Consider the following 122,389-nt stretch of genomic DNA (forward strand, 5'->3'; position numbering starts at 1 on the left):
CTGACACAAACACACACGCATACTGAATTCACATCTTGCCATACAATGTGATACAGTAACCACTTCTTTCTTTCAGAAAAAAAGAAAATTGGGAGATTCAAAATTTTCCTCACAGTAATGTTTGCATCAGTCTATCAGATGAATCCCTCCAAGTCCAATATTTACATCAGTTACAGTGATAATGCTTGGTGTCTACTTTCAGCACCGCAGTAGAATGCCAGGAATGAATCTCATTGAAATTGTAGTTGCATTTGCTATTTAATTTAATTGTCATGGATGATACACAGACAACCCAACAGCAAACAGAGGAAAACAATGGCTTAAATACACAGAGGGATAAATGAGGGAATAAGACACAGGATGAGAGCACAGCTGCGAGAAATCACAAACAACAAGACCATGGGGAAGGAAAACTGAAAACACTAACATAGTCTAAGGAGCTTAGAAAGAAAACGTCTGGACTTCTTTAGTTGCTTGAAGACGTTCAAGCAAAGTTTAAGTTCTTTTCATCCGAGAAGGTGAAACATCTTCAAGCAACTTCAAGTCCAGACGCTTTCTTTCCAAACTCCTTAGACTACGATGACCTAGATGACTGAGAACCTTCACAGACATGAAAACACTAACATAGCACACAAGACTATCAAGTAAACAGCAACAAGAGACTTTTACAAGACACAGAGTTGACACAGAGACATGACTGACTGGGGAAAATTGGGGAAGATGGAAGAAGAATGACTAGACAGACACGTGGACACAGGGGCAAGGCAAAGTAACAGAAACCTAAAGCTAAGAATATAACACAAGAAGAAACAATAAAGAGAACCAAAACATACATAAGAATAATCAATGAATATAAATGAACAAACACAAAACACTGGGTCACAGACTCAGTACCATGACAGTTAAATGTACAATAATAATACTTCAAATCAGATGACAATGTAGCTGACACTGTGTTTATTAGTGTGTGGTCACCACAAATCTTCATACTGTCATCCATACATGAGTCTTTATGCAAACGATGAAGATAATGAAAGAAACTGTTGAATTGATATGAAATGATTGAATTATATGAAATATTATGGCTTTGTCTGCCAGAGTGTTTTTCTGTAAACTACTTTGAATACTGGCAGTCAGTGAAGTCACTGAAAGGCAAGATTCTATGTTGTTGCCGTAGTTTCCAGAGTTTACTTATAAAGCTCACTTACAGAATTCAGTTAGAAAAGTCAAGCATTTGAAGGGCGCACATTCGAAGGAATATTAACTCAATATTAACTCATTACGGTTTACATTTTCGAGTTTAAAAGTTCTCCGAAATTACAATGAAAAAGGAAACAAGAAAAATTACCACTCCAGCCGATAAGAAAGATTCAGGAGATCAAGGTAAGTAAAATAACAAAATCAAATCCTGGTAAAATCCAAATCCTAGAAATGTTGACACTGTGAATCATTTTTAGAGCAATTGAATCATATGTTTGATTGAAATAGCTTTAATACAAGATGTCTAATCAAAGAAAGGTTACCGGTCTTTTGGTAAAATAATGTAATAAGTTTATTCTTGGACTCAACAGTAAAAACAGACCAACAAGTGTCATCAAGATCTAAGACTTAGTAAACCTAGTATCAATTCGCACTGGTCAGTTTTTTTATCCCAAGAATAAACTTGTGATAATTTAAGCAAAAGCAATTTCAAATTCTTTGCCAAACTGCTTCCAGTCCTGATGTCGGGACTCTTTTTCACCACTGTGTTGTTGTCGTTTATAGATTGTAAGAGCAGGACTGCTAAAAGAAAGGCCAGTCCTGAAAAGAAGACCCAATAAAAAGGAGGAGGGTCGCTGAGCAGGCTGGTCCTTCCACCAGCTCAGATGTGGTCAAAGGAGTGAAGCGCAAGGTTGTGCAAGATGAAGAGGGCACAACAAAGAAAGCAAAGAAGGCTAAACTTCTCCACCATATGAGCGGTGACAAGGAGCAAGCATCCTCCTTGTTGGACTCTGGTAAAGGTAGGCTAATTAGTTGAATAAGGGGGTAGATTAAGTGTGGTTGCTAGGTTTAAGATATTAGTGTTTAGTGTTTGTGTCTATCATCCAGTGAGCTGATGTGCTTTTGGTGTTTTCCACATCTCCAGACTTGAATAACAAACAGGTGTGCGCAAAAAATGGCAAAAGAAGGCCGCGGGAGACAACAGAGAGTCACCCAAGAAAAAAAAAGGAATGTGGACCAGGACAAAAAATCAGTGGCAGACCAAAAACGTAAGTAGCAAGCAGCTTGGGTTTTATATTCAGGGGAAGGGCAAAAGGAACATTTAGGCTACAGAGGAGAGTAATTTGTGTCACAGCTGTAATAAAACAAGATTTGTTGTTTTTTCTGTTCAGGTGAATTCCAAGCCAGATATGCGGAGGAGCACCAGCTCGGAGAAGGAGGCTGCGGAGCAGTGTTTGCTGGCTACCGGATAGAAGATCGTTTTCCAGTAAGTGTTCAGATGATGGTAGTAAGACAGGCAGTAACGCAGATAATGGATAATATCGTAAACTGAGACGTCTGCTGTGTTTCCACCTTTCATTATGTCATACTGAGGAAATGCTCACCAATGCTCTGTGTCTTCTAGGTTGCCATCAAACACATTCCCAAAATAAAGTCTACTGCAAAGTGGCGGTAAGCGTCCAACACTTGAATCAGTTTTACATTACTGGATTGAATGCGGCGTTCCTCATCATCCACTTTGTTGTAATATTTCAGGATGAAAGCGGGAAGAAGCTCTCAGTGGAAGTGGCCATTATGGTTAAACTTGCAGGTGAAGCAGAAGGGTCAGTGGGAATATCTGCACCTGTGTCCTTGCTGGAGTGGTTCGACCTTGGCAAAGAGCTGATCCTGGTGCTGGAGAGACCTGTCCCGCTGTGGACCTGCAAAAATACAAAGCAGAAAATGGAAGAACTTTAACAGAGGACAAGGCCAAGGTAGGTTGACTGGAAGAACCTTAGACTGTACAGCATTCAATCAAGGCAGAAAAGCATGAACTCATTATTGTGTTTGTCATCTTTTCCAGGTCATTCTGAAGCAACTAGTTGATGCTGTAAAGGAACTTGAGGATAAACACATCTTTCATCGGGACATCAAGGGACAAAACATTCTGATTGAGACCGGCTCAGATGTGCCTCGTGTTCGCATCATTGACTTTGGACTGAGCTGCTTTGTTAAACAGCGATCTCTGTATCGCATCTTCTATGGTAACATATTCTGCTCCTGCTTTTCACAGATGGAACAATTTGTGTCTTTTGTTTTAGAAGAAATTGCAATTGTGTCTGTTTGTTAGGCACTCCTCTTCACATCCCTCCCGAGTGGTACATTAGGAGCTGCTACAGGTGTGGACCCACCACGGTGTGGCAAATGGGAGTGGTGTTGTATGAAGCGCTTCATGCACAATACTTTAGTACCGCGAGGTTCCTCACAAAGAAACTGAGCATCAAAAAGCGTCTGTCCACAGGTAAGAAAACTTCACACTTCCAGATTCACTGATGCCTTGGATCACTAGAACTATCATCTTCATCTTTTTGATCTTTTCTTTCTTTCAAGAATGCCGCAATTTCTTGGACGCATGTTTAGCTATAGTCCCGGAGAAGCGCCCAACACTGGAGGAGCTCCAGCTTCACCCCTGGCTAAGATAACACACACAAACACACAATTCACACCTTATCATATAAGTATGATACATTGTAGTAACTTTCTTTCTTTTTTCTGTTGGACAGGAATAGATAGAATGGGTCAATCTTAAAAAATAAATAAATAAAAATTTAGCTTTTTTGGAGTTCCTGTAACCCCCCCAGCCATCCCAGGAAAGGGGATCTCTCTTTGAATGGGCTTTCCCGAGGTTTCTTCCCATCGATCTGGCCCCTGGGGAGTTTTTCCTCGTCTTCATAGAGAGCTTGGGCTGGGTCAGGAGCTCCATCAAAACTGTCTTTATTTGATGACTTTAAAATAAAGATGTGTTTTACTTAAATAAAACTTGTTTAATTCATCTTTGCTGAGGATTCTCCTTCATTACTATTTTGTTTTGTTTTGTTTTTACCCATGGTGCATTTTGACAAATAAGAAAACTGAATCAGGTTAAAGTGTGCACAAAGACAGTCACACTGCAAATGATCTGAAGACTTGCATCTGTTGCTCTAACCCCCAACTAGTTTAGACAGATTTCCTGGTTCTACCAGAGGTTTTTTCCTTCAAGAAGGGAGTTTTTCCTTCCCACTGTTGCTGAGTGTTTGCTCATAGTGGGTTGTAAAAGCATAAAGTTGATAAGAGACATTCATAGCAGAGTTATCACAGCGGGAACTATATAGCTTAAATGTACAATTTCTACAGGACGAATTATAACTTCATTATGTATAAAGCTCCTGTGGATAATTACTCCTATTTGTAACTTTACACAAGAGAAAGTTTGCTGTCACACTATTTATAACAGGTTGGATTTTGTCCTCTGAGTTGAGCCTTTGGTTGCAGTTTATTGAAGAATTTCCTCTAAAGTAGCTGTTGATAAAGATTTCAAGTCCTGTTTATATACAGAAATATGCTTTAGTTCATGTTTTTTTACATGTCTGCCTCAGTGGATCAGTAGAAGATCTGGCACAGGAAACTAGATGATGAAAAAAGGGTACGAATACACATATATATCTATATAGATACAGATATATCTACACACACACACAGGTTGCAATGTAGTATTTTCATTTTTTCTTAGCATTTCTTTAACGTCTTGGTGCAAAAGAATACCTGCATTTGTGTGTAAAGAAATGTTACATATATACTAAAAACAGCTGGAAAAAAGAACTACAAATTTGGAAAGGAATTTATTCATGTTCTTACTCATAGATGGAGTACATGGTTTAAAAAACACTGAGGAAACAGATATGAGGCGGCTGTATCAACATAAAAACATTAATACAGTTAAAAATGAATAAAAAGTTGCACGCTTAAACTTATTTCTCTACAGTTTGTACAATTAATCCATGTAACAATAGGTTCGCTCTTAATATAGTAGTTAATTAAAATATCTTTACATAAAAATACATTTTTAAGTACTCTCCGGTGGAAGTCTGTTGTGGCTTATGTTTCTAAATGACACAACCATAAAGCAGCCCACAGAATATACAAATATGTCCTTGATAAGTGAATGTTGGCTCCCACAATGGCCTGTTAAGTTATTGCAAAATAATTTACTGCATAATATGTCAGATTAGAACATGTTATAAGCACAAAACTGAAGGGGAAACAATAAAAACAAAAATTAAAAAACAAATACTAAATTAAGTTAAAGGATATTTCTTACTATACTATATAATTGTATAATGTTGCGTTTGATTGCAAATGAAAACCCACCAAGAAAAAAGAAAGAAAGAAAAAAGAGAGAATAGAGTTTAATTTATTCAAAACACATTCTTTTCTTTTATTTAAGCTGTAGCGAGATTCAAATGGACAAAAGAGAAAGAAAAATATTACAGATTTGTTTTATTAATCATGAATAAACTTTATTATACACAACTCTAAATTTCAGTTGGTCTTAGTCAGATGTGTTTTTAATTAAATCCTGCAACACTGTGCTCGCTGCCATCACTTTATATCTTAGTGTGCAATTCAAATATATACTTATTACAATATTTTTCCCCCTTAACTCTCAACTCGCGTTTTTAAAATGTCTGTGATCATATTTGTCCGTTGACTTCTGTCTGGGCCTCGAACGATTCATCAGACAGGTTGGCAGCCTCCAACTGATGCTCCAGACTTTCATCATCGCCTCTATTCTGATCAACTCTTATCTTAAACTTAGTGATGAACTCATTACTGGCCAGCGCGCCCTCCTTTTTAGGGCATGTGGGCTTTGATAACAGCCGGCTTTCCAGTCGCTCTGCAAAGAAAATTCACAAAACATTTCTTATTTGGTAAGCTTGTTAACAAATTTTAGTTCAGTTTTGCTGAAAGTTATAGCATGCATCAGGTAAGAAGCAATTGGTTTTTAAAAAGCATATACATCCCCCAAAACATTTTTATTATGTGCATTTTGGAGAATAAAAGATTGTACACAATTTCCCTTTTTAAAGTAAAAAGATTATTAAGTGTAATTCTTACTTATTCAGTAGATTAAAGTATTGAAACATCATTATTCATAAAATATGCACATTACAAAATTAAAGTTATTCAAAATTACTCAAGTACTTACTCCAATACTCACATTATTCAAGTAAATTTAATTTTTGCCAATGTAATGTCACATAAAATCTTAATCTGAATAAGGGTTCTGAACCCCACTGTCACGGCCAGGGGATCAGCAGGCAGTGTTTTTGTTTTTGTTTTTGCTCTCTCTCTCTCTCGCTCTCGCTCTCTCGCTCTCTCTCTCTCGCTCTCGCTCTCTCTCTCTCTCTCGCGCTCTCTCTCGCTCTCTCTCGCGCTCTCTCGCTCTCTCACCCGCCAGGGCGGAACTCATGGTGGGTTCACGCCCTCGGCCCACGCCCCTCTGGAGAGGAAACACCTGGGCCTCATCAGTGCAGCCAGCATTTAAGCCAGGGAGTGGCTTCTTCTCATCGCTGGATTGTTGTGTGTGACTCGCGTCAGTGCTCTGAGCAAGTTCTCTTTTGCTTCCCTGTGCAAAACCTCTAACGTGTGTTTCCTTCTGTACATAGATCCCCTGGACCCGACTCTGCATTCCCCGAGCGGATTCCCTTTTTGTGTGAGTGTTTGGAGAGAGAGTCAGAAGAGGAGCAAGTGTCTTTCCCCTACCTGGATTTCCCCGGAGCCTTTTCCCTGTCACCGCTTTGTATATAGCACTATCCCCTGCACTGTTTGTATATACACCTGGTGGAACTGTAATAAATACTGACTGTGCCTCTGAGTCCTGTGTGTGAGTCCTCAAGCGAACCGTGACACCCACACAGATGAGAGCTTAGCAGTGAAGCTCTCTCTTAAAATTTGAGTTATAAAGTCAGATTTTATCACTGACAGAGATCCATGTTCTTTTAACATAAGAAAGAATATTTGCTGAAATTGACATTAATCCAAGCCCTTAAAACGCCATTTTGGATTAAGCATTTCCTTTTAGAAAAGTCTTCAATGAGCAGGAAGCTCCAGTACTGAAAAGAAGCCAACATCAACTGCTAAACGTGCTAAAAGTAAGTAAGTCCCCGTAGACTCCTATGATCAAAACACATACAGTATAAAAGTTATAGGTTACAGATCTGAAAAGTAAAACAAATGTCAAAGTGCAAAAAGACTTATGGTCCCATAGAAGTCTATTCCATTTGCCTGGAATTAGGTGAACACCTTTGTGACAAATTTAATGGCTCAGTCATTTGTTTCATGTCATATTTAATAAAAGACTGACATGGTGGCATGTTGAATTGTCCATTTTGCATATATTTGGTCATTCTAAGCGTCAGAAGGGGAAAGATCATTCTGGGAATGCCTACTGGCGAAGGATGTGTGACTGACAAGTCCAGTGTGTGAAGTTTAACTACAGTCTAAGGAGCTTGGAAAGAAAAGCATCTGGACTTCTTTAAGTTTCTTGAAGATGTTTCACCTCTCATCTGAGAAGCTTCTTCAGTTCAGAATTTCTTCAGAGAACTGAAGAAGCTTCTTGAATGAGAGGTGAAACGCTCTTCAAGAAACTTAAAGAAGTCCAGATACTTTTCTTTCCAAGCTCCTTAGACTACGATGACCTGAACGACAGAACCTTAACAGACAGTTCTTCCCTTCTGTTCTGTTCCCTTCTGTTTCTGGAAGACACCTTCTTCAAGCAGTGGTACAGGAAGAAGTCTGCATCCTTCAAGAAAAACATGATTTTCATGCAGGACAATGCTCCATCACACGCGTCCAAGTACTCCACAGCGTGGCTGGCAAGAAAGGGTATAAAAGAAGAAAAACTAATGACATGGCCTCCTTGTTCACCTGATCTGAACCCCATTGAGAACCTGTGCTCCATCATCAAATGTGAGATTTACAAGGAGGGAAAACAGTACACCTCTCTGAACAGTGTCTGGGAGGCTGTGGTTGCTGCTGCACGCAATGTTGATGGTGAACAGATCAAAACACTGACAGAATCCATGGATGGCAGGCTTTTGAGTGTCCTTGCAAAGAAAGGTGGCTATATTGGTCGCTGATTTGTTTTTGTTTTTGAATGTCAGAAATGTATATTTGTGAATGTGGAGATGTTATATTGGTTTCACTGGTAAAAATAAATAATTGAAATGGGTATATATTTGTTTTTGTTGAGTTGCCTAATAATTATGCACAGTAATAGTCACCTGCACACACAGATATCCCCCTAAAATAGCTAAAACTAAAAACAAACTAAAAACTACTTCCAAAAACATTCAGCTTTGATATTAATGAGTTTTTGGGTTCATTGAGAACATGGTTGTTGTTCAATAATAAAATTATTCCTCAAAAATACAACTTGCCTAATAATTCTGCACTCCCTATATACTGACTAACCAGCAGCAACACTCTGACTCAGTGTTTCCATCTGTGTTTATTTCCATCTTTACAGTCAGGCATAAACATCTCACAGCAGCTGGAAAAACCAGTGAGCACACTTTAGAGGAAAAAAGTGAAAGTTTCTGTTCAACTGTAAAATATTCTCTGTAATGTAAATTGTTCTGCTCTCTGACAAACCATCAGAGGTGCAGCACGTGTATCATTTGGTGTTTGAAGCAGAAACAAAAGCAAAGAGTTAAAGGAAGACACATTTGAAGAAGAAGGAAAATGAAAACAAGACGTCACTGAGCAACAACCTGACAGAACGAGAGCCAACAGTTTACTATCAGAACTGAGGCTGATCATTAACAGGGAGCAGCAGGTAACAAGGTCAGCAGTGGAGGAAAGTGTGGAAGTAATACTCAGCTTCATATTTGAAGATACTCGAGTATCTTAGCTGCAGGTCTGGAAAAATGGTTTTATTTCCTTTCCCATTGAACATCTCACACAGCCCCTCATCTGTGACCCTTAGCAAACCCACTGGATATCTACCTGTACATAAAGGAGATCAGATCAGTTCCATCTAGACCAGCTGTAACAGGAAAATGCTGCTTACACTTTGATGCATCAGTTTCAGTTTGTCATATAAGACAATATATCAGATTGAGGCATTATTTTCCTGCAGTGAGTAAATCTACTTTGTACTTTACTCTTTTCTTTTAGGTAAAGGGTCTAAACAGTACTTGTACACTGTGGAAATCCCATAAGAACGTCTCCTGAACTCTGAAAAATAACAAAACAAAGACTAAAAGGAGGTCATGGGTGCTGATGATGATGATGATGAAGAGGAGGAGTAGCATGCATTTAAAAAGTGACTGATGTCCTAGAATACAACAGAACAGTTTCTCTACAAACTTATGAAAACATGACAGTCTTGCATTAGTTTGTATTCTTATGATTTCAAAAAACGAGGGAAAAATCTCCTTGAAATCCACAATTCCTTTTTGTTATTTCTTAGTGTGTGACGTATTTTATTGCCTTTATGATTGGTGCAAACAGTTTCCTGATTCATAATGGAAATAGATTTTAGACACAGGAGGAACACGCAGTGATCAGCAGGAGCAGCTTGGAGTCCAGTCTTCTTCACACTGAGGAGGGACATATATGCAGGAACAGTTGTCATAACTGTTACAACCACCAGATGGCGAAAGAGTCCCACTGCAACTTTAAGCCATGAAGGATGTGTCTTGATGTTTGCTTGTGATAAATCTGCTTTATGTGAGTCTTTTTCAGAGAGTAACAGTAATACAAATGTAAAAGGAGCCAGTTTTTATTTCTTTATTTTTAGATGTACTCACTCAGGATCAGTTTGAAACCATTGGTTGAGACAGTATGTAGTTTAAATTTAAATATTCACCTGAAAGCTCTGAATCATTCACCTGAATGAAAAATATATGAACTCTTTAGAATACTGGCTTCTGTTTGTTTGTAAAAAGAGCTTTTAAACTTCAGATAAGATCAAAGATAAGATAAGGCAACTGCTGCATCACAAACAAAGACCTTAAAATAAATAATCATTAATAAATATTTAAAACAAAAGTGAAGAAAAGCTAAACCTGCAAAATTCAAGCACCCAGAAATTACCCTCTGTACTGTGATGTATTATATATATGAAGATGTTTGGGAAGAGGTGCGGTTATTGTTCATAAGATTTGAAGTGATGTTTATTATATGTCTTTAATCAGTAAAGTCTCGCTTTGCTAGAAATAAATAAATAATAAAATTGTAAACATGCAGCTGTATGTTAGAAGTCAAAGGGACCTTAAGTCTTCTGTAAATTGACGGGGATCAAATGAAGGACACGAGTATCTGTTCTTACTCTAATAAATGCTGCTTTAATATCCAACAGACTATTTTCCTTCCTCATCAGCAGTAAACAGCTCGACTCCGTCTGTGCATTTGTGTCCTCCATACTTGTTCACACAGACATCTCAGGCTTGATGCCACGATGCAGTGTAGAAACCTGACAACCCTCTGACTCATGTTCAAATATTCAAGGACATTTCTCAGGATCATGTATGACCCCTTTTTGAAATTTGGACTTTCATTAATAATATTTGTGTTTCTGAATCATTTTTGTGGAGACTTCTGTCCAACGTAGTGTCCAAATGAAGCCTGAAGCTTTTCTTCACCCTCTTGTCAGATGGTCAGCAACAAAACTCTGTTCCAACCAATGTCTGATAAGAGATGAGACACAGCAGCTGAGCAAATGATCATTTCATGCTGAAGACATCCTCAGACAGAATTAAATACATACATAAACACAGCCTGGTGCCAATAACACAGCTAATGACACTGCTGTATCACTGGCTTTACTGATTAAAGACCATATCTGAAGGAAAAATCTTTGAACACAACAGAAAGTGACCTTTTAAACCTGCGACACTGATGCTGCATTCAAGGACCATTAAAAACATCTGAAAGGACTTAAGAACATCAAGAAAATGTGACTTGTTTCTCTGTAATGAAGCTGTTTTAGTGAAGAATATTGAAAGGTCACAGAGCGACTGCTGAATCTTCTGCTCTAAACATGAACTCTGAACTTTGTGATGCTTCAGGAGGAAAACTGCTTCAGTTATTCTCTCAGATTAGTTTCATATTTTCTGCATCAGATTTGAGTGAGATCCTGGAATGAAGACAGAAGAAAAGACTTTGTTCAAAGTTTGATTTATAGTCAAACCTTCCAGTTTATTCACACAATAAAACATCAACACAATATATGAATTCATTCATTAAAATCACAGTTTTTCCTCATTTGTTTGATGATTTTGACAAAAACAAACACAAACACACACACATGGTCTGCCATACTCATAAAGAGAAATGTCGACATTTTTCAATACAAATATTCCAGAAACATTTAGAGGATAGAGAAGTTTACATTTTCATGTGGAGAAATATTTTAGTAAATCAAAATGATGATGAGCAGTGTTAGCCTCCATAAACAGTCACAGGAAAGATCTCCTTTAAAAACTCAGAAACATCAAGAGAACAACTAGAAGATGTGGAGGTACCACCCATAATGTTTGACTGACAGCTGATCTCTGTGCAGAAATGATGGAGAGAAAATAAAATGAAAGTAAAATACAGATTTAAACCCACAATATGAAAGACTTCAGTCTATTTCACTTTAATCAACTCAGCTGTGGCTCCATATTTATAGTAAAGCCAAAGTCCAGCATAGAGCGGCTGAGTGAATGTGGTCTGGACTCTGTGGAGGAGAGTCATGGTTTCAGAGACGCTGTAGAAGGACAAAATACCTGCTCTGTGATCCAGGTACACTCCTACTCTGGAGGAACGAGGACCTGAGACACGAGTTTGGATGTTGTTGTACAAAAATGTATAACTGTTGTTGTTACAATCTAACGCCCAAGATTTGTCATTAAGTCCAAATCTTCATTCATTCACACTCCCTGCTCTGCTGATATTCTTGTATGTGACTGCTACATCAACTCCTCCCCCTCTCCACTCCACCTCCCAGTAACAACGTCCAGTCAGACTCTCTCTACTCAGGACCTGAAACCATCCAGTGAATCTGTCTGGATGATCAGAATAAGACTGTTGTTCCGTTAATGTTACTTTTCTGTTCCCCTCTGATAATAACAGCAGTTTGTTTGCTGTGTTTGGATCCAGTGTGATTTCACATGAATATTTTAAGAATCCAGCTCTGGTCTTTGGCTCTGGTTGTGACAGTAAAACATCCACTTCAGTGACTGTCAGTGAGATGTTTGTCCGTTCCTCTCTCAGAATGTCCTGTAGTTTATCTCTGACCTCTGACACAGCTGCTGTCACATCCTCAAAGTAGCTCAGAGGACGGATATTGATGCTGGATGAGTCTGTAGACTCACTGAGTGCTGACAGTGAGGGGTAGTTGTGTAGAAACTGGATGTGATCCTCTGTGTGTGAGAGCTGCTTCAGCTCAGCATCTTTCCTCTTTACGATCTTTTTATGAAGACACAGAGGCAGAGTTATTATTCATCACTTTAAAGATGATATTCGTTATATGTTCTTCACTCGTTGTCTAGTAAAGTCCAGAGATCGATCTCTCTCTCTCTCTCTCTCTCTCTCTCTCTAGCACAAGATTTAATTAGGCGCCACTAATGTTATCAGGGCTCTGGCTCTTGCTCACATTAACTGTATGAAAGGCCTTTTGGACATCGCTGAGTTCGGTGATGAAGTGTTGAGTATCTTTCAGTTTCTGTTTCAGTTCAGAAGAACTAAAACGAGCATAAAGCATATTCAAATCTCTGTCTGGCTTAAAACCGTCTACAATGATCTGACTGCTGCTCTGGGGATTTTGAAACCCTGATATGGTTTTCATACAAGTCCAGGCAGACCCAAAACGTTTTGCAGCAAATTTGCTTTCAAGAAGCTTTTTGTAGATCTGTTTTGCTTTCAAGAGCTCGATTTTCAAGTCTTTGGTGACTGCCTGAAAGTCAGTAACAGCCCCCTCTTTAAAAGCCTGTCTCTTTTTCCTTAAACAGGATTTGATGCATTTGGTGACCCATGGCTTATTGTTAGGGTACACTTTAGCACGCTTAAGGGGTATAATCATGTCTTTACAAAAACTGCATATGAGCTAACATCCACCAAAGCATCAAGACTGAATAAAAACTTCCCAATCTGTAAATTTAAAACATTCCTGCAAGGTAAGCACAGATTCTTCTGACCACATGATTGATTGATGATAACATAATTTAAGGAGTTGGCCGTCCGACTGCGGTCTGGAGTGTGGGGCCTCCCTGCTGCTGCGGAGTCGGGGCGGTCTGCTTCTCCCCACCGCAGGGAAAAGGGTAACACCACCTGGGTCTGGGTGCAGTTCCCCCCTCCAGGGGCAAGGGTACTGTCAATGGAGAGTTGTATTGGTAGTCAGTATAAGCTTTTAATGATATAAGTTTGCATATGATAGAATACTGTATGTTGACCTTTTGATGACTTAGACTGTTGTCCACTACAAGACTGTTTTATAAATTCTTTCTCACAGCTGAAAAAGCTGTTATTATTTCACTCCTGCCAGGAAGAGGAAGAGCTGGACACTCTTATCTGACGCTCCCTAACAAGAAGAGAGGCTGCGTCCTTCTGAATCTCACAACACACACGCATACACCTAAACCACTCTTATCTTCACTCCCTACACACTAACTTTCCTCTGCCTATGAATAGACGTATTCACTGTTGTATTATTTTTGCATATAAATAAAGACAAGTGCAAGAACAGAGCGCTGATCACAGGGCCCCCACTCTGGTGTGAGCGTTCTGTGACCGCCCTTGCAAGTAAAGATCTACAGTGTGTGTCTCTTCACTCTTAGACTCTCAGCTGAAGAAGTGTCATTTAGAATAAATCTCTTGACATTTATTTTGGTCCTTCGAGCCGGATCAGAAATATCAGAACTGTTATCTGTGACTCTGTTCCAAGGATCCAGAACTGATTCCTGACGCCGTGGGAAGCCAGCACCGAAGTCTGTGCACAGCCCTCTTAGACGAGGCCGAAAGCCCTGGGACGTTTAAATTCGGGTCCAGGCCGGTGTTTTTAGTCTGGTCCACGGCGGTGGGATTCAGTCTGACGATCCGAAACACCAGTGAGACGTCTGAGGGTGAGAGAAACACTATTTTGTAAAACGGCCACGAAGGTTTTAAGAAACGCGTAAAATGAAATGATAAAATAGGTTAAGTTCGCCAAAAGGCCAAAAGAACTAAGTTTAGACCAGTTTCAGAGGTAGCCGAAATTATCTCGTGACAAATTATTAAAGAAACGCGTAAAATAGGTTAAGTTCGCCAAAAAGAACTAAGTTTAGACCAGTTTTAGAGGTAGCCGAAATTATCTCGTGACAAATTATTTAAGAAACGCGTAAAATAGGTTAAGTTCGCCAAAAGGCCAAAAGAACTAAGTTTAGACCAGTTTCAGAGGTAGCTGTTAAATACTTCGTGACAAATTAGCGCGCAAATGTCTATCTGTGTGTATGTGTGTATGTGTCTAGAAGTAAGTTGATTTTACAGCACAATACGCTGCTGAACTACTTCTATTTTATTTGTTTTCTTTGCTTGAGGCTCAAGTACTGGTGACAAATGAGAACGGTTGAGTTTTATCTCGTAAAACTGATACCGCTTCATTTTTTAGAAGTGAAGTAGAAGGGCGTATCAGCAACCACTCTGAAGTCAAGTGTGCCAGTGACAGCCCAGCAAAATCTTTGAAAATGGAGAATAAACGAGCGAAATTAACACCTGATGAGGAATGGTTAGAAAAACAACAAGCCGGAGCAGGAATAATCCAAAAGAAAGGGAGAGGAATGTTTAGTGGAAGAGCAAGAGGTAGAGGCAGGCCTAGATACACACCAAACAGTAATTTTAGTGCTGCATGCTGGGAGTGTGGAAAAAAGGGACACCTTGCACGTGACTGTAAGACACAGAGACACACACCAAACAGTGACTTTAGTACTGCATGCTGGAGGTGTGGAAAAGAGGGACATTTTGTACGTGACTGTAAGAAACAAAGAAGCAGTTCAGACTAGGAAGAACATAATAATCCCTCGTCAAGTAAAAGATTAGAGATCAAAGTTTAAAAAGGGCTGGATACAGACCCAACTGAATACATATAAACATAAGAGGAATAAAGTGGAATAAACAAAATGTTAAATTAAATTAGAGCTTATCTCTACTGTATTCAAACTAATAAAAGCAAGGATAACAACCTGTAAACTGGTATTAACAATGAAACATAGTTAGGATGAAGACCGTGCCCAGAATGAATAGAATGAAAGAAAATACATAACTCACACAAACACATATTAAATGAAATAGAGAGATGCATAAGGTATATTAAGGTTTTGTCATTGTTCAGCCAAGGAAAGTGTGTGAAAAGGAAAATGTCTCCAGCTTGGGAAAGGGTGAAACTGCAGATCACCCCCATCCCTCGATGGATGCAAAATAAAATATAAATAAAATATTGTAATATACTATTGCTGTTATATAAAAAGATAATAACATTAATAATGAAATAATATTAATATGAAGAGGCACCTCAGTCAGCTATGATGTGAGGTGGATAATTGTTAAAAGTAGTCTGCATCAAGCTTAAGGTTGCTCAAATTCAGTATAATGACATATGAGATGAAGAAAATAAAGAAAATATCTAAACTAATCAAGTGCATAGAGGCACTTGACCTGCACGAAAACCTGTCATCCTAGATGAGACATTGCTGAAATATAGAGCACACATACATGCAATGAAGAACAGCTTACACTACAGCACACACTATACATGTGCCTATATCCCTCATTAGTGTTAAAACAGGAAAAACTTAATAGTTTTGTTATCAAATGCTGAAGTTTACCCACTACTAACAAATAAACTCTCTGGGTTGCAGGACAACAACTTCAAAAAGAAAGAGACTGGTATGACCAACCAGTGATGAAACAACAAATTTAGTGGTTAAGAGTCAAATGGTGAGATGTTTTCTGCTGATTGAATCATACAAGTGATTACTGAAGGAAGGAAAATTCCTTTTTTGTGCTTTTAAACGTGATCTTACGAATTTTAATATCTACCTGTGTTGTCCTGTCAACTTGGTGGGTTATGAGTTAATTATATTGTGAGGAAAAACAAAAAAGGGGGAGAGAAGGCTGACACAGGGCCTGGCCCGGTGTTTCTCCCCTCTCTGAATAACACAGCCAATACAACATCATTTTCCTGTTCGTCTGTTTTTGTTTTGTTTTTGTTTTTTCTCTTTATGTTTAATTACAGGCTGCTTTGCCGGTCCTGAAAGCCGAAGCTGACCTGGACTCCTGCTCTCCCCTCTACCATCTCTGACCCTGACCCTGACCAAATGCTGCAGCAGCTGGACCCATAACAACAATCTAAAAATGTCAACAGTGCTACAGGAAAGCAATCTCATGCAGCAGAGACGGAGAGCGTTAAATCCAAGGCCCGTTTCACTACACGGGGGAGATTTACAGACAGCTTCAGCTGACAGAGCTGTGACGAGACGCCCATTAAGCCCGAATGAAAAGTAAGGCCGAGCAAAAGAATGCTGACCTTGATAACTCTGCATTAACACTGTGCAGGACAGTGACGGACCAACACGGATGATCGGGCAGCAGAAGAAAGGGCGTGCCAGAGACAGGAGGAGCAACTGAGGTCAAAAGGCACCTCAGAATAGACAAAACACAGAAGAAGATGCAGGTTTCACCTGCGGTGAGCATGGACACTGGAGAAAGGACTGCCCCAATTGGGGCCAGGACCAGGACAGACTGAACTTTGAGCAGCAGCAGCAATGGTCGCAACCGGACTGAAAAGGAGGAGGGCAGGACCCCAGGGCACGCTTCACGCCGTGGTTTACCCAAAACACCAGAACAGGAAAGTGATAAACACGCCAACATACACAAACATACACATCTACACACACTGACTCAGAATGAAGAGAAACACACACCTGAACAGACGTACACTTGTTGATTGAGTGAGAAATGACACACACACACATCAGACAATGTACACTCATCAAACATGACTGATGCCCTGAACGCCTTGAGACAGATCCAGCAGGCCCAAAATCAGGATTATGTAAATAATACAAGTGACTGCTAAAAAGACTACTACTGCCTTTTCACTGTGCAATACTTTTTGTTAAAAACCAACGGTGCAATAGACTTCAATACTTGAAATACTTGAAATACTTGCAATTCCTTTGTATTCTTATTCTTATTTATTCTATTTATCCCTTTTTGTATTTTTATTTTTATTTTGTGTTTTTGTAACATGTATCCTGCCATGTCTAAAACTCATGATTAACCGTATAATTGTTTCCACTGTTGCTGCATACATAGCCGTGACAAATGATGATGATGATGACTCCGACCTGTTGGAACATGAAGACTTTGTGTGATTAATGATGATGTGACAGAAAATGTACAACAAGATGTTACATACTGATATCTCACTTCAAAGTTATACTGACAACAGGAGGGAATGTCAATGGAGAGTTGTATTGGTAGTCAGTATAAGCTTTTAATGATATAAGTTTGCATATGATAGAATACTGTATGTTGACCTTTTGATGACTTAGACTGTTGTCCACTACAAGACTGTTTTATAAATTCTTTCTCACAGCTGAAAAAGCTGTTATTATTTCACTCCTGCCAGGAAGAGGAAGAGCTGGACACTCTTATCTGACGCTCCCTAACAAGAAGAGAGGCTGCGTCCTTCTGAATCTCACAACACACACGCATACACCTAAACCACTCTTATCTTCACTCCCTACACACTAACTTTCCTCTGCCTATGAATAGACGTATTCACTGTTGTATTATTTTTGCATATAAATAAAGACAAGTGCAAGAACAGAGCGCTGATCACAGGGCCCCCACTCTGGTGTGAGCGTTCTGTGACCGCCCTTGCAAGTAAAGATCTACAGTGTGTGTCTCTTCACTCTTAGACTCTCAGCTGAAGAAGTGTCATTTAGAATAAATCTCTTGACAGGTACCCAGACCCGGTTCGTAGAGTACGCTTGGGGAGTGTGATCGTGTGTACAGCGTCTCTTTATGTTTGTCTCCACGTTGGTTGAGTGTGGAGTAAGTGCATATGAGAGCATGAGGGTGGGAATGGATGTTTGTATCTGTGTCTGTGCCTGTATGTCTGTGTCTATATGTCAGGTTGGGTATCAGACGCCACCTCTCTGGGGACATCTCAGGCCCTCCAAGGTTTGGAGGCCTATCTCCCCCCACCACCACTTCCCCTGCCAGTGGCGGACTCCCTCAGACATCGGTGCGTTGGTGGTTCTTTGTGTCTGGGGATGGGCGTCCAGGTACACACCGGCTCACTCCTTGGCGGCCGCTTATCGGGCCTGGAGCCTGGGGCTCGCTCGGGCCACTTCGGAGGTGGGGTGCCCCCGGCCTCTCGGCCTGGGGCTCGGTCACTCAGGCACAGCTGGCTGCCGGCGGAGCTCACGGGCGCGTCACTGCAACCCCCCCCCTGGCTTCTGCTCCGCGGCTGCTGAGTGACCCCTCATCTGGGACTCTCCTCAGCTCTTTCTGGGACAGTGGCGCGGCTGCCCCTCTGTTGGTCTTCCTTGGTCTCTTGTGTTCTGAGGGCTTCTGGATGTCTGGAGTTTTGATCTCCTCCATACCTGCTTCATGCCCTGGAGGACGGGGCTGTGGCTCCCCACACCCTCTAGCAGATCATTACATGAAGGAACCTTTTAAAAAAACAAGCGCGTCCATGCTCACAGGTGTACACACGGGGACTCACATACACAAACTACACCCTTTTTGGCTCCTACCTCAAAGCACACTGTGTGCTGTCGATCTTACGTGCTGCTCAATAATGTTTAATATTTAGTATTTACTGTCATATTCCCATATATCATTGTGATGTTGTTTATTCTATTACTCTTGTTTTCTTCTGCTTGTTTTCTTTTTTCTTTCTCAACAGGTGATCCAGGTGATCGATACATGCATTTTTTTTTCTTTTCTTTTTTTCTGCCCATTCTGTTGGTTTTTGTTTTTTGCCCTTCTCCCCCGTCCCTCTTCTCAGCTGTTTCTCTTTCCCTCTTTCTTTCTCCCCTTCTTTCCCCCAGTCAAGTCTGTCCCGTATTCAGCAAGTGAAAATAAAATAAACAATAAAAGGTGAATCAAATGGACCATTACGGCAAGGCTGGGATGGTCAATTTGGTAAAGTAAATCCGTTGGGCATCTTTCTTTGCCTTTAGACAATAATTCTGATGGCAAAAGAGCCAAACGGGACAGGCAAAAAGAAGAAAAAATAAAATAAAAAATAAAAAAAGATGATAACATAATTTTTTCACCCCCCAAAAATTCATGTTCAAAGCAACATATCAGCCCGATATCACACAGAACTGTCACATGACATCAAACACAAGCTGTCAGCTCTGCAGAGTGGGCAATCATAATGAAGCAGTTCATTATAAGCTGCAGACTCAAGCTGCTCTTCATATATTTGTCCACCAGATGTCACCAAAGAGGACTGTGATGAAAGCTTCGAGTAATGAACCGTTTTTCATTACAAGCTTGGCCAACTGACTACAATCTACAATAAACTAATATGGCTTTTCAATCCTCTCTTCAATCACTTGGTACCACCAGGAACCTTTAAATGGGCACTCAAGCTGCCTGGAGACTGATTTGTCGTGCACATCAGAGAAACCACAGGTAAGACAATCTTATCCAAAAGGTCAGTGTAACAGTATTGTTTTCCACCAGCTTAACCAAACTTCCCACACTAACTGAAATTTCTTTTCTCAGGCAAACATTAAACAGCAGCAGCTGGAAAACTGGAAAACCTAAAGCCAAATAATCAATAAAACATAACAAACTTTTGTATGAGTGAGTATTGATAAACTGAGCATAATTAAACCTCAGTGAAACCACATATAAGTTCTGGTAACTGGCACATATTTATGTTTAATATGTTGTTTTATATTTTGATCAGTTTCAGGTGTTTGTGCGACTGTGTTAACCATCAGTAAAACCACATATAAATCACACTTCTGTGTTTAACAATTACAACACTTGATGCTGTTTTTCTGATTCAGGATTATGTGTGTGATGAGTTGGCCACACAGTTCTTATCTTTCTGCTTCAGACACACACAAAACTGCCGAGGTTGAAGCTGGCTTCAGTCTCTTTCTACCCCAGGTCTCACCACATTTCCAAAATGTAAACTCTGAGTCTCATAAGAAATGTGGTTCAAAAAGATGTGCTGATCTATGAATGCATCCTTACTGAAAGCTAAAGATGTCCAGCAGACAAAAACAGCAGCTGAATGAACAGTTATCATGAGCGAGTGTACAAACACTATCACAGGAAATAACAGAAATAAACTGTAGTTTCCATTTATACCTGTAGTATTTTTTCAGCATCTTCCAATATGTCCAAATATGATTTCATTGTATCTTAAACAAATACAAACTTCTTTCTTTTCCCAGAATTTAGACAAATGAACAAAAAATAAATGATTATTTATTTAGGTATTAAAATAGGAAAAATCAGTTTAAATTAGAGTACCATTAAAACAAGAAATTAGCACAGAAATGCCAAAAGACAAAAACAGAACAATAAAGTGTCATTAAAAATGATTCAAAAACAGTTGTAGGAGCAGTTTTATGAACCATGTTCTGTTAATACAGGGAGTGCAGAATTATTAGGCAAATGAGTATTTTGTCCACATCATCCTCTTCATGCATGTTGTCTTACTCCAAGCTGTATAGGCTCGAAAGCCTACTACCAATTAAGCATATTAGGTGATGTGCATCTCTGTAATGAGAAGGGGTGTGGTCTAATGACATCAACACCCTATATCAGGTGTGCATAATTATTAGGCAACGTCCTTTCCTTTGGCAAAATGGGTCAAAAGAAGGACTTGACAGGCTCAGAAAAGTCAAAAATAGTGAGATATCTTGCAGAGGGATGCAGCAGTCTCAAAATTGCAAAGCTTCTGAAGCGTGATCATCGAACAATCAAGCGTTTCTTTCAAAATAGTCAACAGGGTCACAAGAAGCGTGTGGAAAAACCAAGGCGCAAAATAACTGCCCATGAACTGAGAAAAGTCAAGCGTGCAGCTGCCAAGATGCCACTTGCCACCAGTTTGGCCATATTTCAGAGCTGCAACATCACTGGAGTGCCCAAAAGCACAAGGTGTGCAATACTCAGAGACATGGCCGAGGTAAGAAAGGCTGAAAGACGACCACCACTGAACAAGACACACAAGCTGAAACGTCAAGACTGGGCCAAGAAATATCTCAAGACTGATTTTTCTAAGGTTTTATGGACTGATGAAATGAGAGTGAGTCTTGATGGGCCAGATGGATGGGCCCGTGGCTGGATTGGTAAAGGGCAGAGAGCTCCAGTCCGACTCAGATGCCAGCAAGGTGGAGGTGGAGTACTGGTTTGGGCTGGTATCATCAAAGATGAGCTTGTGGGGCCTTTTCGGGTTGAGGATGCACAACAGGTGTATCTAACAAAATGTGGCCAGTGAGTGTACATGGTACTTTTTAAATGGACAAAATGAACTGCACTGGCAGCTGCCCAGTGCCACTATGAATTAGTTAAATAATCACTACCATGGATAGTTTGGTGCATGATGTAATTAAATAAATATTACAAAAAAGATTCTTATAGCCCTCACTTACCTTGATAATGTTTTCAATCTCTAAGTCCTGTTTGTCTTTTTCTGTCTTCTCCGTCTCATGGATAGTCAAGTCATCAGATTGGCTGCCCCTGCTGCTGCAGCTGCTGCGGGCGCTCCCGCTGCGTTCCCGCTGACTGTTTTCCCGCTGGATCCGTCTCTTCAGTTTGAGTTCATGGTGAAGGGAAGACTTTCCCTCACTCTGAAGACGGAGGGCAGTTTGAATGGCTGAATACCAGATGTAAAATCTTGGGTGTACTTTCCGAGTCAGACTGAATAGGATGGGTTATCTTAAAAAAATGAGGACTGGTGTAGCTTTACAGAGTAATTGAATGCATGTTTCAGAAAATATGTTAATCCCTTTTGGATAAAGTGGCTGACTGACCTCCACCTGCCGGAGCACCTCTCTGAGGGTTCAGTAGCCGATGCCATCAGCTCAGTATGGAACGCACCACTGACTGGGAGAGTTTTGGTCCGCATGAACTTTAGGCGCCGAGAGTTTTCCTGGAGGAAATCCAGAGCCTGAGAAGTCAAAGAAGACAGCAGAAATGACAAGAGCAGCTCTAACAACTTTTTGATGGTTGAGAGAAGACAGAAAAGAGAACACAATAGATTCACGGTATATTAAAGCAGCAAGAATATATGAATGCATTACCTGCTGGTGCCCTGCAATAACCCTGCCATCTGGAAACAGGTAGTTGGCCACAGAGCACACAGGATTCTCCATCCCCAGACTCTTGCAGTGCTCTTTTGCCTGCAGACAGGCATAATTATACTGATCCTGAGGTCTACCAATGACTGACAGCATCCCACTGGGAACCAGTTCTGAGGCCTTCTGCATAGTCTCCGCTCGCACCAGGCTGAGATGCAGGTGAAGAAAAAGGAGGCTGAACAACAGAAGAAGAGGATCAGGGAGCTGGAGCTGACACAGCAGCAGCTGGAAGTTGCCCTTAATATGGAGATCCAGGCTCGGCTGGAGGAGGAGAGGGCCAGACTGGAGCTTGAGCGGTAAAAATGGATTTCTAACTCTTATTATGGCCCTTTATTATTTTATTTGTGATGGAGATCTGATATATCCATGAGAAGTATTAACATTTTCAATTGCTTCTTCCCTTTTTCCCCTCCTTCAGGTTGCTGCAGGCTGAAGATGAAAAGAGGAAACATTTCCAGCTCCTCCAGGAGCAGCAACGTACAATGCAAAACCTCAGCCCCATACAGGAGCTGTCAGATGGCAGTCCCGATGAGGACACCCCCTCAGCCCTCAACTCTGCCTCTCAGGAGCTCCAGGATCTGCAGGCATCTCGCCAAAGAAGCCACCAGCGTCTGGAGGTGAACAAGTTTGTTTTGACTGGCTTTGTGAGCAGCATCTTATTTAGTGCTCTTCTAAAACAACACTGAGGATGCCTGCATGATTTTTGTTTCCAGGAGGTTCAGGAGAGGCTGAGGAATGCCAGTCAACATGTACGGCACTGGAACATCCAGCTGAACCGACTGATGACCCCCATTACTCCTGCAGGTGCCGTATTCACTTTGACTCTTTGCAGCACAGACTTCTGGAACAGAGTGTTAGTATAGTTAATAACAGTGTAGACCATATAATCTGTCAGATAATTGCATTAAAATGCTACAAAAGGCACCTACCCCAAACATGTCAAGAGATTCATTCAGTGACTTGAATGAAAGAATCTGACTCACCTCAAGTTAATTAAAATTAAAACTAAATCTTATTATGATTTAAACACGGAAATCTTAAAACGAAAAATAACCGCATGCACAGTTGTTACAGGCTGCAAACATGTTTTATACTGCTTTGAAGTCTGGGACAGCATCATAAGAGACATAACTGATCTCACCGTAGTCCCACGAAGACTCAAGATGAGTGTTTTCACGACTGCCATGTTGGTGTTTTGAAATCAGGCATGATGAATGAAGGGAAGAACTGTCTGTTAAGGTTCTCAGTCGTTCAGGTCATCGTAGTCTAAGGAGCTTGGAAAGAAAAGCATCTGGACTTCTTTAAGTTTCTTGAAGAGCGTTTCACCTCTCATTCAAGAAGCTTCTTCAGTTCTCTGAAGAAATTCTGAACTGAAGAAGCTTCTCAGATGAGAGGTGAAACATCTTCAAGAAACTTAAAGAAGTCCAGATGCTTTTCTTTCCAAGCTCCTTAGACTGTAGTTAAACTTCACACACTGGACTTGTCAGTCACACATCCTTCGCCAGTAGGCATTCCCAGAATGATCTTTCCCCTTCTGACGCTTAGAATGACCAAATATGTGCAAAATGGACAATTCAACATGCCACCATGTCAGTCTTTTATTAAATATGACATGAAACAAATGACTGAGCCATTAAATTTGTCACAAAGGTGTTCACCTAATTCCAGGCAAATGGAATAGACTTCTATGGGACCATAAGTCTTTTTGCACTTTGACATTTGTTTTACTTTTCAGATCTGTAACCTATAACTTTTATACTGTATGTGTTTTGATCATAGGAGTCTACGGGGACTTACTTACTTTTAGCACGTTTAGCAGTTGATGTTGGCTTCTTTTTCAGTACTGGAGCTTCCTGCTCATTGAAGACTTTTCTAAAAGGAAATGCTTAATCCAAAATGGCGTTTTAAGGGCTTGGATTAATGTCAATTTCAGCAAATATTCTTTCTTATGTTAAAAGAACATGGATCTCTGTCAGTGATAAAATCTGACTTTATAACTCCAATTTTAAGAGAGAGCTTCACTGCTAAGCTCTCATCTGTGTGGGTGTCACGGTTCGCTTGAGGACTCACACGCAGGACTCAGAGGCACAGTCAGTATTTATTACAGTTCCACCAGGTGTTTATACAAACAGTGCAGGGGATAGTGCTATATACAAAGCGGTGACAGGGAAAAGGCTCCGGGGAAATCCAGGTAGGGGAAAGACACTTGCTCCTCTTCTGACTCTCTCTCCACTCACACAAAAAGGGAATCCGCTCGGGGAATGCAGAGTCGGGTCCAGGGGATCTATGTACAGAAGGAAACACACGTTAGAGGTTTTGCACAGGGAAGCAAAAGAGAACTTGCTCAGAGCACTGACGCGAGTCACACACAACGATCCAGCGATGAGAAGAAGCCACTCCCTGGCTTAAATGCTGGCTGCACTGATGAGGCCCAGGTGTTTCCTCTTCAGAGGGGCGTGGGCCGAGGGCGTGAACCCACCATGAGTTCCGCCCTGGCGGGTGAGAGAGAGAGCAAGAGAGCGAGAGCGAGAGAGAGAGCAAAAACAAAAACAAAAGCACTGCCTGCTGATCCCCTGGCCGTGACAGTGGGGTTCAGAACCCTCATTCAGATTAAGATTTTATGTGACATTACATTGGCAAAAATTAAATTTACTTGAATAATGTGAGTATTGGAGTAAGTACTTGAGTAATTTTTGAATAACTTTAATTTTGTAATGTGCATATTTTATGAATGATGTTTCAATACTTTAATCTACTGAATAAGTAAGAATTAGACTTAATAATCTTTGTACACAATTTCCCTTTTTAAAGTAAAATCTTTTATTCTCCAAAATGCACATAATAAAAATGTTTTGGGGAATGTATATGCTTTTTAAAAACCAATTGCTTCTTACCTGATGCATGCTATAACTTTCAGCAAAACTGAACTAAAATTTGTTAACAAGCTTACCAAATAAGAAATGTTTTGTGAATTTTCTTTGCAGAGCGACTGGAAAGCCGGCTGTTATCAAAGCCCACATGCCCTAAAAAGGAGGGCGCGCTGGCCAGTAATGAGTTTATCACTAAGTTTAAGATAAGAGTTGATCAGAATAGAGGCGATGATGAAAGTCTGGAGCATCAGTTGGAGGCTGCCAACCTGTCTGATGAATCGTTCGAGGCCCAGACAGAAGTCAACGGACAAATATGATCACAGACATTTTAAAAACGCGAGTTGAGAGTTAAGGGGGAAAAATATTGTAATAAGTATATATTTGAATTGCACACTAAGATATAAAGTGATGGCAGCGAGCACAGTGTTGCAGGATTTAATTAAAAACACATCTGACTAAGACCAACTGAAATTTAGAGTTGTGTATAATAAAGTTTATTCATGATTAATAAAACAAATCTGTAATATTTTCTTCTCTTTGTCCATTTGAATCTCGCTACAGCTTAAATAAAAGAAAAGAATGTGTTTTGAATAAATTAAACTCTATTCTCTCTTTTTTCTTTCTTTCTTTTTTCTTGGTGGGTTTTCATTTGCAATCAAACGCAACATTATACAATTATATAGTATAGTAAGAATTATCCTTTAACTTAATTTAGTATTTGTTTTTTAATTTTTGTTTTTTGTTTCCCCTTCAGATTTGTGCTTATAACATGTTCTAATCTGACATATTATGCAGTAAATTATTTTTGCAATAACTTAACAGGCCATTGTGGGAGCCAACATTCACTTATCAAGGACATATTTGTATATTCTGTGGGCTGCTTTATGGTTGTGTCATTTAGAAACATAAGCCACAACAGACTTCCACCGGAGAGTACTTAAAAATGTATTTTTATGTAAAGATATTTTAATTAACTACTATATTAAGAGCGAACCTATTGTTACATGGATTAATTGTACAAACTGTAGAGAAATAAGTTTAAGCGTGCAACTTTATTCATTTTTAACTGTATTAATGTTTTTATGTTGATACAGCCGCCTCATATCTGTTTCCTCAGTGTTTTTTAAACCATGTACTCCATCTATGAGTAAGAACATGAATAAATTCCTTTCCAAATTTGTAGTTCTTTTTTCCAGCTGTTTTTAGTATATATGTAACATTTCTTTACACACAAATGCAGGTATTCTTTTGCACCAAGACGTTAAAGAAATACTAAGAAAAATGAAAATACTACATTGCAACCTGTGTGTGTGTGTAGATATATCTGTATCTATATAGATATATATGTGTATTCGTACCCTTTTTCATCATCTAGTTTCCTGTGCCAGATCTTCTACTGATCCACTGAGGCAGACATGTAAAAAAACATGAACTAAAGCATATTTCTGTATATAAACAGGACTTGAAATCTTTATCAACAGCTACTTTAGAGGAAATTCTTCAATAAACTGCAACCAAAGGCTCAACTCAGAGGACAAAATCCAACCTGTTATAAATAGTGTGACAGCAAACTTTCTCTTGTGTAAAGTTACAAATAGGAGTAATTATCCACAGGAGCTTTTATACATAATGAAGTTATAATTCGTCCTGTAGAAATTGTACATTTAAGCTATATAGTTCCCGCTGTGATAACTCTGCTATGAATGTCTCTTATTAACTTTTATGCTTTTACAACCCACTATGAGCAAACACTCAGCAACAGTGGGAAGGAAAAACTCCCTTCTTGAAGGAAAAAACCTCTGGTAGAACCAGGAAATCTGTCTAAACTAGTTGGGGGTTAGAGCAACAGATGCAAGTCTTCAGATCATTTGCAGTGTGACTGTCTTTGTGCACACTTTAACCTGATTCAGTTTTCTTATTTGTCAAAATGCACCATGGGTAAAAACAAAACAAAACAAAATAGTAATGAAGGAGAATCCTCAGCAAAGATGAATTAAACAAGTTTTATTTAAGTAAAACACATCTTTATTTTAAAGTCATCAAATAAAGACAGTTTTGATGGAGCTCCTGACCCAGCCCAAGCTCTCTATGAAGACGAGGAAAAACTCCCCAGGGGGCCAGATCGATGGGAAGAAACCTCGGGAAAGCCCATTCAAAGAGAGATCCCCTTTCCTGGGATGGCTGGGGGGGTTACAGGAACTCCAAAAAAGCTAAATTTTTATTTATTTATTTTTAAGATTGACCCATTCTATCTATTCCTGTCCAACAGAAAAAAGAAAGAAAGTTACTACAATGTATCATACTTATATGATAAGGTGTGAATTGTGTGTTTGTGTGTGTTATCTTAGCCAGGGGTGAAGCTGGAGCTCCTCCAGTGTTGGGCGCTTCTCCGGGACTATAGCTAAACATGCGTCCAAGAAATTGCGGCATTCTTGAAAGAAAGAAAAGATGAAAAAGATGAAGATGATAGTTCTAGTGATCCAAGGCATCAGTGAATCTGGAAGTGTGAAGTTTTCTTACCTGTGGACAGACGCTTTTTGATGCTCAGTTTCTTTGTGAGGAACCTCGCGGTACTAAAGTATGTGCATGAAGCGCTTCATACAACACCACTCCCATTTGCCACACCGTGGTGGGTCCACACCTGTAGCAGCTCCTAATGTACCACTCGGGAGGGATGTGAAGAGGAGTGCCTAACAAACAGACACAATTGCAATTTCTTCTAAAACAAAAGACACAAATTGTTCCATCTGTGAAAAGCAGGAGCAGAATATGTTACCATAGAAGATGCGATACAGAGATCGCTGTTTAACAAAGCAGCTCAGTCCAAAGTCAATGATGCGAACACGAGGCACATCTGAGCCGGTCTCAATCAGAATGTTTTGTCCCTTGATGTCCCGATGAAAGATGTGTTTATCCTCAAGTTCCTTTACAGCATCAACTAGTTGCTTCAGAATGACCTGGAAAAGATGAAAAACACAATAATGAGTTCATGCTTTTCTGCCTTGATTGAATGCTGTACAGTCTAAGGTTCTTCCAGTCAACCTACCTTGGCCTTGTCCTCTGTTAAAGTTCTTCCATTTTCTGCTTTGTATTTTTGCAGGTCCACAGCAGGGACAGGTCTCTCCAGCACCAGGATCAGCTCTTTGCCAAGGTCGAACCACTCCAGCAAGGACACAGGTGCAGATATTCCCACTGACCCTTCTGCTTCACTTGCAAGTTTAACCATAATGGCCACTTCCACCGAGAGCTTCTTCCCGCTTTCATCCTGAAATATTACAACAAAGTGGATGATGAGGAACGCCGCATTCAATCCAGTAATGTAAAACTGATTCAAGTGTTGGACGCTTACCGCCACTTTGCAGTAGACTTTATTTTTGGGAATGTGTTTGATGGCAACCTAGAAGACACAGAGCATTGGTGAGCATTTCCTCAGTATGACATAATGAAAGGTGGAAACACAGCAGACGTCTCAGTTTACGATATTATCCATTATCTGCGTTACTGCCTGTCTTACTACCATCATCTGAACACTTACTGGAAAACGATCTTCTATCCGGTAGCCAGCAAACACTGCTCCGCAGCCTCCTTCTCCGAGCTGGTGCTCCTCCGCATATCTGGCTTGGAATTCACCTGAACAGACAAAACAACAAATCTTGTTTTATTACAGCTGTGACACAAATTACTCTCCTCTGTAGCCTAAATGTTCCTTTTGCCCTTCCCCTGAATATAAAACCCAAGCTGCTTGCTACTTACGTTTTTGGTCTGCCACTGATTTTTTGTCCTGGTCCACATTCCTTTTTTTTTCTTGGGTGACTCTCTGTTGTCTCCCGCGGCCTTTCTTTTGCCATTTTTTGCGCACACCTGTTTGTTATTCAAGTCTGGAGATGTGGAAAACACCAAAAGCACATCAGCTCACTGGATGATAGACACAAACACTAAACACTAATATCTTAAACCTAGCAACCACACTTAATCTACCCCCTTATTCAACTAATTAGCCTACCTTTACCAGAGTCCGACAAGGAGGATGCTTGCTCCTTGTCACCGCTCATATGGTGGAGAAGTTTAGCCTTCTTTGCTTTCTTTGTTGTGCCCTCTTCATCTTGCACAACCTTGCGCTTCACTCCTTTGACCACATCTGAGCTGGTGGAAGGACCAGCCTGCTCAGCGACCCTCCTCCTTTTTATTGGGGTCTTCTTTTCAGGACTGGCCTTTCTTTTAGCAGTCCTGCTCTTACAATCTATAAACGACAACAACACAGTGGTGAAAAAGAGTCCCCGACATCAGGACTGGAAGCAGTTTGGCAAAGAATTTGAAATTGCTTTTGCTTAAATTATCACAAGTTTATTCTTGGGATAAAAAAACTGACCAGTGCGAATTGATACTAGGTTTACTAAGTCTTAGATCTTGATGACACTTGTTGGTCTGTTTTTACTGTTGAGTCCAAGAATAAACTTATTACATTATTTTACCAAAAGACCGGTAACCTTTCTTTGATTAGACATCTTGTATTAAAGCTATTTTCAATCAAACATATGATTCAATTGCTCTAAAAATGATTCACACAGTGTCAACATTTCTAGGATTTGGATTTTACCAGGATTTGATTTTGTTATTTTACTTACCTTGATCTCCTGAATCTTTCTTATCGGCTGGAGTGGTAATTTTTCTTGTTTCCTTTTCATTGTAATTTCGGAGAACTTTTAAACTCGAAAATGTAAACCGTAATGAGTTAATATTGAGTTAATATTCCTTCAAATGTGCGCCCTTCAAATGCTTGACTTTTCTAACTGAATTCTGTAAGTGAGCTTTATAAGTAAACTCTGGAAACTACGGCAACACAACATAGAATCTTGCCTTTCAGTGACTTCACTGACTGCCAGTAGTTCAAAGTAGTTTACAGAAAAACACTCTGGCAGACAAAGCCATAATATTTCATATAATTCAATCATTTCATATCAATTCAACAGTTTCTTTCATTATCTTTCATCGTTTGTATAAAGACCTCATGTATGGATGACAGTATGAAGATTTGTGGTTGACCACACACTAATAAACACAGTGTCAGCTACATTGTCATCTGATTTGAAGTATTTATTATTGTACATTTAACTGTCATGGTACTGAGTCTGTGACCCAGTGTTTTGTGTTTGTTCATTTATATTCATTGATTATTCTTATGTATGTTTTTGGTTCTCTTTATTGTTTTCTTCTTGTGTTATATTCTTAGGCTTTAGGTTTCTGTTACTTTGCCTTGCCCCTGTGTCCCACGTGTCATGTCTAGTCATTCTTCTTTCCATGTTCCCCAATTTCTCCCCAGTCAGTCATGTCTCTGTGTCAACTCTGTGTCTTTGTAAAAGTCTCTTGTTTGCTGTTTTACTTTGATAGTCTTGTGTGCTATGTTAGTGTTTTCATGTCTGTGAAGGTTCTCAGTCATCTAGGTCATCGTAGTCTAAGGAGTTTGGAAAGAAAGCGTCTGGACTTGAAGTTGCTTGAAGATGTTTCACCTTCTCGGATGAAAAGAACTTAAACTTTGCTTGAACGTCTTCAAGCAACTTAAAGAAGTCCAGACGTTTTCTTTCTAAGCTCCTTAGACTATGTTAGTGTTTTCAGTTTTCCTTCCCCATGGTCTTGTTGTTTGTGATTTCTCGCAGCTGTGCTCTCATCCTGTGTCTTATTCCCTCATTTATCCCTCTGTGTATTTAAGCCCATTGTTTTCCTCTGTTTGCTGTTGGGTTGTCTGTGTATCATCCATGACAATTAAATTAAATAGCAAATGCAACTACAATTTCAATGAGATTCATTCCTGGCATTCTACTGCGGTGGCTGAAAGTAGACACCAAGCATTATCACTGTAACTGATGTAAATATTGGACTTGGAGGGGATTCATCTGATAGACTGATGCAAACATTACTGTGAGGAAAATTTTGAATCTCCCAATTTTCTTTTTTTCTGAAAGAAAGAAAGTTGGTTACTGTATCACATTTGTATGTGAATTCAGTATGCGTGTGTGTTTGTGTCAGAGAGGAGTTTATCTGAGCCAGGGGTAAAGCAGGAGGTCCTCCAGCATTGGGCACTTCTCCAGGACTTTGTTAAAACTTGTTTTCAAGACGTCTGAAATGAAAGAAGGACAAGAGATATCGAGATGATAATTCCAGTGATCCAAGCGATCACATTGATTTTCTGCAAAATTTTCTTTTTGAGAGTCATTCGGCTGGGCAGGGGTATAACACATCTGCAATGCAGCAACATCTGCTCTCTGGGCCTGTGTGAGAGTGTTATCTCAATGGCGGGAATGAGGATGTTGGAATTTGGCATCTCAGGCACCAACTCATCTCTTTCCTTAACCGGGCTCACTAGAGATTGGTTTCAGCCTCTCTCCATGCTTTAAGGAGGTTGAGTTGATAAATCTGACTGGCCCCTCCCCTGTCTGACCATATCTCTTCATAGTCAACACCAATGTTCTCACCGTGTGACCATGAACGGTCCTTACCACTTGGCAAGTAATTTCGAGCTAGAAGAAGGGAGTAAGACAAGCACTTTATGTCCCTGTTAAAATACAATTACATTTTGTCAAATATCACTAAGCAGTCCTTACCTTTAAATACAGCCTGGTTTCTTTCTCTTTCTTTCTATATCTCTGAGTGAAGTTAGCTCTCATTCTTTTCTCTTCCTGTGAAATACTGCAAGTGGAGCTTTAGCTAGCAACACACTGTGACACAGTTAGTATTTGTTGAGGTGATAGAAATGCTGCATTTGAAATTACCTGCCACAACATTACTCCCTTTTATGTTCACTCCTTTTTTTCTGAAGTACTGCAAATTATGGGCACGCCGATGTTGTTCACAGGACACCAAGAGTAAACGATCGGGAGACTCTTGTCGTCGTTATCGTTCCCCTCGCACGGTTTATTTCTCCGAATTCAGCGTTTTTGCCTCACAACTAAAGCGAGCAGTTTACTTTGTGCACTAACATGGAGTCGAGTCAACCAGCGCCACCTCTGGCCAAGTGCCACAGCCTACAGCCAGATCAACTTGTGACACACATCTGCAGCACGTTTGAATTCGTTTCATGCACAACACATTTGTACCTTTCAATTGTGTCTGTTTGTGCGTCATGCAAATAAACCTTTGAAAAGAATGAAATGATATCATATATTTATTACTGGCCTACATTTGTTCAAAATTCCAAATTATATACACAAAGTCATAGAAATCACCACTCCAATTGGTCATCATGATTTTGATATTCTCTTTTTCCATAACAATGAAATATGCCTTGGACAAATATGACACATCAATATTTCATTAGTGTTGTCACATCACATCCTATAAGCAGGGTCTGCCTGTGTCTTTTCTCTGGAAATTAATATTTCCAGCCAATATAGGCAATCCATCAACATGGCTGGGGAGTTGGTAGTTATATACAGTCTGTATAAGTGTGGTTAATCCAATGAAGATTCGTAAGATGGCAGTTACTGTGAATTCACAGCAGTTACACAGTGATTAGTAATAAACAGAGCCAGTGAGAGTGATTGGATTTAAGAAAGTCAGTGACTCAGGTGTGTCACTTGGTTTGTCATCTGTTTGTGAGACTGGAGGAGACGTAGAAATCTTTTGTTTTAAATCGTAGTTAGGAAGATTCCTGTTTGAAAACAAGCACTTTTTGTGAGAAATGCAAGAAGTACATCTGCAGAAAGCACACAGTTACATTCTGTCCATCATGTGGACAAAATTGAAAATGTTGAGCATTGAAAAACTGAGAACGTTGGGCAAGTTCAACAGAAATGTGTTTGTAATAGGGCTGGGCTATATCATACCGTTCACGGTAATACCGGTGTAATTTTGGGCAACGATAGGAAAATGAAATATCGCGATAGAATATGGGTAAAACGCGCATGCGCAGTGCCTTTGTTTACATATGCACATGGCAGCGATGCAGAATGAGAAGAGCGAAAGTGGATCGTTAAATGAAACGGATGAACCAGAACTGGTTTGTAAAAATGCTGCAACTTCAGTGGTGTGGAACTGGTTTAGCTTTCGTCCGTCAGATACACAACAAAGCACTGTTTTTGGTAGCACATGCTAGCGGGCGTCGTTATTACCGTGTTGTTTGGAAAATACGGCACACTTAAAATCAATCCTTTGATTTTTCTGAAAATCGACAGTGCCCCTTATAATCCCGTGTGCCTTATGTATGAATTCTGGTTGTGTTTACTGACCTCGAAATGATTTTATGTGGAACACGACGCTCGAAAATCTGTCAGATGTTTCAGTAAGACTTTGCTAAGCTACGAAGCTGCACCGCTTGATGGATTGTCAGAGCATTACGGCTATCGTAGGCAGGAGCCTCGCGGAGTGATACGTACTGTGCTTCAACATAATATTACCGTATTGTGTGTGTATAACCTCTTTTTAAGTTTTGTGGATATTATACATGGTTATGCTGAGGATGTGTCGGCCAATTTCCACTGGAAATGCCTTTTGGTTAAACTGTCAGCAAGGAATTTGCATTTGCACTGTTAAATTTTTATATAACTTTAATGCACATAAAAAATAGCTGCTTGTTTAAGTGAAAATACATTGATGAGGTTTTTTGCACTAATAAAGTTGTGGAGTTGTAAAGTATTTTGTCTAGTATCAATTATATCGTCAGTTATATCGTTATTACAAATTTTCAAATGTATATCATGATAAATATTTTTGGTCATATCGCCCTGCTCTAATCTGGACATCACGTTTTCAGTGGGAGAAACCTTTCATCACTTATCCAAGTGACATCTTCAGTCTCAGCTGACTGCAGGTTTCCCCGACCTTTTACATTTGCACATTGACTGAAACTAGCACCACTAGCGAACAATGGCTGTGCGGTCAGTTTCTTTATCATTAATATGGAAATTGTCTTGACAAATGATCTTCAACCACTGAACAAACACCATTAATCAATGGCATTGATGCTTTTTATTATGCCTTTTGATATTTTCATGTTGTGGTGATAGTTATTCTTATATATCTGTATTTTGAGTTTTATTCTCTTATATTAAATCGTGTTGTCAGATGGATGTCGAATTCTTCTCTTTAAGCCAAAAACAACACTGTTTAAGCTGTTGTAACATGTTTGATCAAGATGAGGTAGAGGAAGGGCTGGCCCCTACATTTGGCTCAGTCACAGAGCTGCAGCCAGGAACGAGAAGTCCAGCTTATGAAATGAGTCTCATGTTGTGCATTTTACACATGTTGTTTTTCAGTTTGTGTTCATTGATTTTCAGTTCATTATCAGAGTGAATTTACTTCTTTTGGTTTGTTTTATATTTTCAATTTTTTAATAGTTTCCATATTAGTTTTGTATATATCTTTCTGTTTATTTCATTAGTATAAATTATAATACGTTTGGGGGTTTTTTTTTTTAGATGTAAAAATCTATCAGTTGTTATTGACCTACAGACTTTCTCATCTAGAGCTTTATATTTATAAACATCTAGATAAGCCAATGGTGCCTCATGTTATGTGGACAAAATCAGAGGCTGAATATAATCAAATAAAACATTACTCTGTGAAAAATACCTCCAAAGGACATTTTTCTCATTCTTTTTTTAGTTTACATGTTTTTTCTAGTTGCTTGTTTTCCATCCCTCTCATTTTCGGAGTATTTTGGAACTATTCCACTCACAAAGGAGCCAAAGCACCTGATATCAGACAGATCTTATGGATTCATTAAATACCATCAAATCTGCAGCAACTGTGCTGCTGATGCTATCATGCTGGTATGAACCAATATCTGTGAGTCATGTTTCCAGCACCTTGATGGATCTACGCCATGAAGAACCTGGTACTAGCAAAGTGTACCTAATAAAGTGTAAAAAAGTGAAAGACATGGACAGCTTACTTTGTCAGCCAAAAGCAGAAGTTGCTAAAAGAGATGTGTGTGACAGAGTTAAGAAACAACTTGCTCTGTGACTGTAACACGGTAGTATTTCTCTGTCTACAATCGCTTAAAGCTCAACAAGACTGTAAGGATGGCAGACGAAGAAGTCAACTATGCCTCAGTCACATTCAACACTAAGAAACTATCCCGATCACAAGGTAACTTAAGCTTTTCAAATACACTGCAAGAAGAGAAGAACAGTGCAAATTTACACAATACCAATGTTTTATACTGGTGTTTTCTGTAGTAATAGAGGCTAGGAAAACAAAACAACTTATGGAAATCAGGTCCAAGTTAGATGTTAAGCTAACTATCCCAAATGTTTTGCACCAGAATATTGAGATGATTCATTCAGATGCCCAAGCTATCAGAATACTGATAGCTTGGGCATCTGACTTTGAGGCATCCTGGTTGTGATGGTGGCTGATGAGGGGGAGGTCTATCTGCTTGGATCGCTTCCAAAACCACAACCCCGCCCCACTCCCTAAACATAGACTAAATGGGAGAAAATTTATAGCTAGATGTATTTAATTAAATAAATAAATAAAAAGTGTGATAAATCGTTAAGAATGAGTGTGCCTTCTGTGAACTTTACCAGTTGTAATCCACTGGAATTTTCAATATTATTTCATCCGTCCATCCATCTCTTCAACTACTTATGTAACGCAGACTAGTTGCATTTCCATGATGTTTAACTTCAGATACTTTTACTACAGCTACACTGAGCAGAAAGCTGTTAAATACAAATAATAAAAAGAGCATTAGAAGGAATTTGACTGCAAAATAAAGGTTCAATATTTCAATACACCACCTACCACTTCAAGATACAATAACTGATGTGAGCTATGCTGGAGGGGCTGTGGACTGGTTGGGAACTTTACAAATATATTTTGTGAATGTCCAGGGCTGGTTGAAAAAATAAAAGATTAAACAGAAATAAATGTTGGAGCCAGAACTGAAGAATGATTTATTAATTATTATCAGTCAAAGGTTTGGACGCAGCTTCTCATTTAATGGTTTTTCATTATTTTTACTACTTTATACATTGTGATACATGCTGAAGACATCAAATGTATGAAGCATGTAGCATATGGAATTATGAAGCAAAGAAAAAATTGGTAAATAAGTCTAAACATGTCATATATTTTTGATTCTCAAAGGAGCCACCCTTTGCTTTGTTGGCAGCACTGCAAACCTTTGGCCTTCTCTCAATGAGCTTCATGATCCCCTGCAATAGTTTTCTCTTCACAGGTGTGCCTTGTAAGGGTTCATTTGTACTTAAGAAATAAAAGTCAATCAGTCCTGAAAAGTCCTTGTTCAAACTTTGAATGTGTCCCGAAGTGCACTTGCAAAAACCATCAAGCGGTATGATGAACTGCCTCACATGAGGTCCTCCCCAGGAAAGGAAGACCAAGAATCACCTCTCTTGACAAAAAACATCCAAAGTCACCAGCCTCGGAAATCACAAGTTAACAGCACCTCAGATTAGAGCCCAGATAAATGCCACACAAAGTTCCAGTAGCACACACATCTCTACATCCACTGTTCAGAGGACACAATGTGAATCAGGCCTTTATGGTCAAATAGAAACACAAAGAATGGACATTAGACCAGTGGAAACCTGTGATTTGGTCTGGTGAGTCCAAATTGAGGTTGTGATGGTGTAGGGTTGCTTTGTTGGCTACACTGTTGGAGATTTATTCAAAATTGAAGCCACACTGGACCAGCATGGCTATCACAGCATCCTGTAGCTACATGACATCACATCCGGTTTGCGTTTAGTTGGAGCATCATTTATTTTTCAACAGAGCATTGACCCCAAACACACCTCCAGGCTGTGTAAGGACTATTTGACCAAGAAGGAGAGCGATGGAGTGCTGCACCAGATGCATGGTCTCCAGAGTCACCTGACCTAAACCCAACCGAGATGGTTCCGGATGAGATGGACTGCAGAGTGAAGCAAAAGGGCCAACAATTGCTCAGCATCTCTGGGAATTGCTTCAAGACTGCTGGAAGTCCATTTCAGGTGACGACCTCATGAAGTTCATTGAGAGAATGGCAAGACTGTGCAAAGCAGTAATCAAAGCACAGGGTGGCTATTTAAAGGATCAACGATATTAAACATTTTTGAGTTATTTCACACTTTTTTGTTTACTAGATAATTCCATATGTGTTCATTCATAGTTTGGATTCCTTCAGTTAGAATCTACAATGTAAATAATCATGAAAATAAAGAAAGATCATAAAATGGTTGGTAATGTATATTTATACACATATCTATATGAACATCTTCTGCTGCATTTATCTTTTTTGTTGTATGAATGAATAAAAGAAAGTTAAAAGAACTACTAAATAGGCACTATAAATTCCTATATTCTGATCATTTGTGAATATTAATAAATCTTTAAACCTTTCAGTTAAAAAAGAGGAGGAAACCATTTATGATGACGTGAAAGTGAAACATAAAACAACGGAACAAACTCCTGACACAAACAGTGAGTAATAAAAAGAAAACACAAATCCACCTGTAATCATGTCTAAAACTTTTACTACAAGATGTGGTGATGAGTACTAATCAGCCTCTGTGCCTTACAAAGGGGAGATGAGCAGAAAGCCTTTCCTAAACAGATTGTATGATTAGAAACAAAGCATCCCGAGTTAACTCCTAAATTCATTTACAAGTGTATTCATGCTATTATCATTCCTGTTCATAAGGGTTGATAGGAGAGTACACCCTATAAAGGTTTTCATTGTAAAAGACAGGGGAGAGCAGGCCCTATATTGTGCCAAAAAAAAAAAAAAAACCAAACTTAAAAATATGGTTCAGTGTGCCGTTTTAAAATACGCGGTTCACTTCGCTGTTTCGCGGATTTTTTGTGTGTGTGTGCAATTTTGCATGCTTTTTTTCGTACAGTGCATTGTGTTCTGCGTCCTGATTGGCTGTAGACCACTGTAAATCAATCTCCGCCGTGCCGTGTCTCCTGTACAGTACAGAATGCGTTCAGCTTGTCAAATTTACATAAATCTTCGATCGCTAGCAGTGTGACTCTGAAGTGCTGTACTGTATAAGTTTTCTCTCCAACAAACACAACAATGTTAACGAAACGGTTTGCACCGTCAAAGGCACCTGCGGCTTGGTTTCATTCTATAATAGGCTACTGGACTTATTTTTCTACCAGTTTGAACTTTGAGAATGTTTAAACAAGAGAGAAAAGTGTAAAAATGTTCATGCGTGTCTGAGAAAAGTGGATAAAGTGTGTAGTGAGGGGTTTTACAGCCGTAAAACACCTATAATAATTGTAAAAAATAAAGTTGGCTACTTGGTTTCAGCTGCCATGATTTCACTTATCGCGGGTTATTTTTAGAACGTAAATCCCGCGATAACCGAGGGACCGACCACTGTAAAGGAGTTTTCTGTATTAATTTTCCAAGTTTTTCTCTCTTATTTTTTAACCACACATTGAATTTTACCATTTACCATTTATAGAAATGTCTGTTTAAAACTGGATTATTTATTGGCAGAAAATTATTTATTTACTTTAAAAAAAACTGTGTGTAAATGTGCATTTTAGAGACTATATGAGGCTTGAGCAGTGCAAGATTAAACAAAATACTTATTTTTTCAGATTTTTTTCTCTGGAAATGTATGCAACTTTTAATAACCAATAAACAATAATGACACTCATTAAGCAATGAATGTAAAGTAAGTAAAGCAATATATTTTTGTCTTGTAGACTTCTCGATTGATGAGAGATCAGGCAGTAGACGTCATCACTATCAGCAGTTGGCCTGTTGTTTGGGCACATTTTGTGTCATTTTGGTGTTGGGCATCATAGCAGTCACAGTATACCGTAAGTATGAAAAAGATCAGTCTACACATGCACTCACTTTAGAGCTGAGGCAGATTTTAAATAAAAGCACTTTTTATGAATTAACAGTCATACTTATACTAATTTCTGTTTGTATTTGTAAAAGGAAAAAAGGTCATTTCTGGAAAAAGCTAATTACTGAAAAGAAAAATGCAAAAGATACATTTTGATGAATACACTTTTGACTACATGTAATATTTTTGTGATTAGTTTTTTATCTTTAGAGTCAACCTTCCACAAAAAAAGATGCAACACTGAAATGATTTCACACAAAATCTGTGTATATGTGATTTGAGATACAATAATAAGCAATATTCTATAATAACAGTGAATGCAGCCAAAGTGTTTTTTAAGACAATCCATAAGAAAAAAACATGTATGATGCGACCTAACATGAGACTCTACTATGTTAGAAAAATAGGTGATGAACCTGACTGCAGAAAACCACAGCCTTAGAGAGAAAAGTGAGCAGTTGGAGGCTCAGAATAAGGAGCTGGAGACAGAGAAGGAAAATCTAACAGAACAAATACGTGATATAATGATATCATGGAACGAGCTCAATATTAGTCGAGCTCAGTGGAGCATTGATGCCTACTGTCCCAAAGAAAATAGCAGTATGTTCCAAATATGGACAAAAATACCAAATTTAACATAGATATGCAGTGATGTTTATTAACTGAGCTCTATCCTTGCAGACAGAAAATGTAACCCTTGTCAGGAGGGATGGGATCATGTTGAGTCCAGCTGCTATGCAACAAATGATGCTGACAGTAATCAATGGAAAACCTGGGAAGCAGCTCGAAAAGACTGCAGAGGAAAGAGTTCAGATTTGGTTGTTGTGATTAATGAAGAAGAAATGGTAAAGAAAACTGAGAAAACTGTGGGAGTTTTTATTATAGACTTCATTAAATAAAAATATATTTTCTTAAGATCGAACGCTTTCTCAGAGCAAAGTGTTTAAATATCTCTGACAACTTTCTCTCTGTCCTCAGAAAACTGTCAGTGAAAAGAGCTGGAAATATAATGAAAACAAAGGATACTGGATTGGTCTGAGAGTTGAAGATGGGAAATGGAAATGGCTGGATGGAAGAAATATGACTAATAGGTAAGAGACACTTTGAATCAATATAAATTAAAAATATTTCCCAAATCTGTGATAAATCAATTACAGTGTACCAGTGTCCATTAGCCTTGAGCAGATTTGTTACTTTCCTCAGCTCCTGGATCGACCAGCGTCCTTCTGATGGTCACTGTGCAATCTCTGTTCAAAACCAAGGATTTAAATCAGTGAGCTGTAATGAGAAGAACCGATGGATCTGCAAAAAGAAAGCTTTGTCTGTTTGAATACTGCAGTAAAAATATCATGACTCCCTGCTGGTAACTGATGCCCTCAGGGGTTGGTGCATTGGTGGTTCTTGGTGTCCAGGGCTGGGCGCTCATGTATGCACCGGCTCACTCCCGGTGGCTACTTGGCGGGGCCCGATGCCTGTCGCTCGGTCAGGCCTCTTCCGGGGCAAAGGGGGCCCTCGGGCCTCCGGCCTCGGGGCCTGCAACTCGGTTCACTCTGGCACAGCTGGCTGCCGGCAGAGCCGGCGGGCACGCCGGTGCAGCCCCCTCTGGCTTCTGCTCCGTGGCTACTGGGTGACCCCCTCGTCTGGGGATCTCCTCAGCCCTTCCCAGGAAGGTGGCACGGATGCCCCTCCGGTGGTACTCCTTGGGCTCTCGCACTCTGGGTCCTCTGGATGTCTGGAGCCTGGATCTCCTCCATGCCTGCTTCATGCCCTGGGGGACGGGGCTATGGGCCTCCACACCCTCTAGCAGACCGTTACATGGGAAAACCTTTTGTATACAAGCGCGTTGATCCACACAGGTGTGCACACGGGTGTTCACTGTTCGTAGACATAAACTACACCTTTCTTAGCTGCTACTTCAAAGCACATTGTGCGCTGTCTGTCCTGCGTGCTGCACAACAACTTTCAATATTTAGTATTTACTGCTGTTCACACTCAGCTAGATTAACGTGATGGTGTTGTGTTTAGTATGTTGCTTTGTTTTTGTTTGGGTTTTTTTGCTTGTCTTCTCTTCTTTTTCTCTCAACAGGTGATCCAGGAGATTTTTTTTTTTTTCTTTCTCTTTGTCTTTGTAAGTGCCCTTTCTCACTGTCCCTTTTCCCTTCTGTTTTTTTTCTTTTCCTTCCTCTCTTTCTTTCTCCCTTTCCTATCCCCCAGTCATGTCTGTCCCATCTGTAACAACTGAAAATAAAATAAATAATAACAACAAAGTTCGATCAAATGGACCAATACGGCAATGCCATGATGATCCATTTGGCAAAATAAATCCATTTGGTATCCTTGTTGGTCTTCAGACAACAATTCTGACGGCTTAAGAACCAAATGGGACAGATAAAAAAAAATATCATGACTGGTGGAGATTCTAAATACAAAAAAACAATGATATTACTATTAATTAAATCTTTAAATAGAATTTAAAAAAAGGAGTTTAATTAAAACATGTAGACACAAAAAAAGTTTAACAAAACTGTACTGATTTTGTTTGACCAGCAGAGGGCGCTGCATTACTTCCTATCAAAGACAGTGGTTGTCTAAAGTATCTGTAGTCTGCCATTTCTATATTTAAGTGACAATTATTGTTGTAAAAAAAATAATCAACCAACCAACCAAAGAAACAAACAAACAAAATTATAATAGTACTGTTGCTGTTGCTCAATGGCAGATCTTGACAGTGTGACTGATGATGGAAGTCTAAATGTAGTGCCGGCTCTCGTCCTTCCTCATCTGAATGTTGTTCTTAACTTGATTAAAACCATCCGTTCATCCATTCTCTGCCGCTTATCCTTTTCACGGTCGCAGGGAGGCTGGAGCCTATCCCAGCTGTCTTGAGGCGAGAGGCAGGGTACACCCTGGACAGGTCGCCAGTCTGTGCAGGACTAACACATGGACAACCATTTGCACTCACATTCACACCTATGGGCAATTTAGAGTTTCCATTAACCTATCCCCACTAACTGCATGTCTTTGGACTACTGGAGGAAGCTGGAGTACCCGGAGCGAACCCACACCATCATGGGGAGAACTTGCAAACTCCACACAGAAAGACCCCGGCCTGATGTGGAACTGAACTCAGGACCTTCTTGCTGTGAGGCAACAGTGCTAACATGTTGGATGATGAACACAGGTCAAAAGGGTCAACACACTACCAGTCCAGTCTCCTTGAGGCTTCCACAAAATTCAGACAGAATCCACACATTCCCAAATCCAAACTAGAATCACCTCACTACTCCGTGTCAGGCAATCTCCACACAAACCTGGTCACAGGGACAGACAGGTAAGAATTTCTTAGCAAACAGTTTTCACAGCAACAAGAACAGGAGCCAGACTTCGCTAAGTGTTTCACTTGGTGATATCTGATCTTCTGTTACTTTCTGTCCCGTCTGTAACAACTGAAAATAGAATAAATAAATAATAACAACAAGGTCAATCAAATGGACCAATGAGGCAAGGCAGAGATGGTCCACTTGGTAAAATAATTCCGTTGGGCTTCTCTCTTTGCCTTCAGACAATAATTCTGATGGCAAAAGAACCAAACGGGACAGGCAGCAAAAAACAAAACAAACAAACAAAAAAAAACTTATCAAACCCAAAGCAAAGGCTCAGTTGTTAAAGAAGTTAAAGAACTATTTGTGACAGATAAGAAACATGTACAACATTATTTTAGTTTCTTAACCACACAGAGGCAGTTCATCATCAGACACTAGAAAATCACCTGTCCATGGACCTGCACACAGAGCAAACTGGTAATAATGTATTAGCATTATATTGTATCTTTATTTCAGACATATACAGAAAAAACAATATCTAGAAGTACACATATTTGCATTTCTATTGAATCCCACTTTTCATTGTTAGGTTAGGTTCCCATCATTACTTACCCCACACAATAAACAAGGAATGAAGGAAATATATATAATTTGGATGCAATTTAGCATAGTTATACATACAATGGGTCATCAACTTGATCAGTTTCATATTCTTCCAAAAGCAGTTTTCCAAACATCTTTATGAACTGACTAATGCTTGAACATTGCTGTAGGTCCACAGGAAAACTGTTCCACAGTTTTACCCCACAAATGGTAATACAAAAGGTTTTAACCTTTGTCCGTGCTTTAAGAGTCTTCAGATTAAATTTTCCCCTCAATTCATAGTCCCCTTCTCTGTCAAAAAACATCCTCTGTACATTTCCTGGTAACATAGTGTATCTGGCTTTGTACATAATTTTTGCAGTTTTATATTTTATAAGATTCATAAACTTCAAAATGTTTAATTTCAAGAACATAATGTTAGTGTGGCCTCTAAATCCTGCTTTAGTAATCATCCTGATTGCTTTTTTCTGAATTTTACATAATGGTGGAAGTGAAGTTTTGTATGTATTTCCCCAGATTTCAGTATTCAGTATTTCACAGTATTCCAAATATGGCAGTATAAGTGAACAGTAAAGTACCCACAGTGATTTGGAAGGCAAAAAATGTTTAGCTTTACTCAGTACAGAGATGCTTCTTGACAGTTTAGCTTGTATATGCTTTATGTGAGGTTTCCAGCAGATTTTGTTGTCTATTATCACACCCAGAAATTTTGTATGAGAAACTTGCTCTACTTCAACATTATTTATCAACAATTTTGCTCCAGCATCTTTTTTACAATTTCCAAATAACATAAATGTAGTTTTATTCAAATTTAGTGATAACTTGTTTCTGTCAAACCACGTTTTCAGTTTAATCATTTCTTGTGTGACAATTTCCAAAAGCTGCTGTGAATTATTTCCAGCACAAAAAATATTTGTATCATCTGCAAATAAAATAACCTGTAATATATCAGATGTTTTACATATATCATTGATGTACAGGATAAACAGTTTTGGTCCCAATACTGATCCCTGTGGAACTCCACAAACAATGTCCAGGCAATCTGATTGATATTCACCAAGCTTCACAAATTGTTGCCTGTCTCTCAAATAACTCCTGATCCACTCTAGCACCACTCCTCTAATGCCATAGTGCTCCAGTTTATCAAGTAATATTTAATGATTAATTGTGTCAAAAGCTTTTTTTAGGTCAATGAAAACACCAACTGTGCATTGTCTTTGATCTATATTATTGGTGATATTTTCAATAAGTTCAATTAATGCCATGGATGTTGATCGGTTTGGTCTGAAACCATAGTGACTGTCCATTATTATTTTATGTTTATCTATAAATTTGTCAAGTCTATTAATGAAAACTTTTTCCAGTATTTTTGAAAATTGTGAAAGTAGAGAAACAGGCCTGTAATTTGTGAATTGGTGTCTATCCCCATTTTTAAACAGTGGTATTACTTTAGCTGTTTTATGGTTTATGTTTATGTTATGTTATTTTATATTTCTCCCTTCATTATTCCCTTGTGGAGTTACCCTCTATTCACTAGAGATCCAGTGTCTATGGCTCGGGGATGTTTTAAAATCATGATGATAGCACACTAAAAAGACCTTGTGACTGATCAGCAGATATCATAAGTGTATAAACTGATTAAACAAGCATGAGGCCTTCACTTCTACCTTTTCATGTTTCTAAGGTCTCTTCATGCTGGTTTTCATCTTTGCTTTTTGTTGTTGATTTTGTGTTTGTACCTTAATACCTAAATATTAAAGATCATATGTATGTCCTCATTACAACAGGCAATTGTGTTGGTGTGTGGGACGTAGGTTTATATGTTTATATTGTTAAATGGACAATGTGTTTCAGATAATTTTATGGAGAAACACAAAAGTAATGTGCTCAGTGTAATACATTACTTTTTTGAGTAATGACCCCAACACCCTTCACCACAAAGAAGGGAAATTCCTCCAACACAAACCCAAACATAAACATAACAGAAGGAATCAAATCACTGAATGATATCAAAGATGGAATAGGAATCGATAAATTCTTGTCCAGTCTGATCCCTACTCATGATGTCATGATTGATTCATATGATAAACTTTAAATTTCACCTCTAAACTCTTTCAAATCTGTCTTTTCCTCAAGATAATATTGGACAATTACCTTAAATGCAATAGTTTTGTAAATTTTAATAATCTAAAAAAAAAACAGTGTTCAAATATGTAAAAGTGGAGTTTTGGCCAAAAAACAGAATTAAACCAGCAAGACGTATGCTGGCAGACCGTGTGAAGGTTGAAGTGGGACCCAAAAGAAACAGAACTTGATATCAACTAAGAGTGGGGTGCTTATTAGAAAGTGGGGAGCAACATACAAATGAAAGAACAACCAAACTAAACACTGGGAACAGGAAACCTGAAACCTGGTACTGGGACATGGGCATGGAGTACATTAGCTTGATGCATGACAAACAGATAACCTGACAACAAACAAAGGGAAACTAATACAATATATACACGGAAGGTAACTAGGGAATGTGCAACGGGAAGGAAACACCTGGACCTAATCTTACATAAGGAGACAGCGAGGAAGCAAAACTGAATAAACTAAACGCAGGACATGGGACTATCAAAATAAAACAGCAAGTACGAAAAATACGGAGACGAGTCCCCTTTCCATTAGTACCTACTTGGATCGACTCGGCTGGTTTTCCATTACAATCTGGTACTACCTTTTTTTTCTTTTTTCTTTTTATAACAATATTGTTATTATTGTTTTCGTTTTCACAAATAATCCATAATTACATACATAATATAGTGTACAGTTCACAGCAATAAAAAAACAAACAAAAAACAAACAAACAAACCAAAAACTAAACACAAAGATCAGCTCTATGTAAAAAAAAAGAAAAAAGAAAAAAATACAATACAGTACAATACCTGTGGTCCCAATAGTAATATGCAGCTTGAACACTCAAGAGAATCCTTGTAGCATAATATTAGAGACATCAGGTTCCACACCTTTAAGAATTGGTCTGTTTTTGAGTGTAGTGCACATGTAAGATATTCCAATGGCACTAGATCCAACACTACTCATTGCCAGCCTTTAATAGTTTGTGCTTTTTCATTAATCCACTGCAGTCGAATATTCTTCCCCGTCACATAGGTGAGAATACAATACAACCTCCTATTATTCTTGGATATTAAACGGCTGGCTGGGGAGGCCCAGTATGAGCGATGCAGAGTCCATCTCCAATTCACAGCCCAAAATCTTCTCCATTTCAGAAAACATATTAGACCAATATCCTTGCAATTTCAATCATGACCAAAAGCAGTGAGTTAGGGTACCAATTTCTGTTTTGCATTTAAGGCACATGGGTGAAAGGGTAGGATTGTATTGATGTCTGCAGTATGTCGATATGTACATTCTGTGTATAATTTTTAACTGTATTGCTTTGGTACGATTACAGACTAAGATTGATTTGGCATAACTCCTGACATTTTTCCACTCTTCATCATCAATTATTATACCTAATTCCTTTTCCGATGTGTCTTTAAGCCTATGTGAAATCACTGAGGTGCGAGATATAAAGCCTTATAAAATATCTTCACAGGAACCTCTTTATCTTTTAAAAATAATAATAAAAGAAATCCTCCATTAATTCCAGTGCATCAACTGGTTGTTCAGATGCATATAATCGGCAGTAAAATTCTTTGAAGGTGTTATTCATGGTTTTACTATCATATACGCGATCACTCTGAGCATCACAAATAGCTGTAATAACTTATGTTTCTGATCTGTTTTTGGTAAGATATGCCAAGTATTTTCCAAGTTTGTTTCCATGTTCATAAAATCTTTGTCTAGTAAACTTAAGGTTAATCTCCTCATCTTGCGTAAAAAGGCTATCTAAGGTTGATCTGACTGCAGCTATCACTTGCAGTAAGGCAGGAGTGGGGGAGTCAGCATAAGTCCTTCCTTTTGTTTTAAGTGCAGTCATTAAAAGATTCTTCTTCCTCAATTTCTGCCGCCACTTACTTGTTGAGTAAGAAATAAGAATCCTTCTAGTGTACGCTTTAATAGTTTCCCACCATAGAGCGGAGTCATTTATCGACTGCAGGTTGATGGACAAATAAATATCTAAACTCAGTGTTAAAATTGGATACAAATGTATAATCCCTTAAAATAGTTGTATTAGCTGTATTTAACCTCCAATATTCTGCTCTATTTACCATACCTTTAAGAGAAAGATCCAGCACCACATTGGCATGGTCTGAAATTACAATACTACCAGTTTGGTAAATGGACTGATTCTTATATAGCGCTTTTTACTCTCCTGGAATACAAAGCGCTCTCTACAACACACCACATACACACCCATTCACACAAGCACTATTATCTATGCTTTCTAGCTTTCATTCATCTGATGGATGAGCAAGTCAGGGTTAGTATCTTGCCCAAGGATATTCGGCATGCAAACTGGGGGAGCCAGGGATCGAACCACCAACCTTCTGATCAGCAGCTGACCTGCTCTACCTCCTGAGCTACAGCACTCAGTTTTCACACGATAAGTGCAATGATAGCCCTGATTTTACTAAAAAATTAATCAATCCTAGTATGCCATTTGTGTGGTGCAGAGAAAAACGTGTATACTTTATCTAAAGGGTGTTTTATTCTCCATACATCCACAAATCCTAAATCTTCACAGATAGATTTAAGTGCCTTAGCTTGTGGTGAAAGAGGCAGAGGCTAGTGGGGGAACCTGTCAATAAGAGGATTCAGTATTCAATTGAAATCTCCCCCCACTATAGAAATGTCAGAGTGGATCTCAGCAAAGTCTGTAAATACTGTGGTCATAAAATCAGACAGATGGGCGGGGGGGTAGTAAACATTCAATATAGAAATAACCGCACCTAATAATATTCCCTTGACTATAATGTACCTTCCATGCTTGTCCTTAACACACTCTATATATTTAAAAAGAGAGTTTTTTTCCTCACAAGGATTGCCACCCCTCTACTTCTTGAGGCAAATGAGGAGAAAAATACCTGTCCAACTCCACCTTGCTGTAATTTAAGGTGTTCTACGTCATCTAAATGTGTTTCTTGTAAAAGTGCAATAACAACATGTTCTTTTTTCAAAAAAGGTGAGTATTTTTCTCCTTTTAATAGGATTATGGACCCCTCTTAGATTCCATGTACACAAATCCGGTAGTACCTAACGTGTTGACATCGTAGCAGTGTCCAAGCATCCTGCTACATAATTATTATGCGACATGAACTCTACAAAAAAGGTAGCTGTCGAGACAAGTAATAAGTTGCTGCTCGTTCTGTGGCTTTTCATCAGACTTTTCCCCATTGCTGGGTTTCAAAAATGGCAGTTTCAATTTTTGTGAATAAGATGCTCTCATGACTCATCAAGTGACACTACTGAACAGCCAATTGGTGGCATGTAGTATGATGACATCACATTTAGCACCTGCTCAGATCACTTGGAACCCAGGTCAAGCAGGTACTAAAAAAGTACCTGGTGCCAGGTACTATGACCTAATGGAAAACCCTGAAAACCGTGGCGAACTGTGCCGAGTCGATCCGAATAGTTACTAGTGGAAAACGCAAGCTTAACACTGAGACCAGAGGGAAACAGACAGGGAACATGGAACAGGGAGACAATAGTACTAAACAAGAAATGTGAAACACAGGGAAGGCACAGTGAGAGAAAACTAAAATATAACATAGTGAGAAAACAATTAAGAGAACCAAAACCACAAAGGACACTAAATCGAGGAATATTGATAAAACCCAAAATGACAGCACTTAAACATCAAAATTACACTTCAGAGATGCCTACTTTACAAGTCTTTTTTGATAAATCTTACTTTTACAAGAAGGAAGAAATTCTAAGAGGTTATCAGAAGTTAATTAAACTTAATTATGGTTAATTGAACTATTTTGCCTTGTCTGTATAAAAAATACAGATATTTTTTATGTTTATGAAGGTTCACAATTAATAGTTATAAGAGAAGTTCTACTGTGCACAGAATATGACTGCTGACACCAGCATTTAGGACAACACAGAGTACGATCTAAAGTAGCACTTGGCTGTTTTTCATTTGTGTCGCTGAAACAGGTTTCTTAAGTCCAGAGCTGTTTGTATACTGAGTTTCTGTTCCCTGTTATGATGCTGGGTAGTGTGTTACTTCACATCAAAGAAGGCTGCTGTCTAAAGTATCAGTATTTTGGTATTTTTGTGGTGTTATATATCTGTATTTGACCGTATTCTTAGCTTTACTGGGTTATATTAAATCATTTATTGGCACACCATGTCAATATGGATTGAAACCTGTGAGGAATGTTTCCTGAATACTAAGAAGATTTATTCTGAGGGCAAAAATGGGTCCAACCTGGTACTAGCATCATAAAGTGCTAGGTGTATAAAAGAACACACAGTGTAAAGTTCAAACATGCTGCAGGACAACTTATTTTTTTCAGCTAAAAGCAGAAGTTGTCAAAAGTAAAACATATGACAGAGTCAAAAACAACAGTCAAGAACTTCATATTATATTCATATCTGTGACTTTAACACTTTGTATTTCTCAGAATACCAAAACGTCCAAAAAGCTTTTTCAGGGATCCTGGCTCATTGAGTCAGTATTTTCAGTTTTGCCCATTTTCCTGTTTCATGTTTTGTCATGTTAGCCTCGATCTGTTCCGTTCCACTTCCTGTGTGTGATTAGTCAGATTCAGTTCAGCTGTGTTCTCACCTGTCTCTCATCATCTGGCTGAGGACCATGGCCTCAGATTTGGAGGTGCTGATTCTCATTCCCACCACTTCAAATGAAGCCAACAGAACCACCTCATCTGCAAAAAGCAGAGATGAGATTCTGACACCACCCAAGTGAAAGCCTTCCACCACTTGGCTACACCTAAAAATTCTGTCCATAAAAATTATCAACAGTCCAAATAAAGTCCAACAACAAAACACAGCTTAGGTTCAGATCCAGGAGGCCGTTCCTCCAAATCATGCCCCGCCAAGTCTCACTGTCATTGCTCACATGACTGTTGAAGTCTCCCAGTAGGATAACAGAGTCCCCAGGTGGAGCACCCTCAAATACTCCCCCAGGGACTCCAAGAAGGCTGGGTACTCTGAACCGTCATTTGGCGCATAAGCGCAGATGACAGTCAGGATCAAATCCCCGACCCAAAGATGCAGGGAACATCAGGAGAAACTGCAAGGTACAGGCAGCAAGCCAAGGGGATACTAAGATACCCACTCAAACTCCAGACTGAGTCCAGCCCCTCTCCAGAAAACTGGTTTCAGAGTCCAAGCTGTGCGTTAAGGTGAGACGGACTACATCTAGCCGGTACCTCTCAACTTCATGTACTAACTCAGGTTCCTTCCCCACCAGAGAGGTGACATTCCATGTCCCAATAGTTAGTCTAGGTATCCGGGGATCGGTTTGCCCGGGCCTCCTCTCCTGGCCACGGCTAGGCACACATTGCACCCAACCCCCCCACGGCTCCACCTGGGGTGGTGGGTCTGCAGGAGGAAGGGCCCATGTCCCTTTTTCGGGCTGTGCCTGGCTAGACCCCATGGACTAATGCCCAGCCACCAGAAACTCGCCCTCAGGCACACTCCCCAGGCCTGGCTCCAGGACAGGGCCTCGGTAACCCTATCGTGGGCCAGGGCAAACTGTTCCCTTGATCGTGTACTCATAGGGGTCTTCTGAATCGCTCTTTGTCTGGTTCCTCACCCAGGACGAATTTGCCATGGGAGATCCTACCAGAAGGCAAAAGCCCACGGACAACATAGTCCCTGGGATCCCTGAGACACACAAACCCCTCCACCACGATAAGGTAGCGATTCGCCCAAACAATTGATAGGTGGAATAAGTGCTTTATAACTGTTGGCATGAAACTGTGCTGTGGTGAACCATGAACCAGTGGATCTGCAAACTTCAGAAATCTATTGGATAGCCTGTGAAGATATTATTAAGTAAGTAAATTAAAACATGGACATTGTAAGTTGTTGCTGCTGTTTGGCCAATAGTGGGCATTGCATTGCTAATCTCTGGCTCTCTTCCATAGTTTGGTTTTTGTCCTGTCTTTCTGCCCATCACCCCCAGCCATTCATTGAAGGATGATGGCTGCCCCTCTCTGTACTTGATACTGTTGGAGGTTTCCTCCTCTTAAAAGGGAGTTTTTCTTCCCCACTTCACCAAGTCCTTCCTCAAAGGGGATTATTCAGTTGTTGGGATTTTCTCTGTATTATTGTCGGGTTTCTACCTTACAATAGAAATACTAGACCTCCCGAAAGCCTCAGGAATTTAATAAGTCACAAATTATAAAGCAAGTTTAGTCTTTTATAGCTCCTAAAACTATATCTTTAGGTTTCTTTTTTTGCTGGACATCACACTAGTTTCTCTTGTATATCTGATAAATGTTTTTCCCTCTCTGTTGATCATCTGTCCAGATTTTCTTTCTGCTTTTCATGCAGTGCATGCTGGACCACCACCATATGTGGAAATCATTTGAAAAAACACACTGACAAATTGTTGCATTAACAAGGAAAAGTGCATGTTTGTTTTGAGGTATTATCAAGAAAGGAACAGATGACAGCAGAAGTAATTGAGAACAAGCTGCAGACACTCCCAATGTGTTAAAACTGCTGAATAAATATTCTGTCACACCAATGCTGTGAAAGCAAAAAAAACCTCTGAACTTCCCATCTATATCAGCAAAAAGCAGAAGTTGGCAGAAATGAAATGAAAGAAATGAAAGGCGTGGAAACAACTTTTTTTAATGATTCGCTTTAGTTTTAACACAGTGCTACTTTTTGGTGCACAAGTTACGAGAAGCTCAACAGAAAGACTTCAGCAATGGCAGAGCAGAGGTTTAACAACACACCCGTCAATCTAAAACCTAAAAAGCGATGCCAGTCAAAAGGTAAGCTAAGCTAATGCTATTCCTTTTTCTCCCCTGTGCATCATTCGTATTCGAGGATTCCAAGGGTCACCATGTGTAAATATCATACAATTGTAATTTCTGATCATGCACCAGTGCAGGTTGATATCTCATCAAGCTTTTCAAATACGGTGCATCAGCAAAAGATATTTTCAAACTCACGCTGTAGATAATGTAGATGAACATCACAATTAATAATTATAGGAGATGTTTTACTGCACAAAGAATATGACTGCTGATACCAACATCTTTGTATTTTTATCATTTCAAGCAATGTTTTTTCTTTTAATGGTTTTTTTCTGCATTATTAATAAATGTAAAAAAAAAAACTACCTAAACCAAAACAAGTAAGATGATGAGCTTACTAAAACTGCTTCCACAAAAGACAAAATTTCCCTTGATAATGCAAGGTGTGGGTCTAAACCTCAAAAAATGAAATAAAATATAAAATAAAAGCTGTCAGTGACATGAATCTCTTGCCAGACGGCAGCAGCTTTAGCACCGGTGTCCGGGGTGTGTGCAATCCTGTAAGATGCTGCATGCCCTCTTGAGAAAGCAAGTTCTATACAGGTCCTTCAGGGAGGGAAGAGGATGACCAAAGATTTTTGGGGGCCATAATAACCCTTTGTAGTGCCTTTTTATGTGCCATGGTGCAACTGGAGAACCAAACAGAGATGCAGTATGTCAGCACACTCTCAATGGAGCAACGGTAGACTACAGTCAGCAGCTCCCTCTTCAGGTCGGTTTTTCTGAGGATTTTTAGAAAATGGAGATGCGGTTGGGCCGTTGGTGTTAAGGTCCACGTTGTTGTCTGCACACCAATCCGACAGCCTCTGAACCTCAGCTCTGTATGCTGTCTATTTGCCCCCAGAGATGAGCCCCACCACAATAGTATCATCTGCGAACTGCATTGTCTGGGTGGGTACTGACACAGTTATATGTATGCAGAGTGTAGGGGACTTAGTACACAGCCTTGTGGAGAACCGGTGTTAAGGCTGAGTGCTCAGGAAGGATGGGGACCTACTCTAACTCTATGTCCATGGTCCAAGAGAAAGCCTCTGATACAGCAGCAGGTGGAAAAAGGTAGTCTAATATCCAGCAGTTTTGCTGTCAGTCTGTCCGAGAGTATCATATTAAAAGCAGAGCTAAAGCCAACAAAGAGCAGTCTGGCATAACGCCCTTGTTGTTCCAGGTGGGAGAGGGTGGTGTGGAGGGTTGTAACAATGGTGTCTTCATTTGATCTGTTACCTCTGTTTGCGAACTGAAGTGGGTCGCGTGTGGTTGGCAGGCAGGACATACTGTGGCACCGAACCATGTTCTAAAAACACGTTATTATAACAGGTCATAGAGCAAGTTGATCAGTAGTCTTTGAGGCTGCTAAGGTTGGTTTGTTTCGGCAGTGGGACGATTGTGGCTGACTTCAGGCATGGTGGGATGCAGGACTGGGACAGTGAAGCGTTAAAGATCTTAGTGAAGAACCCAGCCAGCTGATCTGTGCATTCTTTTAAAAAGAGCTTAAATATATTTAAGATGCTTGATTCTGTCAACAAATTTGCTGAAATCTTTTCGGCAAAAACTTTTGTGCATTGAAAATATTTAAAAGATGCTTGGATGGAAAATTGTTGTTACTTAGTAACTAATTAACTCCAAATACCAACAAACCAAATCAGATTACTCACTTTTCTTAACCAGGCATTTCTTTTTTACCTGCAATTTAAACATTCTTTATCTTCTGTAACAACATTGTCATTCAATTCCTTCAGTTAAAACAAAGGAAAACACCATGTTTGAAGAAATGAACATGAAAAATAAAGGAACTAAACGAACTTCTGACACAAACGGTGAGTTATACAAAGCAAATGCAAAACCACTACTTTTACTACAAGGCGTCATGCTAAGTACTGATCAGCCTGTCTTACAAACTGGAAGGGTAGAAAATTTGGTGCCTCATAATCTGCAAATGACAGTGCCCTCAACAGAAAAACAATAGCAGCAGTCACTTTAACTAATAAACTAGACTTGACATCCACCAAATTACTCAGATTGACTACCTTTTTTTTTCCTTGCCATGAAATCATTCTTTGTCTTCTGCTACAAGGTTACCCTTTAAGTCTTTCAGTACGAAGGCAGGAAGAAAATTTATATGAAGAAATGAACGTGAAAAACAAAGAAACTAAACAAACTTCTGACACAAATGGTGAGTTATACAAAGACAATACAAAACTACTACTTTTATGACAGGAACTGATATGAAACTTGCTTAGAAACTGAAAGTGTGCTGTTGGCATTTTCCTTACAGGAGCTTATTGACAACATCCTCTCAAGTCATGTTTTGATATGCACAGGATTCACTGTTATTGAAGTTTGATCCATAATATGGGCTTCACCTTGGTTTTGCCTCTCAACTTTTTCAAACAGATTTTTCTGTTTTTCCCTAAACAATAACAAAAAAATACATTAATTAGAATGGTTTTATGATTATAAAAAGACAATTAATGATTTTAAGTTGACACAAGCGACTTAAAATCTTAAATGTAAGAATGAATTTGATTGCTATAATAAGTATTTATTTCTCCTAGATAAGCAGTGTGCATGTATAAAATCTTGTACATCAGTAACCGCTTGCTGGGGTGTTCTGTTACTGATCATGGCCCTTCGCATCTATTGTGAGTATAACTTTTAAAATTACTTCATCTGCAATGTGCGTGTAAAGCCAAAGAAGTGTTACATTTTGTTTTTCAGTTACCACATTGTTAATTCATAAGAACGAAGACTTAACGAGGAGTCAACTCAACTGGACAAACACCTCAACTGCCTTTGAAACACAGATCAGAGACCTCACTGCAGAAAACCAGAACCTAACAGAACAAATAAAACTCATGAAGATGGAGCTCAGTCTTGGTCCAGGTCAGTGCAGTGTTGATGCCTACTGTCCCAAAGAAAATAACAGTATGCTCCAAATCTATCAGCTAAAAAAATAGGTAATGTAAAATAAATGTGCACTGATGATCTTTATTAATTGATTTCTATACTTGCAGAAAAGTCATGCAAACATTGTGAGGAGGGCTGGCTCCACTTTGAGTGCAACTGCTATGCAATTAATGATGCTGAACCTCATGAGCAGAAAACCTGGGAAGAAGCTCGAGAAAACTGCAAGGGAAAGATTTCCGATTTGGCTGTTGTAATTAATGCAGCAGAAAAGGTAATAAGAACTGTGGCTCATTAGCACAGATTTATTTCATAAAAATGCATTTTCTTTTAATCTAAACACTCTGTGTCGCAGTGCCTTAAGCAAAGTATCTGAGTATTTCTAATAACTTTCTCTTTCATCAGAAATATATCAGTGAGAAAAGCTGGAAGAGTTCAGGAGAAAAAGGATACTGGATTGGTCTGAGAGTTGAAAATGGGAAATGGAAATGGGTGGATGGAAGTTATCTGACTAATAAGTAAGAGAAACTTTGAATCAATAACGATTTAAAAATATTTTTCCAAATCTGGAATAAATCAGTTTTGTTTTTTACCAATATTTATAAGCTTTAATCAAACTTGTTTTTTTCCTCAGCTCCTGGATTCAGCAGCCTCCTTCTGATGGTCTCTGTGTAATTTCTGTCCAAAACGAAGGATTTAAATCAGTGAGCTGTGACAAGAAGAAACAATGGATTTGTAAAAAGAGACTCTAACTATTTGAATTAGCGCAGTTAGACTTCAGAAGACCTTTGTAATCTACCATGATATCATGTCTACCATGAGATGGGAGTACGTTCACTCCTTTTCCAGAGTTTTCTGGCATACCACACACATCCTAAGGTCATGAGAGAGGCCCTATCTTCTCTTTCTTTTATATGGTATGGCAAACACATCTACACATGGCCAGAGGGGCCGATGGCGCGATATGGCAGCCTCGCCTCTGTCAGTCTGCCCCAGGGCAGCTGTGGCTACAACCGTAGCTTGCCTCCACCAGTGTGTGAATGTGAGCGTGAATGAATAATGGCATTGTAAAGCGCTTTGGGTGCCTTGAAAAGCGCTATATAAATCCAGTCCATTATTACATACACACGCATACCTACACGTACACACAGACTGGTACTATTTGTTCACACACATGCCTGTTTAAGATGTCATATGTTAATGAAACTATGCATATTCATGTAACCACAATAAAGAGCAGTGCTACGGAGGGGCTGACCGAGAGTGACGGAGTTCAAGCGGGAACAGCGTTCGGTCCCGGTCACCTCCCTCATGCACAAGATAACACAAAGAGCTCTGGTGTCTTGTGTGTTGTTTTTGCCACTGCACTAGATTGTCTCGGTTGTTCCAGCAATAGGTTTGTGACTAGATAAACCTAACAGGCTCCATAAATGCTAAAGAGATAAGTATTATTTCTCAGTTGCAGTGAATAGATAGAAGAAAATAAACTGTAGAAAACTAAACAGAAGAACGAAGAAGAGAATAACAATTTAACATAAACCATTGACACACTCCGGGGCCTGATCAACTCTGGCAGGGCCTCCTTGGATGAGGGTGTCTAGTGATAATGGCCGAAACACATGATGAATCCAAGGTCCACTACTGACGATGTGTCCCAAATTTTGACATGATAATGTAGATCAGATTTCTAATCCCTAAACCTAACCAAGGAAAAATGGCAGATTATCTTGGGTAAAAGACCAAAAGTTGAGGCACACAACAATGTTTGCCGCTGGTAAAGTTTCTGGCCTGCTTTCCTCATAACAGCCATCCCTCAAGATTTTCTCCATTTACAGCAATGTTTTATCAGGGATTGTAACATCTAGTCCTTTTACTGAATCATTACCTTCTCTAAAGCCAGCGTTGCACAAATTATAAGGTCACACCTCTGCTAGTTTCTGGTTCTGATAGGAATAAAGATTATTGTTAAAGGTTCAGTGTGTGGCAGGTAGCAATTGGACTCAAACATACAGGAAAAGGGAAAAGAGAACCAACTGAAAAGCAGCTTTACTGATGAACACAAACCAAATACAAAATAATGAAGATCAAACACAGATACCAAAAACTGTCACTCTATCAAGGACCCCATCAAAGTTGGAGGAATACACAAGGCACACGGGAAAAGGGAAACATGACAGGTGACGACTGAGATAATATTTACACCGAGATGATAATGAGGCAACAGGCAAAGGGTAGGAGAACAGCTGACACTAATCAGAGATAATGGGACGGAAAGTAGAACCAAAACCAAAGACATAAGAACTTGACACAGTGACAGATGATAGCAAACACAGAGATAAAAGTGGATTGACAGGTAATTCACTTATCAACTAAGCAATCAGGGAACTAAAGGCACAGATCACAAAATCAATCATAAGGCACAGGAACCAAAACATGACACCCAAACCAGAAGTCTAAATAATAAAGAATATAGAACCAAGCATACAAGATCCGGGTGGTTAGCACTGTTGCCTCACAGCAAGAAGGTCCTGAGATCGAGACCAATTTCTTTAATATGAAAGAATGTTGTCAATGTGATTTTAAAGGAATTCAGTGTGTGCTGTCATTGTGCTGTTTATTATTGCTGGCACCAGAAAACCGCCGCTGAATAAAACCTGGATTTTTGACTGTCCTCACCAGAAAAACTATAGCATCAGTTACTAGTCTCTTTAAACCACCATAATAGATTTGATTTATTAACTTTTCATTAACCAGTCAGTTTTTTTCTCGGCCTGAAAACACTCTGTGTCTTCTGTTAGAAGGATGTAAACACATGTTTTTTATATGGTTGCACTCAAAAGAAATATGTAATAGTGATTTAAATACAATAATTTAATCATTGCATTTCATACAAACTCACATAGCTCATAAGAGTATGAATAATTTTAATTGTTGAAATAAAAAATTTAATTTCTGCTAGATAAGAAGCCTGGATGTGTTAAATTGTGTCAGTCAGTAGTGATGTTGCTGGGGAATTCTTTCACTAATCATGGTCCTTCTACTCTTCTTTGAGTATAGATTTAAAAAATTACTCTTTCATCTGTGTGTAAAGTGTAAAATGTGACTTTTTGTTTGTTTTAATGTTTTGTTTGGGTTTTGTGTGTGTGTGTGTGTGTGTGTTTGCAGTTGTTTGTATTAGTTCATAATAATGAACTTTTACTGAAAACTAATCTCAATTTGGCACAAGCCTATTAGAAAAGCTGATGAGACCTGACTGAAGAAAACCAGAACCTTAAGAAGAAAAATGAGCAGCTGGAGACAGAGAAGAAACATAATAGAAATACAAAACATGATGACATGATGAGTTCAGTGTTAGTCGAGCTCAGTGGAGCATTGATGCCTGCTGTCCCAAAGAAACAGCATTTTCCAAATCAATTAGCTACAAAAAGACTTAATACAACAGAGTATGTGTGAAAAAGGAGATATTATTTATGTTTAGAAAAGTTCACAATTAATCATTATAGAAGAAGTTTTACTGTACAAAGAATAGGACTGCTGACAGCATTTAGGACAACACAGAGTAAGATGTAAATTAGCACTCGGTTGTTTTTCATTTGTGTCACTAAAGGGGGCTTCTTCAGTGCAGTGCAGTTTGTATACTGAGTTTCTTTTCCCTGTATTAATGCTGGGTGGTGCATTACTTCGCATCAAAGAATACTGTTGTCTAAAGTATCAGTATTTTGGTATTTTTGTGTTGTTATATATCTGTATCTGACCATATTCTTAGCTTTAGTGGGTTATATTAAATTAAATTATTGCCAGAACATTGTGGAATTTTAATTTTTGATTAAAAAAAGGTTTTAATCAAGCCAAGAACAACACTGTTGCCCTAACATGTTTGATTAAGGAAGAAGGAGGGCTGTCCTCTATATCTATATCATACTGTTCACATCACCCACAGAGAAAAACAGGAAGTTCAGCTTATTAGTATAGTCTCATGTTGTGTATTTTACACATAGTGTTCGTCAAATCAAGTTCACTGTTTATTGGTTGTTTTTTGTTTTGGTTGTTGTTGTTTTTTTTTATTTTTAGTGTGCATGCTTAATAAATATACATAAATCCATGCTAAGAAGATTTAAGGCAGTTCTGAGGCCAAAAAGGGGCCAAACATGGTGCTAGCATCACTAAGTCTCTGGTGTGTGTGTAAAAGAATACACAATGTAAAGTTCGAACATGCTGTAGGACAACTTATTTTTTTCAGCTAAAAGCAGAAGCTGGCCTGCCCAACAGTGCAACATCTCTTATTGGTTGCAGTGACATTTTCTACAAGACAATGACCAAATTATACTTCAAAAACAGAACGACTGTGAGAACTGCTGTGATGTATGGTTGGGTGTGAGGGAGTTATAGATATGAGCCCAAACAATTGATGGAAGAAGTGCTTCTGTAACTGTTAGAATGAAGCATTGCTGTGCAATTTCTGTCCAAAGTAATTGATGGAAATCAGTAAGCTGTGGTGAACCATGAACCAGTGGATTATGCAAACTTCAGACATCTATTGGATAGCCTGTGAAGATATTATTAATTAAATTAAAACATGGACATTGTAAAATGTTGCTGCTATTTGGCCAATAGTGGGCGCTGCATTGCTAATCTCTGGCTCTCTTCCAGTTTGGTTTTTGTCCCGTCTTTCTGTCCATCACCCCCAGCCATTAATTGAAGGATGATGGCTGCCCCTCTCTGAACTTGATACTGTTGGAGGTATCCTCCTCTTAAAAGGAAGTTTTTCTTCCCCACTATCGCCAAGTCCTTCCTCAAAGGGGATTTTTCAATTTTGGGGATTTTCTCTGTGTTATTGTAGGGTTTCTACCTTACAATAGAAATACTAGAGCTCCCGAAAGCCTCAGGAAGTTTATTAAAGTCTCAAATTATAAAGCAGGTATAGTCTTATATATCTTTTATATCTTGAGGTAAAGATAGGAACCGGTCCCCTGAGCTGACAAAATATGAGTTTACATGTTCACACTAGTTTCTCTTGTATATCTGAATGTTTTTTCCTCTCTGTCTATCATCTGTCTACATTATATTTCTGCTTTTCATGAGTTAAAACATTTGAATAAATATCCTGTCACACCAAAGCTGTGAAAACAAAATAAAACTCTCTGAACTTGCCTATCATCTATATCAGTAAAAAGCAGAAGTTGGCAGAAGCGAGAGAAATGAAAGGCGTAGAAACAACTTCTTTAAAATTCTATTTAGTTTTAACACAGTGCTATTTTTTGGTGCACAAGTTATGAGAAGCTCAACAGAAAGACTTCAGCAATGGCAGAGCAGAGGTTTAACAACACACCCGTCAATCTAAAACTTAAAAAGCGATGCCAGTCAGAAGGTAAGCTAAGCTAATGCTATTCCTTCTTCTCCCCTGTGCATCATTTCTATTCGAGGATTGATTATTTTCTTTTGGATAATTTCCTTCTTCCAAGGGTCACCATGTGTAAATACCATACAATTGTAATTTCTGATCATGCACCAGTGCAGGTTGTGTTACGACCCCCTCTGCTAGGCGTCAGGGGAGGAGTAACATACACAAGCCCCCCACACAAAACTGAGTAAAGAAAAAGGTTTTAATTTCAAACTTTAAACAGAAAACCGACAGGGCTGTTCAACAGACCACTGGGCAAACAATTATTACATAAAGACAAAAAAGATGAGTAAAAGCTAAAGGTTAACTAAGGCAAGCCAGCATCACAAAATTCTACTCACAGCCAGCTAGCAGCTCAAAACTCTAATCAGGCTAAGTTCAAGCATGCACCAAGGTTTGACAAAGTTCAGCATTATGAACAAGTTCAACAAAGATCGAAGAGGGAGGCATGAAAGGCAAACTGCATGTTCTGTCCTAAGCAGCAGCCACTGAGTGAAGGACCTCCAGCCTTTTGTAGCCACAGGTGGGCACGATCAGCCACTGATTGCCTCTTGGAGCATCACGGGATCCCCAGGCAGCCAATCGTCCGTGTGGTCTGGCACACTTCATTCTGCATAAAAGAGGGTTGGCACGGGTCTCCCAGTAACCAATCACCCACAAGTCATGGCACACATGGATTTGCATGAACACAAAAAGGCAGTCTCACTCCCTTCAAGGCCCAGGGCCGTAACAGGTTGATATCTCATTTCCAATGTGTGCGCAAGGCAATGGTTCTGGAAATTTGATTCAGCATTAATGTCAGATGAGAAGTTTTGCAAGTTCATTTGCAAGTTGAATACCACATCGAGCTTTTTCTATAAATGAATAATACTCCAGATGTTTCAAAATCTATAATTTGGGAGTCGCTAAAGGCATATTTGCGGGGCCAAATTATTTCTTTTTCTGCTTATAAGAATAAAAAGCGAAATCAACAGCTTCGAGAACTGACAGAGCTTATAGCAAACATTGACACACAATATGCCACCGGCCAAATGCAGAGGGTACTGCTTCAGTCTGAATTTGACACCCTCTCAATTAAAGAAACCAAGAAGCTTTTTTACTTAGATCAAGAAATCATGTATACAAGCATGGTGAAAAAGCAGGTAGATATCTTTCACATCAGCTTCGTCAATCCGCTACAGCCCAATCTATACCCTACATACAGTTAAACTCAGGTCAGATGGTAACACACCTTGACGGAATTAATGCTGCTTTCAAACTATTTTATCAGGATCTCTATACATCTTGTGCTGATTATTCAGAGTCGGACTTGGATTCTGTTGTTTCTCAGCATGGGCCCAAGCAGTTGGTAGGGACGGAGGTTACAGGCCGTAACTTAGGCTCTCTGAGGGAAGAGATTGTCTGTTCCCCCAGGACATTTAAGGACTCTGGTGGCCCCTTGCTAGAACCTATAAAGACCTTGGCCCCCCTTGGGCCTGTTCTGTGCTCAGCTTGGATTTTTATGAGGCTTTTCACTCTGAAAAGACTGTATCCCCAGAGACAGTTTGTGATTTTGTGCATTTTGAGTCTGTTCCTGAGCTTCTCTCTCCTCCTCCTGTTGCTGCTCACAGGGCAGCTCAGGCCCAGTTTTCCCCTGCACCTGTTTCAGTAACTTGGGTGAGGGAGGCTGGGATCCAGCTGGTCCCTGGTCCGGTGTCCAGGCCGGCTGAGGCGCTGCCAGTCCCTGCACCCGTACCAGCTCCTCGGGTGGGGACAGCAGCTGCCCAGCTGTCCCTGGTACCTGTTCCAACTCCCAGGGTGAGGGCAGCCGTAAACCAGTCAACCTCTGCACCCCTACCTACTCCTCGGGTGGGAGTGACTGGCGTTCGGTCCACCCCAGCACCCATGCCGGTCTCCGAGGTGAGGCCAGCCAGCGCACAGCCTACCTCCACACCCATACCTACTCCTCAGGTGGGAGCGGCTTGTGTCCGGTGGGGCCTGCACTTGTTCCTGTCTCCGCTGGAGGCTCAGGTGAGCCCGTCCAGCAGTTTTCCTCGTGTTCAGAAGGCTCAGGGGGAATAGCTCAGCTACCATCACTACCACTATCACTACCACCATGTTACGACCTGTCTAGGGCCAGGCATTAACATGAGTGAGGCACTCAAAACAAAACTCTAGGAACTTGCCTGTTATCTATATCAGTAAAAAGCAGAAGTTGGTTGAAGCAATGGAAATGAGAGGCGTGGAAATAACTTTTTTATGATTCTCTCTAGTTTTATCACAGTGCTATTCTTTGGTACACAAGGCACAAGAAGTTCAACAGAGATTGAGATTTTAGCAATGGCAGAGCAGAGGTTTACCAACGGATCAGTTAATTTAAAAGCTAAAAAGCGATCCCAATCAGAAAGTAAGCTAAGCTTTTCAAATACGATGCATCTACAACCTGATGTTTACAAACTCAGATTGTAGATCATGTAGATGAAAGTCTACATCTTTATGTTTTCATCATTTTAAGCAATGTTTATTTCTTGTACTGTTTTTTCTACTGTAATAGTAAATGCAAAAAACTGACAAAACCAAGACAAGTAAGATGATGAGCTTACTAAAAGTGCTTCCACAAAAGACAACATTTCCCTTGATAATGAAAGGTGAGGGTCTAAACCTCAACAAACAAGCAAAAACTTTTGTGCATTGGAAATAACCAAAATATGCTTTGGAAAATTGTGGTTACTTAGTAAGTAATTAACTTCAACTGCCCTTTAACCAGCAAACCAAATCAGATTACTCAGATTTACTAACTTTTCTTAACCAGGCATTTCTTTTTTAGATGCCATTTAAACATTCTTTGTCTTCTGTTACAACATTGTCATTCAATTCTTTCAGTTAAAATGAAGGAAAACAACGTGTTTGAAGAAATGAACATGAAAACTAAAGGAACTAAACGAACTTCTGACACAAACGGTGAGTTATACAAAGCAAATGCAAAACCACTACTTTTACTACAAGGTGTCATGCTAAGTACTGATCAGCCTGTTTTACAAACTGGAAGGGTAGAAAATTTGGTGCCTCATAATCTGCAAATGACAGTGCCCTCAACAGAAAAACAATAGCAGCAGTCACTTTAACTAATAAACTGACATCCACCAAATTACTCAGATTGACTACCTTTTTTTTCCTTGCCATGAAATCATTCTTTGTCTTCTGCTACAAGGTTACCCTTTAAGTCTTTCAGTACGAAGGCAGGAAGAAAATTTATATGAAGAAATGAACATGAAAAACAAAGAAACTAAACAAACTTCTGACACAAATGGTGAGTTATACAAAGACAATACAAAAATACTACTTTTATGACAGGAACTGATATGAAACTTGCTTAGAAACTGAAAGTGTGCTGTTGGCATTTTCCTTACAAGAGCTTAATGACAACATCCTCTCAAGTCATGTTTTGATATGCACAGGATTCACTGTTATTGAAGTTTGATCCATAATATGGGCTTCACCTTGGTTTTGCCTCTCAACTTTTTCAAACAGATTTTTCTGTTTTTCCCTAAACAATAACAAAAAAATACATTAATTAGAATGGTTTTATGAGTATAAAAAGACAATTAATGATTTTAAGTTGACACAAGCGACTTAAAATCTTAAATGTAAGAATGAATTTGATTGCTATAATAAGTATTTATTTCTCCTATATAAGCAGTGTGCATGTATAAAATCTTGTACATCAGTAACCGCTTGCTGGGGTGTTCTGTTACTGATCATGGCCCTTCGCATCTATTGTGAGTATAACTTTTAAAATTAGTTCATCTGCAATGTGCGTGTAAAGCCAAAGAAGTGTTACATTTTGTTTTTCAGTTACCACATTGTTAATTCATAAGAACGAAGACTTAACAAGGAGTCAACTCAACTGGACAAACACCTCCACTGCCTTTGAAACACAGATCAGAGACCTCACTGCAGAAAACCAGAACCTAACAGAACAAATAAAACTCATGAAGATGGAGCTCAGTCTTGGTCCAGGTCAGTGCAGTGTTGATGCCTACTGTCCCAAAGAAAATAACAATATGCTCCAAATCTATCAGCTAAAAAAATAGGTAATGTAAAATAAATGTGCACTGATGATCTTTATTAATTGATTTCTATACTTGCAGAAAAGTCATGCAAACATTGTGAGGAGGGCTGGCTCCACTTTGAGTGCAACTGCTATGCAATTAATGATGCTGAACCTCATGAGCAGAAAACCTGGGAAGAAGCTCGAGAAAACTGCAAGGGAAAGATTTCCGATTTGGCTGTTGTAATTAATGCAGCAGAAAAGGTAATGAGAACTGTGGCTCATTAGCACAGATTTATTTCATAAAAATGCATTTTCTTTTAATCTAAACACACTGTGTCGCAGTGCCTTAAGCAAAGTATCTGAGTATTTCTAATAACTTTCTCTTTCATCAGAAATATATCAGTGAGAAAAGCTGGAAGAGTTCAGGAGAAAAAGGATACTGGATTGGTCTGAGAGTTGAAAATGGGAAATGGAAATGGGTGGATGGAAGTTATCTGACTAATAAGTAAGAGAAACTTTGAATCAATAACGATTTAAAAATATTTTTCCAAATCTGGAATAAATCAGTTTTGTTTTTTACCAATATTTATAAGCTTTAATCAAACTTGTTTTTTTCCTCAGCTCCTGGATTCAGCAGCCTCCTTCTGATGGTCTCTGTGTAATTTCTGTCCAAAACGAAGGATTTAAATCAGTGAGCTGTGACAAGAAGAAACAATGGATTTGTAAAAAGAGACTCTAACTATTTGAATTACCACAGTTAGACTTCAGAAGACCTTTGTAATCTACCATGATATCATGTCTACCATGAGATGGGAGTACGTTCACTCCTTTTCCAGAGTTTTCTGGCATACCACACACATCCTAAGGTCATGAGAGAGGTCCTGTCTTCTCTTTCTTTTATATGGTATGGCAAACACATCTACACATGGCCAGAGGGGCCGATGGCGCGATATGGCAGCCTCGCCTCTGTCAGTCTGCCCCAGGGCAGCTGTGGCTACAACCGTAGCTTGCCTCCACCAGTGTGTGAATGTGAGCGTGAATGAATAATGGCATTGTAAAGCGCTTTGGATGCCTTGAAAAGCGCTATATAAATCCAATCCATTATTACATACACACGCATACCTACACGTACACACAGACTGGTACTATTTGTTCACACACATGCCTGTTTAAGATGTCATATGTTAATGAAACTATGCATGTTCATGTAACCACAATAAAGAGCAGTGCTACGGAGGGGCTGACCGAGAGTGACGGAGTTCAAGTGGGAACAGCGTTCGGTCCCGGTCACCTCCCTCATGCACAAGATAACACAAAGAGCTCTGGTGTCTTGTGTGTTGTTTTTGCCACTGCACTAAATTGTCTCGGTTGTTCCAGCAATAGGTTTGTGACTAGATAAACCTAACAGGCTCCATAAATGCTAAAGAGATAAGTATTATTTCTCAGTTGCAGTGAATAGATAGAAGAAAATAAACTGTAGAAAACTAAACAGAAGAACGAAGAAGAGAATAACAATTTAACATAAACCATTGACACACTCCAGGGCCTGATCAACTCTGGCAGGGCCTCCTTGGATGAGGGTGTCTAGTGATAATGGCCGAAACACATGATGAATCCAAGGTCCACTACTGACGATGTGTCCCAAATTTTGACATGATAATGTAGATCAGATTTCTAATCCCTAAACCTAACCAAGGAAAAATGGCAGATTATCTTGGGTAAAAGACCAAAAGTTGAGGCACACAACAACATTTGCCGCTGGTAAAGTTTCTGGCCTGCTTTCCTCATAACAGCCATCCCTCAAGATTTTCTCCATTTACAGCAATGTTTTATCAGGGATTGTAACATCTAGTCCTTTTACTGAATCATTACCTTCTCTAAAGCCAGCGTTGCACAAATTATAAGGTCACACCTCTGCTAGTTTCTGGTTCTGATAGGAATAAAGATTATTGTTAAAGGTTCAGTGTGTGGCAGGTAGCAATTGGACTCAAACATACAGGAAAAGGGAAAAGAGAACCAACTGAAAAGCAGCTTTACTGATGAACACAAACCAAGTACAAAATAATGAAGATCAAACACAGATACCAAAAACTGTCACTCTATCAAGGACCCCATCAAAGTTGGAGGAATACACAAGGCACACGGGAAAAGGGAAACATGACAGGTGACGACTGAGATAATATTTACACCGAGATGATAATGAGGCAACAGGCAAAGGGTAGGAGAACAGCTGACACTAATCAGAGATAATGGGACGGAAAGTAGAACCAAAACCAAAGACATAAGAACTTGACACAGTGACAGATGATAGCAAACACAGAGATAAAAGTGGATTGACAGGTAATTCACTTATCAACTAAGCAATCAGGGAACTAAAGGCACAGATCACAAAATCAATCATAAGGCACAGGAACCAAAACATGACACCCAAACCAGAAGTCTAAATAATAAAGAATATAGAACCAAGCATACAAGATCCGGGTGGTTAGCATTGTTGCCTCACAGCAAGAAGGTCCTGAGATCGAGACCAATTTCTTTAATATGAAAGAATGTTGTCAATGTGATTTTAAAGGAATTCAGTGTGTGCTGTCATTGTGCTGTTTATTATTGCTGGCACCAGAAAACCGCCGCTGAATAAAACCTGGATTTTTGACTGTCCTCACCAGAAAAACTATAGCATCAGTTACTTAGTCTCTTTAAACCACCATAATAGATTTGATTTATTAACTTTTCATTAACCAGTCAGTTTTTTTCTCGGCCTGAAAACACTCTGTGTCTTCTGTTAGAAGGATGTAAACACATGTTTTTTATATGGTTGCACTCAAAAGAAATATGTAATAGTGATTTAAATACAATAATTTAATCATTGCATTTCATACAAACTCACATAGCTCATAAGAGTATGAATAATTTTAATTGTTGAAATAAAAAATTTAATTTCTGCTAGATAAGAAGCCTGGATGTGTTAAATTGTGTCAGTCAGTAGTGATGTTGCTGGGGAATTCTTTCACTAATCATGGTCCTTCTACTCTTCTTTGAGTATAGATTTAAAAAATTACTCTTTCATCTGTGTGTAAAGTGTAAAATGTGACTTTTTGTTTGTTTTAATGTTTTGTTTGGGTTTTGTGTGTGTGTGTGTGTTTGCAGTTGTTTGTATTAGTTCATAATAATGAACTTTTACTGAAAACTAATCTCAATTTGGCACAAGCCTATTAGAAAAGCTGATGAGACCTGACTGAAGAAAACCAGAACCTTAAGAAGAAAAATGAGCAGCTGGAGACAGAGAAGAAACATAATAGAAATACAAAACATGATGACATGATGAGTTCAGTGTTAGTCGAGCTCAGTGGAGCATTGATGCCTGCTGTCCCAAAGAAACAGCATTTTCCAAATCAATTAGCTACAAAAAGACTTAATACAACAGAGTATGTGTGAAAAAGGAGATATTATTTATGTTTAGAAAAGTTCACAATTAATCATTATAGAAGAAGTTTTACTGTACAAAGAATAGGACTGCTGACAGCATTTAGGACAACACAGAGTAAGATGTAAATTAGCACTCGGTTGTTTTTCATTTGTGTCACTAAAGGGGCTTCTTCAGTGCAGTGCAGTTTGTATACTGAGTTTCTTTTCCCTGTATTAATGCTGGGTGGTGCATTACTTCGCATCAAAGAATACTGTTGTCTAAAGTATCAGTATTTTGGTATTTTTGTGTTGTTATATATCTGTATCTGACCATATTCTTAGCTTTAGTGGGTTATATTAAATTAAATTATTGCCAGAACATTGTGGAATTTTAATTTTTGATTAAAAAAAGGTTTTAATCAAGCCAAGAACAACACTGTTGCCCTAACATGTTTGATTAAGGAAGAAGGAGGGCTGTCCTCTATATCTATATCATACTGTTCACATCACCCACAGAGAAAAACAGGAAGTTCAGCTTATTAGTATAGTCTCATGTTGTGTATTTTACACATAGTGTTCGTCAAATCAAGTTCACTGTTTATTGGTTGTTTTTTGTTTTGGTTGTTGTTGTTTTTTTTATTTTTAGTGTGCATGCTTAATAAATATACATAAATCCATGCTAAGAAGATTTAAGGCAGTTCTGAGGCCAAAAAGGGGCCAAACATGGTGCTAGCATCACTAAGTCTCTGGTGTGTGTGTAAAAGAATACACAATGTAAAGTTCGAACATGCTGTAGGACAACTTATTTTTTTCAGCTAAAAGCAGAAGCTGGCCTGCCCAACAGTGCAACATCTCTTATTGGTTGCAGTGACATTTTCTACAAGACAATGACCAAATTATACTTCAAAAACAGAACGACTGTGAGAACTGCTGTGATGTATGGTTGGGTGTGAGGGAGTTATAGATATGAGCCCAAACAATTGATGGAAGAAGTGCTTCTGTAACTGTTAGAATGAAGCATTGCTGTGCAATTTCTGTCCAAAGTAATTGATGGAAATCAGTAAGCTGTGGTGAACCATGAACCAGTGGATTATGCAAACTTCAGACATCTATTGGATAGCCTGTGAAGATATTATTAATTAAATTAAAACATGGACATTGTAAAATGTTGCTGCTATTTGGCCAATAGTGGGCGCTGCATTGCTAATCTCTGGCTCTCTTCCAGTTTGGTTTTTGTCCCGTCTTTCTGTCCATCACCCCCAGCCATTAATTGAAGGATGATGGCTGCCCCTCTCTGAACTTGATACTGTTGGAGGTATCCTCCTCTTAAAAGGAAGTTTTTCTTCCCCACTATCGCCAAGTCCTTCCTCAAAGGGGATTTTTCAATTTTGGGGATTTTCTCTGTGTTATTGTAGGGTTTCTACCTTACAATAGAAATACTAGAGCTCCCGAAAGCCTCAGGAAGTTTATTAAAGTCTCAAATTATAAAGCAGGTATAGTCTTATATATCTTTTATATCTTGAGGTAAAGATAGGAACCGGTCCCCTGAGCTGACAAAATATGAGTTTACATGTTCACACTAGTTTCTCTTGTATATCTGAATGTTTTTTCCTCTCTGTCTATCATCTGTCTACATTATATTTCTGCTTTTCATGAGTTAAAACATTTGAATAAATATCCTGTCACACCAAAGCTGTGAAAACAAAATAAAACTCTCTGAACTTGCCTATCATCTATATCAGTAAAAAGCAGAAGTTGGCAGAAGCGAGAGAAATGAAAGGCGTAGAAACAACTTCTTTAAAATTCTATTTAGTTTTAACACAGTGCTATTTTTTGGTGCACAAGTTATGAGAAGCTCAACAGAAAGACTTCAGCAATGGCAGAGCAGAGGTTTAACAACACACCCGTCAATCTAAAACTTAAAAAGCGATGCCAGTCAGAAGGTAAGCTAAGCTAATGCTATTCCTTCTTCTCCCCTGTGCATCATTTGTATTCGAGGATTGATTATTTTCTTTTGGATAATTTCCTTCTTCCAAGGGTCACCATGTGTAAATACCATACAATTGTAATTTCTGATCATGCACCAGTGCAGGTTGTGTTACGACCCCCTCTGCTAGGCGTCAGGGGAGGAGTAACATACACAAGCCCCCCACACAAAACTGAGTAAAGAAAAAGGTTTTAATTTCAAACTTTAAACAGAAAACCGACAGGGCTGTTCAACAGACCACTGGGCAAACAATTATTACATAAAGACAAAAAAGATGAGTAAAAGCTAAAGGTTAACTAAGGCAAGCCAGCATCACAAAATTCTACTCACAGCCAGCTAGCAGCTCAAAACTCTAATCAGGCTAAGTTCAAGCATGCACCAAGGTTTGACAAAGTTCAGCATTATGAACAAGTTCAACAAAGATCGAAGAGGGAGGCATGAAAGGCAAACTGCATGTTCTGTCCTAAGCAGCAGCCACTGAGTGAAGGACCTCCAGCCTTTTGTAGCCACAGGTGGGCACGATCAGCCACTGATTGCCTCTTGGAGCATCACGGGATCCCCAGGCAGCCAATCGTCCGTGTGGTCTGGCACACTTCATTCTGCATAAAAGAGGGTTGGCACGGGTCTCCCAGTAACCAATCACCCACAAGTCATGGCACACATGGATTTGCATGAACACAAAAAGGCAGTCTCACTCCCTTCAAGGCCCAGGGCCGTAACAGGTTGATATCTCATTTCCAATGTGTGCGCAAGGCAATGGTTCTGGAAATTTGATTCAGCATTAATGTCAGATGAGAAGTTTTGCAAGTTCATTTGCAAGTTGAATACCACATCGAGCTTTTTCTATAAATGAATAATACTCCAGATGTTTCAAAATCTATAATTTGGGAGTCGCTAAAGGCATATTTGCGGGGCCAAATTATTTCTTTTTCTGCTTATAAGAATAAAAAGCGAAATCAACAGCTTCGAGAACTGACAGAGCTTATAGCAAACATTGACACACAATATGCCACCGGCCAAATGCAGAGGGTACTGCTTCAGTCTGAATTTGACACCCTCTCAATTAAAGAAACCAAGAAGCTTTTTTACTTAGATCAAGAAATCATGTATACAAGCATGGTGAAAAAGCAGGTAGATATCTTTCACATCAGCTTCGTCAATCCGCTACAGCCCAATCTATACCCTACATACAGTTAAACTCAGGTCAGATGGTAACACACCTTGACGGAATTAATGCTGCTTTCAAACTATTTTATCAGGATCTCTATACATCTTGTGCTGATTATTCAGAGTCGGACTTGGATTCTGTTGTTTCTCAGCATGGGCCCAAGCAGTTGGTAGGGACGGAGGTTACAGGCCATAACTTAGGCTCTCTGAGGGAAGAGATTGTCTGTTCCCCCAGGACATTTAAGGACTCTGGTGGCCCCTTGCTAGAACCTATAAAGACCTTGGCCCCCCTTGGGCCTGTTCTGTGCTCAGCTTGGATTTTTATGAGGCTTTTCACTCTGAAAAGACTGTATCCCCAGAGACAGTTTGTGATTTTGTGCATTTTGAGTCTGTTCCTGAGCTTCTCTCTCCTCCTCCTGTTGCTGCTCACAGGGCAGCTCAGGCCCAGTTTTCCCCTGCACCTGTTTCAGTAACTTGGGTGAGGGAGGCTGGGATCCAGCTGGTCCCTGGTCCGGTGTCCAGGCCGGCTGAGGCGCTGCCAGTCCCTGCACCTGTACCAGCTCCTCGGGTGGGGACAGCAGCTGCCCAGCTGTCCCTGGTACCTGTTCCAACTCCCAGGGTGAGGGCAGCCGTAAACCAGTCAACCTCTGCACCCCTACCTACTCCTCGGGTGGGAGTGACTGGCGTTCGGTCCACCCAGCACCCATGCCGGTCTCCGAGGTGAGGCCAGCCAGCGCACAGCCTACCTCCACACCCATACCTACTCCTCGGGTGGGAGCGGCTTGTGTCCGGTGGGGCCTGCACTTGTTCCTGTCTCCGCTGGAGGCTCAGGTGAGCCCGTCCAGCAGTTTTCCTCATGTTCAGAAGGCTCAGGGGGAATAGCTCAGCTACCATCACTACCACTATCACTACCACCATGTTACGACCTGTCTAGGGCCAGGCATTAACATGAGTGAGGCACTCGCTCCCCCCCCCCCCCCCCCCAAGACCCAAGCAGTAACAGGAAACAAATTTGTTCTTTATAATGTGATTTATTTACAAAGTGATAAAAAGAGGGACAACAACACAGGAGTGTCAACACTTCAGGATGAGCCAAGGCCAAAATAATAAACAAAACGAATCTAAACTGATTCCTAAACCCCTGACCTTACCAAAACAAAAGCCGAAAACAAAGACAGAGTCTAACTCAAAACAGGAGAAAACTGGTGATCAAAAGAAAAGGCAGCTCACCCCTACCCACTCCACTTCTACAACTGTCAAAACAGCACTGCAGCCAGCGGCTGCCACAGGTATACTGCTGGGTCGTGAGGAGAAACGCGAGAATCTCCCCCGCCTCCTTTTAATGGGCGGGTCCTCCAGCTGGAACCAGTCACGAATCAAGCCATGTTAGCTGGGGGTTCTGGAGAGCCCGGTCAGCATCACGCCACGCCACATCAGTTGGCGGTTCAGGAGAACAGTTTCATCCAGGCGCTTCGTCTCAGCCATAGGACTCCATTCCGTCTGGTCCTGTCTCGTCTGGTCCGTCTTGTCCAGCAGTTGCCACGCCACCACCTCGTCCATGTCTGGCTTGGCGTGGGCAGCCACCTTCCCGGCTGCTGGCTGGACTTCTTCACTGGCCCAGACAGCCTTCAGACCTGTATCACCGCCGCCGCCTTCCACGCAGCTGGCCTCCGGACCTGTTTTGTTGCCGCCGCCTTCCGCTCGCCCGGCCTCCGGACATGCTCTGTCGCCGCCACTGCCTTTTTGTGTGGTCGACCTCTGAAAGTGTGTCCAGGCCGCCGCTGTTTCCGCGCAGTCGGCCCCCGGAACGCCTGGATTTTGGAGTTCTGTGCTGCCGTCCCCCGGGGTGACCCACTGAACTGCTGAATTATGGACTCCTGTGGACTGCTCCTGTCTGGAGATTCAGATTTTCACTGGATCCTTTGGGCGTCTGTCTGGTTACAGATTAACCCTGGTTAATAGAAACCCTGTTTCCTATTAACCGTCTGGCAAAGGAAGCTGATTACTCAACCTTTCAGTTTAGATTGAAACACTTCTTATTCACCTATCAGGATCTTTTTAAACAAAATTTTACCCCTTGATTAAAGAAAACAAAATCTGATTTGGCACGCTGGTCAGTATCACCCATCTCTTTTGCTCAGCGGGTCAACACAATTAAAATGTTAGTCCTGCCTTGATTCATGTATCTCTTCCAGATGATACCCCTTTTCTTCCTAAAACCTTTTTCAACCAGTTAGATGGACTTATATCATCTTTTATTTGGGACAAAAAAGTTCCAAGAATCCGTAAACCCCCTTTTACAGTGTGCTAAGTCGGAAGGGGGCCTGGCCCTACCAAACTTTATGCACTGGATGTGGGCTTTTAGTGAAGGCAGTGGGCAACTTTGGTCCACTATAGAGCTAGATGGGAATCTCACTACATCCCCTGTTGAAATAATGTGTTCAAGCCTACCAGTCAGTCACAATGTTAATTTTAAAAAATCCTGTGGTTAAAAATCTCTTAATGTTTGGTTTCAGTGTCGACAACATTTTGGTCTGGGGTGGTCGCTTGTCTGCTCCCCTATTGTGTCAAATCATCTTTTTTAACCAGCTCTGAGTGATGCAGGGTTTGAGGTTTGGTGCAGTAGGGGAATTATATGTTTCTCTGATCTGTTTGTTAAAGGATCATTTTAACCTTTTGAAACATTATGTAAAGATTTTGGAATCCCAAAGACTCACTTCTTTAAATACCTACAAGTCCGTAGCTTTGCAGTTAAACATTTCACTTCTTATCCAAGTCTACCTACTGATTGTCCGCTTGAGGACTGCGTGCAATTTCCACCTATTGCTAGGGGATATATCTCTCAAATATATATAGCATGCTGCAGCATACAAAGGCAGACTCCTTGTCCAAAGCCACAAATGCTGTCACTTGTTCACATGGTAGTATTTCTTGTTTGTGTGCATACATTATACATTTTCCTGCATCCCTGCATCTGGCTGGTTTGCCACTGTGTGGAACAACATGTTAAAGCCAATGTTTGTAATCGCAGCTCCAGTTATATTTTTCTGTGTTTTTGTTAACCTGGAAAATTATGAATAAAGTTGTCAAAAACCATGGTCCATCATTAAAAGATATTTTCAAACTCAGGTTGTAAATCATGTAGAAATGTATTATTGTGGGGTTTCTATCTTACAATAGAAATACTAGAGCTCCTAAAAGCCTCAGGAATTTATTGGTCTCAAATTACAAGGCAAATTTAGAGTTTTATATTTTATATCTTTAGCTTGAGATTTTATGCTCGACATCTTGTGAAGAAAAAGGAACCTGTCCTCTGAACTGACAAAGTATGAGTTGACATGTTTACACTAGTTTCTCTTGTATATCTGATAAATGTTTTTTCTGCTTTTCATGCAGTGCATGCTGATGTCTGTTTGTTTTAAGGTATTACCAAGGACGGTACAGTTGACAACAGAAGTCAATGAGAACAAGTTGCAGTGATTTCCGATGAGTTAAAACATCTGAATAAATATCCTGTCAAACAAACACTTTCAAGACAAAACAAAACTCTAGGAACTTGCCTGTTATCTATATCAGCAAAAAGCAGAAGTTGGTTGAAGCAATGGAAATGAGAGGCGTGGAAATAACTTTTTTATGATTCTCTCTAGTTTTATCACAGTGCTATTCTTTGGTACACAAGTCACAAGAAGATCAACAGAGATTGAGATTTTAGCAATGGCAGAGCAGAGGTTTACCAACGGATCAGTTAATTTAAAAGCTAAAAAGCGATCCCAATCAGAAAGTAAGCTAAGCTTTTCAAATACGATGCATCTACAACCTGATGTTTACAAACTCAGATTGTAGATCATGTAGATGAAAGTCTACATCTTTATGTTTTCATCATTTTAAGCAATGTTTATTTCTTGTACTGTTTTTTCTACTGTAATAGTAAATGCAAAAAACTGACAAAACCAAGACAAGTAAGATGATGAGCTTGCTAAAAGTGCTTCCACAAAAGACAACATTTCCCTTGATAATGAAAGGTGAGGGTCTAAACCTCAACAAACAAGCAAAAACTTTTGTGCATTGGAAATAACCAAAATATGCTTTGGAAAATTGTGGTTACTTAGTAAGTAATTAACTTCAACTGCCCTTTAACCAGCAAACCAAATCAGATTACTCAGATTTACTAACTTTTCTTAACCAGGCATTTCTTTTTTAGATGCCATTTAAACATTCTTTGTCTTCTGTTACAACATTGTCATTCAATTCTTTCAGTTAAAATGAAGGAAAACAACGTGTTTGAAGAAATGAACATGAAAAATAAAGGAACTAAACGAACTTCTGACACAAACGGTGAGTTATACAAAGCAAATGCAAAACCACTACTTTTACTACAAGGTGTCATGCTAAGTACTGATCAGCCTGTTTTACAAACTGGAAGGGTAGAAAATTTGGTGCCTCATAATCTGCAAATGACAGTGCCCTCAACAGAAAAAACAATAGCATCAGTTACTTTAACTAAAAAACTGACATCCACCAAATTACGCAGATTGACTACCTTTTTTTTCCTTGCCATGAAATCATTCTTTGTCTTCTGCTACAAGGTTACCCTTTAAGTCTTTCAGTACGAAGGCAGGAAGAAAATTTATATGAAGAAATGAACATGAAAAACAAAGAAACTAAACAAACTTCTGACACAAATGGTGAGTTATACAAAGACAATACAAAATACTACTTTTATGACAGGAACTGATATGAAACTTGCTTAGAAACTGAAAGTGTGCTGTTGGCATTTTCCTTACAGGAGCTTAATGACAACATCCTCTCAAGACATGTTTTGATATGCACAGGATTCACTGTTATTGAAGTTTGATCCATAATATGGGCTTCACCTTGGTTTTGCCTCTCAACTTTTTCAAACAGATTTTTCTGTTTTTCCTGTTGATTTTAAGTTGACACAAGTGACTTAAAATCTTAAATGTAAGAATGAATTTGATTGCTATAATAAGTATTTGTTTCTCCTAGATAAGCAGTGTGCATGTATAAAATCTTGTACATCAGTAACCGCTTGCTGGGGTGTTCTGTTACTGATCATGGCCCTTCGCATCTATTGTGAGTATAACTTTTAAAATTGGTTCATCTGCAATGTGCGTGTAAAGCCAAAGAAGTGTTACATTTTGTTTTTCAGTTACCACATTGTTAATTCATAAGAACGAAGACTTAACAAGGAGTCAACTCAACTGGACAAACACCTCCACTGCCTTTGAAACACAGATCAGAGACCTGAGTGCAGAAATCCAGAACCTAACAGAACAAATAAAACTCATGAAGATGGAGCTCAGTCTTGGTCCAGGTCAGTGCAGTGTTGATGCCTACTGTCCCAAAGAAAATAACAATATGCTCCAAATCTATCAGCTAAAAAAATAGGTAATAGGTAATGTAAAAAAAAAAATGTGCACTGATGATCTTTATTAATTGATTTCTATACTTGCAGAAAAGGCATGCAAACCTTGTCAGGAGGGCTGGCTCCCCTTTGAGTCCAGCTGCTATGCAATTAATGATGCTGAACCTCATCAGCAGAAAACCTGGGAAGAAGCTCGAGAAAACTGCAAGGGAAAGATTTCCGATTTGGCTGTTGTAATTAATGCAGCAGAAAAGGTAATGAGACTGTGGCTCATTAGCACAGATTTATTTCACGAAAATATATTTTCTTTTCATCTAAACACTCTGTGTTGCAGTGCCTTAAGCAAAGTATCTGAGTATTTCTAATAACTTTCTCTTTCCTCAGAAATATATAAGTGAGAAAAGCTGGGGGAGTTCAGGAAACAAAGGATACTGGATTGGTCTCAGAGTTGAAGGTGGGAAATGGAAATGGGTAGATGGAAGTTATCTGACTGATAAGTAAGAGAAACTTTGAATCAGTAACGATTTAAAGATATTTTTCCAAATCTGGGATAAATCAATTTTGTTTTATATCAATAATTATCAGCTTTAATCAAACTTGTTTTTTTCCTCAGCTCCTGGATTCAGCAGCCTCCTTCTGATGGTCTCTGTGTAATTTCTGTCGAAAACCGAGGATTTAAATCAGTGAGCTGTGACAAGAAGAACCAATGGATTTGTAAAAAAAGACCCTAACTGTCTGAATTACCACAGTTAGACTTCAGAAGACTTTTGTGATCTGTAAATATAATTACATATAAGTAAATATTACCATGGAAACTTCTACTCAGGTTTTGTTTTTAAATATTACTAAATAAATAAAGTTAATTATAAGTTTTTTTATTGTCAAGCTGTATATTCGGGAGATTCTGACTGCTGATATCAGCATTTAGAAAAACGCAGTGAAAGGTTTAAAGTGTCACTCAGCTATTGCTCTTTGTGTCACTGAAGTTTTTTGTACTTTGAAAAGATACAGTTGGTATATGTCTGTGTAGCTTCTCAGTTATCCAGGTCATGGTCATCTAAGGAGCTTGGAAAGAAAAGAGAGTGGACTTTTCTTGAAGACATTTCACTTCTCATCTGAGAAGCTTCTTCAGGTCTAAGACCAAATGGTGGAGAGCCAAGAGGTTTTGGGTGAAACCACTGTGAGACCTTGCCTTACCCTATAATGTTACCCATTGAGATCAACTGAGGCAAGATGTGAGTCAGTGTTAGCGCCCACTCACATCTTGCATCATGTTGATATTCCTGTCTTATATTCGAGTTCATTCTTTTTTTAGTTCATTTTTATCAAGTCTGTGAGTTTATCTGTGAGAGAGAAAACACCCATCCCCACAGTTAAGAAATCTGCAGCACTGTGTGAGGCTAGCACTGTAAAAGAAAAAAAAGCTCAGTGTGATAGTACCAATCGAGCATTCTTTAAATCCCATAGCTGACCATGTTAGCAGCAATACTCAGGTATGTCAGCAACAACACTCAAATGACTCCCACAGTCACCACCAGACAAGTAAAGGATCTCGTGAGTGTCTATAGAGCCCTTCGTGTAGTGTTTCAGGTTAAAAATGGACGCAAATGACTCTGTCAGTCAAAAGCAGAAGTTGGTAGAGGAAAGACTCAGGAAGCAACAGTTTATTATGATCCTCCGCGATTCAAACAGTGCTGTTTCTTGGTGTACAAGTCACAAAAAGCTCAATGGCAAAACTGTAAGTCTGGCAGAGGAGAAGGTCATTAAAACAAACAAATGAGATCAGAAGACAAGTTAAGCTTTTCATGTATAATGTGTCAAGAAAAACCAAACTCAGGCTATTGATGTGAATCAACTCTGCATCTTTCAGTGATTATTTTTTATCCCATGTTAGTTTTTTGTACTGATGTTTTTTTTCATTAAGACTAAACAGAAAAAAAGACTACACAGCAGGGTAGATGCTGAGCAAACTGAAAGTGCTTTCACATAAAGAACCTAATATTCTCAAGGTGGCCCAAGATATTTACACCTACAAAATGATTAATTAGAGGCTCTTCTTTTTAGAAGTGCAACAGATGCAGCAAGTTCCTCAAAATCTTTCTTTTATATTTAGAAAACAAAGCACTTCAACATGAAACATATTATTAAATTCTCTCACCTCCCACCTAAAAATAAAAACAAAAATGAAAATAAACTGGGCAAGTGTCTAGATCAGGGGTCGGCAACCCGCGGCTCCGGAGCCGCATGCGGCTCTTTAGTCTTCATTTTGCGGCTCCGGGTGGTTTGGGAAAATAAATTAGAAGTATTTCGCTGAAGTGAATTTTATTTGTGTTTAGTTCTTTTTTTAACTTGTAGTTCTAAATTGGAAGATTATTGTGATATTGAAATATAAAAATAAAATTATATCTTATTATTTTTTTCATCGCTCAAAATAAGCGTCACACTCGCGGAAGCCGGTGTACCCGCCGAAACGCCGTGCATTTATCGAGACTTTCGACCCCAGGTAGGCCAATTATGGATCTTCGGATCCACATTATGTCAGCAGCTGTTTTCCACCGTGAACTATGTTAAAAACAAACACCGCTCACACCTCACAGATGACAGCTTACAGTCCTGCGTGAAGATGAATTCTCCGATTTGCAGATGCTGTGCGCAGAGGTACGGGACCAGAAGTCTCATTGAAAACATACCACGGCAGACCCGACGATGTTTGCATGAACATGCTTTTCAGCATCTCTTTATTGACCGTTTTTCACACACCGTTGCTGTACGCATACAGCTGGTTGTAGCTTTGCAGCTCACAGCCTGACACATACCAATACAACAGCAGAGAGAGCACAGACTTTAAGGCGGCGAGGCGTGATTGCGGGTGCCGCTCAGGTGCGTCCGACTCCCATGCAGCGGCACTGCAGACCACGCCCTGCCACATACATTAACCAGGTAAAATACATATTTAGGCAGAATTTTGCAAATATCCATTTCATTTCTTTTTTTTTAGCAGCATAGTGCTTTTTTCCAATTATTTTTTAAAAGTCAGGTCAAGGCTCCAAAAGCCCAAAGGCGATATAAGGGTGGCGGCTCACAACAGTTTTTGTTTGCTACATGGATCATTTTAGTTCAGCTGGGTGTCTTTGCTGTTGTTATATTTCTTTAAGAGTTCAAAATGTGTTAATTACATAAATAAAATGTAATTTTCTCTGTAGCACTTTTATAAGTAACACACCTTAGTTTCTCTGTGGATTCTTTTAAAAAGCAGTTAAAAACTTTTCTGTTCAAACAAGCCTTTTGTTGATCTACGTATTTTATATTCTTTACATTATTTACATTTGATCTTTTACATTATGTATAAAGTCTATTGATTGTATTGTTTATTTGAATCTTTGTGTACAGCGCTTTGTGACTGCCTGTCTGTGAAAAGCGCTTAATAAATAAACTTTACTTACTTACTTTAGTTGTTCACAGAAAGCACAAAGGTAAAAAAAAAACCCAATATATACAGTGTTATCTTCATTTTAGATTTCAAAAAGTATTTGCGGCTCCCAGTGTTTTCTTTTGCGTGGAAACTGGGTCCAAGTGGCTCTTTGGGTGTTAAAGGTTTCAGACCCCTGGTCTAGATGAATAGAAAATATATTAGAAAACAAGTGTAACCAGCAACAACATGAATGTGCAAATGACAGCGCAAGATGAATATAAAATAAAATACCATTAAAGTACAATAAACATTTTTCTATTTTAAAATGAAAATAATATAAGCTAAACCACAGGATGAGTAAAATTTATGTTCACATATCACATATGCCTGTGATCAGAGTCTTTATTATCTTCAAAACTTCTCCTTTTTGCCTGTTTTAGAAAAGTTGGTCAAAATTTGCCTTGATCCATCTGTATAGGTATCCACTGGCTCGGGCTAACGTTTTTGTCATCCTAACATGACGTGAGAATTAATCAACCTATCAGATGGTTATAGATGTCACTCACTGATGATTATGAATTGATTATACCACAAACACAAGCTAAAGCTTCCTTATCATTTCAGTTTAGCTTTGTTTATATACTACATCAGGGGTGTCCAAACTTTTTTCACTGAGGGCCACATACATAAAAATATAGGAGGGGCTGGGCCACTTACTAGAAATTAGGTATATAACCTTAACTGTAGTGTATTAAAGTTAGAAAAATCATTTAAAAGTGGTCAAATGTGTTATATTGTTGAATATAATTAAAGACAAAACTGCCTTCATCACAGCTCTCCATAAATGGATCTTTATTGATTTATTCAGAAAAAGCTTTGGTAGCTCATTCTCAGAACAGCAGCAGATTTCTTCTTAGACAGCAGATTTACAGCACAGAGAAAAAACAAAGGGGAAAATGGGACGGGTACATTTCAAGCTTGTTATTTAAGTTCTTAGGCTTAGCAACACACCTATTAACGTTCGTTTGAAACGATTATCAACATTAACAGACTGAACTGGACCTAATAACAGGAGTGCATATAATTTTAGTAAATTATTCTGGTGAGTATCAGCTGCGCTGGGTATGTAAATCGGGCCATCCAGCCGCGGTGCTGATCGTACGCCACTCGTGCCAAAAATCCGGACAAATGTCACTTGATCAAGGAGCAGATCTGCATCAGATGAGATCAGCTGAGTTTGCGTTTGCGTGCGCTGTGCACAGCGGTGTGTACTCTGTGTGTTAACAAGAAAAACGCATATAAGAAAGTGGTGCGCAAAAGCAGGGTAGTGACAGAATTGATGCGCATTATTGATATTTGAAGCATGTGTACCTGCACATGCATGCTTATTAACACACGGTACTGTGGAATATATTTTTTACTCACCTAAAGTGCTCGTGCTCTCGTCCACTCCCCGCAAAAAAAAAAAAAATAGCAGCTGTGCGGTGTCTGTGGCATCAGTGCTCGGATCGCATGCGATGGAGTAAAAATCAAAAGCACAGCTTTATCAGACAGTTGCAGTTTAATGTTGGCTGACGAGTCTTCAATGCTTCGCACAACTGTATTTCTGGACATGCTGACGTTGTTGAAGTCCTGCACTTTTTTCGGGCACATTATTTCGGTGACTTTAATGAGGCCGTGTTTTATGAGGTCTCCATCTGAAAAGGGCTTGCCATGTCTTGCGATGAGTTGGGCGACCTCATAGCTGCTATTGGAGCCTTTTCCTGGACAATTTGAGCACGAAAAAAATACTGTTGCTGACCCCGCAGGATAGCTACCCTTTGCTTTAATTTCTGCTCTGGCTCAGCACCAGTGTAGGATGCATAGGCCTGATGTTTGGTTTCATAATGACGTCGTACATTATACTCTTTCATAACTGCCACAGTTTCAGTGCAGATCAAACAGACACACTTCCCCTTTAATTCTTTGAAGAAATATTCACTCTCCCACCGTGTCTGAAATTTTCTGCACTCACTTTCTACCTTTCGCTTCTTTGGTTCTGCCATGTTTAGTAACTTGGGGTAAATTTCTTCTGTGATTGTCCTTTTGGTAGAGCAACTGTCTTGATCATCAGTAGCTCCCTCTGGTGTTAAAACCAAGAAGTGCAATACACTCAAGCAAAAGTTGAAGTGCGGGCCGTTTTCTATTCTATTTATAAAATTACTTGAGGGCCAATTAAAAATGGACCGCGGGCCGGACTCTGGACACCCCTTTACTACATTTAATGTTTAACCAGTAAACACATGGAGCTCATCTAGCTACAAATGAACACAAGTGATTTTAATTCTCTCCAAACATACTGAGGCTGAGCTTGAAACTCAGGGGGTCCTACTGGCTGTGAGGCCCTATGCATCCATTGAGCCCACACATGGCACGAAAGAGCTCTGCGTGCCCTCTTCCTATGAGGCAATGAATTACATGATACAACAAAAACTACTAAGGAAGCTTAAAGAAACACAATAAGAAGCTCAAATGGTTTACCTGATCTCAAAACTCCCCAGATTCAAATCCAATCATGCATCTGCAAGTTGTGCCAGAATAAGCCTGATTCATTAAAATGGACTACATGCATAAAGGCTAATTTTCAACATGGAGTCCTGCTCTCAAAAACTGGCAGAGATAAAACACTGTCTGTGAAGCTGGATTTAAGAAGTAAGTGCTTAAAGTTAAAGTTTTTAGAACATATTTAGCACCATCTTGTGTCAGGTTGGTTGGTTGTGATAAATAGACCTACATTACACACTGTTGTACTGTCTCTTTGCAGCAATGAGTTTTATGTTAATAAACTGGATATACTGTCCACTTTCACCCTAAAGCAATAAATGGTTCTTCATTGTTTGACTGGCTGTACTGATATGGGAAAATCCAGCTGTTAACTGTAATGTTCGGGTTTGTAAGCTTGTTTGAGTCCCATCAGCATGTGGGCAGGAAAAATAGATTGATGTGTGCAATGGAAAAAAAAACAGAGGCTTTGAGGAAGAGATGCAGCACTGTTTGGAGACATTTTCTTCCACACATCATCTCACTGTCTGGATTACATTACAAGTGAGGAAAAGCAAAGCCCAAATGTGAGTGATGGAGAGCGTAATGTGCACATTTTTTCCCCTCTGCGAACACGTTGATGGATGTCAGGATTCCCTATCATGCTTTGATTTTCCCATTTCAGTGCAGCTAACAAAACAAAGAACCACTTACAGCTTGAGAGACAGAGGGTGAAAGTGACCTCAGCCAACCAACCTGATGACGTCGCGCTCTGTACTGACACAAGATGGTGCTAAACATGCTCTAAAAACTGCATCTTAAATCCAGCTCCACACATAGTGTTACATTGATTCAGGTTTTTGAGAGCAGGGCTCCATGGTGTAAATTTGGGCTTATACATGTAGCGTTTCATGTCCACTTTAAGGTCCCATTCAATAACACACAGGGCTCAGATGATCAGCTGCAAATATCCTGGATTATGACATACACTACGAGAGATCCAGGGTCAATCACCAAAGAGCTGTTTGGGTGGTATTAAGTTGATAGCACCTTGTTTGATTAGCAGATATCTTAGTACAGACCTAGCATAGATTTACTTTTGTGTTTATTTTCTTCAAGCTGATAGGGGCAGGAAAATATTTGATAAAATCCAATTGAGGCGATTCATAATTCTTTCTGGATTTGGATTTATCTTTCAGAAGTATTGTCTGAAGTACTGTATCTGTATTCTGGTATTTTTATGTTGGTGATAGTTATTGTTATAAATCTATGTTTTAGTGTTAGGCTGTTATATTTAACGGAATGTCACATTGTTGTTAATTTTTATCTTTTTGACAAGTTTTCATGAAGCAAAGAACAACAGTATTTAAGCTGCTGTAAGAAAGGTGAAGGCTGACAATCATCCACTAAAATAATACCTGCAACAATAGAAATTTTACTAAAAAGGTCTAAAAAGCAGGTTACTTTATTTATTTATTTTAGCACATTTTAGTTTAGATGTGCTTTTGCTTGATTTCCAGCTAATCTGTCATGATCCGAGCGAGTGTTGGGTTTGTCTCCTGGCCCACTGTGTGTCCCTGGGTCCACCCTGAGGCGTAGCTCAGGTAATCTCCTTCGCCTGTGGTGCATTAGCTGCAATCAAGAGGCTGCATTTAAACCCAGTGTCGTCATCTCTCCTTTGCCAGTCCGACAGCTACCAATGGTGGTAACAAGTTGCATCTCTCTGTGTTTCCTTTCAGGTCGATGTTTTGCCTTACCTAACTCTCCTTGTGTTCTCAGTTTTTGACTCATCAGTTACACCGTAAGCACCCAGCTTCCAGCCAGAAATCTCACCCACCACTGAACCTTGCCGTCTAAACTTGGATTCTCTTCACCTCTACTGCCTGCCCTCCTGCCTGCTGACTGTGCTGGAAACACTAAACCTCAGGTTGGACAAATACTCAGCTGCTCAGTCTTCAATACCCTCCCCAAGCTGGAAATCGGCTTCACTGTGTGTAAGCAGTCAAGATCTGTGTTGTAAATAATGTGAGTCTGATTCACTGAGTATGTTGTGTCTGCATCTGGGTACTTTCCTTGTGTTGGCCTCTGGGCCGTTTGTGACGTAATCTTAAGATGTTGCCTGGGCTTCTTGTTTTCAGTCATACTCAGTAGCATTGATGACATGTGCTTGATTCCCAAACAGAGACCTGTGTGACATGTTTTGAATGTGCAGAAGATTTTTTTTAACCTGAGCAGAAATATTTGTGAAGCATATTTAGGCTATTAAAAGCCGCAAGGATATATATTGTTTTATGAATAAGTGACACATACATGTTTAAGCAGGTAACGTCTCCTGACAAAGAAGCCAAAGTCTCCTAATATCAGACAAACCTTATTTATTTGTGAACACCTGGCTATTATGTGGTAACTGTGTGATGCTATCATGTGGACCAAAATCTCTGAAAAAATGTTTGCAGCACTTTGTTGAATCTACTCCAAAAAAGGCAAAAGGTGGTTCAGCCTGGTACTAGCACAGTGTATGTAATACATTTTCCAGTGAGTGTATATGTAACACAAAGTGTTGCAAAATGGGGCAACTTACTTTTTCCAGTCAAGAGCAGAAGTTGGTACAAGAACAGAAGTCACGGAGTTAAGAAACAGTAACTTCTTGTATTATGATGCTCTGTGGCTTTAATACTGTGGCATCTCTGAGTAGAGTTCACAAAAGGCTCAACAGAAAGACAAAATAACAATGACAGAATGATATTAAGTACACTTCTTTTGTAGGTAAAACGAACAGTAAGTCCAAATCAAGAAATGCATATACAGGGAGACAACTTCATCAGTTTTGGAAGCCACTGAGGTCAACCTCAGACACATATGTGTGGGTGAGTATTTTACACATACCACCTTAACATTGTGACCAAAAGACAGCTAGCAGATGTTGCAGCGATGAAGATGCCAAAAGTAGAAGAGAAGATGTCAAGTTGTCAGGATCTGCAAGATTTGAATTAAATTGAATTGTTCTGAATTCCTTTATTGTCATTGTACACAATACAAAGAGATTCAAAGGCAGTAGTGACCATTGATGCTGTACTGACCAACTCGGCAACACTAAAAGGCCTGAAGACAACAGAAGACAACTAAAGTGCATCACAGAATTGTCTATGAAGGTTCTCAGACATCCAGGTCATGTTAATCTAAGAAGTTGGGAAGAAAAGAGACAGGACTTCTTTAAATTTCTTGAGGACGTTTTTTCTTTCCAAGCTCTGAAAAAAGCTTGAAAATGCATTACAGAATTATTTCCATGGTCAAGAAAAACAGTTTAACATCTACACATAAAGAAATTCTTGGCAATGCAGGTGTATAACTGTCAAAGTCTACAAACAAGATACACCTTGATGAATAGAAAAACTGTAATGAAGCAGAATGTGGCTCAAATGCCGGACTTGTAAGGGAGAAATGTACTCAAAAAGTAGCTTCATACTGTTACTTGTAAGAATGCAAAGTATACACAAATGAGAGCAAGCAGTAGAAAAGACAGCACAAAGAAACACATACCCATGAGAGGAGACTCAGATAATAAATGCAATACAGGTAATGAGGGAGGAGGAAACAGTAATGAGACAAGGGAAGTAAAATTAAAACAAAGCACTAGAGACAAGACAACAGCCTATCAAAATAAAAGAGTAAGTATAATCAAAACTGAGTCAGCGACTCAACCATATTAATTTGACACAGCGACAAAAGACAAACACGGGAAAGACTGGAGGAGAAGAAGGGAACACAAAAGGGAACTAGCAGACCTATCAACAAAACCAAAACACAGACTAAAGGCATGAAATATCAAAAACTCATAAATAGAAGGGAACCATTAATAAAAGAATAAAGCCTGATCATAATCCCTTTTTGACAACAAATAATGAATACACAAAAATTAATACCCTGGTTCCAAGACCCGGGAACTGTAATAAATACACGTTTACACTCAAGATCAGGAAGCTAAGATTAGGCTTTGCAATAAAAGATCTAAAAGACCCTGCACAGTTCTATGAGAAGACCACGTGAGGGTCATCTCATGATAAACCTCTTGAACATGAACCTGTTCAATGTGACATATAAAAGAAATCCAAATGTAGATCATAGCATTGCATTCACAGGAGGGTGATAACATAATCATACAAATATCCAAAGAATTGGAATTTATAATAAATGTTTTTTACAAAGATATGTTGATAAACAGTAATTTCTAATGTATGTTTCATGAATATTTTTGCCTCTTTATTGACCACTGCTGTTCATGAAGTGCAAGTCCCAAGGAACTGGAAGAAATGTTGTTTACGTACATAAGAGTGCATTTTTAAATCAGGTTTTTATCTGTTTGAATCCTGCAGTCAAAATTCAGACTATTGTATATTTTTACTGTCTGTCAATTTGAGCAATCTGTCTTCAGCATGCACACTGCTTGTAACTGCAAGGTTATCTTTCCTTCACGTCTGCTGAGGCAGATGGCGTGGAGTGGAGAGAGTGTAGATCCAAATGCAGACTATGGAGGTGCATATTAGCAAAAAGCGAGCCTTTATTTTGGGCTGCACAAAACATTAAAAACAAAAGGTGACAGGACTGCGATAAACTAACAAAAACCTAAACTGGGAAAGCTAAACATAAAGACACGAGGTGCATAGAAAACAATATAGAAACCTAAAACACAAAACCTGAAACCAGGAAAGAGGAAACTAAGACCTGAAAAGAACGGGAGACTTGGGAAACATGTGGAACTTAACCAGACAACCCAACAACGAACCGAGGAAAACACACAATATATACACTGAGGGTAATGAGGGAATCTGCAACAGGGCAGCACAGCTGGACCTAAACTGATATAATCAGAGACAGGAAGGAAGCAAAACAGAATACACAATTATCACAGAATTATTACAGTAAAACAAGAAACTAGAGACACACGCTGAGACATGGACTTGACATAGGGGCCGGGAAAGAGCAGACATGAAAACATAACTGACTCAACGTGACACCTGTAACACATGGAGGCACAGTAACAAAACCTAAGAACTAGAATCCACAAAAATATAACCAGTAACTAAATCAAAGAATATTAATGATCAAAAACATAAACACTGGTCACCAGACCTAGAACCATGAACATTACAATACATTCATTGCTACATTATTAGTTACAACTCTTCAACCACCCCTTTTGTCTTACTTCTCTCTATCACCTTTTCTATCCCTTTGAAGAAGTGAGGCTCCAGAAATGCTAAAGAGGTAAGTATTATTTCTCAGTTACATTGAATAGATATGAGAAAATAAACTGTAGAAAACTAAACAGAAGAAAGTAGAAGAGAAATAAAAATTTAACATAAACCAGTCACACACTCCGGGGCCTGACCAACCCTGGCAGGGCCTCCTTGGATGAGGGTGTCTAGTGATAATGGCTGAAACACCCGATAAATCCAAGGTCTACTACTGACGATGTGTCAGATGGCAGATTAGCTTGGGTAAAAGGCCGAAAGGCACACAACGATGTGTGCTGCTGGTAAAGTTTCTGGGCTGCCTTTCCTCATAACAGCCGTCCCTCAAGATTCTCAAGATTCTTGCCATTTAAAGCAATGCATTATCACTACAACATCTAGTCCTTTTACTGAATCATGCAGATGTGCAGCTGACAAATCTCAAGCAACTGTGTAATGCCATCATGTCAATATGGACCAAGATATCAGAGAAATGTTTCAAGCACCTTGTTCAATCAAAACACGAGAAAGTGCTTTTGTTAACTACAAGCCCATTCACCAGTCACACACAGGTTCATATAAGTGCTTTTTTTCAATATCTAAGTGTCTTGTATGACGACACTCACACACAGTCACACTCCAGTGGATGCATTGGGGGTAACTTGGGGATCAGTATCATGCCCAACATCCAGAATGGAGAAGACGGGGGATCAATTTAACTTTATGCAATGAGCTACCACAGCTGCCCCAGTACACCACATAGTGCATCTAGTAGAATTTCTGGTGAATGCAAATATACAGTGACTTGGTCAAACTCATGTGCTCTATCCTGAGATAATCTCAGTCCCTAAAATGATAATGTCTTTATGCGAACAGTTATTAAATAACATGCTATGTTTTGACTTTAACATATTTTTGATGTTGTGATTCTGCTTTGCAAATCTATAGAAATCTATAGAAATCACTTTCCAGTATGTACACTGCCTCCAGTATATATTCACAACTTTGAGGTTCATACTGATCATGACATGCATGCAATTATTTTCTCACCCATAAGCAGAAGTTGGCAATAGAAACAGACATGACACGTGAGAAGATTCAACCTTGTCTCTTATTTTGCTTCTCTGTGGCTCTTATAGAGGGTTATTTCTCTGTCTAGAAGTTACACGAAGCTCAACAGAAAGTCTGTAAGGATGGCAGAGGAGGAAGTTAACTATGCCACAGTCAAATTCAAAGAAAAGAAACATTCCCAATCAAAAGGTAAGTTTTTCCAATGCACTGCATCAAGAAAATACATTCTAAGCTACTTTTGATGAATATAATTGCAAATTTACTCAATGTTGATTTGTTTTAAACAGGAACAGTGACTATAAAAAATATCAGTAGAAATCAGCAAATAAGATCTTGAGCTAAGTAGGATTTTTACACTGATATTTTAAAGCTTGGTGCCTGAACCACTTCAGCTAGTGGCTTGGGGATCTGACTTGAATGTGTCCCAGATGCCTCTTAGGTGAGGTGTTTCTGGCATGAAACCCTGTTTGTTGTATGATAACTTATGAATGCCAGTTAATTTTTAAACCTTTCAGTTAAAAAGGAGGAAACTGTTTTTGATGAAGTGGAGGTGAAAAATGAAGCAAAGGAACAAACTCTGGTCACAAATGGTGAGTTAAGAAAACACAAATCCACCGTAAACAAATGTCCAATACAGTCAAAATTTCTAAAACTGTCAGTACAAGAAGGTGTGACGAGTACTGATCAGTTTGAGTGTCTTTCAAACTGGAACATTTCCCTAACAGGGATTTAATGAAGAGACATGAAGCATCCTGAGTTTTACAATTAGATTCAAACAGTGAATGTTCTCCTCTTACAATCATTTTTACCAAAGTTTTGAAGGACAAGTGGTATTTAACAGTTTAATATTAAAATGCTTTTATCATTCATGCTCATAATAGTTAGGAGATGCTCCTTATAAGGTTTACATTCCAAAAGATAGAGAACAGCATGAGTTACATTGTGTAAATGCGCATTTCAAAGGTGATATGTAGCTTAGCTGTTCCAGACACTCAAATGAAGTTTAAAATCCATCATTGAGACAGCGAGACAAAAAGGAAATGTTGGACTTATAAATAGCAACATTGAATAATCAATGAACCAATAATCAAGTAGATAAAACAATATATTTCTGTTATTTAGATTTTTACGCCAGACAAGAAGAACGAACTACAACAGTTTATATATCATAGTGAGGTATGTGTATTTCAATCTTTGTACATTCATAAGTCATATATTCAAAGGTTTGTTTTAACTGCAAGACTCTTACATATTTTTTTTTTTTAAGTTTCCACTTTAAAAGAATAAATATTTTGTCATTTAAGACATTTTTAAAGATGTCTAGAAAGGACAGAATGAGAGTGACAGGTGACTATCAATGATGACAGAATAATGTTTCATGCACTAGCATTTGGGTAAACGCATTCTCTTGGTAAACACATTACACATACAGCAATAATAATAATATTAAACTGTCTTGTTTTTGTGTAACAGTGGCAGAAATTTCTCTTTCTCACATGTTAAGAAATCTGCGAAATTAGAAGAAATCCAAACGTTCTCTTGTTTCATATTATAGTAAGAAACGTTACTGGTTAATTTCACAGTGTCAGCTAACTAGTGACCAATAACTCAGCAGAAAACAAGGACACTAGAACTAAAACCATTTATAATGGTTGCTCCCAACCCTGTCAGCAATGAGCTTTATGTTAAAAACAAAACAAAGCAAGGATATACTGACCACCTTTGCTCCACCTCTGAAGAAGTAGTTATTTAGTTGTTTGCTAGTTAGCGATCAGCACTTTATTTATGCACTTAAATGTTCTCTCTTTCCCAAAGCACATGCAGACAGTTTATGGCAGAACTGATTAGAAAAGAAAGTAAAAAATGAGAGTTTTTTCAATCAAATAATTGCCATATTGTTACTAACTTTTTCTTTTTAACAAAAGTTTTAAACAAACATTGTAGCTTAAACAACACTGTTCAAACTGCTGTAACATGTTTAATCAAGATGAGGAAGAAGGAGAGCTGGCCTCTACATTTGGACTGTCAACATCAGCCACAGAGCAGCAGAGAAGAACAGGAAGTCCAGCTTATTAAATGAGTCTCATGCTTTGTCTTTTATATATACTGGTTTGATTCCTGCAGGAGATGCAAATTCCCCTTGGGCTCACATCAGGAAGAGCTTCCGATCTAAAATACTAGCAAATCAAACACACAACCCATGTAAAAAGGGAGCAGCTGAAAGTAAGATACAGATTCAGTTATTTTCAGAGAAAATTTAGTTTTAGGTTTATTTTAAAAGTTATTAACTTGAATTTAGTTTCTATTAGGTTCAATGCTAATTTTAGTTAAACTATAACATGGTAATAGTTTAGCACAGGGCAATATCTAAGAAGCTCAGAATAGTTATTGGAAATGTTCGCTCTGCATAAAAATCCTCATGTATACATCCATAATTTTTCATAAAAGGTCTGAAAATAAGTTGCTAAACAAAGTTTTTTTTTTAGTTTAGATGCATGGTAGTTTGCATACTCATTAATCCCAAGATTTTCAGTTATCGTTTGTAACCTTGTTACGATGTGCTTGAGTCGTAAAATTTATTTTGAAAAATGAGTTGAAATTTTACTGAATCCATTCACTACACATCTGACCTATTAAAAGCCTGGAGGATATAAATGAATGATTTAACATGTGACCCATCTACAATTGAGCAGGTAACAACCCCGAACGAAAGAACCAAGGTCACCCACAGTTATAACAGACACAAGTGTTGATTCAATAAATGCCCTCACATCTAACCAAACACTAGTACTCATACCTCTCATTATTATACACATACCTGTATGTGTAGACTAAGCACTGGTGGTCACCAAAGTACTGCAGTTTGAAATAATTCACAAGCATGTACAGTCACATATTTTTATACAGTTGTTTATTTCCGTAAAAGTAAATTAAAACTGCTAATATCACATATTTAGTTTATGATATTACTCATTATTCTGACCTAACTTTAATGCTCTTTCATTGAAGTTTGGGTGATATGGCCTGATAACATTAACAACTGATAACCAACAGGCAGTGTTGTTTATGTTTTTGAATAAACATTTTAAGAAAATGCAGCTCTTTCTTTCTTTCTTTCTTTCTTTCTTTCTTTCTTTCTTTCTTTTTTTAACTAGAATGAAGATTTAAGATTTCGGTGTGCTGCTGTTATTTATGGGTTTTAAGTGGGCTGCAGCACTCTTGAATTTGGGAACGGCTAGTGTAGCTAAAAAATTGTGCACTGACTGTATGTAAGAAAATGGTGTGTGTAGTTTGAGGCCAGATTCAGATCAGGTGCTTTCCAGTAGGTCAGCAGTACCTGTTGGCGTAGGAAGTTTTTTCAGTATTTTTAGGAAGAACAATTCTGTACTTCTTCAACAGTGCTGTAGTGTTGTTAGCAGTATATCATAGGAGTATATCAGAGCCACAACCATGTTGACCAGTGTGGGGATAAAACTGGAGAGGTGAAGTTGAGATGGTCTGAATATGTGCAGAGGGATAGTGCCTCTACTGGACAGACAATTTTAAATGTGGAGCTGCCAAGCAACAGAAAATAAGGAAGACCACAGAAAAGGTTTATGGGTGTAATAAAAAAGGACATGCAGAGGGTTGCTGTATAGTATGGTACATTGTAGTTTAAGCTGGAATAGTAATTAGGTTTGCTGCTGGGCATCTTAAAGGAGCAAACCTAATTCTTAAAGAAGAATTAGGCTCTTAAAGAAAAATAATCCTGGCTTAAAAAAGTAGTTTACACATCCTCCCATGTTTATAATAGTTTCTATTGTGTGTCTGATCAGTGGTTTTTCCTCTGTATTTATCATCTGTTTGTATTCCTTTACTGTCTTTCATGCAGTGCATGCTGAAATAAGCTTGAGCACATACGTGCAAACAGACTGAAAAAGATATTGACAACCTGTTACATTAAAAAGAGAAATTGTGTGTTTGTTTAAAAGGTCTTTAGTCATGGCAAGAAAAAAATGTCAATGTCAACAGCTGAGGAAAGGTGAACTAGCAGCCGAAGAACGAGCTGCAGATTAACTTTGATAATCTGTCCTGTCACACCAACTCAGCGTTCTGTCTTCTAACACAGCTCTCAACAAACTTCTCTATCATGTTTAAAACATGTTAAAAATGCTGTTGTACAATTTAAAAATACGGAAATGTTCCTTTATTTTGTAAGGACCACATTTTTTTACCATGATTAATGTTTTCTGAAGCACAATATGCAAAAGTATGATGAGACTTACAAAGAAATACAGTAAATATATTCATAAGTCATATATTTATTTCAAATTTCATCTTTGTGTCATGATTATTCCAGTTTCATGTAACTAATCATTAAACCATGACGATTTGTATTTTACAGGTTTTGTTTTAAATCTGGTTTTAAAGGTTTTAAAATGTATATTTTTAATTTACTTTCACAGCAAATTTGACTCACCGAGCTGCTTTTTGTATGTGAAAGAGAGTTGGTGAGTAGAATAGTTCATACTTGAGTAATTGTGAAGTAAAGGTTTAGAAAGTCTGAGTGTTTCTACAGAGGAAAGATACGCTCAGCAGACTCATATCACCAAGTTTCGCAGACTCCTCCAGAGTAACTGGACTTAGCACATACATAACTGAGGTAAACGGAGGAGTAACAACATACATTGTTGTTACAGCGGCCAAGTTTATTTGTCCTACAGCAGCCACTGTAGCTAGGATTATGCACTTGAACTGAGAACTGTAGGAAAACTGAATTCAGTTGACTATGATCTGTAACCTACTAACAGCTAGCAGGGATATTTTCCAAATCGTACCTTTAAGAAGAAAAAAGGTTGGATGTATGAATCTAGAATCTAAATCGATGATTTTAAGTAGACATATGCAATTTGAATCTACTGACAATGAAGATTAAAGGTTAAAAATGAGGCTCTTCTATTCATAAAAGCAACAGATGCAGCATGCCAAACCTTTATCTGTGTTTGTAATGACATAGCATTGGACATAACTCTTTAATAACAATGACCAAAGTTAATGTAATTTAATGTGAACAGTCCTTGTGCTGTTTATTGCTGGCACAAAAAAAAACTCAGTTGAATAAAATCCTGCTTTTTACTGTCCTAAAACGTTGATTCGATTCATCTGGACTAGGGCTGGGCTATATCATACCGTTCACGGTAATACCGGTGTAATTTTGGGCAACGATAGGAAAATGAAATATCGCGATAGAATATGGGTAAAACGCGCATGCGCAGTGCCTTTGTTTACATATGCACATGGCGGCGACGCAGAATGAGAAGAGCGAAAGTGGATCGTTAAATGAAACGGATGAACCAGAACTGGTTTGTAAAAATGCTGCAACTTCAGTGGTGTGGAACTGGTTTAGCTTTTGTCCGTCAGATACACAACAAAGCACTGTTTTTGGTAGCGCATGCTAGCGGGCCGTCATTATTACCGTGTTGTTTGGAAAATAAGGCACACTTAAAATCAATCCTTTGATTTTTCTGAAAATCGACAGTGCCCCTTATAATCCCGTGTGCCTTATGTATGAATTCTGGTTGTGTTTACTGACCTCGAAACGATTTTATGTGGTACACGGCGCTCGAAAATCTGTCAGATGTTTCAGTACGACCTTGCTAAGCTACGAAGCTGCAAGGCTTGATGGATTGTCAGAGCATTACGGCTATCATAGGCAGGAGCCTCGCAGAGTGATACGTACTGTGCTTCAACATAATATTACCGTATTGTGTGTGTATTACCTCTTTTTTAAGTTTTGTGGATATTATACATGGTTATGCTGAGGATGTGTCGGCCAATTTCCACTGGAAATGCCTTTTGGTTAAACTGTCAGCAAGGAATTTGCACTGTTACATTTTTATATAACTTTAATGCACATAAAAAATAGCTGCTTGTTTAAGTGAAAATACATTGATGGGGTTTTTTGCACTAATAAAGTTGTGGAGTTGTAAAGTATTTTGTCTAGTATCAATTATATCGTCAGTTATATCGTTATCGCAAATTTTCAAATGTATATCGTGATAAATATTTTTGGTCATATCGCCCTGCTCTAGTTTGTAAGAACGAAAAACCAAATTGTTCCTAAAATAGTTATGGAAAGTCTAACTGTTGTATGTCTGTGTTCTACATGTTTATCTGATGGAAAATAACGTTGCTATTGTTTTATTGCAGTTTTTGGATAATTCTGAGTGGATTTACACAGTACGGATCTAAATGACCCGCAACAAAATCAATGTCAATTGTTTGTTCTTCAACATAATACAAGGGTTAATTTCCAAAACTTGCTTATGATCTTCAATTTGTAGCAGATCCACTATCACATAGCAGCTGGAGCAGTCTCCAATGGAGGTCAGTCCACTGCTGCCACCTGTGGCCAAGTACCACAGCCTACTACTAGATTAACTTGTGACACATGTGCACCTGCTGCTATGATCACATTGAGTAGAGGCTGAGTGGCTGCACTTACCCCTGGTACATCCAAATCTACCCACAAACATGTTGAAAGATGCAATGGCAGCAATGTGGATTGTCAACACTAAAAACAATCAGTAAGCAAAGACAACAGGGATCACTTTTTTCTGTTTATTTAGCACCCACAACATTTGTAGTCGCCTTCTGCACAGGGGAAGTCCACACACACTGTGTGGTACCACTTTCCACAGAAGGTGCATTCAATCTGCAAGACTGAATGAGATTGTCAGAGTCATTGTCTGACTGTTTATTACTAATCACCTGCTGTACATTCACAGTAACTGCCATCTCCTTACAAATGTTTATTAGATTAACCACACTTATACAGACTGTATATAACAACCAACTCTAAAATGTTTGTTCGCAGAGAAAAGACACAGACAGACTACGCTAACGACATGTGATGTTACAACACTAGTGAAATATTAGTGTCATTTCATTCTTTTCAAAGGTTTATTTGCATGACGCACAAACAGACACAATTGAAAGGTACAAATGTGTTGTGCATGAAACGAATTCAAACGTGCTGCAGATGTGTGTCACAAGTTGATCTGGCTGTAGGCTGTGGCACTTGGCCAGAGGTGGCGCTGGTTGACTCGACTCCATGTTCGTGCACACAAAGTAAACTGCTCGCTTTAGTTGTGAAGCAAAAACGCTGAATTCGGAGAAATAAACCGTGTGAGGGGAACGATAACGACGACAAGAGTCTCCCGATCGTTTACTCTTGGTGTCCTGTGAACAACATCGGCGTGGTGTTAATTGTTTGCTGTTTTCGCGATCGCGTCGCGCGTGAGGATATCACCAGGTAAACTCGCCACATTTTTAAACATTTTGTTGTTCAACAGCATCAAGACTGACGGAGTGTGTTTGAGATAACCTCACAAGTGTCACAGGTGACACGTTTGGCGTTTTTTTGCTGGTTTGTCGGTAGCACCTCCTGAAACGCAAGACTGCCACACATCTGTTCGACTAACGCCAGTTGATCTAAACGCCAGTAGATCTGGAACACAGGTCGTAACCCAGGATCTTCTGGGCTACGGTGAACATTTCTTTAACGTTGGGGTATTTCAAAAGTCCTCTGCCCATGCCCACAAACTGGCTGCCCTGACCGGGGAAGAGGAGCACGGAGCAGCCGCTGGGGTCTTTTTTGGGTCTCCGCTGAGGCGCCGCGGCTGGCTCGCTGTTCGGGGGAGAAGCGGGGGCTTCAGCCGGAGGAGGGTAATCTCCAGCCGCGGAACCGGGCTTGTTGGTGGACAGCGTCCTGCTCAGAGAGACCAGCGACCTGACCTTCCCTCTGGAAGATGCTGCCATCCTGACTGCCACTGATGCCAACATGAGCTGTTCCTCATCCAACGACGTGTCTGCGGATGAAATAAGACGCACAGCCCGCCTGGACAAACTGTAATCACCGAAAGAGTCAACTTTGCTTGAACTCAACTCTGACATCTGCTCGGCATGACACCTCACAGGGAGACGCCATGTTGTTTAGACGGAGTTTATTCTCGTCTTCTTCCGGTTGACGTTCAGGCTCTTTCACGCTGCAGCGCCACCTCAGGTCAAAGTATGTCATGCTCTAATGTATCGTGTTTTTCTTTTCTGTGCTTTAATTTGTCTACAAAGTGAAAATAACTATAAGAGCTTTTAAGTATACACAGACATGCGCTTCTTAAATTTAGCTTAATTGGCTCCACAGGTAGGAAGTAAAAAAGTTAAAAAAAAACTTCCTTGCTGTACTTAATTTTTACTCCCTACATTTTTAAACAAATATCTGTAGTTTCCACTCCGTATATTTTCAAAACAAACTCGTTACTTTGGGTTTGACGCATTTGGGGGAAGTTAATATTTCACGTCACTGCAGGCCTTCAAACAATGAGATTTGAGCCTAAACAGTGACACATGAAAGGCAGTCGCGTTTTAATCAGTAGAGATGAAAGAGCAAACCATGTACCGTAGTTTTGATTTATTTATTTTTAGCACAACACCAGAACAGCCCCACGTGCCCATAATTTGCGGTACTTCAGAAAAAAAGGAGTGAACATAAAAGGGAGTAAAATGTTGTGGCAGGTAATTTCAAATGCAGCATTTCTATCACCTCAACAAACACTAACTGTGTCACAGTGTGTTGCTATAGGTAAAGCTCCACTTGCTGTATTTCACAGGAAGAGAAAAGAATGAGAGCTAACTTCACTCAGAGATATAGAAAGAAAGAGAAAGAAACCAGGCTGTATTTAAAGGTAAGGACTGCTTAGTGATATTTGATAAAATGTAATTGTATTTTAACAGGGACATAAAGTGCTTGTCTTACTCCCTTCTTCTAGCTCGAAATTACTTGCCAAGTGGTAAGGACCGTTCATGGTCACACGGTGAGAACATTGGTGTTGACTATGAAGAGATATGGTCAGACAGGGGAGGGGCCAGTCAGATTTATCAACTCAACCTCCTTAAAGCATGGAGAGAGGCTGAAACCAATCTCTAGTGAGCCCGGTTAAGGAAAGAGATGAGTTGGTGCCTGAGATGCCAAATTCCAACATCCTCATTCCCGCCATTGAGATAACACTCTCACACAGGCCCAGAGAGCAGATGTTGCTGCATTGCAGATGTGTTATACCCCCTGCCCAGCCGAATGACTCTCAAAAAGAAAATTTTGCAGAAAATCAATGTGATCGCTTGGATCACTGGAATTATCATCTCGATATCTCTTGTCCTTCTTTCATTTCAGACGTCTTGAAAACAAGTTTTAACAAAGTCCTGGAGAAGTGCCCAATGCTGGAGGACCTCCTGCTTTACCCCTGGCTCAGATAAACTCCTCTCTGACACAAACACACACGCATACTGAATTCACATCTTGCCATACAAATGTGATACAGTAACCAACTTTCTTTCTTTCAGAAAAAAAGAAAATTGGGAGATTCAAAATTTTCCTCACAGTAATGTTTGCATCAGTCTATCAGATGAATCCCCTCCAAGTCCAATATTTACATCAGTTACAGTGATAATGCTTGGTGTCTACTTTCAGCCACCGCAGTAGAATGCCAGGAATGAATCTCATTGAAATTGTAGTTGCATTTGCTATTTAATTTAATTGTCATGGATGATACACAGACAACCCAACAGCAAACAGAGGAAAACAATGGGCTTAAATACACAGAGGGATAAATGAGGGAATAAGACACAGGATGAGAGCACAGCTGCGAGAAATCACAAACAACAAGACCATGGGGAAGGAAAACTGAAAACACTAACATAGTCTAAGGAGCTTAGAAAGAAAACGTCTGGACTTCTTTAAGTTGCTTGAAGACGTTCAAGCAAAGTTTAAGTTCTTTTCATCCCAGAAGGTGAAACATCTTCAAGCAACTTCAAGTCCAGACGCTTTCTTTCCAAACTCCTTAGACTACGATGACCTAGATGACTGAGAACCTTCACAGACATGAAAACACTAACATAGCACACAAGACTATCAAAGTAAAACAGCAAACAAGAGACTTTTACAAAGACACAGAGTTGACACAGAGACATGACTGACTGGGGAGAAATTGGGGAAGATGGAAAGAAGAATGACTAGACATGACACGTGGGACACAGGGGCAAGGCAAAGTAACAGAAACCTAAAGCCTAAGAATATAACACAAGAAGAAAACAATAAAGAGAACCAAAAACATACATAAGAATAATCAATGAATATAAATGAACAAACACAAAACACTGGGTCACAGACTCAGTACCATGACAGTTAAATGTACAATAATAAATACTTCAAATCAGATGACAATGTAGCTGACACTGTGTTTATTAGTGTGTGGTCAACCACAAATCTTCATACTGTCATCCATACATGAGGTCTTTATGCAAACGATGAAAGATAATGAAAGAAACTGTTGAATTGATATGAAATGATTGAATTATATGAAATATTATGGCTTTGTCTGCCAGAGTGTTTTTCTGTAAACTACTTTGAACTACTGGCAGTCAGTGAAGTCACTGAAAGGCAAGATTCTATGTTGTGTTGCCGTAGTTTCCAGAGTTTACTTATAAAGCTCACTTACAGAATTCAGTTAGAAAAGTCAAGCATTTGAAGGGCGCACATTCGAAGGAATATTAACTCAATATTAACTCATTACGGTTTACATTTTCGAGTTTAAAAGTTCTCCGAAATTACAATGAAAAAGGAAACAAGAAAAATTACCACTCCAGCCGATAAGAAAGATTCAGGAGATCAAGGTAAGTAAAATAACAAAATCAAATCCTGGTAAAATCCAAATCCTAGAAATGTTGACACTGTGAATCATTTTTAGAGCAATTGAATCATATGTTTGATTGAAAATAGCTTTAATACAAGATGTCTAATCAAAGAAAGGTTACCGGTCTTTTGGTAAAATAATGTAATAAGTTTATTCTTGGACTCAACAGTAAAAACAGACCAACAAGTGTCATCAAGATCTAAGACTTAGTAAACCTAGTATCAATTCGCACTGGTCAGTTTTTTTATCCCAAGAATAAACTTGTGATAATTTAAGCAAAAGCAATTTCAAATTCTTTGCCAAACTGCTTCCAGTCCTGATGTCGGGGACTCTTTTTCACCACTGTGTTGTTGTCGTTTATAGATTGTAAGAGCAGGACTGCTAAAAGAAAGGCCAGTCCTGAAAAGAAGACCCCAATAAAAAGGAGGAGGGTCGCTGAGCAGGCTGGTCCTTCCACCAGCTCAGATGTGGTCAAAGGAGTGAAGCGCAAGGTTGTGCAAGATGAAGAGGGCACAACAAAGAAAGCAAAGAAGGCTAAACTTCTCCACCATATGAGCGGTGACAAGGAGCAAGCATCCTCCTTGTTGGACTCTGGTAAAGGTAGGCTAATTAGTTGAATAAGGGGGTAGATTAAGTGTGGTTGCTAGGTTTAAGATATTAGTGTTTAGTGTTTGTGTCTATCATCCAGTGAGCTGATGTGCTTTTGGTGTTTTCCACATCTCCAGACTTGAATAACAAACAGGTGTGCGCAAAAAATGGCAAAAGAAAGGCCGCGGGAGACAACAGAGAGTCACCCAAGAAAAAAAAAAGGAATGTGGACCAGGACAAAAAATCAGTGGCAGACCAAAAACGTAAGTAGCAAGCAGCTTGGGTTTTATATTCAGGGGAAGGGCAAAAGGAACATTTAGGCTACAGAGGAGAGTAATTTGTGTCACAGCTGTAATAAAACAAGATTTGTTGTTTTTTCTGTTCAGGTGAATTCCAAGCCAGATATGCGGAGGAGCACCAGCTCGGAGAAGGAGGCTGCGGAGCAGTGTTTGCTGGCTACCGGATAGAAGATCGTTTTCCAGTAAGTGTTCAGATGATGGTAGTAAGACAGGCAGTAACGCAGATAATGGATAATATCGTAAACTGAGACGTCTGCTGTGTTTCCACCTTTCATTATGTCATACTGAGGAAATGCTCACCAATGCTCTGTGTCTTCTAGGTTGCCATCAAACACATTCCCAAAAATAAAGTCTACTGCAAAGTGGCGGTAAGCGTCCAACACTTGAATCAGTTTTACATTACTGGATTGAATGCGGCGTTCCTCATCATCCACTTTGTTGTAATATTTCAGGATGAAAGCGGGAAGAAGCTCTCAGTGGAAGTGGCCATTATGGTTAAACTTGCAGGTGAAGCAGAAGGGTCAGTGGGAATATCTGCACCTGTGTCCTTGCTGGAGTGGTTCGACCTTGGCAAAGAGCTGATCCTGGTGCTGGAGAGACCTGTCCCCGCTGTGGACCTGCAAAAATACAAAGCAGAAAATGGAAGAACTTTAACAGAGGACAAGGCCAAGGTAGGTTGACTGGAAGAACCTTAGACTGTACAGCATTCAATCAAGGCAGAAAAGCATGAACTCATTATTGTGTTTGTCATCTTTTCCAGGTCATTCTGAAGCAACTAGTTGATGCTGTAAAGGAACTTGAGGATAAACACATCTTTCATCGGGACATCAAGGGACAAAACATTCTGATTGAGACCGGCTCAGATGTGCCTCGTGTTCGCATCATTGACTTTGGACTGAGCTGCTTTGTTAAACAGCGATCTCTGTATCGCATCTTCTATGGTAACATATTCTGCTCCTGCTTTTCACAGATGGAACAATTTGTGTCTTTTGTTTTAGAAGAAATTGCAATTGTGTCTGTTTGTTAGGCACTCCTCTTCACATCCCTCCCGAGTGGTACATTAGGAGCTGCTACAGGTGTGGACCCACCACGGTGTGGCAAATGGGAGTGGTGTTGTATGAAGCGCTTCATGCACAATACTTTAGTACCGCGAGGTTCCTCACAAAGAAACTGAGCATCAAAAAGCGTCTGTCCACAGGTAAGAAAACTTCACACTTCCAGATTCACTGATGCCTTGGATCACTAGAACTATCATCTTCATCTTTTTCATCTTTTCTTTCTTTCAAGAATGCCGGAATTTCTTGGACGCATGTTTAGCTATAGTCCCGGAGAAGCGCCCAACACTGGAGGAGCTCCAGCTTCACCCCTGGCTAAGATAACACACACAAACACACAATTCACACCTTATCATATAAGTATGATACATTGTAGTAACTTTCTTTCTTTTTTCTGTTGGACAGGAATAGATAGAATGGGTCAATCTTAAAAAATAAATAAATAAAAATTTAGCTTTTTTGGAGTTCCTGTAACCCCCCCAGCCATCCCAGGAAAGGGGATCTCTCTTTGAATGGGCTTTCCCGAGGTTTCTTCCCATCGATCTGGCCCCCTGGGGAGTTTTTCCTCGTCTTCATAGAGAGCTTGGGCTGGGTCAGGAGCTCCATCAAAACTGTCTTTATTTGATGACTTTAAAATAAAGATGTGTTTTACTTAAATAAAACTTGTTTAATTCATCTTTGCAGAGGATTCTCCTTCATTACTATTTTGTTTTGGTTTTTTTTGTTGTTGTTTTTTTTACCCATGGTGCATTTTGACAAATAAGAAAACTGAATCAGGTTAAAGTGTGCACAAAGACAGTCACACTGCAAATGATCTGAAGACTTGCATCTGTTGCTCTAACCCCCAACTAGTTTAGACAGATTTCCTGGTTCTACCAGAGGTTTTTTCCTTCAAGAAGGGAGTTTTTCCTTCCCACTGTTGCTGAGTGTTTGCTCATAGTGGGTTGTAAAAGCATAAAAGTTGATAAGAGACATTCATAGCAGAGTTATCACAGCGGGAACTATATAGCTTAAATGTACAATTTCTACAGGACGAATTATAACTTCATTATGTATAAAAGCTCCTGTGGATAATTACTCCTATTTGTAACTTTACACAAGAGAAAGTTTGCTGTCACACTATTTATAACAGGTTGGATTTTGTCCTCTGAGTTGAGCCTTTGGTTGCAGTTTATTGAAGAATTTCCTCTAAAGTAGCTGTTGATAAAGATTTAAAGTCCTGTTTATATACAGAAATATGCTTTAGTTCATGTTTTTTTACATGTCTGCCTCAGTGGATCAGTAGAAGATCTGGCACAGGAAACTAGATGATGAAAAAAGGGTACGAATACACATATATATCTATATAGATACAGATATATCTACACACACACACAGGTTGCAATGTAGTATTTTCATTTTTTCTTAGCATTTCTTTAACGTCTTGGTGCAAAAGAATACCTGCATTTGTGTGTAAAGAAATGTTACATATATACTAAAAACAGCTGGAAAAAAGAACTACAAATTTGGAAAGGAATTTATTCATGTTCTTACTCATAGATGGAGTACATGGTTTAAAAAACACTGAGGAAACAGATATGAGGCGGCTGTATCAACATAAAAACATTAATACAGTTAAAAATGAATAAAAAGTTGCACGCTTAAACTTATTTCTCTACAGTTTGTACAATTAATCCATGTAACAATAGGTTCGCTCTTAATATAGTAGTTAATTAAAATATCTTTACATAAAAATACATTTTTAAGTACTCTCCGGTGGAAGTCTGTTGTGGCTTATGTTTCTAAATGACACAACCATAAAGCAGCCCACAGAATATACAAATATGTCCTTGATAAGTGAATGTTGGCTCCCACAATGGCCTGTTAAGTTATTGCAAAAATAATTTACTGCATAATATGTCAGATTAGAACATGTTATAAGCACAAAACTGAAGGGGAAACAATAAAAACAAAAATTAAAAAACAAATACTAAATTAAGTTAAAGGATATTTCTTACTATACTATATAATTGTATAATGTTGCGTTTGATTGCAAATGAAAACCCACCAAGAAAAAAAGAAAGAAAGAAAAAGAGAGAATAGAGTTTAATTTATTCAAAACACATTCTTTTCTTTTATTTAAGCTGTAGCAAGATTCAAATGGACAAAAGAGAAAGAAAAATATTACAGATTTGTTTTATTAATCATGAATAAACTTTATTATACACAACTCTAAATTTCAGTTGGTCTTAGTCAGATGTGTTTTTAATTAAATCCTGCAACACTGTGCTCGCTGCCATCACTTTATATCTTAGTGTGCAATTCAAATATATACTTATTACAATATTTTTCCCCCTTAACTCTCAACTCGCGTTTTTAAAATGTCTGTGATCATATTTGTCCGTTGACTTCTGTCTGGGCCTCGAACAATTCATCAGACAGGTTGGCAGCCTCCAACTGATGCTCCAGACTTTCATCATCGCCTCTATTCTGATCAACTCTTATCTTAAACTTAGTGATAAACTCATTACTGGCCAGCGCGCCCTCCTTTTTAGGGCATGTGGGCTTTGATAACAGCCGGCTTTCCAGTCGCTCTGCAAAGAAAATTCACAAAACATTTCTTATTTGGTAAGCTTGTTAACAAATTTTAGTTCAGTTTTGCTGAAAGTTATAGCATGCATCAGGTAAGAAGCAATTGGTTTTTAAAAAGCATATACATCCCCCAAAACATTTTTATTATGTGCATTTTGGAGAATAAAAGATTGTACACAATTTCCCTTTTTAAAGTAAAAAGATTATTAAGTGTAATTCTTACTTATTCAGTAGATTAAAGTATTGAAACATCATTATTCATAAAATATGCACATTACAAAATTAAAGTTATTCAAAAATTACTCAAGTACTTACTCCAATACTCACATTATTCAAGTAAATTTAATTTTTGCCAATGTAATGTCACATAAAATCTTAATCTGAATAAGGGTTCTGAACCCCACTGTCACGGCCAGGGGATCAGCAGGCAGTGTTTATGTTTTTGTTTTTGCTCTCTCTCTCTCTCGCTCTCGCTCTCTCGCTCTCGCTCTCTCTCTCGCGCTCTCTCTCGCTCTCTCTCGCGCTCTCTCGCTCTCTCACCCGCCAGGGCGGAACTCATGGTGGGTTCACGCCCTCGGCCCACGCCCCTCTGGAGAGGAAACACCTGGGCCTCATCAGTGCAGCCAGCATTTAAGCCAGGGAGTGGCTTCTTCTCATCGCTGGATCGTTGTGTGTGACTCGCGTCAGTGCTCTGAGCAAGTTCTCTTTTGCTTCCCTGTGCAAAACCTCTAACGTGTGTTTCCTTCTGTACATAGATCCCCTGGACCCGACTCTGCATTCCCCGAGCGGATTCCCTTTTTGTGTGAGTGTTTGGAGAGAGAGTCAGAAGAGGAGCAAGTGTCTTTCCCCTACCTGGATTTCCCCGGAGCCTTTTCCCTGTCACCGCTTTGTATATAGCACTATCCCCTGCACTGTTTGTATATACACCTGGTGGAACTGTAATAAATACTGACTGTGCCTCTGAGTCCTGCGTGTGAGTCCTCAAGCGAACCGTGACACCCACACAGATGAGAGCTTAGCAGTGAAGCTCTCTCTTAAAATTTGAGTTATAAAGTCAGATTTTATCACTGACAGAGATCCATGTTCTTTTAACATAAGAAAGAATATTTGCTGAAATTGACATTAATCCAAGCCCTTAAAACGCCATTTTGGATTAAGCATTTCCTTTTAGAAAAGTCTTCAATGAGCAGGAAGCTCCAGTACTGAAAAAGAAGCCAACATCAACTGCTAAACGTGCTAAAAGTAAGTAAGTCCCCGTAGACTCCTATGATCAAAACACATACAGTATAAAAGTTATAGGTTACAGATCTGAAAAGTAAAACAAATGTCAAAGTGCAAAAAGACTTATGGTCCCATAGAAGTCTATTCCATTTGCCTGGAATTAGGTGAACACCTTTGTGACAAATTTAATGGCTCAGTCATTTGTTTCATGTCATATTTAATAAAAGACTGACATGGTGGCATGTTGAATTGTCCATTTTGCATATATTTGGTCATTCTAAGCGTCAGAAGGGGAAAGATCATTCTGGGAATGCCTACTGGCGAAGGATGTGTGACTGACAAGTCCAGTGTGTGAAGTTTAACTACAGTCTAAGGAGCTTGGAAAGAAAAGCATCTGGACTTCTTTAAGTTTCTTGAAGATGTTTCACCTCTCATCTGAGAAGCTTCTTCAGTTCAGAATTTCTTCAGAGAACTGAAGAAGCTTCTTGAATGAGAGGTGAAACGCTCTTCAAGAAACTTAAAGAAGTCCAGATGCTTTTCTTTCCAAGCTCCTTAGACTACGATGACCTGAACGACTGAGAACCTTAACAGACAGTTCTTCCCTTCTGTTCTGTTCCCTTCTGTTTCTGGAAGACACCTTCTTCAAGCAGTGGTACAGGAAGAAGTCTGCATCCTTCAAGAAAAACATGATTTTCATGCAGGACAATGCTCCATCACACGCGTCCAAGTACTCCACAGCGTGGCTGGCAAGAAAGGGTATAAAAGAAGAAAATCTAATGACATGGCCTCCTTGTTCACCTGATCTGAACCCCATTGAGAACCTGTGCTCCATCATCAAATGTGAGATTTACAAGGAGGGAAAACAGTACACCTCTCTGAACAGTGTCTGGGAGGCTGTGGTTGCTGCTGCACGCAATGTTGATGGTGAACAGATCAAAACACTGACAGAATCCATGGATGGCAGGCTTTGAGTGTCCTTGCAAAGAAAGGTGGCTATATTGGTCGCTGATTTGTTTTTGTTTTTGAATGTCAGAAATGTATATTTGTGAATGTGGAGATGTTATATTGGTTTCACTGGTAAAAATAAATAATTGAAATGGGTATATATTTGTTTTTTGTTGAGTTGCCTAATAATTATGCACAGTAATAGTCACCTGCACACACAGATATCCCCCTAAAATAGCTAAAACTAAAAACAAACTAAAAACTACTTCCAAAAACATTCAGCTTTGATATTAATGAGTTTTTTGGGTTCATTGAGAACATGGTTGTTGTTCAATAATAAAATTATTCCTCAAAAATACAACTTGCCTAATAATTCTGCACTCCCTATATACTGACTAACCAGCAGCAACACTCTGACTCAGTGTTTCCATCTGTGTTTATTTCCATCTTTACAGTCAGGCATAAACATCTCACAGCAGCTGGAAAAACCAGTGAGCACACTTTAGAGGAAAAAAGTGAAAGTTTCTGTTCAACTGTAAAATATTCTCTGTAATGTAAATTGTTCTGCTCTCTGACAAACCATCAGAGGTGCAGCACGTGTATCATTTGGTGTTTGAAGCAGAAACAAAAGCAAAGAGTTAAAGGAAGACACATTTGAAGAAGAAGGAAAATGAAACAAGACGTCACTGAGCAACAACCTGACAGAACGAGAGCCAACAGTTTACTATCAGAACTGAGGCTGATCATTAACAGGGAGCAGCAGGTAACAAGGTCATCAGCAGTGGAGGAAAGTATGGAAGTAATACTCAGCTTCATATTTGAAGATACTCGAGTATCTTAGCTGCAGGTCTGGAAAAATGGTTTTATTTCCTTTCCCATTGAACATCTCACACAGCCCCTCATCTGTGACCCTTAGCAAACCCACTGGATATCTACCTGTACATAAAGGAGATCAGATCAGTTCCATCTAGACCAGCTGTAACAGGAAAATGCTGCTTACACTTTGATGCATCAGTTTCAGTTTGTCATATAAGACAATATATCAGATTGAGGCATTATTTTCCTGCAGTGAGTAAATCTACTTTGTACTTTACTCTTTTCTTTTAGGTAAAGGGTCTAAACAGTACTTGTACACTGTGGAAATCCCATAAGAACGTCTCCTGAACTCTGAAAAATAACAAAACAAAGACTAAAAGGAGGTCATGGGTGCTGATGATGATGATGATGAAGAGGAGGAGTAGCATGCATTTAAAAAGTGACTGATGTCCTAGAATACAACAGAACAGTTTCTCTACAAACTTATGAAAACATGACAGTCTTGCATTAGTTTGTATTCTTATGATTTCAAAAAACGAGGGAAAAATCTCCTTGAAATCCACAATTCCTTTTTGTTATTTCTTAGTCTGTGACGTATTTTATTGCCTTTATGATTGGTGCAAACAGTTTCCTGATTCATAATGGAAATAGATTTTAGACACAGGAGGAACACGCAGTGATCAGCAGGAGCAGCTTGGAGTCCAGTCTTCTTCACACTGAGGAGGGACATATATGCAGGAACAGTTGTCATAACTGTTACAACCACCAGATGGCGAAAGAGTCCCACTGCAACTTTAAGCCATGAAGGATGTGTCTTGATGTTTGCTTGTGATAAATCTGCTTTATGTGAGTCTTTTTCAGAGAGTAACAGTAATACAAATGTAAAAGGAGCCAGTTTTTATTTCTTTATTTTTAGATGTACTCACTCAGGATCAGTTTGAAACCATTGGTTGAGACAGTATGTAGTTTAAATTTAAATATTCACCTGAAAGCTCTGAATCATTCACCTGAATGAAAAATATATGAACTCTTTAGAATACTGGCTTCTGTTTGTTTGTAAAAAGAGCTTTTGAACTTCAGATAAGATCAAAGATAAGATAAGGCAACTGCTGCATCACAAACAAAGACCTTAGAATAAATAATCACTAATAAATATTTAAAACAAAAGTGAAGAAAAGCTAAACCTGCAAAATTCAAGCACCCAGAAATTACCCTCTGTACTGTGATGTATTATATATATGAAGATGTTTGGGAAGAGGTGCGGTTATTGTTCATAAGATTTGAAGTGATGTTTATTATATGTCTTTAATCAGTAAAGTCTCGCTTTGCTAGAAATAAATAAATAATAAAATTGTAAACATGCAGCTGTATGTTAGAAGTCAAAGGGACCTTAAGTCTTCTGTAAATTGACGGGGATCAAATGAAGGACACGAGTATCTGTTCTTACTCTAATAAATGCTGCTTTAATATCCAACAGACTATTTTCCTTCCTCATCAGCAGTAAACAGCTCGACTCCGTCTGTGCATTTGTGTCCTCCATACTTGTTCACACAGACATCTCAGGCTTGATGCCACGATGCAGTGTAGAAACCTGACAACCCTCTGACTCATGTTCAAATATTCAAGGACATTTCTCAGGATCATGTATGACCCCTTTTTGAAATTTGGACTTTCATTAATAATATTTGTGTTTCTGAGTCATTTTTGTGGAGACTTCTGTCCAACGTAGTGTCCAAATGAAGCCTGAAGCTTTTCTTCAGCCTCTTGTCAGATGGTCAGCAACAAAACTCTGTTCCAACCAATGTCTGATAAGAGATGAGACACAGCAGCTGAGCAAATGATCATTTCATGCTGAAGACATCCTCAGACAGAATTAAATACATACATAAACACAGCCTGGTGCCAATAACACAACTAATGACACTGCTGTATCACTGGCTTTACTGATTAAAGACCATATCTGAAGGAAAAATCTTTGAACACAACAAAAAGTGACCTTTTAAACCTGCGACACTGATGCTGCATTCAAGGACCATTAAAAACATCTGAAAGGACTTAAGAACATCAAGAAAATGTGACTTGTTTCTCTGTAATGAAGCTGTTTTAGTGAAGAATATTGAAAGGTCACAGAGCGACTGCTGAATCTTCTGCTCTAAACATGAACTCTGAACTTTGTGATGCTTCAGGAGGAAAACTGCTTCAGTTATTCTCTCAGATTAGTTTCATATTTTCTGCATCAGATTTGAGTGAGATCCTGGAATGAAGACAGAAGAAAAGACTTTGTTCAAAGTTTGATTTATAGTCAAACCTTCCAGTTTATTCACACAATAAAACATCAACACAATATATGAATTCATTCATTAAAATCACAGTTTTTCCTCATTTGTTTGATGATTTTGACAAAAACAAACACAAACACACACACATGGTCTGCCATACTCATAAAGAGAAATGTCGACATTTTTCAATACAAATATTCCAGAAACATTTAGAGGATAGAGAAGTTTACATTTTCATGTGGAGAAATATTTTAGTAAATCAAAATGATGATGAGCAGTGATAGCCTCCATAAACAGTCACAGGAAAGATCTCCTTTAAAAACTCAGAAACATCAAGAGAACAACTAGAAGATGTGGAGGTACCACCCATAATGTTTGACTGACCGCTGATCTCTGTGCAGAAATGATGGAGAGAAAATAAAATGAAAGTAAAATACAGATTTAAACCCACAATATGAAAGACTTCAGTCTATTTCACTTTAATCAACTCAGCTGTGGCTCCATATTTATAGTAAAGCCAAAGTCCAGCATAGAGCGGCTGAGTGAATGTGGTCTGGACTCTGTGGAGGAGAGTCATGGTTTCAGAGACGCTGTAGAAGGACAAAATACCTGCTCTGTGATCCAGGTACACTCCTACTCTGGAGGAACGAGGACCTGAGACATGAGTTTGGATGTTGTTGTACAAAAATGTATAACTGTTGTTGTTACAATCTAACGCCCAAGATTTGTCATTAAGTCCAAATCTTCATTCATTCACACTCCCTGCTCTGCTGATATTCTTGTATGCGACTGCTACATCAACTCCTCCCCCTCTCCACTCCACCTCCCAGTAACAACGTCCAGTCAGACTCTCTCTACTCAGGACCTGAAACCATCCAGTGAATCTGTCTGGATGATCAGAATAAGACTGTTGTTCCGTTAATGTTACTTTTCTGTTCCCCTCTGATAATAACAGCAGTTTGTTTGCTGTGTTTGGATCCAGTGTGATTTCACATGAATATTTTAAGAATCCAGCTCTGGTCTTTGGCTCTGGTTGTGACAGTAAAACATCCACTTCAGTGACTGTCAGTGAGATGTTTGTCCGTTCCTCTCTCAGAATGTCCTGTAGTTTATCTCTGACCTCTGACACAGCTGCTGTCACATCCTCAAAGTAGCTCAGAGGACGGATATTGATGCTGGATGAGTCTGTAGACTCACTGAGTGCTGACAGTGAGGGGTAGTTGTGTAGAAACTGGATGTGATCCTCTGTGTGTGAGAGCTGCTTCAGCTCAGCATCTTTCCTCTTTACGATCTTTTTATGAAGACACAGAGGCAGAGTTATTATTCATCACTTTAAAGATGATATTCGTTATATGTTCTTCACTCGTTGTCTAGTAAAGTCCAGAGATCGATCTCTCTCTCTCTCTCTCTCTCTCTCTCTCTCTAGCACAAGATTTAATTAGGCGCCACTAATGTTATCAGGGCCCTGGCTCTTGCTCACATTAACTGTATGAAAGGCCTTTTGGACATCGCTGAGTTCGGTGATGAAGTGTTGAGTATCTTTCAGTTACTGTTTCAGTTCAGAAGAACTAAAACGAGCATAAAGCATATTCAAATCTCTGTCTGGCTTAAAACGGTCTACAATGATCTGACTGCTGCTCTGGGGATTTTGAAACCCTGATATGGTTTTCATACAAGTCCAGGCAGACCCAAAACGTTTTGCAGCAAATTTGCTTTCAAGAAGCTTTTTGTAGATCTGTTTTGCTTTCAAGAGCTCGATTTTCAAGTCTTTGGTGACTGCCTGAAAGTCAGTAACAGCCCCCTCTTTAAAAGCCTGTCTCTTTTTCCTTAAACAGGATTTGATGCATTTGGTGACCCATGGCTTATTGTTAGGGTACACTTTAGCACGCTTAAGGGGTATAATCATGTCTTTACAAAAACTGCATATGAGCTAACATCCACCAAAGCATCAAGACTGAATAAAAACTTCCCAATCTGTAAATTTAAAACATTCCTGCAAGGTAAACACAGATTCTTCTGACCACATGATTGATTGATGATAACATAATTTAAGGAGTTGGCCGTCCGACTGTGGTCTGGAGTGTGGGGCCTCCCTGCTGCTGCGGAGTCGGGGCGGTCTGCTTCTCCCCACCGCAGGGAAAAGGGTAACACCACCTGGGTCTGGGTGCAGTTCCCCCCTCCAGGGGCAAGGGTACCCAGACCCGGTTCGTAGAGTACGCTTGGGGAGTGTGATCGTGTGTACAGCGTCTCTTTATGTTTGTCTCCACGTTGGTTGAGTGTGGAGTAAGTGCATATGAGAGCATGAGGGTGGGAATGGATGTTTGTATCTGTGTGTGCCTGTATGTCTGTGTCTATATGTCAGGTTGGGTATCAGACGCCACCTCTCTGGGGACATCTCAGGCCCTCCAAGGTTTGGAGGCCTATCTCCCCCACCACCACTTCCCTGCCAGTGGCGGACTCCCTCAGACATCGGTGCGTTGGTGGTTCTTTGTGTCTGGGGATGGGCGTCCAGGTACACACCGGCTCACTCCTTGGCGGCCGCTTATCGGGGCCTGGAGCCTGGGGCTCGCTCGGGCCACTTCGGAGGTGGGGTGCCCCCGGCCTCTCGGCCTGGGGCTCGGTCACTCAGGCACAGCTGGCTGCCGGCGGAGCTCACGGGCGCGTCACTGCAACCCCTGCCCCGGCTTCTGCTCCGCGGCTGCTGAGTGAGCCCTCATCTGGGACTCTCCTCAGCTCTTTCTGGGACAGTGGCGCGGCTGCCCCTCTGTTGGTCTTCCTTGGTCTCTTGTGTTCTGAGGGCTTCTGGATGTCTGGAGTTTTGATCTCCTCCATACCTGCTTCATGCCCTGGAGGACGGGGCTGTGGCTCCCCACACCCTCTAGCAGATCATTACATGAAGGAACCTTTTAAAAAAACAAGCGCGTCCATGCTCACAGGTGTACACACGGGTGATCACACACACAAACTACACCCTTTTTGGCTCCTACCTCAAAGCACACTGTGTGCTGTCGATCTTACGTGCTGCACAATAATGTTTAATATTTAGTATTTACTGTCATATTCCCATAGATCATTGTGATGTTGTTTATTCTATTACTCTTGTTTTCTTCTGCTTGTTTTCTTTTTTCTTTCTCAACAGGTGATCCAGGTGATCGATATATGCATTTTTTTTTCTTTTCTTTTTTTCTGCCCATTCTGTTGGTTTTTGTTTTTTGCCCTTCTCCCCCGTCCCTCTTCTCAGCTGTTTCTCTTTCCCTCTTTCTTTCTCCCCTTCTTTCCCCCAGTCAAGTCTGTCCTGTATTCAGCAAGTGAAAATAAAATAAACAATAAAAGGAGAATCAAATGGACCATTACGGCAAGGCTGGGATGGTCAATTTGGTAAAGTAAATCCGTTGGGCATCTTTCTTTGCCTTTAGACAATAATTCTGATGGCAAAAGAGCCAAACGGGACAGGCAAAAAGAAGAAGAAGAAAAAAAAAAAAGATGATAACATAATTTTTTCACCCCCCAAAAATTCATGTTCAAAGCAACATATCAGCCCGATATCACACAGAACTGTCACATGACATCAAACACAAGCTGTCAGCTCTGCAGAGTGGGCAATCATAATGAAGCAGTTCATTATAAGCTGCAGACTCAAGCTGCTCTTCATATATTTGTCCACCAGATGTCACCAAAGAGGACTGTGATGAAAGCTTCGAGTAATGAACCGTTTTTCATTACAAGCTTGGCCAACTGACTACAATCTTCAATAAACTAATATGGCTTGTCAATCCTCTCTTCAATCACTTGGTACCACCAGGAACCTTTAAATGGGCACTCAAGCTGCCTGGAGACTGATTTGTCGTGCACATCAGAGAAACCACAGGTAAGACAATCTTATCCAAAAGGTCAGTGTAACAGTATTGTTTTCCACCAGCTTAACCAAACTTCCCACACTAACTGAAATTTCTTTTCTCAGGCAAACATTAAACAGCAGCAGCTGGAAAACTGGAAAACCTAAAGCCAAATAATCAATAAAACATAACAAACTTTTGTATGAGTGAGTATTGATAAACTGAGCATAATTAAACCTCAGTGAAACCACATATAAGTTCTGGTAACTGGCACATATTTATGTTTAATATGTTGTTTTATATTTTGATCAGTTTCAGGTGTTTGTGCGACTGTGTTAACCATCAGTAAAACCACATATAAATCACACTTCTGTGTTTAACAATTACAACACTTGATGCTGTTTTTCTGATTCAGGATTATGTGTGTGATGAGTTGGCCACACAGTTCTTATCTTTCTGCTTCAGACACACACAAAACTGCCGAGGTTGAAGCTGGCTTCAGTCTCTTTCTACCCCAGGTCTCACCACATTTCCAAAATGTAAACTCTGAGTCTCATAAGAAATGTGGTTCAAAAAGATGTGCTGATCTATGAATGCATCCTTACTGAAAGCTAAAGATGTCCAGCAGACAAAAACAGCAGCTGAATGAACAGTTATCATGAGCGAGTGTACAAACACTATCACAGGAAATAACAGAAATAAACTGTAGTTTCCATTTATACCTGTAGTATTTTTTCAGCATCTTCCAATATGTCAAAATATGATTTCATTGTATCTTAAACAAATACAAACTTCTTTCTTTTCCCAGAATTTAGACAAATGAACAAAAAATAAATGATTATTTATTTAGGTATTAAAATAGGAAAAATCAGTTTAAATTAGAGTACCATTAAAACAAGAAATTAGCACAGAAATGCCAAAAGACAAAAACAGAACAATAAAGTGTCATTAAAAATGATTCAAAAACAGTTGTAGGAGCAGTTTTATGAACCATGTTCTGTTAATACAGGGAGTGCAGAATTATTAGGCAAATGAGTATTTTGTCCACATCATCCTCTTCATGCATGTTGTCTTACTCCAGGCTGTATAGGCTCGAAAGCCTACTACCAATTAAGCATATTAGGTGATGTGCATCTCTGTAATGAGAAGGGGTGTGGTCTAATGACATCAACACCCTATATCAGGTGTGCATAATTATTAGGCAACGTCCTTTCCTTTGGCAAAATGGGTCAAAAGAAGGACTTGACAGGCTCAGAAAAGTCAAAAATAGTGAGATATCTTGCAGAGGGATGCAGCAGTCTCAAAATTGCAAAGCTTCTGAAGCGTGATCATCGAACAATCAAGCGTTTCTTTCAAAATAGTCAACAGGGTCACAAGAAGCGTGTGGAAAAACCAAGGCGCAAAATAACTGCCCATGAACTGAGAAAAGTCAAGCGTGCAGCTGCCAAGATGCCACTTGCCACCAGTTTGGCCATATTTCAGAGCTGCAACATCACTGGAGTGCCCAAAAGCACAAGGTGTGCAATACTCAGAGACATGGCCAAGGTAAGAAAGGCTGAAAGACGACCACCACTGAACAAGACACACAAGCTGAAACGTCAAGACTGGGCCAAGAAATATCTCAAGACTGATTTTTCTAAGGTTTTATGGACTGATGAAATGAGAGTGAGTCTTGATGGGCCAGATGGATGGGCCCGTGGCTGGATTGGTAAAGGGCAGAGAGCTCCAGTCCGACTCAGATGCCAGCAAGGTGGAGGTGGAGTACTGGTTTGGGCTGGTATCATCAAAGATGAGCTTGTGGGGCCTTTTCGGGTTGAGGATGCACAACAGGTGTATCTAACAAAAATGTGGCCAGTGAGTGTACATGGTACTTTTTAAATGGACAAAATGAACTGCACTGGCAGCTGCCCAGTGCCACTATGAATTAGTTAAATAATCACTACCATGGATAGTTTGGTGCATGATGTAATTAAATAAATATTACAAAAAAGATTCTTATAGCCCTCACTTACCTTGATAATGTTTTCAATCTCTAAGTCCTGTTTGTCTTTTTCTGTCTTCTCCGTCTCATGGATAGTCAAGTCATCAGATTGGCTGCCCCTGCTGCTGCAGCTGCTGCGGGCGCTCCCGCTGCGTTCCCGCTGACTGTTTTCCCGCTGGATCCGTCTCTTCAGTTTGAGTTCATGGTGAAGGGAAGACTTTCCCTCACTCTGAAGACGGAGGGCAGTTTGAATGGCTGAATACCAGATGTAAAATCTTGGGTGTACTTTCCGAGTCAGACTGAATAGGATGGGTTATCTTAAAAAAATGAGGACTGGTGTAGCTTTACAGAGTAATTGAATGCATGTTTCAGAAAATATGTTAATCCCTTTTGGATAAAGTGGCTGACTGACCTCCACCTGCCGGAGCACCTCTCTGAGGGGTTCAGTAGCCGATGCCATCAGCTCAGTATGGAACGCACCACTGACTGGGAGAGTTTTGGTCCGCATGAACTTTAGGCGCCGAGAGTTTTCCTGGAGGAAATCCAGAGCCTGAGAAGTCAAAGAAGACAGCAGAAATGACAAGAGCAGCTCTAACAACTTTTTTGATGGTTGAGAGAAGACAGAAAGAGAACACAATAGATTCACGGTATATTAAAGCAGCAAGAATATATGAATGCATTACCTGCTGGTGCCCTGCAATAACCCTGCCATCTGGAAACAGGTAGTTGGCCACAGAGCACACAGGATTCTCCATCCCAGACTCTTGCAGTGCTCTTTTGCCTGCAGACAGGCATAATTATACTGATCCTGAGGTCTACCAATGACTGACAGCATCCCACTGGGAACCAGTTCTGAGGCCTTCTGCATAGTCTCCGCTCGCACCAGGCTGAGATGCAGGTGAAGAAAAAGGAGGCTGAACAACAGAAGAAGAGGATCAGGGAGCTGGAGCTGACACAGCAGCAGCTGGAAGTTGCCCTTAATATGGAGATCCAGGCTCGGCTGGAGGAGGAGAGGGCCAGACTGGAGCTTGAGCGGTAAAAATGGATTTCTAACTCTTATTATGGCCCTTTATTATTTTATTTGTGATGGAGATCTGATATATCCATGAGAAGTATTAACATTTTCAATTGCTTCTTCCCTTTTTCCCCTCCTTCAGGTTGCTGCAGGCTGAAGATGAAAAGAGGAAACATTTCCAGCTCCTCCAGGAGCAGCAACGTACAATGCAAAACCTCAGCCCCATACAGGAGCTGTCAGATGGCAGTCCCGATGAGGACACCCCCTCAGCCCTCAACTCTGCCTCTCAGGAGCTCCAGGATCTGCAGGCATCTCGCCAAAGAAGCCACCAGCGTCTGGAGGTGAACAAGTTTGTTTTGACTGGCTTTGTGAGCAGCATCTTATTTAGTGCTCTTCTAAAACAACACTGAGGATGCCTGCATGATTTTTGTTTCCAGGAGGTTCAGGAGAGGCTGAGGAATGCCAGTCAACATGTACGGCACTGGAACATCCAGCTGAACCGACTGATGACCCCCATTACTCCTGCAGGTGCCGTATTCACTTTGACTCTTTGCAGCACAGACTTCTGGAACAGAGTGTTAGTATAGTTAATAACAGTGTAGACCATATAATCTGTCAGATAATTGCATTAAAATGCTACAAAAGGCACCTACCCCCAAACATGTCAAGAGATTCCTTCAGTGACTTGAATGAAAGAATCTGACTCACCTCAAGTTAATTAAAATTAAAACTAAATCTTATTATGATTTAAACACGGAAATCTTAAAACGAAAAATAACCGCATGCACAGTTGTTACAGGCTGCAAACATGTTTTATACTGCTTTGAAGTCTGGGACAGCATCATAAGAGACATAACTGATCTCACCGTAGTCCCATGAAGACTCAAGTGAGTGTTTTCACGACTGCCATGTTGGTGTTTTGAAATCAGGCATGATGAATGAAGGGAAGAACTGTCTGTTAAGGTTCTCAGTCGTTCAGGTCATCGTAGTCTAAGGAGCTTGGAAAGAAAAGCATCTGGACTTCTTTAAGTTTCTTGAAGAGCGTTTCACCTCTCATTCAAGAAGCTTCTTCAGTTCTCTGAAGAAATTCTGAACTGAAGAAGCTTCTCAGATGAGAGGTGAAACATCTTCAAGAAACTTAAAGAAGTCCAGATGCTTTTCTTTCCAAGCTCCTTAGACTGTAGTTAAACTTCACACACTGGACTTGTCAGTCACACATCCTTCGCCAGTAGGCATTCCCAGAATGATCTTTCCCCTTCTGACGCTTAGAATGACCAAATATGTGCAAAATGGACAATTCAACATGCCACCATGTCAGTCTTTTATTAAATATGACATGAAACAAATGACTGAGCCATTAAATTTGTCACAAAGGTGTTCACCTAATTCCAGGCAAATGGAATAGACTTCTATGGGACCATAAGTCTTTTTGCACTTTGACATTTGTTTTACTTTTCAGATCTGTAACCTATAACTTTTATACTGTATGTGTTTTGATCATAGGAGTCTACGGGGACTTACTTACTTTTAGCACGTTTAGCAGTTGATGTTGGCTTCTTTTTCAGTACTGGAGCTTCCTGCTCATTGAAGACTTTTCTAAAAGGAAATGCTTAATCCAAAATGGCGTTTTAAGGGCTTGGATTAATGTCAATTTCAGCAAATATTCTTTCTTATGTTAAAAGAACATGGATCTCTGTCAGTGATAAAATCTGACTTTATAACTCAAATTTTAAGAGAGAGCTTCACTGCTAAGCTCTCATCTGTGTGGTGTCACGGTTCGCTTGAGGACTCACACGCAGGACTCAGAGGCACAGTCAGTATTTATTACAGTTCCACCAGGTGTATATACAAACAGTGCAGGGGATAGTGCTATATACAAAGCGGTGACAGGGAAAAGGCTCCGGGGAAATCCAGGTAGGGGAAAGACACTTGCTCCTCTTCTGACTCTCTCTCCAACACTCACACAAAAAGGAATCCGCTCGGGGAATGCAGAGTCGGGTCCAGGGGATCTATGTACAGAAGGAAACACACGTTAGAGGTTTTGCACAGGGAAGCAAAAGAGAACTTGCTCAGAGCACTGACGCGAGTCACACACAACGATCCAGCGATGAGAAGAAGCCACTCCCTGGCTTAAATGCTGGCTGCACTGATGAGGCCCAGGTGTTTCCTCTTCAGAGGGGCGTGGGCCGAGGGCGTGAACCCACCATGAGTTCCGCCCTGGCGGGTGAGAGAGCGAGAGAGAGCAAGAGAGCGAGAGCGAGAGAGAGAGCAAAAACAAAAACAAAAGCACTGCCTGCTGATCCCCTGGCCGTGACAGTGGGGTTCAGAACCCTCATTCAGATTAAGATTTTGTGACATTACATTGGCAAAAATAAAATTTACTTGAATAATGTGAGTATTGGAGTAAGTACTTGAGTAATTTTTGAATAACTTTAATTTTGTAATGTGCATATTTTATGAATGATGTTTCAATACTTTAATCTACTGAATAAGTAAGAATTAGACTTAATAATCTTTGTACACAATTTCCCTTTTTAAAGTAAAATCTTTTATTCTCCAAAATGCACATAATAAAAATGTTTTGGGGAATGTATATGCTTTTTAAAAACCAATTGCTTCTTACCTGATGCATGCTATAACTTTCAGCAAAACTGAACTAAAATTTGTTAACAAGCTTACCAAATAAGAAATGTTTTGTGAATTTTCTTTGCAGAGCGACTGGAAAGCCGGCTGTTATCAAAGCCCACATGCCCTAAAAAGGAGGGCGCGCTGGCCAGTAATGAGTTTATCACTAAGTTTAAGATAAGAGTTGATCAGAATAGAGGCGATGATGAAAGTCTGGAGCATCAGTTGGAGGCTGCCAACCTGTCTGATGAATCGTTCGAGGCCCAGACAGAAGTCAACGGACAATATGATCACAGACATTTTAAAAACGCGAGTTGAGAGTTAAGGGGGAAAAATATTGTAATAAGTATATATTTGAATTGCACACTAAGATATAAAGTGATGGCAGCGAGCACAGTGTTGCAGGATTTAATTAAAAACAGATCTGACTAAGACCAACTGAAATTTAGAGTTGTGTATAATAAAGTTTATTCATGATTAATAAAACAAATCTGTAATATTTTTCTTTGTCCATTTGAATCTCGCTACAGCTTAAATAAAAGAAAAGAATGTGTTTTGAATAAATTAAACTCTATTCTCTCTTTTTTCTTTCTTTCTTTTTTCTTGGTGGGTTTTCATTTGCAATCAAACGCAACATTATACATTATATAGTATAGTAAGAAATATCCTTTAACTTAATTTAGTATTTGTTTTTAATTTTTGTTTTTGTTTCCCCTTCAGTTTGTGCTTATAACATGTTCTAATCTGACATATTATGCAGTAAATTATTTTGCAATAACTTAACAGGCCATTGTGGGAGCCAACATTCACTTATCAAGGACATATTTGTATATTCTGTGGGCTGCTTTATGGTTGTGTCATTTAGAAACATAAGCCACAACAGACTTCCACCGGAGAGTACTTAAAAATGTATTTTATGTAAAGATATTTTAATTAACTACTATATTAAGAGCGAACCTATTGTTACATGGATTAATTGTACAAACTGTAGAGAAATAAGTTTAAGCGTGCAACTTTATTCATTTTTAACTGTATTAATGTTTTTATGTTGATACAGCCGCCTCATATCTGTTTCCTCAGTGTTTTTTAAACCATGTACTCCATCTATGAGTAAGAACATGAATAAATTCCTTTCCAAATTTGTAGTTCTTTTTTCCAGCTGTTTTAGTATATATGTAACATTTCTTTACACACAAATGCAGGTATTCTTTTGCACCAAGACGTTAAAGAAATCTAAGAAAAAATGAAAATACTACATTGCAACCTGTGTGTGGTGTGTAGATATTCTGTATCTATATAGATATATATGTGTATTCGTACCCTTTTTCATCATCTAGTTTCCTGTGCCAGATCTTCTACTGATCCACTGAGGCAGACATGTAAAAAACATGAACTAAAGCATATTTCTGTATATAAACAGGACTTAAATCTTTATCAACAGCTACTTTAGAGGAAATTCTTCAATAAACTGCAACCAAAGGCTCAACTCAGAGGACAAAATCCAACCTGTTATAAATAGTGTGACAGCAAACTTTCTCTTGTGTAAAGTTACAAATAGGAGTAATTATCCACAGGAGCTTTTATACATAATGAAGTTATAATTCGTCCTGTAGAAATTGTACATTTAAGCTATATAGTTCCCGCTGTGATAACTCTGCTATGATGTCTCTTATTAACTTTTATGCTTTTACAACCCACTATGAGCAAACACTCAGCAACAGTGGAGGAAAAACTCCCTTCTTGAAGGAAAAACCTCTGGTAGAACCAGGAATCTGTCTAAACTAGTTGGGGGTTAGAGCAACAGATGCAAGTCTTCAGATCATTTGCAGTGTGACTGTCTTGTGCACACTTTAACCTGATTCAGTTTTCTTATTTGTCAAAATGCACCATGGGTAAAACAAACAAAACAAAATAGTAATGAAGGAGAATCCTCAGCAAAGATGAATTAAACAAGTTTTATTTAAGTAAAACACATCTTTATTTTAAAGTCATCAAATAAGACAGTTTTGATGGAGCTCCTGACCCAGCCCAAGCTCTCTATGAAGACGAGGAAAAACTCCCCAGGGGGCCAGATCGATGGAAGAAACCTCGGAAAGCCCATCAAAGAGAGATCCCCTTTCCTGGGATGGCTGGGGGGTTACAGGAACTCCAAAAAGCTAATTTTTATTTATTATTTTTTAAGATTGACCCATTCTATCTATTCCTGTCCAACAGAAAAAAGAAAGAAGTTACTACAATGTATCATACTTATATGATAAGGTGTGAATTGTGTGTTTGTGTGTGTTATCTTAGCCAGGGGTGAAGCTGGAGCTCCTCCAGTGTTGGGCGCTTCTCCGGGACTATAGCTAACATGCGTCCAAGAAATTGCGGCATTCTTGAAAGAAAGAAAAGATGAAAAAGATGAAGATGATAGTTCTAGTGATCCAAGGCATCAGTGAATCTGGAAGTGTGAAGTTTTCTTACCTGTGGACAGACGCTTTTTGATGCTCAGTTTCTTTGTGAGGAACCTCGCGGTACTAAAGTATTGTGCATGAAGCGCTTCATACAACACCACTCCCATTTGCCACACCGTGGTGGGTCCACACCTGTAGCAGCTCCTAATGTACCACTCGGGAGGGATGTGAAGAGGAGTGCCTAACAAACAGACACAATTGCAATTTCTTCTAAAACAAAAGACACAAATTGTTCCATCTGTGAAAAGCAGGAGCAGAATATGTTACCATAGAAGATGCGATACAGAGATCGCTGTTTAACAAAGCAGCTCAGTCCAAAGTCAATGATGCGAACACGAGGCACTCTGAGCCGGTCTCAATCAGAATGTTTTGTCCCTTGATGTCCCGATGAAAGATGTGTTTATCCTCAAGTTCTTTACAGCATCAACTAGTTGCTTCAGAATGACCTGGAAAAAGATGAAAAAACACAATAATGAGTTCATGCTTTTCTGCCTTGATTGAATGCTGTACAGTCTAAGGTTCTTCCAGTCAACCTACCTTGGCCTTGTCCTCTGTTAAAGTTCTTCCATTTTCTGCTTTGTATTTTTGCAGGTCCACAGCAGGGACAGGTCTCTCCAGCACCAGGATCAGCTCTTTGCCAAGGTCGAACCACTCCAGCAAGGACACAGGTGCAGATATTCCCACTGACCCTTCTGCTTCACCTGCAAGTTTAACCATAATGGCCACTTCCACTGAGAGCTTCTTCCCGCTTTCATCCTGAAATATTACAACAAAGTGGATGATGAGGAACGCCGCATTCAATCCAGTAATGTAAAACTGATTCAAGTGTTGGACGCTTACCGCCACTTTGCAGTAGACTTTATTTTTGGGAATGTGTTTGATGCAACCTAGAAGACACAGAGCATTGGTGAGCATTTCCTCAGTATGACATAATGAAAGGTGGAAACACAGCAGACGTCTCAGTTTACGATATTATCCATTATCTGCGTTACTGCCTGTCTTACTACCATCATCTGAACACTTACTGGAAAACGATCTTCTATCCGGTAGCCAGCAAACACTGCTCCGCAGCCTCCTTCTCCGAGCTGGTGCTCCTCCATATCTGGCTTGGAATTCACCTGAACAGACAAAAACAATCTTGTTTTATTACAGCTGTGACACAAATTACTCTCCTCTGTAGCCTAAATGTTCCTTTTGCCTTCCCCTGAATATAAAACCCAAGCTGCTTGCTACTTACGTTTTGGTCTGCCACTGATTTTTTGTCCTGGTCCACATTCTTTTTTTTTCTTGGGTGACTCTCTGTTGTCTCCCGCGCTTTCTTTTGCCATTTTTTGCGCACACCTGTTTGTTATTCAAGTCTGGAGATGTGGAAAACACCAAAGCACATCAGCTCACTGGATGATAGACACAAACACTAAACACTAATATCTTAAACCTAGCAACCACACTTAATCTACCCCCTTATTCAACTAATTAGCCTACCTTTACCAGAGTCCAACAAGGAGGATGCTTGCTCTTGTC

General features: G+C 39.4%; 8 protein-coding genes and 7 long non-coding RNA genes across 22 annotated transcripts; 12 read left to right on the forward strand and 3 right to left on the reverse strand.

Moving 5' to 3' along the window:
* Positions 1 to 1,172: 1,172 nt before the first annotated feature.
* Positions 1,173 to 4,012, forward strand: LOC112845357 (uncharacterized). Its single transcript, XR_003218175.1, has 9 exons — positions 1,173 to 1,383; positions 1,765 to 2,000; positions 2,126 to 2,249; positions 2,373 to 2,467; positions 2,606 to 2,652; positions 2,737 to 2,954; positions 3,044 to 3,224; positions 3,311 to 3,481; positions 3,571 to 4,012. It is a non-coding gene; the product is annotated as an uncharacterized LOC112845357 (long non-coding RNA).
* Positions 4,013 to 4,324: 312 nt separating this feature from the next.
* Positions 4,325 to 6,874, forward strand: LOC109200526 (uncharacterized). Its single transcript, XR_002060686.2, has 2 exons — positions 4,325 to 4,642; positions 6,506 to 6,874. It is a non-coding gene; the product is annotated as an uncharacterized LOC109200526 (long non-coding RNA).
* Positions 6,875 to 8,864: 1,990 nt separating this feature from the next.
* Positions 8,865 to 9,617, forward strand: LOC112845363 (uncharacterized). Its single transcript, XR_003218179.1, has 2 exons — positions 8,865 to 8,917; positions 9,178 to 9,617. It is a non-coding gene; the product is annotated as an uncharacterized LOC112845363 (long non-coding RNA).
* A 4,251-nt stretch (positions 9,618 to 13,868) lies between these two features.
* LOC109200525 (uncharacterized) lies at positions 13,869 to 14,716 on the forward strand. The gene is made up of 2 exons (XR_002060685.2): positions 13,869 to 14,180; positions 14,372 to 14,716. It is a non-coding gene; the product is annotated as an uncharacterized LOC109200525 (long non-coding RNA).
* Positions 14,717 to 22,488: 7,772 nt separating this feature from the next.
* LOC109200523 (differentially expressed in FDCP 6 homolog) lies at positions 22,489 to 25,738 on the forward strand. Its single transcript, XM_019356125.2, has 4 exons — positions 22,489 to 22,660; positions 22,783 to 22,981; positions 23,078 to 23,168; positions 25,349 to 25,738. Exons 1-4 carry the CDS (start codon positions 22,518 to 22,520, stop codon positions 25,549 to 25,551), a joined length of 636 nt encoding a protein of 211 aa, XP_019211670.1. The 5' UTR covers positions 22,489 to 22,517; the 3' UTR covers positions 25,552 to 25,738.
* A 1,485-nt stretch (positions 25,739 to 27,223) lies between these two features.
* Positions 27,224 to 29,112, reverse strand: LOC109200524 (serine/threonine-protein kinase pim-2-like). The gene is made up of 7 exons (XM_025904777.1): positions 28,988 to 29,112; positions 28,770 to 28,864; positions 28,584 to 28,631; positions 28,281 to 28,499; positions 28,011 to 28,191; positions 27,755 to 27,924; positions 27,224 to 27,665 (listed from the first exon to the last, which is right to left on the reverse strand). Exons 4-6 carry the CDS (start codon positions 28,458 to 28,460, stop codon positions 27,779 to 27,781), a joined length of 507 nt encoding a protein of 168 aa, XP_025760562.1. The 5' UTR covers positions 28,461 to 28,499; positions 28,584 to 28,631; positions 28,770 to 28,864; positions 28,988 to 29,112; the 3' UTR covers positions 27,224 to 27,665; positions 27,755 to 27,778.
* Positions 29,113 to 31,224: 2,112 nt separating this feature from the next.
* Positions 31,225 to 32,299, reverse strand: LOC112845361 (uncharacterized). The gene is made up of 3 exons (XR_003218177.1): positions 32,002 to 32,299; positions 31,834 to 31,918; positions 31,225 to 31,349 (listed from the first exon to the last, which is right to left on the reverse strand). It is a non-coding gene; the product is annotated as an uncharacterized LOC112845361 (long non-coding RNA).
* Positions 32,300 to 35,226: 2,927 nt separating this feature from the next.
* LOC112845359 (C-type lectin domain family 17, member A-like) lies at positions 35,227 to 40,386 on the forward strand. The gene is made up of 6 exons (XM_025904776.1): positions 35,227 to 35,317; positions 37,577 to 37,654; positions 38,894 to 39,010; positions 39,724 to 39,887; positions 40,021 to 40,133; positions 40,246 to 40,386. The coding sequence occupies exons 1-6, from the start codon at positions 35,251 to 35,253 to the stop codon at positions 40,370 to 40,372; spliced, it is 666 nt and encodes a 221-aa protein (XP_025760561.1). The 5' UTR covers positions 35,227 to 35,250; the 3' UTR covers positions 40,373 to 40,386.
* An 11,314-nt stretch (positions 40,387 to 51,700) lies between these two features.
* On the forward strand, positions 51,701 to 56,176 carry LOC109200522 (C-type lectin domain family 4 member M). Of its 2 annotated transcripts, XM_019356120.2 has the most exons (8): positions 51,701 to 51,898; positions 53,680 to 53,757; positions 54,015 to 54,113; positions 54,496 to 54,582; positions 54,659 to 54,823; positions 54,955 to 55,118; positions 55,250 to 55,362; positions 55,479 to 56,176. In XM_019356120.2, the coding sequence occupies exons 1-8, from the start codon at positions 51,832 to 51,834 to the stop codon at positions 55,594 to 55,596; spliced, it is 891 nt and encodes a 296-aa protein (XP_019211665.1). In that variant the 5' UTR covers positions 51,701 to 51,831; the 3' UTR covers positions 55,597 to 56,176. The 2 variants fall into 2 exon arrangements, with proteins under 2 accessions (XP_019211665.1, XP_019211666.1); XM_019356121.2 differs by lacking the exon at positions 54,015 to 54,113 and having other exon boundaries at positions 51,702 to 51,898.
* A 3,881-nt stretch (positions 56,177 to 60,057) lies between these two features.
* Positions 60,058 to 65,597, forward strand: LOC102080692 (C-type lectin domain family 4 member M). 2 transcript variants are annotated; one of them, XM_019356123.2, is made up of 8 exons: positions 60,058 to 60,212; positions 63,108 to 63,185; positions 63,436 to 63,534; positions 63,917 to 64,003; positions 64,080 to 64,244; positions 64,376 to 64,539; positions 64,671 to 64,783; positions 64,900 to 65,597. In XM_019356123.2, the coding sequence occupies exons 1-8, from the start codon at positions 60,146 to 60,148 to the stop codon at positions 65,015 to 65,017; spliced, it is 891 nt and encodes a 296-aa protein (XP_019211668.1). In that variant the 5' UTR covers positions 60,058 to 60,145; the 3' UTR covers positions 65,018 to 65,597. The 2 variants fall into 2 exon arrangements, with proteins under 2 accessions (XP_019211668.1, XP_019211669.1); XM_019356124.2 differs by lacking the exon at positions 63,436 to 63,534 and having other exon boundaries at positions 60,070 to 60,212.
* A 3,200-nt stretch (positions 65,598 to 68,797) lies between these two features.
* On the forward strand, positions 68,798 to 78,281 carry LOC109194348 (C-type lectin domain family 4 member G). Of its 3 annotated transcripts, none has more exons than XM_019356117.2 (8): positions 68,798 to 69,626; positions 75,095 to 75,172; positions 75,424 to 75,522; positions 75,845 to 75,931; positions 76,008 to 76,172; positions 76,314 to 76,477; positions 76,608 to 76,720; positions 76,837 to 78,281. In XM_019356117.2, the coding sequence occupies exons 1-8, from the start codon at positions 69,560 to 69,562 to the stop codon at positions 76,952 to 76,954; spliced, it is 891 nt and encodes a 296-aa protein (XP_019211662.1). In that variant the 5' UTR covers positions 68,798 to 69,559; the 3' UTR covers positions 76,955 to 78,281. The 3 variants fall into 3 exon arrangements, with proteins under 3 accessions (XP_019211662.1, XP_025760559.1, XP_019211663.1); XM_025904774.1 differs by having other exon boundaries at positions 76,608 to 76,677; XM_019356118.2 differs by lacking the exon at positions 75,424 to 75,522.
* Positions 78,282 to 83,727: 5,446 nt separating this feature from the next.
* On the forward strand, positions 83,728 to 91,506 carry LOC112845362 (uncharacterized). Its single transcript, XR_003218178.1, has 7 exons — positions 83,728 to 83,857; positions 83,935 to 84,180; positions 84,922 to 85,022; positions 88,526 to 88,646; positions 88,973 to 89,047; positions 89,580 to 89,633; positions 90,582 to 91,506. It is a non-coding gene; the product is annotated as an uncharacterized LOC112845362 (long non-coding RNA).
* Positions 91,507 to 96,370: 4,864 nt separating this feature from the next.
* On the forward strand, positions 96,371 to 101,788 carry LOC109200521 (serine/threonine-protein kinase pim-2). Of its 4 annotated transcripts, XM_019356111.2 has the most exons (11): positions 96,371 to 96,507; positions 97,106 to 97,180; positions 97,666 to 99,164; positions 99,548 to 99,784; positions 99,910 to 100,035; positions 100,159 to 100,253; positions 100,392 to 100,439; positions 100,524 to 100,742; positions 100,832 to 101,012; positions 101,099 to 101,269; positions 101,359 to 101,788. In XM_019356111.2, exons 3-11 carry the CDS (start codon positions 99,104 to 99,106, stop codon positions 101,448 to 101,450), a joined length of 1,230 nt encoding a protein of 409 aa, XP_019211656.1. In that variant the 5' UTR covers positions 96,371 to 96,507; positions 97,106 to 97,180; positions 97,666 to 99,103; the 3' UTR covers positions 101,451 to 101,788. The 4 variants fall into 4 exon arrangements, with proteins under 4 accessions (XP_019211656.1, XP_019211658.1, XP_019211655.1 ...); XM_019356113.2 differs by lacking the exon at positions 97,106 to 97,180 and having other exon boundaries at positions 96,373 to 96,507; XM_019356110.2 differs by lacking the exons at positions 96,371 to 96,507; positions 97,106 to 97,180 and adding an exon at positions 96,946 to 97,010.
* A 13,749-nt stretch (positions 101,789 to 115,537) lies between these two features.
* On the forward strand, positions 115,538 to 118,914 carry LOC109200520 (differentially expressed in FDCP 6 homolog). Its single transcript, XM_019356108.2, has 4 exons — positions 115,538 to 115,810; positions 115,933 to 116,131; positions 116,228 to 116,318; positions 118,504 to 118,914. Exons 1-4 carry the CDS (start codon positions 115,668 to 115,670, stop codon positions 118,731 to 118,733), a joined length of 663 nt encoding a protein of 220 aa, XP_019211653.1. The 5' UTR covers positions 115,538 to 115,667; the 3' UTR covers positions 118,734 to 118,914.
* Positions 118,915 to 120,645: 1,731 nt separating this feature from the next.
* LOC112845360 (uncharacterized) lies at positions 120,646 to 121,761 on the reverse strand. The gene is made up of 5 exons (XR_003218176.1): positions 121,709 to 121,761; positions 121,406 to 121,624; positions 121,136 to 121,314; positions 120,879 to 121,049; positions 120,646 to 120,789 (listed from the first exon to the last, which is right to left on the reverse strand). It is a non-coding gene; the product is annotated as an uncharacterized LOC112845360 (long non-coding RNA).
* Between the last annotated feature and the right edge of the window lie 628 nt (positions 121,762 to 122,389).

Source organism: Oreochromis niloticus, unplaced genomic scaffold, assembly GCF_001858045.2.
Source record: "Oreochromis niloticus isolate F11D_XX unplaced genomic scaffold, O_niloticus_UMD_NMBU tig00007008_pilon, whole genome shotgun sequence".
Classification (NCBI taxonomy): Eukaryota; Metazoa; Chordata; class Actinopteri; order Cichliformes; family Cichlidae; genus Oreochromis; species Oreochromis niloticus.

What these genes read in the sequence shown, in the direction of transcription:
- LOC109200521 (XM_019356111.2), top strand. Translation starts at nt 99,104, where the DNA reads ATGAAAAAGGAAACAAGAAAAATTACCACTCCAGCCGATAAGAAAGAT. An exon ending in CTTGTTGGACTCTGGTAAAG is followed by an intron (nt 99,785 to 99,909) that starts GTAGGCTAATTA and finishes CCACATCTCCAG; the next exon opens with ACTTGAATAACAAACAGGTG. An exon ending in CAAAAAGCGTCTGTCCACAG is followed by an intron (nt 101,270 to 101,358) that starts GTAAGAAAACTT and finishes CTTTCTTTCAAG; the next exon opens with AATGCCGGAATTTCTTGGAC.
- LOC109200520 (XM_019356108.2), top strand. Translation starts at nt 115,668, where the DNA reads ATGCAGGTGAAGAAAAAGGAGGCTGAACAACAGAAGAAGAGGATCAGG. An exon ending in GCCAGACTGGAGCTTGAGCG is followed by an intron (nt 115,811 to 115,932) that starts GTAAAAATGGAT and finishes CCCCTCCTTCAG; the next exon opens with GTTGCTGCAGGCTGAAGATG. An exon ending in GAAGCCACCAGCGTCTGGAG is followed by an intron (nt 116,132 to 116,227) that starts GTGAACAAGTTT and finishes TTTTGTTTCCAG; the next exon opens with GAGGTTCAGGAGAGGCTGAG.
- LOC109200524 (XM_025904777.1), bottom strand. Translation starts at nt 28,460, where the DNA reads ATGGTTAAACTTGCAAGTGAAGCAGAAGGGTCAGTGGGAATATCTGCA. An exon ending in TAACAGAGGACAAGGCCAAG is followed by an intron (nt 28,192 to 28,280) that starts GTAGGTTGACTG and finishes CATCTTTTCCAG; the next exon opens with GTCATTCTGAAGCAACTAGT. An exon ending in TCTGTATCGCATCTTCTATG is followed by an intron (nt 27,925 to 28,010) that starts GTAACATATTCT and finishes TCTGTTTGTTAG; the next exon opens with GCACTCCTCTTCACATCCCT.
- LOC102080692 (XM_019356123.2), top strand. Translation starts at nt 60,146, where the DNA reads ATGGCAGAGCAGAGGTTTAACAACACACCCGTCAATCTAAAACTTAAA. An exon ending in ACAAACTTCTGACACAAATG is followed by an intron (nt 63,535 to 63,916) that starts GTGAGTTATACA and finishes TATTTCTCCTAT; the next exon opens with ATAAGCAGTGTGCATGTATA. An exon ending in CATGGCCCTTCGCATCTATT is followed by an intron (nt 64,004 to 64,079) that starts GTGAGTATAACT and finishes TTTGTTTTTCAG; the next exon opens with TTACCACATTGTTAATTCAT.
- LOC109194348 (XM_019356117.2), top strand. Translation starts at nt 69,560, where the DNA reads ATGGCAGAGCAGAGGTTTAACAACACACCCGTCAATCTAAAACTTAAA. An exon ending in ACGAACTTCTGACACAAACG is followed by an intron (nt 75,173 to 75,423) that starts GTGAGTTATACA and finishes TTCTGCTACAAG; the next exon opens with GTTACCCTTTAAGTCTTTCA. An exon ending in GGAGCTCAGTCTTGGTCCAG is followed by an intron (nt 76,173 to 76,313) that starts GTCAGTGCAGTG and finishes CTATACTTGCAG; the next exon opens with AAAAGGCATGCAAACCTTGT.
- LOC109200523 (XM_019356125.2), top strand. Translation starts at nt 22,518, where the DNA reads ATGCAGGTGAAGAAAAAGGAGGCTGAACAACAGAAGAAGAGGATCAGG. An exon ending in GCCAGACTGGAGCTTGAGCG is followed by an intron (nt 22,661 to 22,782) that starts GTAAAAATGGAT and finishes CCCCTCCTTCAG; the next exon opens with GTTGCTGCAGGCTGAAGATG. An exon ending in GAAGCCACCAGCGTCTGGAG is followed by an intron (nt 22,982 to 23,077) that starts GTGAACAAGTTT and finishes TTTTGTTTCCAG; the next exon opens with GAGGTTCAGGAGAGGCTGAG.
- LOC112845359 (XM_025904776.1), top strand. Translation starts at nt 35,251, where the DNA reads ATGGCAGACGAAGAAGTCAACTATGCCTCAGTCACATTCAACACTAAG. An exon ending in CATAGCAGTCACAGTATACC is followed by an intron (nt 39,011 to 39,723) that starts GTAAGTATGAAA and finishes CTATCCTTGCAG; the next exon opens with ACAGAAAATGTAACCCTTGT. An exon ending in TGATTAATGAAGAAGAAATG is followed by an intron (nt 39,888 to 40,020) that starts GTAAAGAAAACT and finishes CTCTGTCCTCAG; the next exon opens with AAAACTGTCAGTGAAAAGAG.
- LOC109200522 (XM_019356120.2), top strand. Translation starts at nt 51,832, where the DNA reads ATGGCAGAGCAGAGGTTTAACAACACACCCGTCAATCTAAAACCTAAA. An exon ending in CATGGCCCTTCGCATCTATT is followed by an intron (nt 54,583 to 54,658) that starts GTGAGTATAACT and finishes TTTGTTTTTCAG; the next exon opens with TTACCACATTGTTAATTCAT. An exon ending in GGAGCTCAGTCTTGGTCCAG is followed by an intron (nt 54,824 to 54,954) that starts GTCAGTGCAGTG and finishes CTATACTTGCAG; the next exon opens with AAAAGTCATGCAAACATTGT.